Source organism: Pithys albifrons, chromosome 24, assembly GCF_047495875.1.
Source record: "Pithys albifrons albifrons isolate INPA30051 chromosome 24, PitAlb_v1, whole genome shotgun sequence".
Classification (NCBI taxonomy): Eukaryota; Metazoa; Chordata; class Aves; order Passeriformes; family Thamnophilidae; genus Pithys; species Pithys albifrons.
The window spans coordinates 722,509-864,626 of NC_092481.1; the positions used below are offsets into that span (position 1 = coordinate 722,509).

The window sequence follows — 142,118 nt, forward strand, 5'->3', positions numbered from 1 at the left end:
GTGAGGGTTTGGGTTTACAACCTGCTCACACCTCAGTCTGCCCCTGAGTGCAGGAATGTCCAAGAGAACGAGCTGGGAGTATCAGCTTGGCTGCAGCTCAGCAGGGAGAGCTCCCAAACCCTTTGACTGCACTTGGGGGTTTCTTCTATAATGACTCGCTCTGTGCAAGGAAATGTTATAAATTGAGGCAGAAATTTGTAGCACAAGTGTGTGAATATTTATAGACAGTTAAGAAAAAACAGTGTAAAAATTAGCTGTGAAGTGGCCTCTAAATGAAAAACCCATTATATCCCCATCAGCCCAGCAGAAATAGAGTGAAAATGGATTTGTGTCAAGAATGCAAATGGTTTTATTTCAGGAATTTTGATTGAATTAGCTCGAAGTTCAAGTTCTCCTGCAACTGAATTAACTGAAAGTCACTGTATTTCACACACATTTCATAAAGATTTTAAAGAGCACTTACAGCAGGTTTGGTGTCTTCAGGGCTGTATGAACTATGAGTGAATGTCCTTTTCCATTAAGTGCCTTCTGAGCCATCCCACACTGGCTGTGTGATGCTCCTATTACCAACCAACAAAGCATGGACACCCCCAGGAAAGGACTGAAATCCTCAACTTCCTTCAAAATTAGAAACTAAAGGGCAGAGGAGGAGGAAGAGGCCACCTGCAGAATCGGGCTCAAAGTGTAGGAGTGCAAAGAAATCAGTGTGAGAGAGTACCAGGCATTTGGACTGGCAGGTGCCACTCAGGTGGCTGCACTGTGGGGCTGTTACCACCCTTTGGGGAGGGTACAGGGGTGTCTCTGGTGGTGACAAGCTGTTCACAGGGGCGGTGCTGCTCAGCCATAACCTGTGTGGTACTGCACCTACAATGCACAGTCAAATGTCTTACTCAGGATTTTCTGTGTTTGATGTGGTGGCTCAAAGCCCATCCAGCTCCTGAAACAACCACCCCAGTCCTGCTGATGCCCTGCTCCTGTCACCTGCTGCAGACAGAGGATGGTTGTTAGCTTTCTGTTGGATTTCTTTCGCTTTGGGCACTGACAGAAACACCCCACCTGAGCCCTTGAGTGTGCCCATGGAGCTGCCACCTCTCCTTGGGGGACAGCAGACCACACATGACTTGGGCAGAGCATGAGCTCACCTGCCTGTGAGGTTTCCTTGCCAACTCAACTTCAGCTCTGTAGAAGTCCATCCAAGAACTCCCTGGGGCATTCTTCCTCTCTCAGGTTCAGTGTCAACCTGCATTTCCTTCATTCTCTCTCTGAAGTCTTTGTGCCTCTCCTCCTCTCACCCAGTTGTCAGAGAGACACTCACAGAAGTGACACTATGGGACCTTGTCTTTCTCTGCCAGCAAGGCTGGCCTGGAAAGTCTTCTGCCTGCACATTTGTTCCCCTGTTTTCTTCAATGCTCTGCTCATGCTGGTGTCCTCTCACACCAGCTCCTCTGTTTGCCTGGCACTCTGTCAGTGGAGCTCCTTCTGCATGTGCCGAGCTGTGCTGAGCTCTCTGTGGCCCAGGGTAGGTCCCAGGGCTCACACCCATCACTGCTGGCAGCACACCCTCTCCTGCTGATGGTCACATATGCTCTGCTCCTAAAATGGAAGGAGGAGTCCACCTTTATTACAGGCAAAAAAAAACGGAGGGAGAGGGACACCTGTGTGGGAGGGACACCTGTGTGGGAGGGACACCTGTGTGGGAGTCTGTGTCGTCTGTTCTCTGCATGAAAGTGACCTGGCCAGGTTTGTGCTGTGGAGTGAAACATGGAGATTTGGTCTCACCCCTTAACTCTGCCAGAAATCCTGTGGGACCTTCAGCAGAACACCAAATGCCTTCATCCCTAGATCATAGAATCATAGAACCACAGAATGGTTTGAGTTGGAAGGAACCTCAAAGACCATCTCCTTCCACCCCCTGCCATGGGTAGGGACACCTTCCACCAGCCCAGGGTGCTCCAAGCCCTGTCCAACATGGCCTTGGACACTTCCAAGGATGGGGCAGACACAGCTTCTCTGGGCAGCCTGTGCCAGGGCCTGCCAACCCTCACAGGGAAGACTTTACCTTTAATAGCCAATCTAACCCTGCCCTCTGGCAGTTTAAAATTATTGCCCCTTGTCCTGTCACTCTCTGTCCATATAAAAAGTCTCTCCTTTTTCAAAGGGTCACTTACAAACTTCTGGGAGAACCCAACATTCTCCCAGAGCTGCCTGGCTGATGTCAGTCCCTAAAAGGTGTTTTTGCACCTTGGCACATGTTTGCAGCTCCAAACCTTCCCCTGTGATGTCAGGAAAAAGCAGCTCCCTATGCCTTGGATAGAGCTGAATCCCACCCTGTGGTGAGTCCATTCCCAGAGGAACAGAAAGACTCAAATGTGCTCTGGTTAGGTAGAAATCACCTTTGCTACCAGGCAAATGTTGAGGTGAAAGGAGTTCAATCATGACAATGTAAATATTGTCAGTACAGGTTGAGAGACAGGAACAAAAAAATTAAACATGTGGACAGAGCTTTAAAGGAGCTCCACCTGGGCTGTGTCCTGGTTGGACACTCACAGTTGTGGCAGAGAAACAGCATTTAAAAAAATTCCAGTCACTGGCACATCCACAAAACCATCCTGAATTAGGGACATTTGTAACTTCACATCCCCAAAGCTCCTCTGGGATTCTTGGGATCCCTCCTAAGGGTTTCCTGTGACACACAAATCTCCTGTGGATGGTGTCACCTGATTTACCAGCAGTGATGTCCTCTGTGTGTGACAGCCCAGATGGCATCCAGTCCCCATGTGGGGACAGGGCTCAGCTTGGAGTCCTGGCCTGGGCTTTGTCATTCCCTACTGAATATCCTGCACACATAGACACCCTTTCTACAGGCACATACCTGAAAATGTCCCTCTTGGATCAAGGTTGAGGCATGATGGGAGCCAAAAAGGTGTTGGGGCAACAGTGAGCCTGGTGCATATTTTAATTCAAGGAAAAACATTACAGAGAATCACATTCTTTTCTCTGACTTTTCTGTTGAGGATACAAATTGTCTGGGAGAGATGTGACCCCTTCATGTGTGTCTGGGCAGTGCCTCACCTCCTTCTCTGGGCCTGGCACTCCTGGCAGGCACAAACACAGGCACTAAAGTGACCCTTGGCCACACTCTATTTATGTATTTCACATTGCAAATAACGAGGCCAAGCCCTGTTTTGTCTCTTGGGCACCTCAGTGCTTTGCTAAAGTGTTCCTGCCCTGAAGAGCTCCTGCTTCAGGAGGTGTTGAAATCTGACCCTTCCTGAGTGACTGTGTTGTCTTGCACTGCACTGACCCCAATCTGTGCCTGGCAGGGACCTTCTCAGCCCCAGGCAAGTCCCACCACAGCAGTTCTGCCCATTTGCCAGATGCCCAAACAAACAAGCTGTCCTGCAATGTAGCACAACAGCAAGACACACTTGACTGACAAGGGCACAAGTAGGAGGGCAGGAGGGCTCTGCAGGGGGACCTGGACAGGCTGGAGAGATGGGCTGAATCCAGTGGGATATTTAATGAGATCAAGTCCCAGGTCCTGCACTTTGGCCACAACAACCTGTGCAGCAGCACAGGCTGGGCACAGAGTGGCTGGAGAGGGGCAGGACACAAAGGGACCTGGGGGTGCTGTGACAGCAGTTGCACATGAGCACTGTGTGCCCAGGTGGCCAAGAAGGCCAATGGCATTCTGGCCTGGATCAGGAATAGTGTGGCCAGCAGGACCAGGGGAGTGATTCTGCTCCTGGACTGCGTGCTGGTGAGGTCATACCTTGAGTCCTGTGCCCAGTTCTGGGCACCTCAGTTTAGGAAGGATGTTGAGGGGCTGGAGCGTGTCCAGGAAAGGGCAACGAGGCTGGTGAAGGGTTTGGAGCACAAGTGCTTTGAGGAGCAGCTGAGGGAGCTGAAGTTGTTTGGTCTGGAGAAGAGAAGGCTCAGGGGAGACCTCATCACTCCCTACAGCAACAGGAGGTTGTTGCCAGATGGGGGTCAGTCTCTTGTCCCAGGCAACCAGCAATAGGACAGAGGGCACAGTCTTAAACTCTGCCAGGGGAGGTTTAGACTGGACATCAGGAAGAAATTCTTTGCAAAGAGAGTGATCAGACATTGGAATGGGCTGCCCAGGGAACTGTCCCTGGAGGTGTTTAAGAAGAGACTGGATGTGGCACTCAGTGACATTGTCTACTAGGCAAGGTGGTGTTGGGTCAGGAATCAGACCTGATGATCTCAGAGGTCTTTTCCAACCTAGTTGATTCTGTGAAGTAGCAGGGATGGATTGGGTCTGCTTGTGGAACCTGCAGGCACACACTCACATCCCAGGGTGAAGTCACCTCTACAAATGTTCCTGCAGATCTCTCACCTAGTCCTTTCAGCTGTGTACCAAACCTCTTCTTGAAAACTTGGCTCATGACCATAACCATGGCTGAAGAGCAGCTCTGTGAGAAAATTTCATGATGGCTCCCTGTTGCTGTTAAACAGATTTCCTTGGTCAACAAGAACAGGTGTTACCTAACAGCAGATAAAATTTAAGTCTTGAGAATACAAACCCAACAGTCAGTGCATGAAGATTTGGACTCTGGTCTGAGAGACACCAGAGAAACCCTCCCACCCTGAGATGGTCAAGCTCACAACATCAAAGAGGCAGAGGGAAATATGGAAATATGACAGGCTAAGAACATTAAGGGCAGATGACTGAGTGCAGAACCCAAGCACCATGTTCCCTGTGGGTAACAGTTCTCTTTTCCCTCCACCATTTTTTTTCTTGAACGACTCACCACAAAGTTGTCCCTGCCAGAGGCACCTGACCAGGCTCCAGGACTCATAGACCCATTGCAGATTGTTAGAGAACTAAACCTCATGGTTCATGTACCAGGGCCAGGCAGCTCTCCTGGGAGCAGAGGTAATTCAATTTTGCTCAGTCATGCAGGTAGAGAAGCAGCTCTTGGTAATGCTGCCTCTTGTCCCTGCACACCTCCGTGGCACACTGTGTGGCAGCTGGCCTTGCCTCTGCAGAACCCAGAATGCTGAGGAACTGAGGACACCCCTTAGGCTTCAGGGGTCTGTGTGCTCTCTCTCCTCAGAAAGAAGGTGTCCTAGAATCACAAAATCACAGGATGGTTTGGATTGGAAGGAACCTTAAAGGTCACCTCGCCCCAACACTCATGGCTGGGGATACCTTCCACTAGATCAGGTTATCTGCTGGCAGAGCCCCCACCAGCACAGCACCTTCAGGGAAGGAAACTTTGTTTTTAAAAGGAAAGTGTCTACTTCTGTGTCTATAACTTCTCCATTCATCAAGTCTGCATGGTTCTTTCTGAAAGCATAAGGCCTGCAGCCTGCACCCTCATCAGCCTGGCCAAACAGTGCCCAGCAGCCGTCAGCCCCTGGGCACAGCTGCCTCTGGCACATCTGTCTGCTGTGTGGAGGACGTGTAATCCTCACCAAAATGAGGGAGCCAGGGCAGTGCAGGCTCAGCCCACCCTGCTATTGGACGGTCTCACAAGGGGAGCTAAAGCTTCATCTCTCTTTGACTCCAGGTACAAAGAACACAAGACCAAAGTCACCAGCAGAGTCAGTAATGGAAACAGAGAGCTCTGACACCAACTTCATTGTAGATTACAAAAGACTGTCCCAAAAGTGCTGGACTCCTTGACTGCACCTTACACATGAGAAACTGAGGCACTGAACTGTGAGATGCCCTCCCAGGGCTGAGGACCAAGAGCTGGTCTCAGTCCAAGGGCAGCAGAGGCTTTGTCACTTTAGAGCTTTAACCCCCATGACACATGTCTTCTGCACCTGTAGAACTCCATCCCTCTCACCCCTTCCCTGGTGATGCACTGTCCCATTCTCAGCCAGCTCTGCTCACTGCTGTCTCCATGCCAGGTCATGTCCTCTGGCCAAAACCTCCTTCCCAGTACAGGTGAGCTCTGCAGCACCTCAGTGGGTTCAACTCCGTGCCTTCTAGGAAAAAGGCAGCTCTTCTCCATGGAGAAAAAGAAGTAGATAGGAAGAGGCTTGAAGGTGAAGAACCCCTGCCTGAGAGAACCAAGACCTCTGAGGAAGGATCACATTTCCTCAGTGCTATGGCTGGTTTGTGATGGCACCACAGAGACCACCCAGAGATGCTCTGCCAAATGCCACCGAGCCCAGAGAGGGCATGAGGGGCTCAGAGAATCTGGTCCTGAGAGCAGCTCTGAGGTCCCCACGAGTGTCACCACGGTCTGGCTGCCTCCCATTGTTACTGTAAAAACTTTTAGTGGTCCATTCCACCATCTAGTGGAGATCTCTGGAAAGGACACAAAGCAAGGCAAGAAGAGAAGCCTTTTAGGATATTTGGATCGCAGCAGGAGCTTTTTCATCACCACTTCAGCAGTCACAGAGTAGGAATTGAGAGTGAATTTGGAGCAGGGCAGATGACAATCACCCTCATGCCTTTATTTTTAGCTGCCTCCAATATTCTGTACTTAAAAATTAGCCAAGATGTTTTTCACAGATCCTCAGAGGCAAAGATGCCCAGGACACTTCAGCAGCACATGAAATGCTCCACCTGGAGGTGTTCAAGGCCAGGCTGGACAGGGCTTGGAGCAACCTGGTCTAGTGGAAGGTGTCCCTGCCCATGGCAGGGGGTGGAACGAGATGGTCTTTAAGGTCCCTACCACCCCAAATCAATCTGGGATTCTGTGATTCCAAGTGTCCACTCTGTGCTTGGTGATTTCAGCTTTCTCCTGCAGAGCCCTTTGCTGCTACCAAGTGATAAGTCAAGGTGGATGAAGGTGGTGACAGAGATGTCCTCACGCACATCACTGCCCTTTGGGGCATGTGGAGGACATTTGGAACAGGACCAAGAAGAACAGCATAAGCTGAAACCCACCCAACTTGGTGTGACTGAGACAGGTGCTCAGTGTGAATACCAGATGCCTGTGGTGATAAGAAACACTGGAAACAATAAAGACAGAGCGTTTTCTCTGCAGTGCTGCCCAGTGGTGGGGGGCAGCCAGGCCTCAGAGCTGCCAGGCGTCTCCAAGCTCCTGGGTATCCCAGCCCTGTGTAGGGGTTGACCCTGGCTGTGTGCCAGGTGCCCACAGAAGCTGCTCCCTCACTCCCCTCTGCAACGGGACAGAGGAGAGAAAATCTAACAAAGGGTTCATGGGTTGGGATAAGGATGGGGAGAGATCACTGACTGATCACAGTCACAGGCAAAACAGACTCAAAGTGGGGATATTAATTTAATTTATTACTAACAGAATCAGAGCAGGAGAATGAGAAGTAAAATAAATCTTAAAAGCACTTTCCCCCCACCCCTTCCTCCTCCCCTCCAGTTCTGCCTCCTCCCCTCCAGCAACACAGGGAGAGGGGAATGGGGGTCACAGTCAGTTGTTGCTTCTGCTGCTTCCCAGGGAGAGGAGTTGGATGCATTTCCCTGCTTCCTGTGGGGTCCCTCTGGTGGGAAACAGTCCTCCATGAACTTCTCTGGCATGAGTCCATCCCATGGGCAACAGTTCTTTCCAAACTGCTGCCACAGAGTTCACTTTTCCATTGGGTGCAGCCCTTCAGGCACAGGCTGCTCCAGTGTGGGACCCCCCAGGGCCACAAGTCCTGCCAGGGAAAATCCTGCTCCTGCATGGGCTCTTCTCTCCAGGGGTCAGCAGGTCCCTGCCAGGACCCTGCTCCTTCATGGGCCTCCCATGGGCTCACTGCCTCCTTCAGACATCCACCTCCTCCAGTGTGGGCTGCAGGTGGATCTCAGCACTCCTGTGCTCCTCCATGGGCTGCAGAGGCACAGCTGACTCACCATGGGCTGCAGGGGAACCTCAGCACCAGCAGCACCTCCTGCCCCTCCTTCTGCACTGGGCTTGGTGTCTGCAGAGTTGTTCACATGTTCTCACTCTGCTCTTCCCTGGCTGCAATTTTCATCTGTCCAAAAACTTTTTTCCTTCTTAAATACGTTATCCCAGAGGCATTACTGTAATTCCTGATGAGCTCGGCCATTGCCAGTGGTAGGTCTGTCCTGGAGCTGCCTGGCATTGACCATTGACTTCACCAGACATGGGAGAACCTTCTGGCAGCTCCTCCCAGAAGCTCCCCTGTGGTATCCCTGCTACCAAAACCTGGCCATGCAAACCCAGCACACACTGTCAGAAACACCCCAGTGCAGGGCCATCTTTAGCTGCTTTCACTGGTCATAAAGACAAGACTCACTGCCTGAATGATCCCCCATTCTCAAAATCTTCTTGCAGGTCACATTGGCATCTTCAGGAGGGACCATGCTTAGAGGAGCCTTCAAATGTCCTGGCTAGAGTAGCTGTTCTTCCTTACTGGTGAAGCAGATGCTGCTGGATGCCACCTCTCCTCTCCTGTCAGAGCAGCTCAGGGGAAAACACCCATTCAGTAGGCCCTGAATTCCATGTTAGGCATATGTAATTCTGTCTGTGGTTGATGTTCTTTTGACACTCCAGCTTGTTTCAATGCTGACAGCACAGCCCAGCTCCTCAGCCACCACCCAAGACATGCTGCAGGGTACAGCCCCGGCTGGGGGTCCTTCCTGTGGCTCACAAGGAACTACAGGCAAGAAACACAGCAAAGTCACTGCTGAAATGGTGTTTTGGCAGCAGATCTGAGCACAGAGAGCAACAGTGGGATTCAGGTTAGTGGCTAACCAGCTCAGACCTGAGGCCTTAAGGTAATTGGTTCTGCATGGGCTTCAGAGGTGCTCACTGTGAGTGCAGAGAGAGGCTGTGAAGGCACAGCCAAGCAGAAGATTCCCACCACCTCTGGCACCATAACACAGCCCTTTGGAACAGCAGGGAGAACATCACTCACAGAATATTCTGAGCTGGAAGGAACCCACAAGGACCATCCAGTCCAACTCCTGGCCCTGTACAGACACCTCAACAATCCCACCCTGTCCCTCAGAGCATTGTCCAAGCACTCCTGGAGTTCTGGCAGGGTTGGTACATCATGAGGTCCAAACCAGGCAGTGATGTCACAGACACCACAGTCTCACATGAACCCACAAATACCTCTGCCAAGGTATCTGTTCATAGACACCCCATCCACTCCACACTGAGCCAGCTGGATCAACATTTTGTACCAACATGGCAAACAAACCTCCATCATCTGCTTCAAAATGTTTGAACACCTTTCTCTTCTCCATTTGATAATTCTCTCATGTGCTTTGCAGCTGGATGATAAGGGGTCACAGAAGCAGGTTTGGCCAACATTTTGTTTTTAGAGCAGGTCGTGCATCTTACAGATATTAATAAACAATATATTAACATAACAACATAGTCTTAGTGCAACAGAGAAATGTCAGAGATGTCCGTCATACCTTAGTGATGCAGAGTGCAGAATGTCAAACAGACCATTGCCTTGTGCACTGCAAATTTAACCTCCACTTCAAGCCCAAACCTAAGAGAGGTGGCATTCCAAGGAGGAGGCTCCAAGTCAGCAATCTTCAAACAGCCACAGTGAGAGACAGCTTCCAGGGAAACCTTCAAACTAGACTTAAAGATAATCCCATAGATCCCTCTCCTGAAGCACTTTGGCAACATATTAAAAGTTGCATCCTGCAGTCCTCTGAAGAGTCCCTAGGGTTTTCCTCCAAGAAAAACAAAGACTGGTTTGATGAGAACAATCAAGAGATCCAGGAATTGCTGAAGAAGAAGAGAACTGCTCACCAAGCACACCTTACTCAGCCATCTTGCCATATAACAAAAGCTGCCTTTCGTCTTGCATGCAGTGAGCTCCAACAGAAACTTCGAGACATCCAGAACAAATGGTGGCTTGACCCAGCAGAAAAGACACAACTATGCACAGATTTGGGTGACCAAAGAGGATTCTATGAGGCCCTGAAAGCAGTGTACGGACCCACACACCAGGTTCAAAGCCCCCTACTCAGTGCAGATGGTCAACTGCTTCTCACAGATAAAACCTCCATCCTGAACCGATGGTCTGAGCACTTTCAGACTCTCTTCAGTGCCAACCGTGTAGTCCAAGGCTCAGCAATTCAGCACATTACACAACAACTGGTGAAACATGAACTGGATGCAGCCCCTACTATGGGAGAGATACTCAAGGCCATACAACAGGTGAAAACTGGCAAGGCAGCTGGGGTTGATGGAATTCCACCTGAAATCTGGAAGCATGGAGGTCAAGCACTCCATCCCAAATTCCACGAGCTTGTTGTGCGTTGCTGGGAACAAGGGGAACTACCACCAGATCTCCGTGACGCAGTCATCATCACCCTGTACAAGAAGAAAGGAGAAAAATCAGACTGCTCAAATTACCCAGGTATTACTTTGCTCTCCATTGCTGGTAAAATCCTTGCAAGAATACTTCTGAACAGATTAGTACCCACTATTGCAGAAGATCTTCTACCTGAAAGCCAGTGTGGTTTCAGAGCCAGTAGGAGCACCACAGGCATGGTGTTCGTTCTCAGACAACTGCAAGAGAAGTGTAGGGAACAGAACCAAGGTCTCTATGTAACCTTCGTTGACCTCACCAAAGCTTTCAACACTGTGAGCAGAAAAGGCCTGTGGCAGATCTTGGAACGTTTAGGATGTCCCCCCAAGTTCCTCAAAATGATCATCCTGCTACATGAGGATCAGCGTGGACAAGTCAGATATGGCGATGCACTCTCTGAGCCCTTTCCAATAACCATTGGTGTGAAACAAGGTTGTGTTCTTGCACCAACTCTATTCACAATCTTCTTCGGCATGATATTCCAAAGAGCCACAGCAGACCTCGATGAAGAAAACGGCATCTACATCCGATATCGTACCGATGGAAGCCTATTCAACCTAAGGCGACTGAAGGCCCACACCAAGACCCTGAATCACCTTGTCCAGAGCTGCTTTTTGCTGACGGTGCCGCCCTCGTTGCTCACACAGAAGCAGCTCTGCAGCACTTCACATCCTGCTTTGCAGAGGCTGCTGAGCTTTTTGGGCTGGAAGTCAGCCTGAAGAAGACGGAAGTTCTCTACCAACCTGCACCTCACATCATCCCCACATCACCATAGGCAATTCAGAGCTTAAGTCAGTCCAGCAGTTCACCTGTCTGGGAATTATCATTTCCTCAGACTATTGTAAGATTGACAAAGAGACAGACAACAGGCTGGCAAAGGCATACAGAGCCTTTGGAAAACTCCATAAAAGTCTGGTCCAATAAACACCTGAAGAAAAGTACAAAGATCAGTGTCTACAGAGCCATTGTTCTGTCTACTCTTTTATATGGGTCTGAATCCTGGGTCATCTACCGCCACCACCTGCGGCTTCTCAAACGTTCCATCAGCGCTGCCTCCGTTCAATCCTGAACATCCACTGGTCTGATTACGTGCCCAATGTGTCTGTTCTGGAACAGGCAGGGGTCAGCAGTATGGAGGCCATGCTGATGAGAACGCAGCTGGGCTGGGCAGGGCACGTCTCCAGGATGGAGGATCACCCACTGCCCAGGGCACGTCTCCAGGATGGAGGATCACCCACCGCCCAGGGCACGTCTCCAGGATGGAGGATCACCCACCGCCCAGGGCACGTCTCCAGGATGGAGGATCACCCACTGCCCAGGGCACGTCTCCAGGATGGAGGATCACTCACTGCCCAGGGCACGTCTCCAGGATGGAGGATCACCCACTGCCCAGGGCACGTCTCCAGGATGGAGGATCACCCACTGCCTCCCAAAGATTGTGCTCTATGGTGAACTCGCCACCGGCTGCCACAAGAGAGGAGCCCCGAAGAGGAGACACAAGGACTCCCTGAAACAACACCTCAGCCATGGCCATATTGAGTGCCATCAATGGTCCACTCTGGCCTCCAATCGGGATTCATGGAGACACACCATTCACGACGCTGCTTCCTTTGGGAACGCAGCAGAGTCAGTCTCGAGGAGAAAAGACACCGCAGACAGAACCGTTCCTTGCCAATGTCACCTAAAGAGACGTTCCCCTGTGCCTTTTGTGACCGGACCTGCCTATCCCGTATCGGCCTTTTCAGCCACCAGCAGCTCGCAGCAAGCGTGGGTAGTGCCCTTCCCAAACCTTCGTTCATGAAGCCGAGCCATGATGATGATATTAACAGAACAACATAGTAACATAGTATAAAATTTATTATCACTGTTATTAATACTATATACATAAATCATCACAATAAGCCTTTTCCTGTACCAACAGCCCCCTAAATAACAAGGAAGTTCAAGTGAGTATTTGAGGATTCCAGTCTATTCATTCCTTGCATAATCCCAGTAACACATTAACATTCCCCAGAGCTATGCCAGTCCTCCCAGCAATGCTTTCCAGTTAATTTGCTTTGTTGTGAATCAAATCCAGTTAAATAAACGGAGCAGATCCATTTCATCTCATTTGACATTTCTGAAAGGAAAATATTCACAGTCTGTATTTTACTGAGAGCTGAAAACAAGGCACTGTGTGGCCAAAATTCACTGAGGGCAAAATTAAGGGTGAAATACCCCCCACCCCCCTTCCCCCACTTCTCCTCCAAAAAGTTGATGTAATGTAGCGTAAATTGAGGTATTTGTAATCTGATTTTTCTGGGTCACTGTTATTCCACACCATTTAATGTTGACAATAGCTCCCACTGAGTGTAGTTCTCTTCTGAGCCCCACGGGATGTGCAACCCCTGAGGCCTTAATGAGGCTCTGAGAAGGGATTTGTGTGTCCCAAAGGAGAAGCTCACATGTGGGTTACACAAACCTCCCCAGGCAAGGACTTGCCTTCAGCCACAAGGCATAAGCCAAGGTCCCAGGCATGAAATGGGAAAAGCTGGGATGTCTGAATCCAGGTATGGAGAGCTCAGCCTCCCTGGGCCTTATGAGATGTGCCCCCTGATAGTGGCACAGGGCAGAGCACAGACACACCCTTCCTGCTGGGCACTGCCACTCTGCCTCACTGTGCCCAGACCCATCACCACCATTCCTCAGAAAAGCTGCTGGAAATATTTTTCTCACTTAGGAGCTACTTGGAGAACAGCAGAAGGCAAGAGGAGGAACATGGAGGAACAGATGAGCATGGCCAGGCAACTCTGACAGCAAATGCTTCCTCCAAGGTGGCACCAGCCCTGCACTCCTGTGACAATGTGCAGGTCACTGTGCCAGCAGCAGCAGGAAAACCCCTGGGAAAGCAGGAGACAGCTTGGCCCACGGAGCTGATCAACACACAGCACGACGGAGTGTGCTGGCAGCAGGATGGACACTGCCAGGGGAGACCAACAATGACAGAAATCACCTCAGGAGCAGCTGAGGGAGCTGGGGGGGCTCAGCTGGAGAAAAGGAGGCTCAGGGGGGACATTCTGGCTCTGCAATCCCTGCCAGGAAGGAGGAGCCGGGGGGGGGGGGGGGATCGGGCTCTCCTCCAGGGAACAGGGACAGGAGGAGAGGGCACGGCCTCAAGTTGCACCAGGGAAGACTTACATTAGATATTAGGGAAAAAAACTCTTCGTTGTGTTAGGGAAACTTCCCAGTCTGACCATTCCTGAGACTCTCTGCAGCCACACTGCAAATCCAGGCACTAACTGCTCAGACCAAAGTCCCTCCACTGTGGGTGGCTCCAGTGACCCGACAGGTCCTGGCTTGACTCCCCACACACACCACACTCACAGGAAGACCACATTTCCTCACCAGTTCTCGTAGCATGGTCTCAGATATCTTGTTCCACAAGGCAATTTACTCATGGTGCAGTAACACAGAAACAGCCTGAGCTGGTGCCTCTGAGAAGGGACCCTGAACAAGATATCCCTGGCCTTTTACACCCTCACAGTCCAAGAGCAAGTAAGTCTTGTTCTTCCTCCTGAGTCCTCACTCCTGCTGGTGCTGTCACCCCTCTTCGTGCCCTTTGCTATCCCAAAGGTTGGCAGTTCACAGCTCAGGGCTTGATCTGCAGCTTGCAAACTGAGCTACCTGCACCAGGTGTGTTCCTCAACAAAGGAAGGAGTGGTCAGGCACTGGAGCAGAATTCCCAGGGCAGTGGTGAAATCATCCGTGGATGTGTTCAAAAAAACTGTGGATGTGGCACTGGGGGCCAAGGTTTAGTGGTGGGCTTGGCAGTTAACAAGTCACAAGAGGACACCAATCTCAAGTTGTTCCAGGTGAGGTTCAGGTCGGCTATTACGAACAATTTCATCACTGAAGGGATGGTCAGGCACTGGAGTTCAAAAAACACAGCTGTGGCACTTGGGCACATGGTTTAGTGGTGGCCTTGGCTGCCCTGGGGGAACAGCTGAACTCAATGACATTAGAGGACTTCCCCAGCCTTAATGCTTGAATGATTCCATGGTATTTCCACAGCACAGACAAGGCAGGTGCAACTGCCAGCAAGGAGGGCCTGGAACAGCATCCCCACTGACACCCTGATTCCCGGGACAGCATCCCCACTGACACCCTGATTCCCAAAACAGCATCCCCACTGCCACCCTGATTCCTGGGACAGCATCCCCAGTACCACCCTGATTCCTGGGACAGCATCCCCACTGCCACCCTGATTCCCGGGACAGCATCCCCAGTACCACCCTGATTCCTGGGACAGCATCCCCACTGTCACGCTGATTCCCAAAACAACATCCCCACTGTCACGCTGATTCCCAAAACAACATCCCCACTGACACCTGATTCCCAAAATAGCATCCCCACTGCCACCCTGATTCCCGGGACAGCATCCCCACTGCCACCTTGATTCCCGGGACAGCATCCCCACTGCCACCCTGATTCCCAAAACAGCATCCCCACTGCCACCCTGATTCCTGGGACAGCATCCCCAGTACCACCCTGATTCCTGGGACAGCATCACCACTGTCACCCTGATTCCCAAAACAGCATCCCCACTGCCACCCTGATTCCCAAAACAACATCCCCACTGACACCTGATTCCCAAAACAGCATTCCCACTGCCACCCTGATTCCCAAAACAACATCCCCACTGACACCTGATTCCCAAAACAGCATCCCCACTGCCACCCTGATTCCTGGGACAGCATCCCCACTGTCACCCTGATTCCCAAAACAGCATCCCCACTGACACCTGATTCCCAAAACAGCATCCCCAGTACCACCCTGATTCCTGGGACAGCATCCCCACTGCCACCCTGATTCCCAAAACAACATCCCCACTGACACCTGATTCCCAAAACAGCATCCCCAGTACCACCCTGATTCCTGGGACAGCATCCCCACTGCCACCCTGATTCCCAAAACAACATCCCCACTGACACCTGATTCCCAAAACAGCATCCCCACTGCCACCAATTCCTGGGACAGCATCCCCACTGCCACTGATTCCTGGGACAGCATTCCCACTGCCACCCCAGTTTCCAGCACTGTGCCTGGGCACATGGCACCAGCAGCACTGTGTCTCAGCCCACCCCCCAGGCTGGCAGGGGCTGCTCTGTGCTGGCCCTGGCAAACACCAGATGACCTCGAACAGAATCATGGACTCATTAGGGTGGAACTGGTCCTTAATGCCATTGAGTCCACCCTCAGCTTGGGCTGGCCTTGGTGCCCAGGCAGGGCATTAGAGCCTGTGGAATCAGCCAGTGCCTCACCCACAGCAGGCACTGCCCCACTGCCCCTGCAGCAGGGGAGGTGCTCACACTCCCCCCATGATGGGCAGGAACCCCTGGGAAACACCTCGACTGGTTTTTGAGGGAACCCTCGGGGGGTTCCACAAACCCAGAGGCTGCAGCCTTCCCAGGGCAGGAGGCCTGGTGTAATCAGGCTGTGGGATTTGGGGACTTTACGTACAATCACAGCAATGTGTTCTCCCCGTCCTCTGGGAATGCACACAGGGAATGGGGGAACACACAGTGAGGACACACAGGCTGCTTCTCCCATGGACACAACAACCACCAAAACATCATTAGATTCTTCAGAGGCAAACCCCTTTGAATATTTGGGTCATGAAGAGGTGTTCTTAATTCTTAAATTGCTGGAACATGCCTTTTGTACACTCAGACAAGGCCGTGGGCTGCACAGGCTGTTACATCCTGCACAGAGGAGCTGCAGGGAATCAGAGAATCATTGGGGTTGGAAAAGACCTTCAAGGTCATCAAGTCCAACCTTAGACCAAATCCCACCGTGTCCACTGAACCACAGCACAAAGGGCCACATCTACTTGTTTGTTGGACACTCCAGGCTCGGTGACTCCACCCCTGCCTGGGGGGTCTGCTCCAATGCTTGACCACTTTTCAGTGAAATAATTTTCCAAATACCTCACTCAGGAAGGAGCAGAACTGTGGCAGAGCAGCTGGACAGGCTGCAGTGCTGAGGGAGAGCAGTACCCTGACAGCCACCAAGAGAGAAGGGATGCTGTTCAAACCACAGGGAAGCTGCATGATGTAGAAAGTGGGAGAAAATAAGGTAAAAACAGCACGAGGCAGAATATCAGGAACCCAAGAGACTGAGTGACATTTCTCAAGACATCTTCAATTGTAGGCTGATGAAAGCACAGATAAAACAACTTCCTCCTCCACAGTTTAAAGTCTGTGAGAACACTTTGGATAATTTACAATTCTGTGAAATTGAGCAAGTGGAAAGAGGAAAACTTGTGTGTTGCAACAGGAGGAGCATCCCACCAGTGCCATGGATGGGTCTGTCCAACAGCAGGAGGAATCTCCTCCTCTGAAGCACAGCCCAGCTGCTTGGGGAATTCCCACTGATCCCTGGAGACTGAGGAGAAACTCAGCCAGGACCTACCAGGGCCAAGGTTTCCCTCCAACCTCCCTCCACAAGGAGCAGCTGAGGGAGCTGGGGGGGCTCAGCCTGGAGAAAAGGAGGCTCAGGGGGGACCTTCTGGCTCTGCAATCCCTGCCAGGAGGGGGGAGCTGGGGGGGTGTCGGGCTCTGCTCCAGGGCACAGGGACAGGAGGAGAGGGCACGGCCTCAGGCTGGGCCAGGGCAGGGGCAGGGTGGGGATCAGGGAAAATTCCATCAGTGAGAGGATTGAGGAGCCCTGGCACAGCTGCCCGAGGGGTCACCATCCCTGATGTGTTCAGAGAAGGTGTGGATGTGGCACTTGGGGACATGGGTCAGTGGTGGCCCTGGCAGTGCTGGGGGCACCGCTGGCCCCGATGGTGTCCGTGGGCTGTTCCCGCCCCGATGGATCCGGCGGTGTCCATGGGCCGTTCCCATCCCGATGGATCCGGTGGTGTCCCAGGGCCGTTCCCACCCCGATGGATCTGATGGTGTCCATGGGCCGTTCCCGTCCCGATGGATCCGATGTTGTCCATGGGCTGTTCCCATCCCGATGGATCCGATGGTGTCCCAGGGCCGTTCCCATCCCGATGGATCCGATAGTGTCCCAGGGCCATTCCCATCCCGACGGATCCGATGGTGTCCATGGGCCGTTCCCATCCCGATGTATCCGATGGTGTCCCAGGGCCATTCCCATCCCGATGGATCCGATGTTGTCCATGGGCCGTTCCCATCCCAACGGATCCGACGGTTTCCCAGGGCCGTTCCCATCCTGATGGATCCGGTGGTGTCCCAGGGCCGTTCCCATCCCGATGGATCCGGTGGTGTCCATGGGCCGTTCCCATCCCGACGGATCCGATGGTGTCCCAGGGCCGTTCCCATCCCGATGGATCCGGTGGTGTTCCAGGGCCGTTCCCGTCCCGACGGATCCGATGTTGTCCATGGGTCGTTCCCATCCCGATGTATCCGATGGTGTCCATGGGCCGTTCCCATCCCGATGGATCCGATGGTGTCCATGGGCTGTTCCCATCCCGACGGATCCGATGGTGTCCCAGGGCCGTTCCCATCCCGATGGATCCGATGGTGTCCATGGGCTGTTCCCATCCCGACGGATCCGATGGTGTCCCAGGGCCGTTCCCGTCCCGACGGATCCGATGGTGTCCCAGGGCCGTTCCCGTCCCGATGGATCCGATGGTGTCCATGGGCCGTTCCCGTCCCGCGTGTACGATGGGCGTGGCCAACCCGGGGGCGGGGCAATGGGCGGTGCCATTCGGGCTAAGGCCCCGCCCCCTCCCGGGGCGACTCTCCCGCCGCCTCACTGCGCAGGCGCGGAGGGGCAACTGCGCGTGCGCGGCGCCACGCGCGGTCCTCCCTCATGCGCTGCCCCGCCGAGCCGGCAGCGAGCGGCGCCGCGCGCGCTCCGTACCGCCCGTACCCCCCCGCGCCCGCGCAGTGCGCGCGCCCGGCGGGCCCCGGTGAGCGCGGCGGGCGCGACCATGTGCGCGGCACAGGGGGAGGATCACGGGCGGGAGCGCGGGCGGTGCGGGGCGCGCGGCTTGGCGGGACCGCGGCTGTGGCGGGAATTTGTGGCGGGAGGAGCGGGCCGAGACCGGGGCGAGGGGACGGCGGGGACCGGGGCGAGGGGACGGCGGGGACCGGCCCGCGGGGCGGGCGGGGCAGCGGCGCGGGGGTCGCTGCCAGGGCCGGGGCGCCGGGCCCGGGGCGCGTCCCCCGCGCTGAGGCGGCGCCGTGTGCGGTGCAGGCGCGGGGCAGATGAAGTACATCCTGGTCACGGGCGGGGTGATCTCGGGCATCGGCAAGGGCATCATCGCCAGCAGCATCGGCACCATCCTCAAGTCCTGCGGGCTCCATGTCACCTCCATCAAGATCGACCCCTACATCAACATCGACGCCGGCACCTTCTCGCCCTACGAGCACGGTGGGTGTCGCGGGCGGGGCCCGGCTGGGTCTAGAAGGGGCCGCTCAGCCCCTCGGGACAGGCCCTCGCGGCTGGGGCTGCCCGTGGTACTCCGGGCTGGGCTGGGCCGGGCCGGACTGCCCGGCGAGGCTGCTGTGCCCACGGCAGGGATGTGCGCTCTGCTCGGTTCTCACCGCCTGCCTGGGGCTCGGTCCCCACTGCGCTAGTCCTCTCTTACACAAGGCTTTTGGTTCTATTTGCCACTCCTAAACTTCCTGGGACATCAGGAGGCGTTTCCTTACACTGAATTGTCCCATTTTGGCTGTGGGGTGCCTGCCATGTGCTCTCTGCCCGTTTATGTGTGCAGGGGAGGTGTTTGTGCTGGATGATGGAGGGGAGGTGGACCTGGACCTCGGGAACTACGAGCGCTTCCTGGATATCCGACTCACCAAAGACAACAATCTGACCACGGGGAAGATCTACCAATATGTCATCAACAAGGAGAGGAAGGGAGACTACCTCGGGAAAACGGTCCAAGGTGATGGGAGGCTTCTCTTCTGGGGCTTAGAAATACATTCTGTGCCTCAGTCCTGGCTGGATGCTTTTGTCTCTCGTCTTCACTTGGGAATCCTCACAATCCTGCTTGTGTGGACTGTGCTGGGCTTGAGTCCTGCTGTCTAAGGTGGCCAGGGTTAAATGTCAGCAGACTTCAGATTAATACACCTAAATGTGAGCAGACCTCAGACTAATACTCCTGGGGGTTGTTTGTTAGCTGGATAAAATGGTTATTGCTTTTGTTAACTGTCACGTCTTCAGAGAACACAAATGATCTGTGAACATCAGATCAGTCCTTTCCCTTTTTAGCTATCCCTCACAGCTGGTTTGTGTTAGGGCTTTTACAGGCAGTTAAAAACAGAGTAACTCTCTCTGCTTAGAGCAAAGAACAGTTTGTACTTGAACCCTTCAGCTTAAAGGAAATGTTGCTTACATGTGTTTAAATTGAGGCAGGATTCCATTTCCTGCCAAGGCTCTTGAAAGTCACAGCCAAGAATGATCCCTTCAAAAATGCACAGTTCTTTAAAGACACAAATCCCTGCTCAAGCCATATGGGAAGCACTGGCTGATTGTCAGTAATTTGCTCTGTAATGATTTAAGAGGGAGAAGTGTGTGTGGGTGGGGGCTTTAACCCTTGCCTGGGTTTCCTTTCCAGTCGTTCCCCACATCACAGATGCCATTCAGGAATGGGTGATGAGGCAGGCACGGATTCCTGTGGATGAAGATGGCATTGAACCCCAAGTTTGTGTGATTGAGGTTTGTAACTTCTAACAGGCAGTTTTGTTTCTTGTATGGAGCAAACTGGACTATATTCATATTTTGTGTAGTAAATTTTCTTTGCAGCAATGTTCCTCTTTGAATGTTATTGAATAAGTTAAAAATTTTCCCTGTTAACTTGACTTACTGGATCTAATCTGTTGAATTGCAGCACTCTCTGACCAGGGACAGCACCCAGGGAATGGCTGGAGCTGTGCCAGGGCAGGGGCAGCACCCAGGGAATGGCTGGAGCTGTGCCAGGGCAGGGGCAGCACCCAGGGAATGGCTGGAGCTGTGCCAGGAAGAGGACAGCACCCAGGGAATGGCTGGAGCTGTGCCAGGGCAGGAACAGCACCCAGGGAATGGCTGGAGCTGTGCCAGGGCAGGGACAGCACCCAGGGAATGGCTGGAGCTGTGCCAGGGCAGGGACAGCACCCAGGGAATGGCTGGAGCTGTGCCAGGGCAGGGGCAGGTTGGATCTCAGCAAAAGGTTCTTCCCCCAGAGGGTGGTGGGCACTGACCAGGCTCCCCAGGGCAGTGGGCACGGCCCCAAGGCTGCCAGAGCTGCAGGAGGGTTTGGGTGATGCTCTGAGGGACAGGGTGGGATTGTTGGGGTGTCTGTGCAGGGCTGGGAGTTGGACTGGATGAACCTTGAGGGTCCCTTCCAGGTCAGGAGATTCTATGAATTAATGTATAGATGGAGTTTCAGCTCTTGTAACCTAACGTGCCAAAGTCTGAGTTAATCATGCTGTGCCCTCTTCTTCCTTGGTGGATGGAGAGAGAGTAGTTAAATCCCCCTTGTTATGGGTTTAGCCAGGTGGGCCTAAATTTAGGTTTTAAAGTTCAGCTAGGCCTAGGATAGTCAGCTGATTTGAGCTGGGCTGAGCTAGCTCACAGCTGACTTCTTCCAGCCAATAATATTGTATTCCATACCATACTGCATCATCTCAAAGAGTGTAAAATCCAGTGTTTGGGAGTGGCTTGGTCAGTTCCACCATGGCTGCACTAAGAGGAGGACATCTGGCAGCTCCTCTACTATGCTGGGCCAGGCTCCTGTTCCTGTGCTTGCATTTTGTTTGCATTCAGGGAAGTAGAAACATTTTGTTGTTATACTTTCTCTTTCTTGCTGAGTGTCTTTTGGAGTGCTTATGAATTTAGAGTAATGGGCTTTGTATTAATTGGGGAGTGGGAAGTTATTCCTTGTTATATAGATGTAACTTGTGTAAGTGTGTGTTATATTGTAGCATCCTCCTAATTTTCTCTTCTCTGTATAAATACATGTAGTTAGTTCCAGCATAAACCTGGTTTTGAGGGTTTTTCTTTTCTCTCTCTCTTCTTTTCCCCTTAGCTGGTTGGGGAGAGGAGGAACCCTTTTCACCCTGTCCTGGACAGTTGGCATTTTGCCAGCTCAACCCAGGACACCCCTCTGGAAACAACTGTCTTTCCTGCTCAGCTGTAAAAGGAGCCTTGGAGTGCTCAGTTCAGGCACAGACCTGGGACAGGGAATGGCACAAGTCAGTGGTGACAAACTCGTGCAGTTTCCAGGGTGTTTATGGAACATTTCTGCTGCCAAAGGAGATGGAGTGGGGCAAAGGCTGAGGCTGCTGGGATATGCTACCACAGGAGAGGGAGCTTGTCACAGTGCCCAGGTCATAGTGACTTAGGGCTCTGCCTGCAGCTTGGGTGCCAGTTTCTGTGCCAGGATCGCAGGAGGAGGCACTGTCTGACAAGGCACAGGAGGCTCCAGGGAATGCCTTGTCTCTCTTCCTGTCTGTGCCCAAAGACACTCTGTAAAGTTCCTGAAACTGAACAGAAATTTTGCTTCTCAGTGCCACCTAATGTTCATAAATCATAATTTTAACATCTGAATCTTCCCCCAGAAGAGAAAACAGAGTTAAAACTGATGTCTCTGGAAAGATGCTGTCTGTATCAGAAGCTGCTTTTTTTGAGGCTTTTTGATTTTGGGGGGAAAATGATGAAGGTAAAATAGCAGTTGGAGTAGGTTGAAGGTCATGGAAGTGTGCATGCAGCTGGCAAATCATGATGCTTCACATGGAATAGGGTCACAGGATATCCTGAGCTGGAAGGGGCCCACAGGGTTCGAGTCCAACCCTCAGCCCTGCACAGGAACATCCCCAAGAGTCACCCCCTGTGCCCCAGAGCATCATCCAAACCCTCCTGCAGCTCTGGCAGCCTTGGGGCCGTGCCCACTGCCCTGGGGAGCCTGGTCAGTGCCCACCACCCTCTGGGGGAAGAGCCTTTTGCTGAGATCCCACCTGCCCCTGCCCTGGCACAGCTCCAGCCATTCCCTGGGAGCTGTCCCTGCCCTGGCACAGCTCCAGCCATTCCCTGGGTGCTGTCCCTGCCCTGGCACAGCTCCAGCCATTCCCTGGGTGCTGTCCCTGCCCTGGCACAGCTCCAGCCATTCCCTGGGTGCTGCCCCTGCCCTGGCACAGCTCCAGCCATTCCCTGGGTGCTGCCCCTGCCCTGGCACAGCTCCAGCCATTCCCTGGGTGCTGCCCCTGCCCTGGCACAGTCCCAGCCATTTCCTGGGTGCTGCCCCTGCCCTGGCACAGCTCCAGCCATTCCCTGGGTGCTGTCACAGAGACCAGAGGTCGGAGCTGCCCCTGGTGAGGGAGCTGTGTCAGTGTTGATGCTCCTTCAGGAAGTCAGAGAGAGGTGCTGGAGCTCTCTGTTACTCTGTATATTTTCCCGTGCTTTCCAAGTGCCCCAGGTGATGTTTTGGCTCTCACTCTGTCCCCAGCTCGGGGGCACCGTGGGGGACATCGAGAGCATGCCCTTCATCGAGGCCTTCCGGCAGTTCCAGTTCAAAGCCAAGAGGGAGAACTTCTGCAACATTCACGTCAGCCTCGTTCCCCAGGTGAGCACCCAAGAATTTTGGTGGTCAGAGGCTTCCTCAGGCCAGAACTTGCTTCCTGAGCAGGTGTTTCTGAAACGCTGTATCTCAAGGTACTGTTACTTTTGCATTTCTGTGTGTATAAACTTCTGGCAGAAATGCAGAGATTATAAGTATGCAAATGTGTAATAAAGGCTTAGGAGTTTCAGCAAGTGCAATTTTGCATCTTTAATTGCTGTTTTTCTCTGTGGAATTGTCTCCTGGCTTTTGCAGGTCAGCTTGATTTCCTGGGCTGAAAGCTTTCCCTTCATTTGCAAGGCCTGCAAAGCTCCTTCATGGCCATTTGCACTTATTAATAAGATCATATTCCAAGCTCTTCCTCGAGTTCTTTCATATTTTTGTTTCTGTTTGCTTTCCCTTTCCACCTACCAGATTTAACTTGGCTGTTGCTCGTGAAATATCCTGAGTTACTTTTGAAATTTGGAAATGTAATACCATGTTTTGAAAGATAATCTGTTTTCTTTTTCCTAGACAGTAGTTTTAATATGTGTTTTGGTCTTTAACAGTCATTTCATAGACTCTTTCATCTGACTGCTGTGTGAGCTGTAACAATCTCAGGGGCTCTTGGTTCAGAGATTAAACTAAGGAAAGTTATTATGTGGTGGTGCTTTGATAAGAATCAGTTAATTAGGAAGTACAAAGAAAACCAAAATATTCCTGTGTGCCAAGCAGGTGGGGTGAACTCCAGTGAACACCCAAAGGATATGAATGTGCTTTATGCCTGATACAACCTCAGCTGTGTTACCTGCTCTGGTTTTGGAGACAGTTTGCAGGCCTAGCTAAAGTTAAAATATCTCTACAGCAGGAGTCACTGCTGGAAAAAGCTTTCTATGGTTATGCTAAATTTGGTAGAGCATGAGCATTCCTTGTGTTGGAGCTGCATTTGACAGAGCAGATTGATAGTTACTGGAGTACAGATCAGTCTTTGTTCTCTTTGTGCTCTTCTCCCTCTTTCTTCCTCTTTCCCCTCCTATCCAGGCCAGCTGATTTACAAAAAAAAGTAGAACTATAAAACATTAGGTGTTTAGAGGGAGCAGTGGCTAAACCTCAGGCTCTCTGTCCCTCTGCTTCCCACACTCCAGTGCAGACCTGCTTACTGGGCAGACTGGGACTGGGTTTCTGCTGGTTGCTTTCAGTCTTGGAGTCAAATGGCAGCACATGGATACACAAGGTCCATGTGATTTGTGCCAGGACTGAGGTAAAGCTCCTACAGGATTTACAAGCTGGGGTGGGGGGTCCTGGTTAGCCTGATGAACATTGCACCATGATTGATATGCTGACTCCTGCTCTTCTCTGCCCAGCCAAGCTCCACAGGAGAGCAGAAGACCAAACCCACCCAGAACAGTGTTCGTGAACTCAGAGGTCTTGGTCTCTCCCCAGATTTGGTAAGGTTTGTTGCATGGCTTGGAACTTAAAAGTGCACTTCTGGCAGGTTGCTAAATAATGCTTGAGCTGAGAGCTCATGGTGACAGAAAAGGAAAAGTGACTGAGTTGAGGGTTTTTTCCTCCAATTATAGAGACTGCAGAAAGTCAGCTCTTTTTGGAGGCTTATTTTATGAATGCCTGAGTACTTCTGTTCTGCCTCACAACCCTGATGTTGCTGCTCTTTTAGATTGTTTGCAGGTGCTCCACTCCACTGGATACCTCAGTAAAAGAAAAAATTTCCATGTTCTGTCATGTTGAACCAGAACAGGTAAAGCTTGTTCTTTGCACTTCTTTTCAGTGAATATTCCACCTGTCTGTCAAACTGAGGGGGGTTTTTATCTGAGTGTAGAGATTTTCTGTTCTAGCTTTGTGTTTTGGTAGCTGCATAATTCATTTGTTGTTTTGTCTTACCTTCCTTCCTTACACATGGTCTTGGTGCTAAACCTTTTGTGGTGCTTTTTGTGCCAGCACCCAGGTTTTCTTATAAAATAGTACTGTAGGCTTAAAGAATTCTGTGGAATCCAATATAGTTTCTGAATAGCTGTTTTGATCTTAATTATCCTTCCACATTCCTTCTATATCCAAGAAGAATGAGATTTTCCAGTATTTAGAGGCTAAAGAATTGCCCAATAAGTTTCAAGTACACCTGACTGTATGTCATTCACTGCTCTTTTCACAGTATTGTTCTTCTGCCCAGCATTTCATGAGGAGAGATTGCACTGAGAGACTGAGATGGTATTTGGGGGAGGCATTGCTTCACTTGAGTGTTGTGTACATGCAGAAATTCCATGTTAGCTTAACTTCCTTGTGCTGAGACTCAGAGTACAGTCTGGGGTGGACCTTGGAAAATAATCCCAAAGTCTGTAGGCTGAATATTAGCACTTTGCAATCTGGCTGGAGCTTGAAAGATTTTGTGAAGTGATACTTAGTCTTTCAGAAAAACACAATCTCAGGGTCTGTCAAGTCATTTTTATTAATTTGCTCTCCAACAAGACCAAACTGGAGTCCTGCAATTTCCAGCACTGCATTCAGAATTGGCTGGCAATAATGTCAGTGTGTCATCAGCACAGCATCGACCTCTTGGTGGCCAGGAATTCAAAATAAGTTGGCCCTTTTCACTGTCTGGGAAGTTTAATGCAGTTCTATGTCGTTGTTGCTCTGACTGCAGTTACACTTGAATTGAGGAGTGAACAGCCCTGGCTGTGGAGGAGGAAAAAGTGCAGCCAAGGGGGTTTGCCTGGTGCAGTGCTGAACTCTGCTTTCATTTGAGTCAGGAGAAATGAGGATTTAAAAATAGTTGTTGGTGTATTTTGGATCCTTAAAGTACGGCCTCGTTCTTGATGGACAAGTGACAGTTGTCCTGAGCCAGTTTTTCCAGGGAAGCCCATTCCAGTGGACTGGAAGTGTTGATGTAGTTTCTGCTCATTGACTAAGGAGTCTTTGCTCATAATTGCTTAATCCTGAATTTGGTGAAGGACACCCTGTAAAATGTATTGCTGTACTGGGGTCACAGATCTCCCTGGGTTTAAATCCCATTGGAGCCCTGATTGGGAAGGACAGTGGAGGGAAGCAGAAGTTGGACTTGTGGCAGTTTGGCTGTAGTTTCACTTGGGGTTCTGTGCCACAGGACTGTCTTTGAAGTGTTCTTTGAACTTTGCTGTGTGCTCACATAACTTGTTGAGCAGCTGTGCCTTTCCTGCTGCTGGGTTACTGTGTTAGAGCCCTTCCCAAGGTGCTCCAGGGAGCAGGAATACCTGGGAATTGCTGAAGGATGGTCTTTCCAAGCATATGGAAACCAGGTGTTCCTGTGTTGCTGTGTTACTGAACACGTTATTGCTTGGAAGTTTAGGTGGTCATTCTGGCTAGAGACAGAAAGACTCTGAATATCTGTCTAAAAACAATTGCACAGGCACTGGCTGCTGTTTAATGGCCCCTGTGTGTTGGAACAGGTCATCTGTGTGCACGATGTGTCCTCCATCTACCGTGTCCCTCTGCTGCTGGAGGAGCAGGGGGTTGTCGAGTACTTCAGGCACAGGCTGGACCTCCCCATCGAGAGGCAGCCCAGGAGGATGCTCCTCAAGTGGAAGGAGATGGCTGACAGGTGAGCTGCACTGCTGGCATGGGGTGGAGGTGGCTTTCTCTTCTTGGCTCTTGGTTGTGTGAGGTCCTGAGTGTTCCTTCCTCTTCCTCAGGTGTTCTGATGTGCTCACATTGTTCTTTTCTCTTTGCTTAGAGTCCCATCTAAACCCTGAATATTTCCAGGGATGGGGAATCCACAGCTTCTCTGGACAACCTGTGCCAGTGCCTCACCACTCATTATAAAAACTTTCATCCTTATGTCTAGCCTAAATCTCTCTTCTTTTAGTTGAAAACCATCACCCCTTGTCCTGGCACAACAGCCCCACTCAAAAGTCTGGCCCCATCTTTTTCATAAACCCTCTCACTGAAAGGCTGCCATAAGGTCTCCCTGGAGCTTTTTCTTCTCCAGGCTGAACCACCCCAAGTCTCTCAGCCTTTTTCCATAAAATCCTGTAAGACAAATATACTGAGATCCTTCCCTTGTGTTGGTAGTGCACACTGTGTCAAACCCAGTTTGAAGAAATTAAAAGCTGGACAGCCCTGCCCTTCCTTTTTATAGAAAAAAAGGTCAGTAACATTACAAAAGGATTTCAACACTTTGTAGGCATATGGAAATGTCAGGAATGTCAATAAAAAGTACCTTTGAATGCTTTCAGGCAAGGGAGACAAGTGTTGGTGCCTGTTCAGTCTTGAGGCTCCTTGGACACTGGATTTTTTTCTTGTGAGGAATAGACTCCATGTTTGTGGGGAAATAGCAAATAGAGTATTTTCAGTTGACATTCAGGCCCTTTCCAAAGCCTTTAATGAGTTTGTACTTGTAAGAAATTAGTTTACAAAATGTAGGTGCTTCCCTGTGTTTCTGTGCCTGACACAAGCGAGCCCTGGCAGGAACGTTCCCTTCTGATGGGGAAAGCCCTTGGGCAGCAGCTGGGTTGAAGGTGCTTGACAGTTTGTGAGATAAACACTAAAACTGTTGCCTGTAGCCAGGAATGCTGCCTAAATCCTGTGCTGCTGGTGCTGAGGATTGAAGGTGTGGGCAGCACAGCCCTGGGGCTCCAGAAACCCTTGCTGTGTTTGTAGCTGCTGGGGTGAACTCAGTCAGCAGCACCCTGGGAAGATGCTGTGCAGCACAAACATACTGAGTTGTGCTGTGCTTTGGTCCCCTCCTAATAATTCACTGCAGCCTTTGAATGTAATATGTTTTCCCAAAAGGACAGTTTGGTTTGGATCTGCTCAAAATGGCTTTTCAGGATAAGGAGAGATGAGTTAATTGGTATGTGCCTTTCTGTTTTCCTCTGTCATTGTTTTGGTTTTCATCTTGCTTTGTTGTTTTTCAATCATAATTATTAAAAAAGGTAACACTCTTCCAAAGTCATCAGCTCTGTTGGACAGAGTTTGAAGAGCTCAGCTGCTCCTTGAGAAGCTGACCAGTGTCAGTGATGCTCATCCCTCTCCTGGTGCTGGAGGAGCAGCCCCTGAGCTCAGGTTGTCCATAGGTATGATCGTCTGCTGGAGACGTGTTCCATTGCACTCGTGGGCAAATACACCAAGTTTTCTGACTCCTATGCCTCTGTGATCAAAGCCCTGGAGCACTCTGCTCTGGCCATCAACCACAAACTGGACATTAAGGTAGGGCTGGCTCTGGGTGTGTAATAAAAATTCCCCTCTCATCCTGCCCCTGCAGTGCTGCCCATCCTAATTCAGATTTCCACAAACCCACAGACAGCAAAGGAGAAGTGATTCAGCCAAAAACTTCCACGTTTTCCTTGGACTACAGCACCAAACCAGCTGTTTGTCAGGCCTGAACTGGCTTAAAGCACACCAGCCTCGTGCTGTGAGCTGTACAGGTGTCTGTAATGGATGGACATTCTGTGCTAGGCTGTGACAGAGCAGTGGATGGATTGGAAGAGGGTCTGCTTTAATTTCTGACAGTTGTTGCAAGTGAACCTTTTTTAGTGTTGTTGCTGTTAACCCTGTGGTACTTACAGCTCCTATGATGCTCCTGTCTCAGGCTTTATTAAGGTTTTCATGCTGGTTTGGCTGCACAGGTGATTTTAGGGGTCTTGGTTGTAGCCGGGTGCTCTGAAAGGTGAAACATGTATCTTTGCTAGAAATTTTACTTACTTTTAAATACACTTTTGTTTTAATGTTCAGGGGTTTCATGTTGCCAGTGAGTCAAGGAAATAGGTGGGTACTTTATAACACCAGGTTACTTTCTAACAGGTCTAGGTTGAGGTTACCTTTCAGCTTCCAAAATCAGGAGAGGTGTAAAGAAGAAAAACAAGACTGGTGAGGTGCAAACCCTGCACATGCAACATGGGTAGTCTCTGACACAGCTTTACTTGAGTGGTTCAGAAGGGGAGAGTTCTGCCAGCCCTGTGTGTGGAGATCTTACACTAAAGAATTGATTAGCAGCATGATTGTTGAATGGGTTAGCACCTGCCAGAACATCCAGAAGCTGAGCTACTGGAATGCTGGAGCTGAGAGACTGGGAAAATTGTCATAACACCCTTTAACTACAGAAGCCTGTGTTTCATCATACCCTATTTCTCCTTCAGGGCCTCTTGAAGAGGATGGGTATTTGAGATAGTGATCCAGTTTTTCCTTGCTGTGTGTTGGGTTGTGTCTGCATGGCCCCATGTTCCCACCTTGCTGTGCTCCATTCACACCTCACATTATTAATTTTAGAGTCTGGGGCTCACAGACTTCATGTCACAGCAGAGCTGCAGAGAGGGGAGGAAAGGACAATCCTGGCCTCTGTTTGTGCACCAGTGGCAGGAAGGTGGGGAAAGTACTTTGTTGGCTCAGAGGTGGGAAATCAGCCCAGAAAAAACACAAGTATCCATTAGGGAACAAATCCAGAGCTGTCCAGGAGGAATGATGCCATCTTAATTTAATGAGGATTCAGGAGATCCTGTGTGCTCCTGTCACAGTCTCTCACCGTCGTTCTTTCTGGATTTCTTCCCAGTATATTGACTCTGCTGACCTGGAGCCCGACACTCTGCAGGAGGAGCCTGTGCGGTACCACGAGGCGTGGCAGAAGCTCTGCGGGGCTGAGTAAGACTCTCCTGCTCTGGCCATTTCCTTGGAGCTTGTCTGATAAACCTGCTCCTAGTGACAGCTTTGGAATCAGGGGCCTCGCTGGACACTGTTTTCTGAGGCACTGACATGGCCCCAAACACCTCTCAGGGACATTTAGGATAAGATGTTAAATGGAGAATTGTTAAATAAGTGAGGGAGTTGGTGAAGGGCAGCAGTGGGGGAAATGATCATGCAGGTGAGGATGTGCCCAGAGCAAATGCTTGATGAGGGGGAAACAGGGTGAGAGGAAATGGGGAAAAGAAAGGTACTGGTAGAGGCCGTTAAGGCCACGGTGGGAATGGAAGATGTAAATGGGGTATAAAGTTCTTTAAAATGAGAAGGGACAGTTGTGTGCAGAGGAGTGTCAGGAGTTAGCACAAGGTGGGCCTGGTAGCTCTCAGGGCAGAGGGTTTGGGTGGGATCAGGAGAACAAAGGCCCTCCTGCAGAGTTTGGTGTTAGGACAACCTGAGAAGCCTCCTCAGCACAGGCCTGGCTGGTTGGTGTGTCTGCAAACATGTTGGGTGCAGAGCATGAATCCCACAGCATGAACCATTCCCCTGTGATAACCTGCATTGTATTTGGCATCTCTGTTGGCAAGATAATATTGGCATTTGTAAAATATTTCCTGGAAAATTGGATGACATTTTATGTGACAGCGACATGGAAACTGCTGCAGTCATGGAGGCTTCTTCAGAGCCCTTGTCAGGAGGGAGGTCTTGCAAGTCCAAGATTTTCTGGAGGGAGGTGGTATGTGGGTACGTGGTGTGAGAACAACCCTGGTGAGCCCTACGTGAGTGGAATCTCTTCATCCTCATGCAGTGGAGTTCTGGTTCCTGGAGGATTTGGTGTTCGAGGAACAGAAGGCAAAATTCAAGCTATTTCCTGGGCCAGAAAACAGAAAAAACCCTTCTTAGGTGAGAAACATCCTTCATCCATAAGAGGAAAGAGAGTGAAAAAGGAGGTTGAATAACAGCTAGAGCTTGTCTCATTTTCCCTGGTACCCAGGACATGCAGTACAGGCTGAGCAGCCTGTGCTCAGCTGAGCTGGGAGTGCAGCCTCATCCCTGGCTGGCTCCAGAGTGGTCAGAGTTGGCTGGGATGGGATGAGAAGGAATCTCTGTAATGAGGGGATGGCAGTTGCAGAGGAAGTTTCACAGGAGGTTGTGGTAAATCTTGGCACCAAGAAATTCCTGACTGCATTCCAATGCAGTGGCTGTGGGGAGAGACTGGAACTGATGTGTGAGCAGAGTGGGTGGGAAAGGAGAGCAGGAAAGCTTGGCAGGATTACAGGCCTTAAGCTCCAAAGGTCTGCCTCCTCCAGGTTTTCCTCAGCCTCAGGGTGCTCTGTGGAGGTGTGTGTGCTTTGCAATTTGGGCTCAGGGGTGCTTGTCCCGACCTGATCCATGTTGTGCCTTTCCTTCTGCAGGAGTCTGTTTGGGAATGCAGTTGGCTGTGGTGGAGTTTGCTCGCAGTGTTCTTGGCTGGCAAGGTAATGGCACAAACTCTTCCTGCCTTCTGCTCAGTTCTTGCATTGCTGGAGTAATACTTGTAGTTTTTTTAAAGTAGCTTTTAGTTTTTCTCAACTCATTTGGTAATTCAAAAGAAAATGAACAATTCCTTTCTGAGCTCCACCACTGGAATTGAGTGGGTCCCTGTGAACAAAATTCTGTTCACAGAGTGCTAGATTGAGTTCTCAGCCTGACTCTGAGGCTCACCAAGAGTGAAGGTGGGGAAAAAGGTGTTCCTTGGAGCATTCTGCTCCCTTCCCCTTCTCTGCCTTATTTCTGTATTTGAAGCTGTGGATTGTATGTTTTTCCTGGATGACCCTTGTTCATCAGTGACTGCATGGGAGGGGTTGCCCCAAGATGCAGCCTCTGAAATGAATACCAAGCAGTGCTGACAGCCCAGTTCTGCTGCCTGGGGTGAGCTCTGTTCCCCTGAGGGGCTCAGCATGGCTGGGGAGGAGCAGCAGCTGTACCTGGGGCAGGCCCTGTAGGTGCATGTCATAGTGTGAGGGGATTCCTGTTTGTAATTGCTGAATGTTCCATTGCAGATGCCAACTCGACAGAATTTGACCCCAAAACTGCTCATCCAGTGGTGAGTTTATGGTGACTTGCTTGTAATATCCTTACTGTGCCAGACTTCCCTGCACATCCTTGGGCACATTTGTCCAGAGCAGCTGTGGCTGCCCCATCCCTGGGAGTGTCCAAGGCCAGGTTGGACAGGGCTTGGAGCAGCCTGGGCTGGTGGGAGGTGTCCCTGCCCAAGGCAGGGGGTGGGACTGAATGAGCTTTAGGGTCCCTTCCAACCCAAACTATTCTGTGATAGTCACAGACATCAATTCCTTGGTACACTTGTGGACAGATTTCTGAACCTGCATTTCTCAGTCTGCAGGCTCTCTGTGCCTCATCCATGATGATTGGCTTCTGCTATAATTCAAAATACTACTCAAAAGGAGGAAGTTCTAAAAAAACAGCCTGTGAAGTTATTTATGAAAGTATAAGTGATTCTGATTTTGGGGTTTTGTTTCTGTCACTTGGTTGTTTGTGTAACATGTAGTTTGGTAAATAGCACAGTATTGGTGTGTTGCATCTGTGTAGACTGGCTGGGTCTGTTTCTTACTGGAAAGCTCCTTGAATATCCACAAACCTTCCATGTGTTCTGTGCAGCCTTTACCAGACTAACTCAGCCAACTAACCAGTTTCTGTTGGTCTGCCTTGTCAGGACAATATTCCTTTGGGTGGTTTGTTTGTTTTTGCATAATGTTGGTGGTTTTTTCCCCCTTAATGTTTCAGAGTCTGCCTGGGACTGTCATTCCTCCCCCATTCCCACCTGCCTCTCTGAATGTTTTTCACAGGTCATAGACATGCCAGAACATAATCCTGGGCAAATGGGTGGGACCATGAGGCTTGGCAAGAGAAGGACACTCTTCCAAACCAAGAATTCAATCATGAGTAAGGCCCTTCTTCCCTCTTCTGGAAATGTTTCCTGGGAGTGGCTTGCATGTGTGGTGGGAATGGGGAAGTTGGGCCTGGGAATGTTCAAGCATCCTTAAATGGCAGGTGTTCAGAGTGCCAGTAGGGAAATGGAGGTCAGGGAATTTGGTCCCCTCTGGAAGTGGCAGTTTCTGATGGATGCTGTTCATATGAATGTGTTCAAACTTGGTGTCACTGCTCTAAGGAACATCTTCCCTTTGGTGCAGGGAAGCTGTATGGAGATCATGATTTCTTGGAAGAGAGACACAGACACAGATTTGAGGTAAAAAGGCTCTGGTAGGTATTGAGTTTTTCTGTGTGATGCAGACACAAGAGATCATGGCTTGTCTTCCTTCTGGTCTTCTAGGTCAATCCAGAATTGAAGAAGTGTTTTGAAGAGCAAGGTCTGAAGTTTGTAGGGCAGGATGAGGAGGGAGAGCGGATGGAAGTGGTTGAGCTGGAAGGTGAGGATGGACAAGGGAGAGTGGTTGGAGGGTAATGAGCAGGTTTTTGTGTGGGACTGGTCCAGACTCTGAGTGATTCCATCCATAAAGTGACACGTGCCTGTCCATTTAGGGACAAAAGAGCAGGATAGAAGTGACACTTCCCCATCATCAGGGCATGTTCAGCATTTCAGCTGCAGCTCAGCCACAGGTGTGAGAGATGTGACCTGAATATTTTCTTTGTTCCTCTCAGAGCATCCTTTCTTCGTTGGTGTTCAGTACCACCCTGAGTTCCTCTCCAGACCCATCAAGCCATCACCCCCATACTTTGGACTGCTCTTGGCATCTGCAGGGAGACTCAACCATTACCTCCAGAAGGGCTGCAGGCTCTCACCCAGGTGGGTTCAAGGAAAGCCCCAGTCAGACCTCTCCCAGGACAGGATAAACTAAAACCCTCTTGGCACACTGTTACTGGGGATAAGTGAGGGTGCTGCAGCACCTCTTCTTTCTGCTCTTTCTTTGAAAGCTCTTGCATGCTGTGCTGGGCCAGCTGTGGCCTCAGGGAGAGCAGACCTGCAGCCTCATGCTGTCAGTCAGGGGGTGTGTGGGGAAACTAAGCCTGGGCCTTGTCTTCTGGATGACCGGAGACCTCATGGGCTTTTCCCCACACGCCTCATGCAAGTCCCAGGTACAGGTTGGTCTGTAAGAAACTGGTTTAAAGAGCAGGCCCTGGTGGTTGCAACCCTATGTTTTATTCTTCTGGTTTCAGCTTTCTTTGTTTCAGTTTGCAAAGCAATTGATGTTTTGGGTCGATTTAATGGTGCAGCACTTGTGGTGCTGCTGCCCAGTGCCTGCAGGTCTGCTCAGCTCTTGGGCACTGTCAACAAATAACCACCACTTGGTAGCAACCCTTCTCCTCATCACAGGACACTGAGGAGTTGCTGAGTGCTGACTAAAGGCCCTAAACAAGAAAACAGACTAAATCCAAAAGAGAACTAGCACTGAATACATCAAACCCAGGCAAATGCAATGCCAGAAGGAAAGTGTTGGCATTTGTGTGTTGAGTTGCAGTGCTCTTGTGTTGGGTGTGAGGAAGTTGGGGTTGGGATGTGTCAGGTGTGCTCCAAGGGAGTTTCTTGTGTAATGGTCACACATTTCAGTGAGGGTTGAGGGATTTTTTTAAATTTCTTGCCTTTGCACACTTGAGTTTGAAATGGCTCCTCACAGCAGAGGAGCTGAAGCTTTTTCTGTGCTGCAGCATCCCTGCAGCATCCCAGGGGTACAGTCTGTGCCCCCCTTCTTACTGTCATCACCTTTGCCAGGTGAGTCTCCATGAGACACTGAGCCAGGGGGCACAGACTGTACCCCTGAGGAGGGGCTGGGATTGGGGCAGGAGGGCAGCAGGAGCCTGACAGAGCTCAGCAAGGACAACTGCAGAGTCTCCTGCATCCAGGAATCCCTGGCAGTGACACAGACCAGGACTGGGCAGGGAGCAGCTCTGCTGGCCAGGGACAGGGGACACCAATGGAATGGGAAGCAGCAGTGTGTGGGGGCAGGGAAGGAAGGACAGATGGACACCATCCTGGGCTGTTCAGGAAAGGCTGGATGCATGGACAGCATCCTGGGCTGTTCAGGAAAGGCTGGATGCATGGACAGCATCCTGGGCTGTTCAGGAAAGGCTGGATGCATGGACAGCATCCTGGGCTGTTCAGGAAAGGCTGGATGCATGGACAGCATCCTGGGCTGTTGGAATGAACACAGCAGGAGATGGAAGAGTGATTGTGTCTCTTCTTGGCATTTGTTAGACCCCATCAAGAGCATTCTGTGCAGTTTGGGGTCACCCAGCTCAAGTCAAGCATGGATCAGATGGAGGGGGTTTAGCAGAGGGCAGTTGGGAATAGGAAGCTCAGGAGGATGAGTACTGCCCAGTGAGCAGAGGCTGAAGGAGCTGGGCTTGCTCAGCCTGGGAAAGGGAACATGAGGGACCCAAGTGCATCCTGACAATGCTGGCCAAAATGTTATCAAAGATGAAAACAGGATCTTTACAGAAGTGAATGAAACTGAAATGAGAAGTTCTGACTGGATATAAGGAGAAACATCTTCACTGTTGGATCAGCCACATGTTACTTGTGCACTTTGCCCAGAAAGGCTGTGCAGTGCCCATCCTCTGGGAATTCCAGGATGTGACTGGACAAAGCCCAGAGCAGCTGTGTCAGTCTGATCACTGCAGGGACACCCACAGCCCTTCTGTCCCTAAACCTCCTCTGCTCTGCAGGGACACCCACAGCCCTTCTGTCCCTAAACCTCCTCTGCTCTGCAGGGACACCCACAGCCCTTCTGTCCCTAAACCTCCTCTGCTCTGCAGGGACACCCACAGCCCTTCTGTCCCTAAACCTCCTCTGCTCTGCAGGGACACCCACAGCCCTTCTGTCCCTAAACCTCCTCTGCTCTGCAGGGACACCCACAGCCCTTCTGTCCCTAAACCTCCTCTGCTCTGCAGGGACACCCACAGCCCTTCTGTCCCTAAACCTCCTCTGCTCTGCAGGGACACCCACAGCCCTTCTGTCCCTAAACTCTCTCTGCTCTGCAGGGACACCCACAGCCCTTCTGTCCCTAAACCTCCTCTGCTCTGCAGGGACACCCACAGCCCTTCTGTCCCTAAACCTCCTCTGCTCTGCAGGGACACCCACAGCCCTTCTGTCCCTAAACCTCCTCTGCTCTGCAGGGACACCCACAGCCCTTCTGTCCCTAAACCTCCTCTGCTCTGCAGGGACACCTACAGCGACCGCAGCGGCAGCAGCTCCCCCGACCTGGAGATCACGGAGCTCAAGTTCCCGTCAGTCAATCACGACTGAGTCCTGGTAATGTTTAATGATCTCACCCTCTTCCTTATGGAGAAAAGTTCCTTGCCCAGTCCTTTCTCCTGGCATCTGACTCACATTATTTGGTGGAAAGCTGGCACCCCATGGGCTGTGCTGGTGCTCACACACACCTCCAGCTGTGCTGAGGGGTGGGTGGTTCCTCTGGAGTAGGTGGGGGTGGGTGTTCCCTTAGAAAAATGACACATAATAAAATAAATACACAGGCAGGAGTTTGGGGTTCAATTCAGATAAAGAACCAGGACACCAGTGGAGCACACACTCCTGAGAAGGGGGGCAGAGCTGAGCAAAGGGTTTCCGGATTTGGCAAGTTCAGTATTTTGGGAGCAATCCCTCACCACTGCCAAAGAACATCTTTGAAGTAGACATTGTACCCATCTCTTGGGTCAGCAGTTCCTGTCAGACCAGGGGCTCAAGCTCTGTCTGTAATGGCTGCAGGTGTTACAGGGAGGTGAAAACGATGTACACAATCCAGGGAAGGAGGGGACACTGAAACCTTGTGCTCAGACTCCACCAGCAGAACAGGCATACTTGAATTTTAAGTGAGTTCTTCCTCTGTGCAGTCAGTGATCATGGATGTGACACTTTCCCCTGCTCTGGCTGATTTCTGTGGTGGTTTTGGAGCAGGATCTGTGCACATTGCTGAGTGCCAAGGGACCCTCCTTCCTCTTCCCTTGTCTAAGATGTGCTTCCAGAGTTAACTGCAGAGGGAGAACAGGGTCAGCCCCTGTCTGGCACAGGAGTGCTCCCCATCCCTGGGCACAGCACTAGGACTGGATGCTGGGATCACTGGGTGCTGGGTTGTTCCACAGCTGGTACAACACTAAGAGCAGAAGAATCCTCCCTATAAATTTTTATCCTAAAGACAGTCTTTGGCTCTCTGACAGCCACCTGTGTGCCGTGGTGGCTTGGGCTGTCCCCAGGTGCACTGTAGTGCTGTGCAGATCCAGCCTGGGGCTCCTCCCTGTCAGTAACTCCTGCTTCTTTTCTCTCTCCCTCTCCAGGTGTGTCCTTGCTGCAGAGAGGAGTCTCCATTAGATTTTTCCAGGTGTTCTTACAGCAATAGCTTCGCTACCCTCAGCTTTGGGCTTTCCTAACTTACAGGGCTCTAATTTTCATTCTGAGATCCTGCCCCTTATTTTCCTCAGCTCTTCTGTCCTTCTTTAATTTTCCATGTAGATCCTGGTTATTTGTGGAGGAGAGTTCACACAGGCTCCTCCAGGCTTCCTTCAGTTCCTTCAGTTAGCACCAGCTTAGAGGTCAAAGCAAACTGGGGAATGGGATTCAATGTTTTGGGGGAATCCCATGGCACAAGTCCTTCCCAGCACAGGGAATGCTGGCAGGGTGCTTTGGACACTGACAGTGGAGTTGCTTTCTCCAGCCTTTCTGCTGTCTCCTCAGTCTTTAGTTGCTGGTGAAATTGTGTGGGTGGCATGAGATTGTGAGGGCTGGCTCAGTGCCTGAGCTGGGCTGCCCTGCAGGGGAGGGCTCTGGGCAGCTTCATGCAGCCTTTTTGGGTTTTATAGGGGGGATGAAGGGGGGTGATTGATTCTTTTTTGGTTTTGGTCTTTTTTTCTCTCAGTAGCATTTACAAACCTTTGGCACTGGTGCTCTTGGTGCGTTTGTTGCCACAATGAACTTGTAACCAGGAAAATGTTCCTGGAATAGTGTTAATGTGGAACACGATCAGCTCTGACTGATGTGTCACTGCAGGGATGGGATTAATTGGGGTCAGGGTGGGGGGTGGGAAGCAAAGCTGCCAGGAAAGTCCTGCCCCAAGGGCTCCAAGGGCTCGGTGCTCCTGGAGCTGCTCCTCGGGCTGGGGAACTCCAACCCCTTGCATCAAGGGGGAGGTGAGAACATGGTGAACCACTGAACCACTTCCACTGCTGCCTTGAAGCGCTTCTGGTGTCCCTGGCCTTGGACACAACAGTTCCCAGTGCTTTTTCATGGATTGGAAGTGGAGCCTTCTGTTGCCTTTTTGTACAGTCAGAGCTGTGTCTGGTGCTCCTGCAATTCCCAAGGGCTGTTCTTGAGGGAGGGGTTCACCATCCCCATGGGGTTGCTGTCTGGCTGTGCAGTGCTGGGGGATGAACCCCCTCGGTTCTCTGCCTCCTGCTGCCCTGGAACACCGTGATTGGCCTTTGGTGACTGAGAGGAAAGCAAGGAATAAAGTTTGTTGCCAGAACTCGGCAGGGCCTTGGGGTTTGGGGAGAGCTGCAGGTCATACCTGGCTGAGCCATGTAACCAAACCCTGTCCTGTCCCTCAGCCCCCCTCACTGTAGTCCTCAGTTGTTTTAAATACTCCCTGAAAAGCTGCTGTGAGCCCGGAGAGCTTTGAGCATTCCTTGTGTGCCAATTCCAGCTGTTCTGCAGGAACGATCGAGTTTGATGCTCTGGTACTGCCCAACCCATGCCCTTGGCCTGGCTGCTCCTGGGGCAGGGTGAGATTGTTCCTCAGCTGCAGCACAAATGTGTTTTCTTTCTCCTGAAATGTTTTTGTTTTGGTCAAAACTGTGCAACTGATTCGGTCATTAAACGCTCATTTGTAACAAACTGAACCAGGAGCTCTGAGCCCGCTCTGTTCCTGCCCTGCTCAGAGGGAGGGAGGGAAAGGACTGAGGTACAATAGTGCCCAATTTTGAGTGCTTTCTAAGCCAGAAAGTTTGTGAGCTGCATTCACCATGGTTTTAGACACGGATTTCGAGAGTCTGGTTGAGATTACAGAACTTCCCTCCAGCAGCAGAGAAACCTGGGCTGAGCCTGCCAGTGCTACAGGGCAGAGAAGTGCCAGTTCCTAATGGAATTGGACTGCAAAGGCTCCTGGGAGTGTTTGTCCCTTCTTCCTCCACAGCAAGGAGTGCTGCTGGCCAGTGCTTGCAGCTCTGCCCGTGGCCACAGCGCTGTCCAGGGTGTGGTGTGGGGCTGTCCCTCTCCTTGTCCCTGGGCTATGCTGTCACCCCCTCACTGGCTCCCCAGAGCAGCCTTGGTTGGGGTAAGGGCAGTGCATCCCCTGGGCTGGGGGCTCTGCTTTGCTGTGCACCCTGAGCTCCTGTGTTTTAGCTCCTGAGCTGAGCTGGCAGCAGAAATGAGCATTTAAAGCTGAAGATTCAGTGAAGTTTCACAAAAGTTTGGCCTCCATGGGGCTTGTTCCAGGGGCACTGTGATGAGCAGCCCCAGGGTGAGTTTGGGGCAGAGGCCCTGGAGTGCCCAATGAGCCCCGGGGCAGCAGAGCCAAGGCTGCAGGAGAGACCTGGTGACTTGTGCCCCCTCTCCTGCTGCTGGACCTGCCAAGACATTCCAGCACCCACCTCACTGCCCTCTGGCTGGTTGCCCCTTGCCTGCTTTCTCCCACCATGAGGCCCTGAGGGATCTTTCCAGTGGAGCTCAAGCTGGGGCAAAACCACCTGGCTCAGCACGTGGTGAGAGCCGCTTGGCTCCATCACCCCCAGGTGTGGTGCCCCTGTTGCCCAGCCCAACCCCCCCGCCCCCTCCATGGGGCAGCCCCTGAGAGCCCACAGGGGGTCGTGGCTGACCTGCAGCTGCCCAGGAGTGGGGGCCGTAGTCATGGCACTGCTCTGTGTTGGGCTCAGGGTTCAGGCCCCGTTTCCTCCTTCCACTGCCGGCTGCAGGTGCCGTGTGCCCACCCCTGTTCTCCTGCCCAGGGGCTGCTCGTGCCCCAACACCCCTCAAGCTCCATCAGGAACATGGAATCAGTACCGCAAAGAGCAAGGGGAGTGTGGGCCCGGGGGTGCCGGAGGGGCTGGGCAGGGATCGGGAGGACACGGTGTCCGTCTGTCGATGTCCGTCTGTCGCTGACCTGGGTCATCCCATCACCGCCCTGCGAGTGGCTTTGCTCTGCTGAGCCCTGGATGGGAGGGCAGGGCAGGCGGGGTCTGTCCTGGGGCTGTGCCCGCGCTCCCCCCAGCCCAGCCCAGCGCTCCCGTCAGTCACAGACAGCGGGCAGGAACTTGGTATCCTTTTATTTATAAACAAATCAACGTAAAATAAGTGCAGAGGAAAGCACTGGCTGGCCCTGGGGGGCCCTGAGCAGCGAGCCCAGCGCTGGGACACGCCGGGGTGTCCCGGTCCGGCAGCGCGGGCTGCGCTCTACGACAAAAAGCCTTTTTGCCTTCTTAGTACTTTGGGGTTTGGGGTATTTTACTTTTTTTTGCAACTTTGCCCCTTAGGGGTAAACCTGACCCAGTGCAAGCGCCTGGAGGGTTGGTCAGCGCGGGGGCCCATCCTGCCGCCGGCGGGGCCCTCGAGGCTGCGGGGAGGGTGAGCTGAGCACGGGAGAGGGAAGTGCTTGGGGTGGAGATCCCGGCCCAGCCCTTTGGTCACTGCAGAGGGAGCGTCTGCACGTGGGGGGCCGTGCGGGGGGTGTGGGGTCACACCGGGGGCAGCCCCTGCCCGCCCCTCAGCCCTGCCCTGGCTGGGTCCTGAACGGATCTAGCCAGTCCCTGCCCCACAGAGGCCCCTGCCCCATAAGCGGCCCCTGCCCCACAGGCAGCCCCTGCCCCACAGGGGCCCCAGCTGGCGGCTGCTGCCCCGGGGACACGCTGGTGTCCTCCCCTCCACGCTCCTCGTGCAGCTGCAGGAACACGTCTGAGACTGTGGGAACTGCTCAAGTGCCATCAAAAATAAATACATTAAACTGCCTGAGACCAACAGGTGCCCTGGGCAGGGCAGAGCCCTCACAGAGAGAGCAATGTGGGGACAGGTCACCACCTCCATGCAGACCCCACACCCTCTCATACGCGCTGAGCTGGGACGGACCAAAACTCCAGAGGAGCAGGAGGGCCCCTGGGAAGACAAACCTTGGTAGCTCTGGCAATAAATCACCAAGAGCTTCAAGTTCAACACAGGTAGAAAAATCATTTCATCGTTTTAAACAGACAACTCCTTAGTTTAAAAAAAAATCCAAAGGGGAAAATAAAAAAAAAAAGGCGAGAAGGATCAGCCGAGTCCTGCAGTCTCCAGGCAGCCTCCAGCAGGAACCAGGGTCGTGCCAGGAATCTCCCACCTCACTCCACGCTCCTGAGCAGTGCAGCGTGGCCTTCCCGCTCCGGAATAAATATGGAGACCTCCACCTTGCCCAGCTGGAGCCAGGCTGGGAGCTGGGGGTGGGCAGAGCTCCGGGGTGGGCAGTGGAAGACAGGCCTGGGGGCGATGATGCTCTGAGCTCGCTGTGCTGAGCAGGGCTGGGCATGTTGGGGGCACCTCGTCCGGAACCCCCAGCCCACCAGTGCCCTGGGAAGAGGAGCTGGTACAAGTGCCCAGTCCCCACAGACACTGCCCTGAGCTGCTGCTCAGCCCAGGGAAGCAGGACCAGGAGCCCATGGAGAAGTGCTGGGCAGCAGGGACAGACTCTCTGCTTCTGACAGGACATCCATGGCTTGAGTCCGGTGTGAATCCAACCCTGCTGGGCTCCTCTCGAGTGTCCACCTACCTGGCTGGGGTGGGTGGGCTGTGGGACTGAGGGGGCCGAGCTGTGGGAAGGTGTCTGTGTGTTCCCCAGGCTGTCACAAGGTGTCCCTGTGTCCCTGTGGGTGGGCTGTCAGCAGGGTGTCTGTGTGTCCCTGTGTCCCCAGGGATAGGGCTGTCAGCAGGGTGTCTGTGTGTCCCTGTGTTCCCAGGGACAGGGCTGTCAGCAGGGTGGCTGTGTGTCCCTGTGTCCCCAGGGATAGGGCTGTCAGCAGGGTGTCTGTGCTGTCAGCGGGGTGGCTGTGTGTACCCCAGGCTGTCACAAGGTGTCCCTGTGTCCCCGGGGACAGGGCTGTCAGCGGCGTGTCCGTCTGCAGCGTACATGGGGTGTGTGCATGCGAACCTGTCAGCAGGTGAGCGCGGGCGGGGATGGCCAGGAGCGGAGCTTCCAGGATGTGTCCTGCCAAGTGTCCTCTCAGAACTTGCCTTGCTTTAGCTTGTCGATGTGGTAGGTGAGCTTCAGGGCTGGCCCCAGCTTCAGCCCCATGTACTTCATCATCATGTCACTCCGCAGCAAGAGCAGCGCTTTCCCGTCAATCTCCTGCAAGAAGAAAAATGACAGTGCTTGTGATGGCACCTGGAAGCCCCATCCTGCTGAGCCAGGTCACAATGCAGCAGCAGGGCTGAGTGTAAGCCCTGCTCAGCAGCATCCCAGCACGGACATCCCAGCATGGACAGCACTGCACAGACATCCCAGCATGGACATCTCAGCATGGACAGCACTGCACGGACATCCCAGCACGGACATCCCAGCATGGACAGCACTGCACAGACATCCCAGCACGGACATCCCAGCACGGACAAGCACTGCATGGACAGCACTGCACAGACATCTCAGCACGGACATCCCAGCATGGACAGCACTGCATGGACAGCACTGCACAGACATCCCAGCATGGACATCCCAGCACGGACATCCCAGCATGGACAGCACTGCACAGACATCTCAGCATGGGCATCCCAGCACGGACATCTCAGCATGGACAGCACTGCACGGACATCCCAGCACAGACATCCCAGCATGGACAGCACTGCACAGACATTCCAGCATGGACACCCCAGCATGGACACCCCAGCATGGACAGCACTGCATGGACATCCCAGCACAGACATTCCAGCCTGGGCATCTCAGCATGGGCATCCCAGCACGGACATCCCAGCACGGACAAGCACTGCATGGACAGCACTGCACAGACATCCCAGCATGGACAGCACTGCACAGACATCCCAGCAGGGGCATCCCAGCACGGACATCCCAGCACGGACATCTCAGCATGGACAGCACTGCACGGACATCCCAGCACAGACATCCCAGCATGGGCATCCCAGCACGGACATCCCAGCACGGACATCTCAGCATGGACAGCACTGCATGGGCATCCCAGCACGGATATCCCAGCACAGACATCCCAGCACGGACATCTCAGCATGGACAGCACTGCATGGGCATCCCAGCACGGACATCCCAGCACGGGCATCCCAGCACAGACATCCCAGCACGGACATCCCAGCACGGGCATCCCAGCACAGACATCCCAGCACAGACATCCCAGCACGGGCATCCCAGAACGGACATCCCAGCATGGGCATCCCAGCACGGACCTCTCAGCACAGACACTCCAGCACAGAGCAGTGCACGGACATCTCAGCACAGAGAGCACTGCACCAGCCCTGCTCCAGCACAGGGCTCAGCCCCAGAGCCCCATGTGCAGTGGGTGATCAACATGCAGGAGCCCTGCTCAGAGGGTCAGCAAACCCTGAAGGGAAGAGAGGAGGAAGAAAAATGGAGGTTTCACGGACAGAGGAATGATGGAAGCAGTGGCAGTGCAGGGGAGTAGTTGGTCACTCCAGGGCACTGTCACCCCAGCGCAGGAGCAATGTCCTGGCAGATGAAGGTGAGGGAACAAACCCTGAAACCCAAAGAGTCTGTGCTCTGACTGGGTATTAGGAAAAATATCTTCCCTGAGAGGGTGGTCAGGTACAGGCACAGGCTGACCAGGGCACTGCTGAAATCACCATCCCTGGAAGTGTTCAAAAAACGTGTGGATGTGACACCTGGGGACACAGTTTAGTGACAGCGTTGGCAGTGCTGGGGTCATGTTGGACTGGATGAGCTCAGAGGACTTTTCCAACCTGAATGATTCTGTGGTTTGAGTCTGTTTCTGAAGGTTCATAGCACAGTCCCAACCACTGGCAGAAAATGCTGGAGCTCCTCATCCCCAGCAGGACTGATTCAAACATAGCAACTTCCAAAGTATCTAATGCTTTACAGAAGAGCCAGGTATGTCCCACCTGAGGCTCAGGAGGGGATGGATCATGAAGCTTAGAATAACCAGAGAACAGCTCTGTGCTTGGCACCTGCAAGGGGAAGTCTCCCAGTCCCTTGCAGCTCTTTCCATGACTCAGTCCAGGCTGTGGCCAAAGATTTGCATTGGACAGTTTTCCATGAAGAAAATATTAATGGACTTAGAAAACAAAAATAAAAATTGTCACCTTGAACAACAGAAAGTTTTTTCCTATGTCAGGGCTCAGTTAGGTTTCATCTTGACAAGATCTCCAGTGCCAGGTTTGATCTGGTTTTCCCTTCTGCAGATGAAGGATTGCTCTCAGGATTGCCAATCCAGGGCACTTCCAACCCTTGGCAACTTTTGCATAATTAAAACAAATATTTTTCAATTACTAGTGGTTCTAAAATAAAACTAATTAAAAAAGAAGTGCTGTGTCAGCGCAGCCCAAATCAAGATGCAGTGGGTGTTTGCTCCCAGTGCTCTTCTGACTTCATGAGCAGCACCAGACAGAACACGGACTCAACCAAAAGGTGGTTCTGGCAGGAATCAGGACATGGAACTGCCAAACCTCTTGCAGCTTTAATGGTACAAACTCCATGCTGTGTCTGCAGCTGTTTTACACTTACAGATGTGCTCAAGGAGCAGAGTCTTAGGAGACTCCTTGTTACAGGAAACAGAGTTGATCAGTGATGCACTCCATGAATCCCACTTGGAATGTGTTTCTTGACAGGAGAAATTTGCCATGAGGTGAATTTTGGCTCCAGGACAAGCAGAGTTTGTGTTTTCAGCGCCGGGATTCGAATGCATCCAGGCTGCCAGGTCTGCCCCTGGTGGGTTGAGATCCCAGGGGATGCCCCGGGCAGGGGCTGAGCAGGATTTCTGGGGATGTTTTCATTAAGCACAGAACTCCAGCTGGTCCGAAGTGCTGCCGTTTTCTGACTCTCCGGGTTTTCCTTGAGTGCTGCTTTGTGCCCTGCCACATGTGACACACACATGTACACACACAGACACACGTTTGCACACACACACAGATACACACGTTTGCACACACACACGTGTTTGCACACACACGTGTTTGCACACACAGACACACGTGTTTGCACAGACACACGTGTTTGCGCACACACAGACACGTGTTGTTTGCACACACACATTTACACACACACGTTTGCACACACACATTTACACACACACGTGTTTGCACACATGCAGAGGCACTCACGTGTTTGCATGCACACAGACACACGTGTTTGCACACACAGATACACACGTGTTTGCACACACACAGAAGCACACATGTGTTTGCACACACACATTTGCACACAGACACGTGTTTGCACACATGCAGACACACATGTGTTTGCACACACAGACACACGTGTTTGCACACACAGTCACACGTGTTTGTGCACACACAGGCACACACGTGTTTGCACACACACACATTTGCACACACACACGTGTCTGCACACGCGCAGAGGCACTCGTGTTTGCACACACACACAGAGACACACATGTGTTTGCATGCACACATGCAGACACACGTTTGCACAGACAGACACACGTTTGCACACATGTAGACACACGTTTGCACACACAGACACACGTGTTTGCACACACATGCACGTTTGCCCATGCGCAGAGGCACTCGTGTTTGCACACACACACACAGAGACACACACGTGTTTGCATGCACCCATGCAGACACACGTTTGCACAGACAGACACACGTGTTTGCATGCACACATGCAGACACACATGTTTGCACACACAGACACACGTGTTTGCACACACATGCACGTTTGCCCATGCGCAGAGGCACTCGTGTTTGCACTCAGACACACACACATTTGCACACACAGAGACACACACGTGTTTGCACACGTGCAGAGGCACTCACATGTTTCCGGAACAGGTCCGCGTGGGGCCCCAGCTGCGGGTCTGCCTCGCGGATGAACTGCATCACTTCCTCCACGCTCCAGGCTGAGGGGTCGCGGCTGCTCAGCCGGGACATGTCCCGAGAGCCCAGGTACCTGTCGGACCCTGGGGGCCAGACAGGGCTGTTACTCCAGGAGTCCCACAGCACTGCTCCACAGTTCCTCACCCCCAACCCACACTCAGCCCCCTCTCCCACAGCACAGGCAGAGACACAGCAAGGGGCACGTCCCAGTCGGGCCCTGGACTCCTGCAGTGCAGATCTGGCACCAAAGCCTTGCTCCCTCTCCTGAGGTCTGACCTGTCAGGGCAGCCTTCTATACTGAGCCCTTTTCCTCTCTCTCAACCCCGATTTCCCCCCATTTGCTTCCCGTTCCCACTCCTCCTTGCCCAGTGGCTGATAGTTCCCACCTCTGCAGAACACCCTCCCCATTGCCATGTCTCTCCCTACACAGATTCCTCCCCCCACTCCCGACACCTTTAGCACATTTAACACAGCACAGCTGGTTTGTTTCCCTCGCATTTGCTGACAGACTGAGCCCACAGGTGACAGCCTGTTGTTCCCAAGCACAGCCCAAGCTGACACAAGTCCTGTTCCCAACATTCCGGCACCAGCACTGCCCCTTGGCTCAGCTCTGCCCTCACACGCAGGTGGAGGGAGGAGGCACCAACAGCCCAAGCTTTTTAGAGGCTTTTATTGACACCATGCACCTAAAATCATGCTTTTTGCAACCACATGTGCTGCAATGACCAGTTCAGCTCTTCTGCCCCTCTTCCTCGACACAGACAAGTACCGTTCACACATCCCACCCTCCCACTCCCACCTCAGCTCCAGCCTCTCCAGGCAGCTCTCAACTCCCCAGCCACTCCAGATCTGTCCTCACAGACTCAGATGCTCATTTATCACTTGGTTCAGCTCCTGACTGCTCCTTCCTCTCCACTGACCTCCAGGTCCTCCCAGTCACCACACAGAGGAGCAGTGTCACCATCGGCAATCGGCACTGCCACCCCCAGCTGCCATCACACCTGGCAGACCTGGCTGGCTGTGCAGAGCCCAGTCAGGTACTTGCTGAAGTTAGAAAGGTGTAACTGGAGTTAGAAAGGCCCTCTCTAGCCACCTGTACATCTGCAGGACTGTTCTGAGCTCTTACCCCCAGAGCTAAGCCTGCGCAGGGCAGAGGTGCTGCCCTGGCTGAGGCTCGAGGGTTGGTGCAGGTGCCTGTATCCTGGCAGGCGATAGTCTCTGGAGCTCCTGCTGTGGCTGGATGAATTGACAGAGTTCAAGGCAGAGTCCATGGGGTCCAGGCGAGGCTCCAAGGGCCCTGGGAGGCCATCTCCCAGGACAAAGGTTTCACCTGGAATGCACCAAGCTGCAGTCAGTGCAACCAAACAGCACGGCCCGACGCTCCCGCTCGGGGCAGAACTGCAGCAACACTCACAGGGTCTGATCCCCCTCACAGCACAGCATCAAACCAGGCACTGCCTGGAGCTCACCTGGCAAATGCCAGTCCAACCAGTGGGCAGTGATCAGTTGGTGCCTGGACTGGAGCAGCAGCTGCTTTTTGCTCATGCCACCACCAGCTCTGGCCCAGCCCTGTGCCCTGACTGCCCCAGGCCCCTCTGTGGCCAAGGGGCACTGCAGGGGAGGGCAGGGCAGGGCAGGGCTGTCCCATCTGGATGTCAATGGGCACAGCCCTGAGCAGGGAGGGAAGGGAAGGCTCCCTGAGGGATCACATACTGCACATCCTGGACATCAGCGTGGAAGGTACAGCCCTGGAGGCTGGGATTGGGGTGTGGGACACACGGGACCCCAGAGGGCAGCACACATGCAGGGCAGGAGGGAGATGCACCTTCATGGTCAGGCAGTGCTCTCATGCCATGCTGGTCCTCCAGCCCCAAATGCAACATGCTTGTCCCTCCTGACCCTTTTCCAGCCTAACCACATCGTAGACAAACTCCCTGTGTTGGGACATGCACAGGAGAGACTGGGCTGAGGCTGTCCCCAGGCAGCGTCCCAGGGCAACAGTGGCTTCCTCACCTTCTACAGAAATGCACTGCATTTCCAGCTGTCAATGGTACTCTTGGGATGGAGGGCTGAGGAGAATATTCATGCCCGTGTCTGAGCCCGCAAGACCTGCCTCTGCTGCTACACTGTGACAGCTTCACTGCAGGGCCACATGTCTGTAGCTTTTACTGTGGCACAACAAAGTCTCAGCCCACATGGCCCTTATGCCTCGTGAGTCATCCTCAAATACCTGTAATTCCTGACTATGAATCGCCTGACAAGTTCCTACACCAAGTAGGAAAGCAGCTCCCACAGTGAGGGGCAGTGCCCAGGTACTCCAGGCCAGGCCAGCACACCTGGCTGGAGTTGCAGCTTCTCCACAGGGTCTGTACAGACCTCGGGAGCAGCTCACAGCCCTCAGCTGCTGACACTCGACCACCACAGCAGGTGACAAGGGGGAAGACACCTGAGCCACTGCCCTGGGCCTTCCCAGACCACAGGAGCAGCAGGTGGAAAGCCAGCACAGCAAGGCTGTGATGAGCAGGGTTGGTGGTGAAGGTGCACAGTTCACACTGAGACCCCAAAAACTGTTGAGATTTTCCCAAATTCCCTGCTGAGCTGCTGCTGCCATGCTCCAGTGACAGGAGGTGCAGAGTCTGAGCCAAACCCCATGTGCTCCTGTGGACTGGGACAGCCTCTCCTGGAGGCACCTTCAATGCTGATTTCAATGAACTGTGGGACTATTGTGTGAGGTGGGATCCTCTGGTGTCAGTGTTCTGCTGCCTGTGTTTGGGCAGAGATCCCAGAGGCCAGTTCAGCTGGAAACAGCCTGCCCTGACCTTCCAGGGCTTCAGCTCACAAGGCTATGGATTGGGACCCCCCTCGTATGGCTGTTGGCCAGTTTTGAGGCCAGTGTGAGGTTATCACCTGGTAACTGCTGTTCTTCCCCCTCGGGGGCCTTGTCACTCTGCACTTGAGGCACTGCTGCCTTTCTTTTAGGTCTCTGGGACATGCCCAGAAACTAGTGCAAAGTCCTAAAGTCTCACATAGACACTGGTGTGAAAAGTGTCCCCCCTGTGACCCGTCCTGTGTGCTGGTCCACGTGCCACTCGATTCCTGCACAGGTAGCTGTGCTCTCACCTGCTCTCAATGCATAAAATGTGGTTTTCTGAGTCACGGCTCTTCCTGAGTAACTTTGAACCCCTCCTGCATTCCTACCATCCCACTTCAGTTGCAGACTGCACTCAAACCCAGCAGGGAGCTGGCTGCTCTGGCCCAGGGGTGGGTGGAGATGCTCTGCCCAGCCTGACCCACCAGTGGAGTCACTTACACCAGGGGCCTCCACTGGAGCTCCTTCTGAGCAAGCACATTCCATCTCCTCTTCAACAGCTCAGTTCCACTTAAACCCCAAACCAGTTCCCATTAAGTATCTGGGAAAGGGTCTGTCTGACTGCCAGGGAAGGGCAGAGGCAAGAGGGGGCAGTGGGCACAGCTCTCTGAGCTGCCACAGGAGAGTGGCTGTGGCCATGGAAACAGGCCCACCTCCACCCTCCAAGGAAACCCGAGGTGACACACAGCTCCAGCGTGCCACGAGGCCCCAGGACACTCACCCAGATGTGCTGGGTCAGGCAAACATGGGTGTGTAACTGCTCCTAAGGACAACAAAGCTCTCACAGTGGGAACTGGTGTCACCTGAAGGAATTCCAGGGCCCAGCTGGGGAGCTTGGGAGAGCATGTGCACAGGCTCATGTTGGTGCAATGTTGAGGATCCAAAACTCACCCCCAGGAAATACTTCACTCAACAGTTAACACACTGTCACTTTCCTGATGGGAATGTGATGCATTCTGCTAATATGTGATCCTGTTCTCACAGGAGCTGGTGAGCACACACCACGAGGCCAGGCTTGGGGGCACGATGTTGCTTTGCCCAGGAGGCAAAACTGCAGGTGCACATGGATGCCCAGGTTCCCTGTCCCTGGACAGGGCAGTGCTTGGCTGGGCTGTAACAACTGCAGCAGAGCTAGAGGCTTCCTGGCAGGGTCAGTGAGAGAGAGATTGAGGGGTTTCTTATAAAAAGTAACACAGAGAACTGTTCAGATGAATGATACCTCCAGGAAGGGGAGAGGGAGGTGAGGCAAGAGGGAAATGATTACTGTCCCTGTGAATCATCTGAAGGCAACATGCTCCTGCAAGTGGCAGGGCAGGGCTGTGCTCAGGCATGACCCAGGATCCTCCACCCTCGATAACCAGCAACGAAGGAGGGAGAAGGGGGTTGATTCTTAGATTTCCTTACACAAACTCCTAGATTTAACTAAAGGCTGGCAGTTGGCACATGGTGGGGAAACACACCACAATTACTGGCGGAGAGGCAGGGAGCAGATAATTAAAGTTTAATTAAACAAATAGTGCTATAGACTCAACAGTGCTGTTTTGCTGCTAAAACACAGGAGTTTGGCCACAAGCACAAATCTGATCTGCACAACTACTGAACACCCACTGCTTCCAGCAGTCACTGGGCTGTGAAGGCAGGTCCCCACTGTGCTGGGACTGCAGCCTTTCAGCAAAAAGCAACACAAATGCCACTGAATGCAAGAGGAAGAACAATGCAAGAGGTGAGATTCCCTCCTCATCCTTCTGCTTGGCCAAAGGCATGGTGAATGGGATGTCCCACTGCTGCTCACAGCCTTCCACCTGGCCAACTGGGAAGTGTTCAGGGGCTGCTGACTCACTCTGCTGAAGCCAGAAAGAGTTCATCCCCTGAGAAGAGGTACCTCCTATCTCAAGGAATATTCACTATCTGAGCATTTCAGACAGATATTCTTAAAATACATCCTCTGAAATGCAAATATTCCTGCTGCACTTCAATTTCATGGTGGAGGAGGACGTATTCATTACAGCTTTTAGCTGTGGGATAAAAATGAATTTCTAGATGGAATTTGGAACTGCATCTCATTCCTCCCTGCTTGGACCAGGAACAGAACCAGACCAAGCTGCTGCAGGAAGGTCGCACACTGACAGATCATGCCCCTCACATGCAGACAAACTTTCTGCACACTTGCCTATGTTTCTCTGGAAGAAGCTGGAGTATTTTGCATCCAGATGTCACAACCCATTCAAAAGCCAAAGGATAACTGAACAGACTAAGAATCCATCTTGCATTCATGGAAGCCTTCCCTATTCACTGATAATATTCAATTTTCCATATTCAACACTTCAATATTCACCACCCAGACCAGCACTCCCAGAACAGGCTGAACTCTGTCCCACCTGCTGGGGGAGGAGGAGAGCCCAGGCCATGCTAATGGTCAACTCAGTGGAGTGGCTGATGGATCAGAGGGGAATGTCGAGGAGAACAGCACAGATGTGTATTTGGAGGTGAGAAACAGAGGGGGCCTCAGAGAACAGTCAATATGCTGGAATAAATGACACAGTCCCACATGTCACCCTGGTCTTCAGTTCAGCCCTGTGAACAAACCTATAGTTTTCCTCACTGTAGATACTGAGGCCACTCGAAACTGTCCCTCAGAGAATCATGGAATGGTTTGGGTTGGAATGGGCCTTAAAGACCATCTTGTTCCACCCCCTGCCATGGGCAGGGACACCTTCCACCAGCCCAGGTTGCTCCAAGCCCTGTCCAACCTGGCTTTGGACACTCCCAGGGATGGGGCAGCCAAAGCTTTTCTGGGCAACAGGGTGTAAGTTCAGGAGAGCTGAGCTTAGAGACAGGGTCAGTGATCCTGCACAGAACGGGACAGTGATGGACAGAGACCAAAATCACCCACAGTGGGGGCAGCTGGGCACTCACATCTGGGTCGAGCAGCCCCAGCAAAGCCAAGGAAATGGGGATTCTAAAGGGACAGCACAAAGCCATTGAACTGTGAGCCCACCCAGGAGCCTCCAGCAATTTTTCAGAAATATGTTACAAAGAATTGTGACTAACGCCATGACAGATTTCACCATCCATTAATTGAAGGGCCACAATAAGATTAACTCCAGTCTGCATTATGGAGGGTTTGCAGTTCAGAACAAAGGTGGAAGTATATTTATTGAAGGTTGCCCAGTTCAGGGAGTCCTCCAGCAAGCTGGACCTCCAGGAAATCTCCCACCTGCACATGCAAGGGACATCTGTGGATCACATACCAGAGAGGACATTCCTGTAGCTACTGTTGGGAAAGTGGCCCAGCACACCAGCTGTATCCCAAGGGACATTATGGGAAGCAGCAGGAGGATATGAATGATCTGGCTGAGGTGGTGGAGCACATGCCAGTGAGACCCCCAGTTATTTTAGGAAAGACTGTGAGGAACAAGATGAGATCCTGGGAAAGGGCAGCGGATTCCTGGTCATGCAGCAGCACATCAGCATGTGTATAACACAGCCCAGCAAACCCCTCAGGGAACAGTCAGGGGCAGACTGACTGGAGCAGCTGGGCAGCTCAAGGATGTTAATACCATGCATGGCAATGGAAGCCAAGCCACGGGTGATTAAACCCCAGATTACATGGTAGGAGAGGATGACTATCACGGTTAGAAGGAATTCCCACTGCATTCCACATGCCTTACGCATCTTCTGGGGAACCTGCCTCACCACAGAGCGGTGGGTTCATTCCCTTCCCTCTGGAATACCCAGCACAACCCATGCCAGGGATGAGCAAAGCAGGGGCTCGGCCTGGCACGGCAGATCTGCCCCTGCTGCAGCCAGGACAGGGCACTGTGGGCAGCCAGCTTTGGGCAGGGACGCTGTGCTCACCTTCCAAAGGGTGACGGTCATTCTTTGGTAACTTGGGGGAGAGAGGAGCACTGAATGGAGGGGGATCTTGGGAATAGCGCTTTGTGCCCCGGCCCGGTCCCTGCAGAGTGCCGTCTAACGAACTGCTTCTGTCTAGGAAGAGAGAACAAGCCCTATTTAGGAGAGGAGATGTCCTGGGAAATTTAGCCTTCCACAGTCCCTTGAACTCTGTGTGCATCGCCAGCCTGGGCACCCGGTGCCTGCTCCAGCTGCCATCCAGCCCATCTGGCAGGGCTCAGCAGGGCAGAGTGTGCAAGTGTTACCAGGAAAAGGGATGGCGAGAAACCTAACAGAGACGTGTTGCCATATTTCACTCCAAATATCACCTCTAATTGACTTAGTTCCATTTATCCTCATTCTGCCCCTTGGCTCATCCCACACAATTCCTGCTCATCCCACTCCTCACCTTTCAGATTCCCATAACCCTTGGACGATTGGCAAACAACCCTCGGATGACTGGCAAACCTTCTGTGCCATACATGGTGCTGGATGAAACCCTACTCCAATTTTCAGCCCTGGCCCCAGGGGACCCCCCCAGCTGTGGCTGCTGCTCCTCCCCAAGCACAGCCCAAGGATGGGGCTCTCTGTGCCCGACGCAGCAGACGGGACGCTGGGATGGGCTCGGACATCTCTCTGCACACAGTGTCAGTGGGTGGATGAACACAGAATGAAGTGCTGACACTGATGGGGACACAGGGGGTGGCAGACCTGTCCCAGCTGAGGTGACCCTCCAGCTGCCCCCTGCCCACACAGGCCACCAGCTCCCAGGCCACTTCTGGCAGCCCCCAGCACAGGCCACACATGTGAGCCCACAGTGTTCCCATGTTGGGGACAGAGGGGTGAAATGTTCATAGACAAGTACCAGAAGTCAACACCAGCCTGGAGCAGCCCTGGCAGCTGGCACAGGGTGTGGGAGGGGGGACAGGGACAGCAGGGAGTGATGAGGACCAACACCAAGGGAGACACATCACACCCAACAAACGGAGGTACAGGTGAGTGGGAAGCACCAGATGGGCACAGCTGAGTTGATTAAGGAGAAACACAAAGGTAGAGAAAAGTACCTGTTCTATCAATATCCTTCAGGGAAACAAAACACAAGCTGCTTGCCCTGGGCCTCCACATGAGTATGACCAAAAATCACTGTGACATTGTTATAAAGGCAAATTCCATCCTCAGCACAAGTCACTCTACGAAACATTCACTGCCCAACAGAGATGAGAACAAATGCTCTTGGTAATGTCTCTGGATATCCCTGAGTCAAACTGCACAACTTTCTTCACCCACCAGCCACATAACCACAACACAAGGTGATGCTTTTAAAGGTTTCATCAGGTTTTGGTTTGGGTTATTTTTCTAAAGCAGTTGATGCTAAAAGTCATGCAAACACAGAAGGTCAGGTTGTAGAAGATAATCCAGGAAACCATAAGTGAGGTTGGTGTAAATTAATGAAAGGATAAACCCGAACTAAAATTCTGGTTTTAAAGGACACATTTATAGAAGATAAAGAAACAGAGTCACAGCCAAAGCTGCACTCAGCAGATCATCAGGGGAAAAAAAGAAAATACCTTCAATTCAAGGCTGCCATAAACCCCATGGATGTGTATCACCAGAGAGGAAATAATTAGATAAAAGCATGGAGCTGTGCACCTCAGAGGATGGACAGTACAGGCAGGAAGTGAGGTTGGAACTCACTCTGTGTTCTGAGACAGTGCAAAGGCAAAGGCAGCACCGTGTTTCAGCTACAGCAGGGATGAGCACAGGGAAGGGGCTCAGGGGACACTGTGCAGAAAGGCAAGGACTGAGAGAAAAGGAAAAAAGGTTGTCCTTGCCTACAAGTGATGGGAAAGCTGTGAGGGGTATTTCACATCCCCTGACTTGGGAGGCTGGTGGGAGGAAGAGGAGCCCACCTGCTCATGGCTGGATGGTGCTGTGGGCCATCCCAAGGATGGACACCTTTACAGGCAGTGAGAGCCACTCACCTCATGTTGTCAGGCCAAAGTCACTCAAGGCTCCCACTTTAGGACAATGTGCCTTGCACTGACTGCACTGGCACCTCCTCCCTGGCTACAGAGCACACCCACACACCTGGCTCAGGTGTTGGTCCATCTGTGACATCCACCTGCCTCAGTCCACTTTAAGCTGAAAGAGGGTAGATTTAGACTGGATATGAGGAAGGAATCTTCCCTGTGAGGGTGAGCAGGCCTTGGCACGGTTGCCCAGAGAAGCTGTGGCTGCCCCATCCCTGGGAGTGTCCAAGGCCAGGTTGAACAGGGCTTGGAGGCACCTGGGCTGGTGGAAGGTGTCCCTGGAATGAGAGGAGCTGTAAGGTCCTTTCCAACCCAAACCATTTTGGGATTCACTTCCATCTGCAGCCAGGCTGAACACCAGGCCAAGGCTCAAAGGATAAAAGGAACAGGGCAGGAACAAAAATAGCCACCCCTGACTAAGTCAAACAACTGAATGTTCTCAGACTGGGGATGTGAGGGTGCAGAGGACACCAAGAATGATGGTGCACCCAAAACTCTGGGTCTGCTGCAGCAAATTCTAACAGAACTCAGAGATACACTACTCAGAGTGACTGGAAATGTGGTGCCAACATCTGAAAAAGCAGGTGAAAAAACGATTTTGGCAACAAAAAGCCCATGTCTGACCTCAGTAGCACCACAAGGCTCATGGCAGGGTCTGAAGGAGAGGGCACATACCATGGCAAGTGTTCATCAGAGGACACTGACCCAACAACTTCCCCACTGAAATCCTGATCTATCAGGAGGGAAGAGAGGTCAGTCTCATTTACCTGGAATTCTGCAAGATCATAGATACAGAGAGCCATCAGCTGAGGACATGAATTACCAGAAGATGGGGAGCAACTGCAGGAGGATTGTTCTTGAACCCAGTGTCATTTAGCATTTTTACTAATAACTTTAGCAGAAATTTTAGAGATTTACTGATGAAATCTGCTGATGTCTTCCCAGGTCAGGCCAAAGTAGCATTTGAAATCAGGCAGGAAAGACCTATACAGAATGAAGAACCAGTCAGGAGGTAAATGCAGCAGCCAAATGCAGATGTGCACTTGGAGCACTGTCCCATGAGCTGGGAAACTGCAGGTGACAATAGCACATAAGAACAGGGTATGTGACCAGGACAGGCTGATCATCACCTGTTACAAGGTCACAGGGACTAAAAGTGGCTGCTGAAACATTTCTTGTGACCATGGTGGTGCCAGTGCTGTGGCACCAGGTCTCCAGGAACTCCTCCCAGAGCTCTCTGGTCATCCCATGAAGTTTAAGGTAAACCAACATTGGCTGAGGAGAGCAGAGAGCAGACAAAAGGGAAGTTCCCCTGAGGGAAACAACTGCTCTCCAGCTACCTCAAGAAGAAAGAGAACAAAGTTAAGCTAAAAGACAAAGTTAAGAGGAGGAGACACAGATACCAAGTTGCCCAAGAATAAATTTGGGCTGGAAACTACAACATAGTTTCTAAAAACTCAGCAAAAAACCTTGGAGAAGTCTCCAGTGGAAAATGAAATCCACAGCTCCAGAGTGAGTCAAAGCAACACTGTAACAGCAGGACCCAGAGCTCAGGGGGCCACCAGGTCCCTCCAGTCCTGTGTTTTCAGATGGCTCCAGGTCAGATCTACCTGTTCAGAACATTTCACAGCCCATGAACAGCAATCAGCTCCCTGAATCCTTGGAAACAATTGTTCCTAGTGTACAACTTGATCTGTTTCCCCTTATTTCCATGACCATGCCTTACTTGGTAAGACAATGGCAGGACAGAGCAGATCTAAGGGCTGCTGCAGACCTTCTTCTGCACCAAGCACACACACAAATGCTCCACAGCATCCCCAAGGGAAAGCCAGTTTGTTCTGGGAACTGAAACCAGCTCCCAGTCCTAACCAGTGTCTGTTTACTGGAAGAACCAGCCCCATGCAATACATTCCTGTACTGCAGAGGAAACAAGGCAGGACACGCAGAGCTGAAGGTGAGACCATTGCAGCCTTGACACTTGGCATAATTTAAGGATGTAGAACTGTGCCCTCATTCCTCCATGACCAGCCCAAACCTCCCAAAAGTGCCGGTACTGTTTCCCTGCCCTCACCAGAAGACACTGTAATGTGTAGATAATAAGGTTTACCATCTTCTTTCAGGTGCCTGAGAAAGGTCTTAGATGAGCAGATGCCCAACATGCTCTGAGACATCAGTATGAACTGCAGGACTGAGTGCTGTCACTTCTCTAGACTGTGGTCAATTTTTCTTTAACCCCTGCAAACCCTCAAGAGTTCAGGATTGGCAGGTCTCAGCATTGTGTCAGAACTGCCTGAGTATCCCTGAATTCTGATTTACACTTCTCCAGCCCAGCTCTTGGCAGAGCCACCACTGACCTCTCATGGAGGCTGGAAACACTGTGTGTGAGCTACAGGACCCTCTCATCCATGCCTACACCTGAGCCCTCTCCATCCCACTCTGGTTTTGCTCTCTCTCTCAACAGGAGGGTATGTCCACATTGACAAAGGGCTTTCTTCTATTTGAGGGTACCCCAAGGGGCAATTTCCAGGCCCAGTAACTAGTCATGCTATTCCTGTTCTTGCATTTCCTACAGCTCCTCACAGCACAGCACAGCTCCCTGCTCCTGGCACTGTTGACTCCAGCATGGCTTTGCTCAGCCAAGGAGGAAGAAGAGGATCATCCTCCTGAGATCCTCTTCCTCTCCAGACTCTCCCATATCCCCTCCCTGGTGGTGCTTTGCGAGGTGCAATGAACAAAGCACTGCAGCATTTGGCTGTTGTCTCTACACCTCATGCTTAGCAACTTCTCCTTAAACAGTTCCTCCAAGTGCTCATCCTTCTGCATTCCAAACTCTTGCTTTTCTTGTCAGAGCCATAATTATCCAAAGGATTAACTTCGGAAAGACCTCAAACAACACAACAGCTATTTGCTGACTGAGGAGGCAGAAAGCAAGACGGGAGAGGAGATTGGCACTTGTCAACCACCTGAAAGGGTGCAGACAGCTTTGATCCTCTCCACAACTGGCATTCCTCGAGCAGGAGCTCCCCTGGAACCCCCAGACAGCATGGGAGGGCAGCCAAGCCCCAGGACTGCTACCACTACCCAGCACCATGGGGAGAACTACTGGGCTTGTTTCCACCATTTGTGCTTAAGAGCAATTTTGCAGCCTGGCAATGTGCACTGTGGCATGAACTGTCCTGCTGGGGTGTGCTGGTCAATGCATGGAAAACAAACCCACCTCTGCCTCAGACTGCTGCATCAGCATCACTCCTGCACGGGCCACGCTGCCACCAAGGGCCGGATGTGCTGGCTAGCACGGCTCTAATTCAGTTCTAATCACAGTTTACCTGCTGCATGTTATCACTCCCTCATGCAGACTTTCACCTTAATTCGTAGCTGTATGAAGTCACCATAATCAGCCTACAGGAAGCAGGAAGGACTGGGGAGACGAGGAGAGGGAAGACAAGGAGACAGCACGGATGAGTGGAAACCTACAGCGGAGATGGAAATCAAACTGACAGCAGAAAACGCAACTGGAATCCTGCACACAAGAGCCCTGAGGGCACGTGCACGACACTGGGTGTGATGCAATGAGCCCTGCGAGAGGGCTCTGGAACACAGCCCTGCCTCCGGAGACGGGGATAAAACCTGCGTTAAGACACGGAGCACTTGGGTCCCTACAGAGCCGCCCCCCCCAGCTCCTACCTGGTAAATACCTGTCGTGGTCGTACTCGTGTGAGCGCTGCATGTGGCTGTTCTGAGTGAAAGGCTGGTTCCCAAAGAGGTTGTCACTACGCAGATTGTGGCACAGCTTCTCCAGGAAGCGGAGGACGTAGGTGATACTGTTTACTGCTGGCAGGTTCAGAGTGTGCTGTTCCCGATCAAACACAGCTGGAGACAGAAACAAACAGAGCCCAACACGTGAACCCCCCGCGCGGGCGGAGGTTACGCCCAGGGCCGCACAGCAGCTCCTGCATCTCAGCATCGCTCCGGAGCAAACAGCACCGCTGCCTGTGCCGGCGCAGCGCCGGGACGGGCCGGGACCAGCCTGCGGCACCCAGCGCAGGATGCGGAGCCGCGTCCGAGGGCACGGACGCATTCCAGGAGGGGCCGGCACTCCCAGCCCAGGCTACACACGGGCTTAAAGGACAACAAAAACCGGGGCGGTTCTTGTCTTTCCGAAAGGAGCTGCGAAAATCCCCCCCGTTGAGCCTTCTCCCGGGGCTGGGGCAGCGCAGGGGGACGGTCGGTGGGGCAGGATGGTGCCCACTGCCTGCTCCTGCAGCTGTGCCCGCAGGCCATGGGAACTGCTCCGCTCTGAGTCAGCCACCAGCTGTTGCTTCACTGACACAGATGTGTAGCAAGAAAGAGAAGGCAGAACTCTTCTGTCTGCCCCTGGCTGCACCAGACTTCGAGACAGACATCTTCCAACGAGAGGATTCTTGCAATGACCTCTGAAGGCAAAGTGCTGCGGGCCCGTTCTCACCTGAGATGACCTCTCCCCCGTGGCCTTGTTTTAAGAAGGAGAAGACTGTTTTCTGATGGTAAGCACAATCAATGCAGGCCTGTACTGCTTGCTGCAGGACAACAGAAGCTCGAGCTGGTCCAAAATGGTCTGGCAGCTGCTGAATTTTCTTCTTGTCTAGGTGGGGCCCAGTGCTGCCGTTCTTGTTCAAGTAAATGCAAACTGCCAAGATGAGAAATGTGTTTGCCATTAACCCACTCAAGAAAGCAAGAAAGAGATGCCCAAAATCCGACCTGAGAGATGCTGAGATTTTAAGACTGTCCAGTTGCTTACAGAGGGGAGGAGTCCACCACAACTGCCTGTCTGCATCCTCACAGCAGAGCTGCTTCTAGAGGGGAATTGCCTCCAAAATCCTCCTGCCTCACACTCACCTTTCAAGCTGCTGCTGTTTCTCCCATGCTTTCCCTGCAGTCAGGCTGTAAAGTGGTTTCCACACCAGCCAGGTAAGGTGGTCGTGGTGTTCAGAGGGGGTGATGGAATGCAGCACCCACCTTTTAGGGGTTCCTACAGCATTTCCTTTTTAGGGAAACAGGGTTCTTCAGCTTCCTCTGAACACTGGCCAATTACACTCTGGGGAAACAGGGGGCTCAGCCCATATCCAGTGCTTGACTCAACATGCCGAAAGCAGACATTAGACTTTCCTGGCCAGATTCATCCTCAGCTGCACTCACATCTGCAGCAGAGCACTGCCACTCCTCCTCCTCCTTCCCTACTCCCTCCTGTCCCTGTGTGCCTCGATATCCTGTCTGGAGCTGGAGAGATCACAGTGCTTTGGCAACTGCTCTGCCCCTTGTGCAGCTCCAGCAGCTGTGCCTGGCACGGTCTGGGTCTGAGAGCTCAGCTCAGGGGTCACAAGGGTCGCTGCACACATGAGTGCCCCCAGGCATGAAGGGCCATGAGAAGTGTCCCCGGAGAGCTGTGGAGTTACCAGCATACACAGAGGAACTTGGGCAACGGGTTCCCTGCACTCAACAAGCAGGCTTGCAATCTTCCCACAACTTCATTATTTCCAAATGGACAGAGAGATAAACGAATAGCTGATCTGGACTCATGTGCCTCTCCCAGGACAGCCTCCTGGAATTGTAAGGATGGTTTTCTTAGGAAGAAATGGGACTCTCCTGGGTGTCACTGTCTGCCTGCTGCAGTCCCTAACTGTGCAATCCTGTCAGGAATGTGGTCAAGACCCTTCCTTACCTGTGGGAGCCTGCATGGCAGAGCTGGGGATTGTGGCAGCGTCCTGGGGCACAGTGCTTGTGTCTGGTTCTGGGGTACTGGTTGTTGGAGAGGTGGGTGCTGGGTTCAGCAATGTCCTAGGTTTCCTCTGCAGAAAAAGAGGAGATATTTCTCCTTTTATCCCTGCTCCCCTTTACCACCCGTGAGTACTACACTCTCTCCTCTGCATCCAACAGACAAGGCACTGTGGAACATGACACATTTCTGATGGTGATGACGGGATATCCCAAGAACCTACTAATCAATACTTGTGTGTTTTATAAACTGCAATCCTGAAAAATAACAAGCCTGAGATCTGCCACCTCTGTCTGACTCAGACCAGCCACACACAATGGACAGGAGAGTTTATTCTACTGTTTGGCCATCCTGTCATGCTCCCAGCATCTGCCAAGCTACTCCACAGCAAAAGACACAGCTTCTTGATGGAAATGATCTTTAGGACACAGACATTCTCTACAGCTCTGGGGCTGGACTCTGAAGATACTCCCAGCCCACATACCCCTCAGGTCTCCTACTTGCTGAAGTCACACAGCCAGAGGCTGAGACAAATGTGCACAAACACACGCATGCACCATCCCGTGGCAGGACCTGCAGCACCTGCTGTTCACCCGCCTGCATCAGCATCAGCTTTTACCTTACTGCCAGGCTTGGGGCCTCTCTTTCTGGGGAATTTCAAAGGCTCCACTGACTTGGAGGGTGTAGGCAGGGGGTGGTGCATTAGTGCTTTGGTCGTTCGACCACGCTTCTTCCCTGTTTTGCGACGCCTTTGCCCTTCTTGCTGCCCCAAACCAGCCTTTGTGCTACTGTGCATGCTAGGTTTCTCCGAGTTTACTTCGGAGGCAGGTAAAGGGCTCTTTGGAATCACAACTGAAATAAAAAGAGAAAAAGCAAATGTAATTAAATCAGGTGAGAATCAAAACAAGAGCAGCCTCCATCTTTATACAGAGTCACATGGAAAAACATGGAGTACTCACAGCCCTCTGAGCAGGGTACTACCCTCCATGCCAGAATAAAAACCAAACACACAGATCCCTGGCTCAGCACTTGAGCTGTGGGACACTGGGGCTTAGCCTGGATGGGTTGAACTCCACATGGATCACGTTTTCAGCCACACCTTCCTTCCTCAAAATAACTGGCACCTACAGCTCTTCCTTCTGCGAGTGGTGACCTGCCAGCGACCACGTAAAAGGCTCTGAGAGCATTCCTAGGGAAGGAAGAGTCAAGACCTGCCTGACAGTCAGGGGTGTGCTGGAAATCCCCTCTCTCAAGGCTGAAGTCAAATTGGCTCTGTCCCTAAATTTCCAGTGAACTGCAGTGTAAGGGACAAGCTCCATCCTTGATGCTTGCAAGGATTAGTGCTCCTGGCCCTGAGCAATAGCTCAGCTCAGCTGGATCAGCTGCCTTGCTCCTCTCATGTATTGTCAGAGTCAAGTCTGTTTCTTCTTATCTTCTCACACTTTTCAAGAAAAAAACATGCTCCTGGTAAATTTGCCCACAAATTCTCTGAATTTGGTCATTCATCTTTCCCAAGTCCTGTTAAAGGCTAGAGATGGGCTGACCCAGCTCAGCAGATCAGTATTTCCTTTACATTTAAGTTTCTGCTATAAAGACCCAAAAAAACCCCTCCTGGATTTTGAAAACTGCAGACTGTCTTTTAGGATGGCTTGTTTCTCACACCTGGAAACCTCAATGTGTATTCAACACAGGGGCAAGGAATTAAAAAAAACACTTTAAAAGTGGTGGCTTTGTAGTTAAGGAATTAAGTCTTGGCCAAGGAAACAGTGCAATACAGAACTGAGACCAGAATCACACAGCTGTGGGCACATACAGAGATTTTTCAGGTTTCTTTAATGAGGATTTTACGAGCAGTTACTGCGAGCAAGGACTCATTCCCTTGGCAAATGAAATTGTGGCTGCCCCATCCCTGGAAGTGTCCAAGGCCAGGATGGACAGGGCTTGGAGCAGCCTGGGCTGCTGGAAGGTGTCCCTGCCCATGGCAGGGGGTTGGAATGACATCAGCTTTAAGGTCCTTTCCAACCCAAATAACATGGTGCATCCAGGATCCAGCCCCATTCTCCTTGTCATGTTGGCAGGGTAAGATTTAGTTTTAGTTTTATTTCCTTGCTTTTGTGCATTACCATTCTGTATCAGAAGCTGTGAAGAAGCACACAATCATTCAGGGTCTGTCTGACTTCCCAAGTAATGACTTTTTTGTGTCAGGTGAATAAAGGGAATTGTGGGAGAATCTCCTTGTCTGAGATGTTAATAACAGTAACAGCAAGACTACTTTGCTGGTAAGAAAATTAATATGATAGCTCAAGTGCTTCTTAGAGCTGATGGTTTTCCAGGAGCATCAGTGTCACCTGCTACAGGTGACATCAGCACAGAGCTGTGCCAGCAGGGAGGAATGGCACAGGTGGGGCAGGTGCTGCTCATGGGCATTGTGGGGCTTCTGACCTCATGTGTGCAGAGCTGATCTCAGCAGAGAAATGTTGGCATTAAAGGATTTATTAGAATCCCCAAGCTGACAGAACAAGGACAAACACAAGTAAAATGGAACAGGTTGCCCAGAGAAGCTGTGGCTGCCCCATCCCTGGGAGTGTTCAAGGCCAGGTTGGACAGGGCTTGGAGCACCCTGGGCTGGTGGGAGGTGCCCCTGCCCATGGCAGGGGGTGGGATGAGGAGATGAGCTTTAAGGTCCCTGCGAACCCAAACCATTGTGGCTTCATGATTCTAAAACATTCCATACTTCAAAGCAACTGTGAAAAATCAAAGGGATGTGGAAGCCATGGCAGGGAGCATTTCACCTGAGATCTGCACAATGCTCAGTGTCCAAACCAAGCTGTGCCACAATGAGGTTTCTCTAACTTTGAGGAGAAACTGAGGATTCTACAGACAAGCTGTGAAGCAAACTCAGTTTTACTCGTGCCATACCCACAGAAATTGTGCATTTGGGCAGGTGGGATGCAGTAGGCAGAGCAGCTGGACTGCAGCCTTGGCTCCCAGGCTGGGCCCATGTTGCTGGGAACCCAGTGCCAGGGAAAAGGAGACTGCTGTCAGGGGAACTCTGCAAGCTTTCACTATATAATTTTATAATAAAAAAAGCATTTCATCTTTTGGTGAAATAAAAGCAAAAAAGATCTGTTGCCCACTTCAGCTGTACAGACAGCCCAGGAAATGGTTATTTGCAGGCTTAAGGAATTGGTTTTGGGTTTGGGGCAATAAAAACCAGGAACTGGGTGCAGGCAGATCCCATGATGGGACACCTCATGTCACTCAGTCCCCCAGAGCAGTTCCCACTCCTGTGGCCCCGGCAGTACGTCATGGTCTCTGCCACAGCCACGGCTCCCACAGGGATGGAGGAGCTGCCACAGCCCAGGAGGCTGTGCAACAAACAGGCACAATGGCATGTTAATGTGCAGCCAGCTCAGGGCAGAAACACAGCCTGTGACCTGGATTGGTGCTGTGTGCCCAACAGTGGTGCTGAGCACAGCCCTGAGCACACTGCTGAACAGGCACTGCTGTTTGACTTGGGGGTGCTTCCATGAGACTGATGCAATGCACATTTTTCTGACCCGAAGTGATTTAATGAAATGAGGTCTTACACTGCCACGATCCAACACCACTCAGCAGATTGTTTGGCTTTTTGTTGGATTTTAACCAGAATGTGAGAAAAAACCAGCCTGTGCTAATTCCTTTCTCTTGCCCTACCAGATGCAGAGCTGCCCTCACTTATCCTGAGGACACACCAAGAGCTCCAGATCAGTCATCCCACCAGCTGTACCCACCTGGCCACAGTGCAGCCCCAAAAACATAAGGTCACTGCTGCCCAGGCTCTGTCTCATCCCTGAGGCACAACTTCCAGTGACTGGATGGTTCCTAACGGAGCCTGAAGTTTCTTTTCATATGCCTGTTATCTTCCCACAGGATTTCAGCCCCTGCTGTCACATGGACCTGGTCCAGAAGCATGGAATGGCAGTCGAATGAGCAGTGCTGAGCACTCAGTGCTGCCTGCACCCACAGAGCTCCAGAGGTGGGAACAGCTGTGGGAACAGCATGCAGGATTATCTCAGAGCTCCAAGCACTGTCCCCATATCCTTTAACTGCCAAAAGCTTCCATTTACTGCATCTCATTTGTATTATTATTGCTTCTTAATTATTAAGGATCTAAAGCTATTAATGAGTGTCCATAAAAGGGCCATGAAGATGCTGAAAGGTTTGGAGGGGCCATACAAGGAGCAGCTGAGGGCACTTGGTGTGTTCAGTTGGAGCAGAGCAGGCTGAGGGCAGAGCTCAGTGGGGGCTGCAGCTCCTCCCCAGGGGCTGCTCCAATCTCTGCTCCCTGTGAGCAGGGACAGCACCCAGGGAATGGCTGGAGCTGTGCCAGGGCAGGGACAGCACCCAGGGAGTGGCTGGAGCTGTGCCAGGGCAGGGACAGGTTGGATCTCAGCAAAAGGTTCTTCCCCCAGAGGGTGGTGGGCACTGACCAGGCTCTCCAGGGCAGTGGACATGGCCCCAAGGCTGCCAGAGCTGCAGGAGGGTTTGGATGATGCTCTGGGGCACAGGGGGTGACTCTTGGGGCTAGGTCTGTGCAGGGCTAAGGGCTGGACTGGATGATCCTTCCAGGGGTCTCTTCCAGGTCAGGTTCTTCTGTGATTCGGTGATTCAGCTGGTGACGGTGCCAGCCCAACAGTGAGCAGCTGCCAGAGACATCTCCACCTTCTTCTTCCTTGTACAAGTCACCAAGACGAGCCACATTTTCAGAAAGTCAAGTGGGGCCTCCCTTATTTAAAAAATCCAGAGTTTGCTGTTGCTGAGAAAAGCAGAGTCCCACAGGTCTGGTTCTCACCTGAGCTCTGAGCCATCCAACCAACCCCAAAGCTGGCCTTGCTTTAGGTGAGGAGCTGAGCCACAAAGCCTCCAGAGATCCCTTCTAACCTGAATTATTCAGTGATCTGAACTCATGGTTAACCCTTCCAGCTCGTTAAGGGAACAGAAAACTAATCAACAGAAGTTTTCTGCGGGCTGAACTGTCTTGTTTTGGGTCACACAGACATCTAGCACCAGGGCAGGCACAGAAGAGTGGGCTGGCTCCTTGCTGGGCTGGCTGGCATCAGTGAGAAACATCACCCTAAACAGGACCAGACATAGCTGAACTTAGAGCCAAGGACAAGTCAGACACCACTGATGGTGTTATTGACCACTGAAGGATTAGTTTAAACAAGAACTTTGAGCTTCCTACAGACACAAAGAGACTTGACTAAGAATTCCAGATTTCAGGTTCTGCTTCCTAATGCCAAAGTCTCCCCTGCTGGCTGACACATGGCACCAGTGGCACCTGCAGCTGCCCACCACACTGCCTCAAACTGTTATCTACAGGAGGCTCTCACAGTTGCCATCCACACTCTGAGGGTAGTCAGAGGAAGCAGCATTTGTCACCCATGAGCTCATCTCAGGCTTGGCACAGCTTGAGGAAGACAGAATTATGTCCTTGGGACAAGAATTACAAGGCCAGAACATGTAGGAAAATACGGAACAGAAATGATGAAGCTGGAGAAGGGTTTCCTACCTTCCTCTCCTGTTTACCAGCCTCATTTACCAAGAGCTGCTGGAGCTCAAACCCCAAATCTCCACTTATTGTGCCAAGGGCTCTGCACTCTCAGATGCAGCTGTAGCTTCCACACTTCTCCCTGGAGAGCTCAGAAACGACCCCTGCAGTGTCCCAAGGGACAGGGGGTGGTTTCTGAGCAGCCTGAGCACACCCCTCATGTCCATTCCAAAGCCCTTCTGCAGGGTGACCTGCAGGCCACCCCTCCAGGGGCTTTTTGGTGCTCAGCTGCCCCTTGCCCCATCTGAAGCAAGGCAGAAGCAGGACTCAAAAGAGGTGGGTTAAAGAGACACCCTTAAGGTAAGTAACCTTGCCAGAGAGCAGAAATCTTGTTGAGATCTGGCTGAATCCTTCCCTGGATGAGACATTTTAGTCCTAGATATCCTGAAGGCTGAAGCTGGACAGGAACCAGAGCTCAGTGCCTGTCCCAGAATAACCTGTGAAAGCTTCAAACCTCTGTGATTCTTCCCAAAGCAGAGACTGTCGTCAGTGGCCACCACGAGCATGACTGGGACAGAGACACAGGCTCTGGAAGGGCTCCAGACCTGGACAGTCCTGAGCTCTCAGCAGGGGTGGCAGACACAGCACAGGAGAAAGGGTTAGAGTGGGGGTGGGAGATGTGGGCTCCCTGCAAGGACAGGGATTAAGAAAAAGACTCCAAATCCTAGAATTTGAAAGTCAGAAGGCAATTATTCTGATAATTCAGTAATTCCTGCAGGGATTCCCTGCTCTCCATCCTGGAACACCTGTTTGAGCTAAGGCTGAGGTCAGAGGAGATACTCAGCACAGTAACACAGCCAGGATCCAAGTGCTGCTGGATCCCACCTGTTCTCATGATCATCCACCAGCCAAAGATACAGTTTCTTCTTACACAAGGTTTGTCTGGTTTCAGCTTTCCACTACTGAAAAGAGGTTCTTTATTCACTGACCCTCTGCCAGACCTCACTGGCCAGCAGTTACATGGTAGCACACAAAGAAACCCCAAACCACAGTCCCCCAAACAGTCTCCATCCTGCTCATCCTGACCACTGGGCTGCATTTTAATGTCTTTTTGGGGCAGGACACCCACAGGCACATGAAGAGCTATTATTTCAAACTAAAGCAATGCCTTGCACATTTATTGAACCTGAGACAGGCTCTGAACATTCATCATGAGTGTCCCACTTCTTAAAAGCTTACAAATCTGCATGGCCTGGAGCACCAATTCTTTTATCTTAATTGTTGGCACGTGGATGAGCTCTGTCACTGCAGATGCCACTGTACACCCCACTGGCACCAACTGTGGCAATTTTATGGTTGTTTTATTTGTTTTCCCAGTGGTTTTATTTGTAAAAATAAAACATCTGGGGAAAAAAAGAAGTCTCAGGAGTCAGTGATACCAGCAACTGCTGTTTGCTATTTGCACAAGTGTTACATTTTCAGCTCTCACAGCAGCATTCCCTTGTGCCCCAAACCACCCTGGCAATTACACCCAGCTCTCTCTGAAGCAACACAGAGCGATCCTGGAAACCTTGCCAGGTGTTCCTGCCCCCTGCCCACACCTCAGTGGTGCTGGGCAGCACCTGACAGCCCCAGCTTTGGTGACTTGCCTCTGTCCCACCTCAGGTGACAATCACCCGTGGACACGTGGAAAAGAACAACTGGAGACTGCAGTCAGTGCCACTGGAGCTGAAGAGCACAAAACCCCAATTCTGGACCTGCAGGGTCTGCTTACACAAATAATCACAAGAACTTAGGACCCAAGAGACCTCTCCATCCCCACCATCCACCCAGACATTTACTAAACCCAAGGAGCTGATTCTGCCCAAGCACAAGGTGCATCTGGCTAAAACATCTTCCAAAACAAAATGGAAGCTTTATGCAGTAACAGCCCTCAGGAGGAATCTGACCTACCTGGGCAGTGTCAATCCAGCTGCTGGAACACCTGGAGGTGTTTGGCTACCATGTGGATGGGTGTGACAGCCCACAAAGTCTCCAGGAGCCTCATCAAAAGCTTTCAGACACCCCCCCCACCCCAAGCCATGGGATATGAGGAAAGGTTTCTACAGGGATAAATCAAGGATTAGAATGGGTAGGGGTAAAGACTAATTCTTGCAGAGGAGAGAGATCTATGTGGGGAACACAGGGATGCACACCAGGATCTGCACTGCTCATCCTGAGTGAGCTGGTGAGGGGATGAGAGAGGTGAGGAAAGTCTTAGGATTCTCACTGCCCAGGGCAGACAGTGCTGTGGCAGCCCCTGAGCAGGGCAGGGTCTCAGGGCAGGAATACAGCAGGTGATCATCACACTGATAAATGGAAGGCAGTGAGTGAGGATAAACCCACTCCTGCCTTCAGCTGCACAGCACTGGGCTCTGAGCCCCTCCAGGACAGAGAACTTGGGCTGCAGCATTCACTGCACAAGAACATCAGCTCAGAGCAGCTGTGGCCAGAAAGAGCCAGGGAGAGATTCCACTTAGGAGAAATGACAGATCAGAACACTGGATGTCACAGTACAAACCAACTGAATAGAAATCCTCATTTTACTGTTTACAAACAAAGCAAAAAGCTCCCAGACCTGCAGCCAATCCCTGGATTCGTGTTTTCCACTTTCCAATAATTCCAGCCTGACCAAGGACATTTCAGCCAGGGCTCAGCTTTGCCTTGCTGAGACCCCCCCCAGTTTGCCCTTCACTGGTCCTGTTAAAACTCTTTGGTCACAATGAGCATTTTTGAGAGTTCCTTCACACTGCTCTGCCTCTTCTGTTTAGCACACAGTGTCCAACATCTTCAGTGGTTTTAACCAGATTCCACCATCATTTCAGAGGCAATAGCTCTTATTGTTACTTAGCAGTAATTAATGCTTTTTAGAGTATAAACATCCTTGTGCAGTCTTCAGGGAGGGGGAAAGTGCTTTGAAACCCACAACAAGTGCAGCACAACAAGTGTAGCAGGATGTGCCTGTTATGGGTTCACCCAGGTGGGCCTAAATTTGGGCTCTGAAGTCTGGACTAGGCTGAAGCTGTCAGCTGACTTGAGCTGGGCTGAGATAACAGCTGACCTCTTCTAGCCAGTAATTTTATATTCCATACCACATTATGACATCATCTCCAGGGCAGTAGGAACCAGTGTGGGAGTGGTTAAGGCAGTCACTTCTCAGCCTCCTCTTGGGAGGACACACGATGCTGTCCCAGGGGGGATGGAGAGGACCAGGCCCACCACTGGCTCACAGGGTATCTCAGGAAAGTAAATTGTGTTGTTCTGGGTCTCTCCTTTCTGCTTGAGTTTGTCTCCCTGGGGAATAAGTCTTTTCTTAAGTAATGTGTAGTTAGGACAGTAGAATTTGTGTGTTCGTTAAGAAGTTGAAGTGGGGAATTTGTTGTTCCAGACTTGTGTGAGTGAATATTTGTACTCTCTTCTAATTGTCTCTTTCTTTCTGTGAAAAATATATGTAGTTTTAGTATAAATGCAGTTTGAAGTGTTTTTTTTCTTTCCCCTCTCTTTTCCTCCCTTTCCCTGGTGTTAGGAGGGAGGCTTTTCTCTCTGTGCTTGGGGGGGTTGGCAGTTGCTTATCTCAAACCAAGACAGTGCCACACAATAAATGTATCCCCCCAAAATGCCCCAGGGTCAGCTCTGTTCTGCTGAGGGCACAACAAACAGAGAAGAGGGACTGGCTTGTGATCAGACACACAGTGACAGCCTGTGCAGAGCAAGGGTATCCAAACTGTTGTCCTCAGCAAAAGCCATTTTCAGTTTTGTGCTGAGCACATGGATTTCCTCAGTCCCAAACCCAGGGCTTCGTTTCTCCCCATACAGGAAAGAAATGAACTGCTTTGTGCCCACTGGGCAGCACTAGGGAAAGAATGGGGAAACAGAGTCAGGCATATTTTCTATAAAACCCTGCAAAGGCTGGTGCCTGGACAGGGAAAATGGCCTCGTGTCCCACCACTGGAGCAGCCAAGCAGTTTCTCCCCAAGAGCAGCTCAAAGCCCCTCATCTCTCAGCACGTTTGCCGTGGAACATCTGCACAACCAACCACAAACATCTCATGCTGCCAATTACACATTTGGAGCCTGAAGCAGCAGCATATTCCTGCTCCTTCAGCCCCTCTTTCCCCTGCCATCCCCTCTTCCAGCTCCCAGAAGACAAAGAGCAGAAAGGCCATACTGTGAATGAACCTGGCACAGGGGAAGAATGGCAGTTCTGGACAGCAGGGCTGGCTGGAGAGACTCAGTGTGCACATCTGTATTGCACAGGAAGCCCTCAGCAGAATTACAGCAGAGTACCCTCATCCCCCTCAGAGAAATACTCACCTGTATGAGCCAGTGTCCAGCAATCTCTGCAGCCCCAAGCTGGTGGCCTTGGCTTGCACTCTTTGTGCCAGCATCATTTTTTATTTCTCCAGTACTCAGACTACTGAACTCTGGATCCAGCTCTCCAGGACCAGTCAGGTGTTCCTGTTCAGGTGCAGCCAAGAGCACAGGGGCACCAGTTTCCCCAGCCTGTCTGAGCAGGCTCCTCCTCCCAGCCCAGCTCCCAGGTGGGTCAACAATGAGCTGCAGTGACCCTATTGCAGCACATGGTTCAAATGCAGAGGGCAAGGAAATGCCAAATTTGCCCACAATCACCCTCTTCATATCCCCAATCAGCAGTTTTCCTCCTGTCCCCATCCCACCACCTCTTATTCCAAATAACCTCGCTGCAACACAACTGGGTTCCTGCTTGCTGTGGTCTCCCCCTATGAGTCTCATCTTCTCCATCTGCAAGAATAAAGCTGTTGTAACAGTGTATTGTTTTAATCAGCTGTTAAGCAGCTTTAGAATTAAAACAGAAATTCTGAACTACAGAAAGAAGATGAGAACTGAGCTGGGCAGCTCCAGCCTGAGAAATGCATCAGCTGAGTTGAAACTCAAGCTCCTGACTGAGGGATGAGCCAGTGGGTGAAAGAAGAGATAGAAATGCAAAATCAGGGAGCTCCAAGAAAAATGACAACGTCAATATTTATTGTCAGAGCGGAAACAATTAAAAATCTGAAGTTCAGTACTCAAACTTAATTCGATTACTCCAAAGCAGGCTGAGATCATCTCCTGCATGGCAGTGCCCGTGGGCACATGGGGAGTACCCAGCAGCAATGACAAGAGCACACCTGTGACCCCCAGAGCTGTTGAGCAGATGGAACATGAGCAGAACTGGTCCCAGCACAGACAGTGACAACACAAATCAATTCGTTTTCACCCCTCAGGAAAACCATCACTGCAGTTCTTCCAGGCTTGGTGCTTCGGGAGGCCACAGCAGAGCCTGTTGCAGAGCCTGTCCCCAAGGAAGGCTCCAGAAGCACCAGGAATGAGTGACAAGTCTGGTTCTCAGGAAAATCCCAGAGCCAAACCTTATGGAGCAACCAACCCACAGACTGGGCGAGCCCCCAGCTCGGGCAGCTCGTCCAAGCCCACCTGAGCCACAACTGCAACAGGACAGAGCAAACTGGTTTCTTCACAGAGTCACACCCTGCAGAAGTTTGCTCTGCTCTACTGCTGTTTGTGTCCAGTCAGCTCAAGGACATATATCAGTGACGGATGTACCATGAGGCCACCACAGCCACAATCAGTGAGAGATGGACCATGAGACCACCACAGCCACAATCAGTGAGAGATGGACCACGAGGCCACCACAGCCACAATCAGTGAGAGATGGACCATGAGACCACCACAGCCACAATCAGTGAGAGATGGACCATGAGACCACCACAGCCACAATCAGTGAGAGATGGACCATGAGACCACCACAGCCACAATCAGTGAGAGATGTACCATGAGACCACCACAGCCACAATCAGTGAGAGATGGACCACGAGACCACCACAGCCACAATCAGTGAGAGATGGACCACGAGGCCACCACAGCCACACTGACTGGTCACATCTTCTGCCCCTGGGAGGCACCTGCAGTGGATTTCCAAAGCCCCCACTGGGAATGGCTCTGTACTCCCCCCATATGCAGGCTATTCAGGGCTGTTCCTGGGGTTTCTGATTATTCTGACCTTCTCCAAAGCTCTTTTTTTAGCTTTGGCTTCCAGGTTAAATATTAGCAGAACACCTTCAACTTATCAGTGCACAAAGAATGAGGAGACTGCCAGGTGGGTGCGGTTTGTTCCACCTTCTGTTCTTTTTTAAGGCTGTTCAGAAGTTATGAAAATACCAAAGATCAAGAGAAGAATCATGAGAAGCCACAAAAGGTCTGATCTTTGTAATAAGTGGGGCTGTGTGTTGAGGATGAACTTCCCAGATTCCATAATGCACACCATGGCAACACAGACCCATTCACAAACCCAGGGACAGAGATGGGCTCACCAGCATTTACTTCTCCCCTCAAAAAAATGAGAAAAAAACAAAAAAAAAAATTAAGAAACTCCCCAGTAGGTCACAAAAAGATGATATAATGTTCTTGCTTCTACAGAGTCACTGTCAAAAATCCCAACAAAATGGGATTGTTTCTCCCACTTACACATGAGCACACCCATCCCAGTAACCAATCATAGTCATCCCATTGTGGCTGCCCCATCCCTGGGAGTGTCCAAGGCCAGGTTGGACGGGGCTTGGAGCACCCTGGGCTAGTGGAAGGTGTCCCTGCCCATGGCAGGGGATTGGAATGGGATGGTCTTTAAGGTCCCTTCCAAACCAAACCATTCTGGGAGTCATCATGTGCAGCCTTTACAGAGCTGTGTGAGAAGAGTCAGGTCGACCATTATGGCTCCTGGAGCACTTGCCCACAGCAGCAGCATCCCTACAAGGGACCAAGCTCCTGTCCCCAGGGGCTGGCACACGTGTGCTGGGGACATGCAAGACACAGGATGGAGCCCTAAATCCTTGAAGTGCTTAAACCCCTTTGTCTTGATGGGAAACTCTCCTCTCCCTGTTGCTCTCCTAAAGATACACAAAATGTCATCCTGGACATACTTCAAGCTCATTCAACTGTGCTTCCAAACCTGGAAGCAGAGGATGGCTGGGCAGAGACACCAGCCCCGCCTGGAACCAGAGGCTCAGGACATCCCGAGTCAGACAATTCTAGACCTCCAGAAATAAAAGCCCTGGAATACTGCTCTTCCTTTAGGTCATCCAATTCCATCCTGAAAGCACTGAGACTTCCAGCCTGCACAGGCACAGCTCTGCCCCATGACCCAGATGGAGTGTAGTTCCTGGTCAGAGATCCTGCAGAAATGGAGTGGTGACCCCAGTGCTATTCACCCAAAGAGAGGGATGTTCCAACAGCAGGGTCCCGACGAAACCTCCTGCCAAGGCTCAGTGATACCCTGAGACTGAAATCTTGTTTTGAGCCAGGAAGCAGAGTGGAAAAGGGAAGGAAACATCCTGAACACAATCCAGCCTCTCTGGGATACTTTAGAATGAAACACATGAGGAGGAATCAAGTTGGGAGGAAGGCCTAGACACTGATACTAAGGACAGGCTGGGAGATGGAGGAATCTCTGCCCTCAGGAGGCTCTTGCCAGCCCCAAGACATCCCACAGTAACCTCAGGTCTCTGACATGCCACACTGATGGTTCCCAATGAGCCACAGATTTGCTGTTTGCTGACCCCCACACAGAAGTCAACATCCCCAGAGGGTGGCAGGACCAGCACATCCTCCTGCAGTGCTGGGCTCTCTCATTCAAGCCCCCAGATCTCCAAACCCAGTGCACATTCCAGGATACGAATCTGAACCAAGTCAGGATCACAGCTAAGAGCCTCAGCTCTGTGCTCCAAACAGCTCAAGACAGTTTCCTTGGGATCTTCCAACAGCCATCTCAAAGGCAGCCCCACCCAGGTACCACAGCTGCTTGTGCCTTACACTCACAGACACACTGCCATGAACTCCTCTGTGTTCCCTCCTCCCACTGTCACTGCACAAGCTCTACCTGTGGGGACCCACAACCAGCCACCTCAATGCAACGAAACGTCACCCAGCCTGACGTGTGAGCTCCAAATCCCAGCTCAGTCCTGAAATGACAGTAATTAATATTTTCCCACCTCCTCCAAGCAGGAAAGCACATGAGCTCACCTGAGTGCTACCCTGCCTACTACTCCTGACAAGGCTCCTCCACCCACTGCCATGTTCTTACCTTGCAAGGAAGAAAAACCAAGCAACATCCAAAATAAAGTCATAAAATACACATTACCTCCAGCCCTGGGCAAGAAATCATCTTCCTTTGAGGACACCAAGCAGCCAACCAACAACTCACACAGTGAGAGATGAAAAACTCCACAGACCTTCTCTCCAGGGTCAGCATCTTGTACCCCCGGGGTGCCCCTGGCACGCTCCGGCCCCTATGGCAGCACAGGCAGCTCTGAGCAATGCACAGCTGCTGAGTCCAGGGGGAGTGGGAGCTCCACTTCAGTGTATCCTCATAGGAACTCCCTAAACCATTAACTTTTGCCTGCTCTGCAAGCAGAAGGGAATGCTGAGGAGCAGCTGAGCCCAGGCAGGGGCAACACGGTGCTGACAGCCCACAGGCAGTGCCTGCTGCTAACCAGTGTCCCCAGTGCCCTCATCATGGCTCCCACCAGCCCTGGCACAGCAGCAGAGGACCTGCTCTGTATTAGGTCTGCTCTGCCCTGCTGGGCTCAGTGCCTCTCTGCCAGCTGGGCTGGTGCCAAGGCAGCAACTTCCACTCCTCCAAATTCCAGAGCTGGAGCTGCTTCCAGCTCTGCCGGCACAGCCTTAACGCTTTCACTGCTGCCCCCCTTCCACAGCCAGCATGGAGCCCCCCCTCTGTCATGGAGCACCCCAAAGGGTGGAATAGGGACAGCAAACCCGCTGGGGAAAGCCAGAGGAAGTCACTATCAGCCAGGGGCACAGCCCAGAGAGGAATGGCACAAGCACCTTCTGAGTGGCAGGTGTGTCCCTGCATCCTCATGGTCAGAGACAGCATTCCCTGCCCTCGAGTAGTAACACATGAAACATGGGACATTGTTACAGTGGAAGAGTGGGGGGTGTGTGGGGAAGGTCCTTTCACAGGTATAGATTAAATCTGGATTTCTCAGGACCTAGAAAAGGAGCTGCTTCTCAAGAGGCCAGGGAGGACTGTCCTTGCCACAGCATCGCCCAGCAGCAGCACTGTTGGGATCATGCACACAGTACTCAGGTATTTTTGAACCAAATCCCAGATAAAGTTCCTGATACTAGGGCACAAACCCCAGAAAAATGCATGTTTCTCCAAAACTAAAGCTGGTGTTTAAATAAGAGCCCTATATGTGCTTCCTTGTGCAAAGACCCAGATCTTGTAGAAGTTCTCAGATAATTGTGCCCCCAATCACGGGCCACAGAAAGCTCCAGTTCTACTTGCCCAGGCCCTTTTCCCAGCCCTTGTGCCTTAACCTGGCAGAGACAGACACAGAGGTACCTGAGAAGACCCTGCTTTGGTTTCTCTTCCCCCAGGTGCTCATAACTCTTCATCTCTCAAACCACTTCAGAAGGGAAAAAACCTTCTCATGGATCCTCTTCCAATGTGTGCTTCCCTGACTAAAAAGAACTGAACTTTCCTCTAGTCTGTGATCAGTTCTGATTCCCCATTTCCCATGAATTAGAGGCAGACACATCTCTCTCCCTTGGCTGAGGGGATTTCCCTCATCCCACCTCCCAGCTGAGGGCAGCTGGCCCCAGAAACTACAATCATTAACCAGCCTCTTATCTCCTTTCTTCTCACTGATATTTTTACAGTTATTTCCCTCTCCACTTACCTGAAGCTCAGCAGCAGCACCTCCATTTCTGTTGACACTCTCTCTTTCTCCCCAGTCATGATTTAAAGTAACTAAAGTAACTTATTCTTTAGGTCGATCCTAAATACTGATTTTCTGTACTGCTTGTAATGGAGAAGGACTCTCCAAAGCAGCTTCCCCAATCCATGCTCCACTTATGGCAGTGACCTGAGAGCAGGATTGTTTCTGCCCTGTTTAAGAGCCCACAGGCTCCTCAAGGACCAGGAAGGTTAGAAAAATGCATGCAAAGGTTTTTCAAAAGCACTGGGTCTGGCTGTGCTGGAGCTCATTCTCTGCACTAACAGCTCAGGTTCTGCTGTGTTGGGTTGGTGCCCAAAGCAGGGCTCACAGCACCCCAGGGCTCAGCTCTGCTGGGCCAGGCCTGCACACAGACCAGCTCTGCTCTGTCCTCATGGGGGGCACAGGGAGCTGGGAGAGGGCACAGCTGGCACTCCACTGCCCAAGGGATATCCCAGCCCATGAGGCACCATGCTCAGCATGTAAAGCTGGGTGAAGGAGGAGCAGGGGTGGGTGGAGTGCTGGTGTGTGTTGTCCCCAGTCACCGTCCCCTGGGACAGAGCCTGGCTCTCCTGGGGGTGCTGAGCACCTGCCTGCAGTGGGGAGCAGTGACTGAGAGCCTGCTTGGCCCTGCACCCACAGCTTTTGTTTCCTCTGTTAGACTGTCTGTACCTCAGCCCACCAGTTTTCAGCCCTTCACCCTTCTGTCTCTCTCCCCCATCCCACTGTGGGCGTGAGTGAGTGAATGGCTGGGGGGTTCAGCTGCCCCAAGGCAATCCACCACACCTGACATACACATTTTCCTCCTTCCATCTCTGCTTTCCTCCCAAATTACTCTTCCACCAAACATTGCTACAGTGCACAGACTTGTGCATTCCTTATGTGCATCACAACATCTACACCTTGAAGCTCTGAGCCTGAGGAACATCAGCCACCTCCTGCACTGTACCTGCTGTGATGGCAGCTGGGTCACCATGGAACTCCAACAGGAAAGCACAGACACCTGGCAGGGGTGGGCAATTCCTTCCCCACCCAACACACTTTCAGGGTCTTCTACTGACAGAAATCCATGTGGTTAGTAATGTGCACATAGTGTATTTTGGCCTTGCTTTTGTATGCTGCAATATTTAAAGATGGGGAAACATCATTCTCCTCTAAAACTTTGATACCAACATGCAACAGAAAGTCTAAACCCTTTGCAGGAAGTTTGAAAGGGTTCAATGCCCCACACAACCTTAATTCAGCTGCTTTATATCCAAGTGCTGTGGTAAACATTTCTCAGCCAGTATTTCTGTAGCATAAGTAAGAATGACCATACAAACAGCTCTTTCAGAAACAATGAAAACAATCTTATTTCTGAAACTCTGAAGTGACCCCACAAGTCTGGAGCAGCTCCTGAGCAGGGGAAATGCAGCAGCTGGCCCAGCCTGCCCTCTGAGCAGAGCTCCCAGGCAGTGTGCAGCTTAGCAGGGAGTCCACCTCACCTTGTATTCATAGAAGCCCAGATATGTGTTTAAGGGTAAAAAAGCCCGTGTGTAAGAGGCAGGAAAAGCCACGTAAGAGGCTGTAACCACACGTGAGGAGTGCAGTGGGCATTCCCAGCCAGTGGACAATCCCGGGAGTGCCCCACTGGTGTGGGTGAGATGCTGCACAGTCACAGAACTGCTCCTCCTTCTGGGATGGCCACTGGGCCCTGCCTCCTCCAGCAGCTGCCAGGCTGGCGTGGAGCAGCTCAGGATGCACAGGGTGAGCTCTCCCACATTCCACCTGGCTCTGTAGCCCAGCAGAGCCAACCTCCGACTCCAAGAGAGGACCAGGAGCCACTGCCTGTGGAGGCACCCCCAGAGTTACACCTCCCCTGTCATGTGTTGGTTTGGACCCCCCAGGCCCAAGGTTTGCTGCATCCAGACAGAAGGCCCAGGAGAGGCTGGGAGCCCACAGCCATGTGGGTGCTGGCCACGAGGCTCTCCCAGCAGGCTGCCTCTCCCAGCAGGCTGCCCCACAGCCAGCAGACAGCAGCGGAATCACCACCCTGGCGTGCAGGCTGCTCTCCTCCGTCTGACCTCCCTTTGCTCCCTTCACACACATGAGTGCCCCCATGACAGCTTCCCTCCCCAAGCACCCTGTCCAGCCACTCCAGCTAAGCAAACACTGCTGAGAGTGGAGGCCCCGGAGCTGGGGAGGGGCTGCGCCTGGGAGAAGCCCTGAACTCCTCCACCCCCGGTGGCAACGAGCAGCAGAGATAGATTAGAGATGAATGAGGTTACCAGCATTAAATAAACAAGCCTGCCCTCTTTGAAGTTCTGCTTCCCTTGAACATGAACTCATTCCAGAGGCCTCTTTTTGCTCAGCCCCAGGAAGCCATCAGTCTCTGCAGAGTTAACTCTTCACAGGATTCCTCAGCTTTCATGAGCACCTCACACAGACAGTCCAGTATGTGAGCAGGGACCAGCGTAACTATGGTAGCACTGACCCCCTGCATGTCTCTCCAGGTCTCCCTGATTTAAGAGGAATTCCCACTAGGGAAGGGAAACTGCCTGACACCACTACATGGTCCTGCAGGCTCCGGTCTAGCACATGAGGAAGGTTTATAGGAGCTCAAGGTAAGGGGGTGATGCATCCTCCAACCCTGCCAAGAACAGCACTCTCAGGTCTGGGAGGACCATGCTCAACCTTCCTCCGCAGCACGGCTGAGTAGTGAGGAAAGAAGGGAGGAATTTCATTAGAGAAGAGAAAGTTCCCAGCAATCCCTTCTTTAGGTTTAATCCCACAAGTGGAAGTCAAAAAGTCTTGGGCAGGAAAAGGAGGTCACAGCCACAAAGGGGGAAGTAAAATGCCACAAAGACAAGGCTGATCTCAACTCCATGACATTTCTGCACGGGTCATGCAACCCCTGCCAACGCCTGCCACATGCTCTTGTCCCAGGAGTTGAAAAAAGGGCAAAGAGAGCAGAAATCTGACTGAGAGTGAGGGCTGCCCCTGCCTGTGAGTGGGGAGCTGTGATGTTTGGGCACTGCTATTCACCTACATGAGTGGGAAGTGCAGTCCCTGCTGACAGAGCCGATGAGAAAGGGAGAACTTGTGCTTCCCAGGGTGGCTCCAAGTTATGCCAGGATGGCACATTGTTTCTGGGTAATTAACTGGGCTCTGCTCACTCACAGCTTCAGCCCCTTGCAAGGGGAGGCTGGGGAGAAACAGAGCTCCCTGTGCTGGGGGCTGTGGGTCAGATAGAGGGTCCCACTTTTCCTGCAAAGGTGTGCTCCTGAAACCTTCTACCCCCAGTTTAATGCCAGGAAAGCTCCCACTCAACACAAACACATCTTTAGCAACTTGTGCAGTACCTGAGAAGCACCTTGCAGATGCTTGGTGAGAGCCCCCGACTCCAGGGTGCTGCTGGAGGGGTCAGGCACAGTCAGGAGGGGACCAGTGCTCTACAGAGCCCTCAGGGCAGGAGCAGGCAGGACACAACCAACAAGAAGAGAGGGAGGGGCTGGGAACCTCAAGGCAAAACGTAGAAATCCAAGATAAAGGGGAATCATCCCCACTCAAGGGGAGCCCCAGCTTGGGCTGCACACAGGCCATGCTAGATGAGCTCAGGCAATGCATGGACATGAGCCTGGCAGCACAGAGCACAGTCCTGGGACACAGCAGGGACACAGGGCACAGCCCTGGGACACACCAGGGACACAGAGCACAGTCCTGGGACACACCAGGGACACAGAGCAGAGTCCTGGGACACACCAGGGACACAGAGCACAGCCCTGGGACACACTGGGGGACAAACAGCACAGCCCTGGGGCACACCAGAGACACAGCACAGACCTGGGACACACCAGGGACACAAACCACAGCCCTGGGACAGCAAGGACACAGGGCGCAGCCCTGGGACACACCAGGGACACAGCACAGACCTGGGACACACCAGGGACACAGCACAGACCTGGGACACACCAGGGACACGCAGCACAGCCCTGGGACACAGCACAGCCCTGGGACACAGAGCACAACCCTGGGACACACCAGGGACACAAACCACAGCCCTGGGACAGCAAGGACACAGGGCGCAGCCCTGGGACACACCAGGGACACAGCACAGACCTGGGACACAGCACAGCCCTGGGACACACCAGGGACACAGGGCACAGCCCAGGAACACAGACCACAACCCTGGGACACACTGGGGGACAAATAGCACAACCCTGGGACACACCAGGGACACAGAGCACAGCCCTGGGACACACCAGGGACACACAGCAGCACCAGTCTAGTGGGGCAGCATGAGCTGACCCAGGATTTTCAAGAGGAATAGTCTCATCGGAGAAATGCCTTTCCTAAGCAATCCTTCAGCTCTGGCAGAGAGGCTGCTGTCCTGCCCCTCATTTCACTGACAGGCACATGCAGGGCTTGCCAGCCAGCAAATGCCAGAGGGATGTGCTTGGGGACAATGACAGCTCCCCTGGGCCTAAACACAACTGCAAGGTTAGCAAGCCAGAGACACGTCTGAGAATACAAACAGCCACTGCTGAGGCCTTTGCAAGGCAGCAAGTCCCCCAGTCCCACTCCAGCCCCACAATCACGGCCCTACGAACAAGGCAGGCACACCCTGCTCCACACCTGCTTCCCCCACGTTCACAGCATAAGGCAGAGCAAGGAAACTGCCCCAGGTACAAACAGGCACATCCCTGCAACTCCATAGTTCTCATTATTCCAGTCTCCCTGAAAAAAAACTCCACAGGAATATGGGATTGAAAGACACAGGAAAGACTCCAAGGGAATTCCTGGAGCGGAGCAGACCTCAGCAACGCTGTACAGCATCATCCCTCCCAGAGCCATCATCCTGCCCATCTTTACAGGTAGCTGCTCTCAGCATCTTGCTGTCAGGCTGCTCCACTGCTATGAGGGTGATCACATGTACCTTTACTATGCATGGAGCAGCACAAGAAAGCCAGACAGGGCACCGAGGTGTCCTTGCTGCCAGTCTCTGCTTGCTTTGCTGCTCCTTGAGAGCTGAGTGAAGGAGGAAGACAGCTAAGCAACAATGTGGGCCTTACCTTTCGTCCCAGGGGGCTGCAGATTATCTCCAGTCAGCGAGCACCAGCCTACAGGAAAGATGTCCCGGGAATCATATCGGCACCAGTAATCGAAGGCACCTCTCCAGCCATCAAATGTTATGAGGACCTCAGAACCTCTCACCTCCCCAATGGTGGCCGGGCAGATGAAGTGAGGGTTCTTCCTGTCCACTGCCTCCAGCTTCATACCTGTCTTGAAGAAGTTTTGGGATGGAGATGGTGGTTCCTACAAGAAGAAGTGGAATATATGCTCAAAGGGACAATGCCAGGCCCTCCCCAGACTGTGCCCTTACCAGCAAACTCCCCTCCACAAGCAGCTGAAGGGAGTTAGTGGGCTGTTTGAACCCCAAGAGGTGTGCAAACACTGGCTGAGCTACACAGCCATGTGTCCTTTAATCAAGAGGCAACAAAAGTCTGCTGCTAACTACACTGCCCTCAGCTGCTGCTGGACCAGACCCAGGGAGCGACACAAGAACACTGCACCCTGTGACAGCTCTGCCATGCACCACAGGCAGCAAGGAGAGCTCCAAAGAAAGAGCCTCCAGAGGATACTCTCACCTTGTTATCTCAGAGCAGGAAAACCTGCAATATGACAGTGTGACTCCATCATTGTTTCCCCCACCTTCAGCTTTGTGAGACATGTGAGAGATCTGTCATCAACCCTTATTTGGGGCTTGCTCGTGAGATCCACTAAAGCCTCACTAACCATCCCATCCCATCCCAGCCCGGCCCAGCCCATCCCATCCGTCTCTGGCCTGGCTTCTCTCTCTGACTGCACTAAGGGTGTGAGAACACAAACTGTGAGCTCGGACTGGCACTGTTGTCTCACAGCAGTAACTGCTCTCGTCACAAGCTCTGGCACATTAAAAGGTTTCAGAGAGGCACCGACTTCCCCACGTTGCATTCCCCACTTTGAGCAGCAACTGCAACCCCAGTGAAGATCAACCTCATGTCTCAAGCCCCAGTGCTGAAGCCCAAGCCACTTCCTCTGCACACCTCTGGCTGCATCCTGACACTGGGGCTGGAGAGGGCACAGCTCTGTCCTGGAGCAGCAGCACCAAGGCAGAACTGGGCAATGCCACCCCTCTGGGACCAGCACCCCTCTCATGAGACACCAGCTCTGAGTTCAGTGCTCTGCAGTGAAAATGTCATGCCAGAAGGAACTGCACAAACAGTAAAGTACCTTGTGAAAAATCCGGACAGGAGCCATCTCTGCTCCATTCAGAGTCTTCAGAAGGAACATGGGCCAGGAGGAGGCATTCAGCCGGAAGCCTGAGGAGAAGGAAGCAGAAATGGAGACTTTTAGGCTGTGGGGGCCACTGGATCCATCTGCACATGCCTGCTCTGGTGGCAACTCACACAACGGTGATTCCACACCATCCTCCTCCTCATGCTGGAGTCAGTTTGACCTTTTCCAGATACTCTGAATGCAAAGCATTGTGTTGTTGAAAACAAACATCTGGAAACAGCTGTCTGACTGCACTATTCACTTATAACAGAAGTCTGCCCATGGACCATTGAGGCAGAGCACTTTGTGCAGCACCAGTGTTGGCAGCTCCAGGGGAGACATGAACCAGCAAGTGCACACTCAGCCTATGGAATTTCTTCCTCAGTAGGAAATCACAGCTTCTGGGTAGCCTTCCTCACCTTTAGTGTGAGCTGCAGGCAAGCTAACATGAAGAAATAGAAGCTGTGACTTGGCTGGGAAACAGATTTAACCCTTACAGGGAAGGATGGCATGCTCTGAGTCTATGGCACTGAGTACAACTGCACAACTGACAGAAGGCTCTGAATATCACAAAGCATCTTCTTTGCTAAATGTGCATCTTTCTGCACAGGCAAGTTCTGCTGCTCAGCTGTGTTTGGTCTGTGATTATGGGGTTTTGAAGGTAATCCTGGGACTGGATTTGGACCAAGAACAACCCATGATGAGCAACAAGGTAAAGCTTTGCCAGGGTGGCAATGCTCAGCAAAGGCCACCCTGCCAGCCCTGAACTCTGTCAGATCAGAGAGCTCAGCTTCCCCAGGAGATGGGAGAGCTCAGCTCCCAGAGGGACAAAGATAACCGTTTATGTGAATCAGATAATCACAGAATATCCTGAGCGGGAAGGGACTCACAAGGATCATCAAGTCCAAATCCTGGTCCTTCACAGACGCTCCAACAATCCCACCCTGGCCAAACCCTCCTGGAGCTCTGGCAGCCTTGGGGCTGTGCCCACTGCCTGGTCAGTGCCCACCACCCTCTGCAGGAGGAAACTTTTCCTGAGATCCAACCTGCCCCTGCCCTGGCACAACTCCAGCCATTCCCTCTAGTCCTGTGACTGGAATTATCTATGTAAAGAAGCAGAAGCAGCAGATGTGTGACATGGAAAATACTACAGGGAATACAGGAAATCCTTGCTGCGTTTTCTTGGTCCTTGCACTCTGCAGGCAGGAAGGACAATTCCAGCAATTCTGTTACCTGTCTTTATGCTGGGTGCAGGACCATCCAGTTCCACCTCTGCCATGGGCAGGGACACCTCCCACCAGCCCAGGTTGCTCCAAGCCCTGTCCAACCTGGCCTTGGACACTTCCAGTGATCCAGGGCCAGCCACAGCTTCTCTGGGCAGCCTGTACCAGGGACTCCTCACGCTCCCAGGGAAGAATTTCTCCCCAGTATCCCATCCAACCCTGTCCTCTTCTCTGGTGGGAGGTTAAGCAGATGACACAGATCAGAACTCCCAGACCTGTCCCAGAGCTCATCCCTCACCTCCAGCACAGCCAGGAGCGAGTTTTATCTGCAGCTCCTTAAACTTGATGCCATCTGCTGGCAAATTCCGGGCAAGGCACAGTAGGAACCCACAGCTGCCAGCTGGGAGAGGTACCCACAGCTGCTGGACAGGGCACCAGAGCTGGGACCTGCACCTGGGACCAAGGTTTCTAAGAGATGGATGGTAGCACACATGAAAGGAACAGAAACAATGGCAGCTTTAGTGGTAAAAAAGTCACAGAATGGTTTGGGTTGGAAGAGACTTTAAAGCTCATCCAGTTCTACCCTGTCATGGGCAGGGACACCTTCCACTAGCCCAGGTTGTTTCAAGCCCCATCCAGCCTGGACTTGAACACTTCCAGGGATGGGGCAGCCACAACCTCTGTGGGCAACAGTCCTGATCTTGAGCTGTAACAAAGGCAAGCAGCTCCCCTTGGTGCTGAGACCTCTTTCATCATCTCCCTATCCATGCTACAGCATCCACATGGAAATACAGACCATGTGTGGGAAACACCTGTTAATACATGTTGTCTATATCACAGTGTAGGCAGGGGCAGACCATGGGTCTCTGTCCCAGGCACAGATCTATAAAAACTTCCGACTTTTCCCCATAGCATATCCCTTGCTGGACAGCTGAACTCCAGCTCACCCAGAGGAGGCTGCAGCATCCCTCCATTCTTCTCACAGTTGCCAATGGGCTGGATTTCGTCCGAGTCCACCAGGCGCCAGAAGTCGTTCTTGTTGTCGCTGCCGTCGAGGCGCAGGCGCAGGCGCGCGCCCGTCAGCCCCACCACGGTGGCGATGCAGGTGGACGTCGTGTTCCGCGGGTCCTGCGCCTCCAGCTTCATGCTGATCTTGAACTCGTTTGCAGGGGGAGTGTAGGACTGCAGAGTGAGAGGAACAGAGCGGGTCAGAGCAGGACTGCCAACACACACACGTGCTCAGGCACGAAGCTGAAGCACCGAGAGCACCAGAATGAAGCCCACCAAGGTCTGACAGTGTCCTCTGGGCACAGCAGGGAACAGGCACCACAGAAAGGTCAGAGGGCCCTGGCAGCTCTGTAACTTTCCTTCCATGCTGCATCTGCTCAGCAACTAGACTGAACCTGTTCTAAGATCATTGAGTCCAAACATTCCCCCAGCACTGCCAAGGCCACCACTAACCCATGTCCCCAAGGACCTAATCTACACGGTTTTTGAACACCTCCAGGGACAGTGACTCCACCACTGCCCTGGGCAGCCTGTTCTATGGCCTGATCACCCTTTCAGCGAAGAAATTTTCCTGGTCCTAAACCTCCCCTGGCACAGCTTGAGGCTGTTTGCTCTCATCTTGTCCCTTGTTCCCTGGGTGCAGAGCCTGACCTCTGCCTGGCTCCATTCTCCTGTCAGGGAGTTCCAGAGAGCAAGAAGGTCCTTCCTGAGCCTCCTTTCCTCCAGGCTGAGCCCCTCCAGCTCCCTCAGCCAACTCCTTATGCTCCAGACCCTTCCCCAGCTCCTTTCCTGGACATCGTTCATCCCCTCAATGTCTTTCTTGTAGTGAGGGGTCCAAAACTGAACCCAGAATTTGAGATGCAGCCTCACCAGTGCCCAGAACAGGCAGATCAGGCCTGTTCTCAGCAGACTCACCCAGCCAACCCAAGACCCAAACAGCCCCCTCCCCATGCTGCTCCCCACCCCCAGACCTGTGTCCTGCAGTAATTCATCCTGCACCCCCTGAACTCAGCATGGCCACCTCTGTGCTCAGTGCCTCCTGCCCAGGGGATGCTATTCCTTTCACTAGGATGGGTGAATTCTGCAGAAAATCTCCTTACTGGGCAGGATGCACCAAAAGCTGGATGCAGCCCTCTCAGGACACTTTCGCCAAGGGCTTGTGTTTGCCAGAGTAAAAGCACACTTGTGTTCCCATTGTGCACATCTGAGAATAGAAGCTTCTGTGATACTCTAAATGTATCTTTTTAATCTTTGCTTCAGCTCACTTGAAATTCTGTTAAATCTCCAGTATCCTGAAGTATCTTCCTTGCCAAAGCAGGGGTCTATCCCAGGCACAGAACTCGGGGCGCCCCAGTGGACTTTTCTTGTTTTCACCCTCTTACCTGCTTGAAGCAATGGGCAGGAGCTGGGATGGCACATGTCTCCTTCAGGTATTTGTCCCAGGTGAAGTGACCTGAGAGGTAAAAACAAAAGAATCCAATAGGAACTGAGGAGCAGAATTCTCAGAGAAGGAGCTGGCCAGACTCCTGACGCCAGCAGTTCTGCACTGCTCACAGAGGAGGTGCTCACAGGCAACATGTTTTCATCAAGAACCTCTGATGTTTGTGAGCACAGAAGATTTACAACTGCAGCTGACAGGCAGAACAAAGCACGGCACTGCCTTCGGCATCTTCCTGCTCTGTGCTGCTGAGAAGGGGCAGCACAGAGCAAGGGTAACAACCCACAACTTAATGGAAAACACCCAGCACAGATGGGAATCTGTGGAGTCTTCCAGACAACTGTCCCTTAAAAGCCATTCATTAAACACATCATTCAGTCTGGGGCTTATGAGCAGTCACTGTGGGCTACAAGGAGCCCAACTTGGGGGCTGGAACAAAATGATCTTTACGGTCCCTTCCAACCCAAGCCATTCTGTGATTCCATGATTCTAAATCAACAGGAACTTTCTCTGTGGTGACTATAAGGTCCCCCTGGTCCAGCACACACAGCCCATCCCACAGGCCAGCTGCCTGGAGCAGGGATCAGCCCAACCCCAGCAACCAGTGCATAGGTCAGCAATTAACCCCCTGAAGTGGGCAGGGAGTCCCCAGCACAGGCAGGATGGGAGCAGGGATCTTCCAAACAGGAATTTACCAAGCTCGACACCTCACACCCAACACCGAGGCCCTTCCACTGAGTGCCACTGCCGAGGGAAACACATTCCATCCTGCCCATCCCTCCCACATGTGCAGCAGGAAGGGTGAAAGCAGCATGCCACTCAGGGAAACCTGTTATTAAATGAGGGATTAAAAGCTCCTGTGATCTGAGCAAACCATGACTTTTGCCATTTAAACTGAGCAGCTGGGAGAGGATCCCTCTAGGATGACATTGGCTTGTATTCATCCCAAGGGCTCCCTGGAGACCACTGTTTTCAAGGCATTTCAAGAGCATTGGTGGCAGCACAATTAAAGGCAGCTACCATTTCCCCCAGTCACAGCAAGTTTTTAACCAGCCTATTTCCAAAACAAAAGCTACATTAAGAGCTATTTCAGCTACTGCAGTGCACACCACACCTCTGAAAAGTCACGCAGTAAGGTCAGCACACATTGCTTCAGTGCTGCCTCTTCTCACAGAGGAGCCTTCGTAATCTATGAGCTGCAAATAAACACAAGGAATGCTGCTTTCTTGCCACTTCCCATGCAGATGACTAGCACACTGTTAAATACAGGGGAAATGAACAATAAAAATACAGTTTCACTGCCACACTGGCTGAGTATCACTGTTTACAGACTGACTGCCCCAGAGCACTCAGCTCCCTGCACTGGCACACATTTTGCTTCCAGCCACAGTCTCACACTGGGTGAATGAAGAAATCCAGTGAGTTACTGCAATGATGTTCTCACACAACCAAAAATCTTGTGCTTTAATTGAAGATAGGATTTTATACTTGGTTATGTCAATGAAACTTTTTGTATGAATAATGTGGAGTAAACACTGTGGCAAAGCAAAGCCAGGCACTTCTGGCCTTATGCATCCCACTCCTTAACTCTGGTTGCTGATCTGGGCTCAGCTCAGGCCAGGGTGACCCTTCAGAAGCCCTTAGCCCTGGAGCACAGAGGATGCCCAGGTGACAGCACCAGGGCCTGATCCAGAAGTTTGAGCAGGATCAGCTGTGCTTGAAAATTTTATTTAAAAAAAACACAAAATAGAAACAAACTAACTAACTAACCAACTAAGCAAAAAAAAAAATCCCTCCCCTCTCCTCAGCCCTCCTCTCTCCTCAGCCAGTTTCAATCCATTTTAATCTTTCCAATTTTCACTTCCTCCACACCAAGCAAGGCCCTCCTGGTCCCACAGCAGCTCACCCCACAGCTGAAAATCCACCCTGCATGATCCCAGTGTGAGCAGTGAATGTCTCTCTGAGACAGTTGTGGGCCTCTAAAAATAGTGGTTGGACATGAAACTTAGTTGAGATTAATTCGAGTCTGTTGGGGCTCAACCACTGTATGAAGACAGAGCATTAGAACTGCAGCTTCTTTAGTACCTATGGGAATGGCTGGAGCTGTGCCAGGGCAGGGACAGCACCCAGGGAAGGGCTGGAGCTGTGCCAGGGCAGGGGCAGGTGGGATCTCAGCAAAAGGTTCTTCCCCCAGAGGGTGGTGGGCACTGCCCAGGCTCCCCAGGGCAGTGGGCACGGCCCCAAGGCTGCCAGAGCTGCAGGAGGGTTTGGACAACACTCTGAGGGACAGGGTGAGATTGTTGGGGTGTCAGTGCAGGGCCAGGGGTTGGACTGGATGATCCTTGGGGGTCCCTTCCAACTCAGGATATTCTGTGATTCTCTGATTCTTATGACTCACAGTTCCAGTGTTTTATTTTGTCAAGAAAAGCAGGAGCAGCAGAAAGACTTCTAAGAAAAGACAAAGCTGATACAGCATGTTCAGCCTTCCCTCCCTCCCTCTCTGTCCACTAGTGGCCATTCCCCTGCCCACAGAAGGCACGACAAGCAAAGGTAGAGCCTGTGCTTCTTTTTCAGGATTACTCTCAAACTGGGATAAAAACTGCAGACTGCAACTGGAGGCTGCCACCAGTCCCTTAGCATGAGTGGAGATCCTGCACAAAATGTAGGCAATAGGTTTCAATGACTTCGGTAATAGTATCTAGATCATGATACAATATTTTTCAAGCAGGAGTTTCAAAGTACACTTAAACCTGACCAAATACAATCAGCTCCACCTAAGGGCTGCAGGAAGAATCAGACAAAAATGGTGTAACACTAAGTTGGTAGTTTTTTTTACAGTAAAGGGTTGGCTGCCGATAAAGTAGAAAAAGCAGGATACATTGAGGCTTTGTTAATGGGGGAGCAGAACACAAACCCTGAGCTCTGTCCTGGAGGAAAGGCATGTGGTTGAAAAGGGATGCATCACACCCAGCCCCCTCAGCCTCAGTCTCCCTGGGTTGTACCCAAATCCTGCTCACCACACTGATCCCCACTCACTTCCAACACTCAGCTCCAGACAGATGTTCTGTGGAGCTTCCACACAAGCTGTGCTGTCAGCCAGGGCACCAAAGCTGCTGGGTGCTGCTCATGCCATTCTGCAGCTTCCCTGGGGAGGGAGGTTGCAAGGCCAGAGGGAAAAACTGAGAATATCTTGTCTGGCTTTTTCCTTAGCACTGCCCAATTGCCTTGTATTTTACATTCTCTCAATATTCTTGTTCATATTGATAAAATGGATGCCTTATTGTAGAGGGATAGGACATTTTATTCTGCAAGATGCTTGTTTCTGATCTGGCCTGGACATAGAACTCTGGTTCCTGAGTATTGGTTAATAAACACCGATGGCTTTTCCACACTTGCCACTGAATTGCTTTACTTCATGCAAAAACATCAGCCAGTCCTAAAGTGTTCTTTTTACTGGCAATGGAGCATGAATGTCCAAGTTCAGAGCTGACTGTAAGGAATGAAATCCTCTCTTGCCCTGAAAAGCAAAGGGGAATGCTTGTTCCACTCCTGCTGGCTTCCAGTACAACATGCAAACTGTCCCACCAGCCCCCAGATCAGCTTCTATTTCACCTGGTCCCTGCCTGCTCTCTCATGTTTCCTCTCCTGCCTGGTAGAACACATGGCTGGAAGGATCCTCATTGGAAAGGATTGTTCCTCCAGATAAACACACTTAGAATCATACCATAAAATGGTTTGGGTTGGAAGGAACCTTAACACTCACCCCATTCCAAACCCCTGCCATGGGCAGGGACACCTTCCACCAGCCCAGGCTGCTCCAAGCCCTGTCCAACCTGGTCTTGGACACTTCCAGGGATGGGGCAGCCACAGCTTCTCTGGACAACCTGTGCCAGGGCCTGCCCACCCTCACAGGGAAGGATTTCACCCTAATATCCCAATATAACCCTGCCCTCTGGCAGTGGGAAGCTGTTCCCCATTGTGCTGGAACTCCAGGTCCTTGTCCAAAGTCCCTCTTTAGATCTCTCCAGCACACCAGATCTTTTTCACAGGAAGAAATGAGGGGAAAACACTTAATGAGAACCACCCTGTTTTTACAATTGCATCTGTGAGCCAAACAAAAGCCAAGGACTGTGAACCTGAGTGACTCTCTGTGACTCGGCTGTGGAACTGCCATTGGGGTGACTGTCACATGTGCTTGCCTTGGGAAAGCTCCCTGCTGTGTGCCTATGTCAAAGGGAGACATTACTTGCAGGCAGAGAGTCAGGTTTGGGCTCTGATGTCTTAACCTTCAAATATATTTACTCCAAACAAAACACTCCACATACTCAAGGGGTCAAACTCTGGTAGCTTTGAACAATGCAGCTCTGCATCCTCATGTTTGGTCTCTCTTCATGTTGCATTTAACGTTGAACCTTTGTCCAGAATTTAAATGAAGATGGAGTTTCTGTTTATATCTTTAACTGAAGTCTGGTTTGGGCTCCATTAGCATTTCAGCTCCCGAGGGGTCATCAATCCAACTGAAACAATACATGTGCATTTCAGGTCACATCTGCGAAGGAGAATGCGCCCTACCCAGATCAAGGCATGCCATTAAAGCCTGCAGCCCATATGTGTGGCTGCTCAGGGGCAGCCAGGCAGCCCATGAGAGCAGCGCAGGGTGAGCCAGCCCGGGATGACAACGAGCAGAGCATTGTCTGGGCTTGCAGGTCGCAGGCGGCGGTGGCCGTGCCCGATGGCGGCTCCGGGGGGCAGCTCCCACTGCCGGGGCACAGCTCCCACCGGCATGGCACAGCTCCCACCGCCGTGGCACAGCTCCCACCGTCGTGGCACAGCTCCCGCCTGCCCCACCGGCCTGGCACAGCTCCCATTGGCGGGGCACAGCTCCCGCCTGCCCCACCGGCCTGGCACACCTCCCAGTGGTGGGGCACAGCTCCTGCCTGTCCCACTGGCGTGGCACAGCTCCCACCGGCATGGCACAGCTCCCACCGGCATGGCACAGCTCCCGCCTGCCCCACCGGCCTGGCACACCTCCCAGTGGTGGGGCACAGCTCCTGCCTGTCCCACTGGCCTGGCACAGCTCTCACCGTCGGGGTAACAGCTCCTGCCTGTCCCACTGGCCTGGCACAGCTCCCACTGGCGTGGCACAGCTCCCACTGGCCTGGCACAGCTCCCACTGGCCTGGCACAGCTCCCACCTGTCCCACTGGCCTGGCACACCTCCCAGTGGCGGGGCACAGCTCCTGCCTGTCCCACCGCCGTGGCACAGCTCCCGCCTGCCCCACCGGCCTGGCACACCTCCCAGTGGCGGGGCACAGCTCCTGCCTGTCCCACCGTCGTGGCACAGCTCCCACCGTCGTGGCACAGCTCCCGCCTGCCCCACCGGCCTGGCACACCTCCCAGTGGCGGGGCACAGCTCCTGCCTGTCCCACCGTCGTGGCACAGCTCCCACCGGCATGGCACAGTTCCCATTGGCGGGGCACAGCTCCTGCCTGTCCCACTGGCCTGGCACAGCTCCCACCGTTGGGGTAACAGCTCCTGCCTGTCCCACCGGCCTGGCACAGCTCCCACTGGCGGGGCACAGCTCCCACCAGCAGGGCACAGCTCCTGCCTGTCCCACCAGCACGGCACAGCTCCCACTGGCAGGGCACAGCTCCCACCTGTCCCACTGGCCTGGCACAGCTCCCACCGTCGGGGTACAGCTCCTGCCTGTCCCACTGGCCTGGCACAGCTCCCACTGGCGTGGCACAGCTCCCACTGGCCTGGCATAGCTCCCACCTGTCCCACTGGCCTGGCACAGCTCCCACTGGCGGGGTACATCTCCTGCCTGTCCCACTGGCCTGGGACAGCTCCCACTGGTGGGGTACAGCTCCTGCTTGTCCCACCAGCACAGCACAGCTCCCCCCAGCCTGGTACAGCTCCCACCTGCACAGCACAGCTCTTGCCTGTCCCACCAGCACGGCACAGCTCCCACCAGCATGGCACTGCTCCCACCGGCAAGGCACAGCTCTTGTCTGTCCCACTGCTCCCATTCCCAGGCACTGGGTAGCTCCCCACTGGTGTGGTAGAGCTCCCATCTGCATGGCCCAGCTCCCCACCAGTGTGGCACAGCTCTCCACTGGCGTGGCACAGCTCTCCACCGGCGTGACACAGCTCCCACCGGTGTGGCACAGCTCTCCACTGGCGTGGCACAGCTCTCCACCGGCGTGACACAGCTCCCACCGGTGTGGCACAGCTCCCACTGGCGTGGCACAGCCCTCTACTGGTGTGGCACAGCTCTCCACCGGCATGGCACAGCTCCCTACTGGCGTGGTACAGCTCCCCCTCGGCGTGGCACAGCCCTCCACTGGTGTGGCACAGTCCTCCACTGGTGTGGCACAGCTCTCCACTGGCATGGCACAGCTCCCTACTGGCGTGGTACAGCTCCCCCTCGGTGTGGCACAGCTCCCGCCTGTCCCACCGCTCCCGTTCCCAAGCACCCTGCCCAGCCATCAGTCCAGCTGCACATGCTGCACTGGTAACAGCCACAGCCCAGAACAGGAGCCCCATCACTCACTATCCTGCTCAGCAAAATGCGAGAATGGGCTAGTCAGAACTAACAGGTTTCAAACACGAGGACAGTGTGCTCTGCTCCTCAGAGGTGTCCCAGTTCAGTGTTAGCTTCGAGCAGAAATCCTTCCAGCCTGGATTAAAGGGTGCTCCATGAAAGAAAGATGCTGCAATTTCACTCCCTCACTGAGTAGAATCACAGAATAGTTTGGGTTGGAAGGAACCTTAAAAACCATTTTGCCCCATCCCCTTCCATGGGCAGGGACACCTTCCACTAGACCAGGTTTCTCCAAGGCCCATCCAGCCTGTCCTTGGACACTTCCAGGGATGGGGCAGCCACAGCTTCTCTGCCCAACCTGTGCCAGGGCCTGCCCACCCTCACAGGCAACAATTCCTTTCCAGTATCCCATCCAACTCTGCCATCTGGCAGTGGGAAGCCATTCTTCCGTTCCCTGTCACTTCAGGCCCTTGGCCAGAGTTCCTCTCCAGCTCTCTTGGAGCCCGTTTAGGCACTGGAAGGGGCTCTCAGGTCTCCCTGGAGCCTTCTCTTCTGCAGGCCCTAACTCTAATAGGATGTACACCCCAGCAGTGATGAGCTGCTCAGAGGTTCTCGCAGGAAGGTGGTCCCCAATCCTCACTGCTGTCCATGTGCTTGTTGAGCCCCCCACAAGCACACCAGGCCACCTGCAGCCTTCCCTCCCCAGGCCTCCAGCCCGGGGATGTGGTGGGAGCAGGGATGGGTGTGCTGGGTCACTGTGACTGCTGCATTTCACAGAAAGCTCCACTCCAGGTCGGTGTGGCCACTGCAAAAAGCCCATCCTCCGACACCTGGAACTGGTGCAGGACGTGGAGCAGAGGGAAACTGCAGCAGAGCCCCCAGCACCCCAAAGGCTGAGTATACACAGGCCACGTGAGCTGTGGGGGGAGGAGGAAGTGGGAAGGAAGAAGGGGGAGGAAGGAGAGGGAGGAGGAAGGAGGGGAAGGAGGGAAGGGGAGGAGGAAGGGGCAGAAGGGAGCTCTCTTACCTTGGTACTGCGAGGGAGACTCTGACGGGCGGCTGTACTTGTGCTTTTTACCATCTTTCCAGTCTATGGCTGAGACAAGAAATAAAGCATTTCTGTCAGGCAAAGGAGCTAGGTAATGCATACCCTTCAACACTACCTGCTTTACAGGCACCTCAGAGGAGCAGAGTGAGCTCTCTGTCACGACCCCAAGTAAAACGTGGATGATTTGCCTCCATCTCTGGGGTGTGCTCCCTTCCTCCCCTCAGCTCATGCAGATTCCTGACATGAGGTACCTGCATTTGCACCTTAGTCCCTGTCTAGTCCTCACCAGCCACTGGACTCCCCCAGTGACCAGCAAAAACAGAGAGAGAAGCAAACTGCTAAAGCTCCATCTCTAGCTATGAGAAAAAGGGCTTGAGAGGAACAAACATAACAGGCACTAAAAACAGCTCATGTGGATCTTGTATGCCAAGAAATGGAGCCTGAATCTCTCCTTGTGTATCAACTCCAGGTCATTCCACAAACAGCCTCGACCCTCTCTGGAGAGGGGAGATGATCTCTGAAACTCTGCAGAGTTGCCCTTTCATGCACCACACTGGGTTTCCATGTGCAGCTCACAGGAGAGCACAGCAAAGCAGCACCAGCTCTGCACACCAGCTCATCTGAGATGTCTTTGCTCACAACACCTTTGGGCCTCAGAGCTCCAAAAAAATTCAAGCTCCCAAGACAGTTTTGGAAAGGAATAGAGCAAGGAATGGGGAATGCTAATCCCTGTCTCCAGTAGCCTCCAGCCCAACTGAGGGATGGCAGATCCCTGTGCCAGACTCACCCTAAGCCAGCTCCTCCACCACTGCTGCTGGACTGGGCACCCTGGGAGTGCTGCTGCACTTCAGCTCATTTTTTACAGAGCATTTTAGGGCTATTGCAAACAACAACTTGGTAGTGCCCTACAAAATGTGCCTTGCCCCCACAAAAAGCAATTCCTTGTGAAAAGAAGGACAAGGAAAAGAGGAAAAGTTTTGAAATCTCCTGACAAGTAGTTGGAAGAGGCAGGCCATGAGGTGCTGCTAGAGTGGCCTGGGGTGTGCCTTAACATGAGTGGAATTGCTTTTGGACAATTATTTTTGCAATCTTCTCTTCTTGACACGTTCTTTTCAGCACAAAGGACAGGATGGCATACAGGTGTCACAGCTCTGGACAGTGATAGAGAAGAAGCAGGGGATGCCCACCCCAAGGTGGGAGGCCACATCAGCATCTCTTAAATGAACATGAGGGACATAAGAAGTGTGGCCACAGCATCACTAGACATGGACCAGACAAAGAGCCTCCTTGGGAGACATAAATGAATGAGAAGGATTGAAGGACACCCTTCCTATAAATGCATCACCATGAACGACAGTATTCTGCTGTCTCCCTAAGAAAGCAAGAATAAAGGACATAAAGTATGTAAGTCAGAAGCAAAAGAACCTCGTGGGTGGGTAATGCTCCCCTCAGTGCTGCAGGACAGCTTTAACAGCATCTGTGCACTCAAAAGAGCCTCTCACCACACTCTGCAGGTGAAGGTACATTTTTCTCTTAACCTTTAACATGCAAAAATCCTCATTAAGTAGGATACAAAAGCAGCAGAGAGGGAGAGAAACACAAGAATTTCTGCAGGCAAATAAAGAAACAGTAAAAGTTCAATGTATTATTAAAAAAGCAGGTAAGTAGGACAGAAAGCCACGTGTGTACGATGCAGGTGCTGCCTCTGCAACCTGTGGTGTGGCACTGCTGGCACAGGTCACACAGCCAGGCTGGCTGCAGGCTCCATGAGCACAGGAACAAGCTGTGTGTGAGGCTAAATCCAGCCAGCCCAGTCCATGGTCACACTGCCGACTAATCAACCTGCCTCCTTTATTGCCAAGCCCTCCAGCTGCCTCGCAGCAGGGTCTCCCCATTCCCTGCTTTCCTTCATTCATTTTCACTTCATTAAAGGACAGGCAGTGTTAGGAAGAGGCTAATGCTGCCGTAAGATGAAGCACCACAGAAGCAAAGGAGACATTTAATAAAAATAAAGGGAGGAAAGAAATCGAGCATAGAAATCTCCTGCAATAAACCTTGGGAGTGTGGAGCAGATGTGAACAAAGAGCTGCAGAGGATGCTCCATCCTCTTGCTCCTCCCAACCCCCACCCTCCAGAGCGCATGTGATGAGATCACTCCAGCCCAATGCACATGCATGGCACAGCACTAAAGGAAATCAATATTTCTGCTAAGCACAAGGAACCAGAGCAGCTCAGCTGCAGGCAGCAGGCTCAGCTTCACCTTCACCCTTTTCACAGGGGGATGCACACCCCAGGTAGCACGTGTGTGGCTGTGCGGGGCCCAGGGACACGAGGGAACCCGAGACTGATTTCCTCTCCACAAGACAGGCTGGTCTCTGGTTTCATGCCTCATTAGAAGGGGGAGGCCCGTGCCAGAAAAGGCAGTTTGCCTCACACTGGGAGCACCGGCAGATGGTGTGAGCTGTGGGTTCTGCAGAGCACCCTCGCTGCTGACACTGTGCCCCATGAGCTGCAGGAGTGACCCAAAGAGGGGCTCTCCTCAGCCTGTCTTGGGGGTGCATTGATGGAGAAACGCACCGCTCAGATTGGGGCTGCCAACCACATCCCCCAGCCCAGCCCAGCCCAGCCAGCCCAGCCCAGCCCAGCCCAGCCCAGCCCAGCCAGCCCAGCCCAGCCCAGCCCAGCCCAGCCCAGCCCAGCCCAGCCAGCCCAGCCAGCCCAGCCCAGCCCAGCCCAGCCCAACCAGCCCAGCCCAGCCAGCCCGTGCCAGCCCCCAGGGCGTTCGGTCCTCCCTGTGCCAAGCACCTCTGCTCACCTTTCTGAGGGCCTGGTTTCCGCATTCTACCACCTGCTGCTGCTCTTGGCCTGGGACTGGCTTGCTCTTAGAGAACTGAAGGTGTCTAGGGCAAAAAAAAACAAAGATGAGAAAACTGCCCATTCTGGAGCATGCAGTCATCTGCACCATGAACTCATCACACAGGGAGGGGAAATACACACTCTGTCACCCAGAGTTCACAGAACACACACAGTTCATTCCACTCCTGAACTACAGGACTTTCTCCAATTTGTGGACAACTTGCAATTCATGGCAGCAGGAGCAGCAGGAATATGCACAAGGAGCACATGTCCCTCTCTGTGCTCACCCCAGAGCAGGTCCAGAGTGTGTGTGGGGAAGGAGGGGCTGCTCACAGTCACTAACAAAAGGAGGCAGAGCTGAAATTTATGAAAGAAAACACATGGAAACACAACATTAACTCTAGCAAAGCAGCACAGCAATTTCCAGCTTACTACTTGCAATTCAAATTGCTCACAGCAGTTCTGGGGAATAAGGATGAGAAATTGGACAATGACCCAGGAAATACTTTTGCTGTTACTGCTGCCACGAGAGTCCAAGTTGTGCTGTGGATTTTTCTTTCTTGGTTGGAGAAAAACTGGCTGGACTGTCCCACAATAAGTAGAAGAGTTTGCATTCTTGTTATAAGCAAATATTGCTGAAAATCAGGCTCTTGGGATAGGTGTGCTGGGCAAACAGAGGGAGCCCAACACTCTGGCACAGCCACTGTCCCAGGGCAGTGCCCACTGCACACACCGAGCCTCACCAAGCCCTGTCAGAAAATACCCAAGTGAATGGCTGAGCCATAAACAAGCCCTCAGGAAAGGCAGGAAAAGCATGTTTTGACATTCCACTAACTAATGAAAGATTAATTGTGTCAATATAACTGCATTTTGTTCACAGTGGGGCAGTCAGGAGGAGGATGGAAGAGGAAGCTGTCTCAGGACACAGTGCTGAGGTGCTGCTTAAAGGGTTATTTACAGCTCCAACTTGGCAAGAAGTTGGGATTTTGGAAACCAGGCTTTTTCCAAACCTAAGAGAAATAAAGAGTTTAATTTTCTGTAACAGCACTATAAACTACAGTCTTTACATGCAACACTGAGCAATACTCTGAGAAGGAAAATACTGAAGGAATTAAATACTAAAGGAAAAAAATCTCTGAATGTTTTTTAGTCCAAAACAAAAGGTCCACAGTAGTCACTTATTGCCTCTCTCCTAAATAACATGCATGTTTGTACACACTTGTGAATGGAGCAAAGTTTCTTTCCCTTTCAATAGCAGAAGGTAGCCTATGTGTGAAAGGTTATTTACAACTTCTAAAGCTTCTTTCCATAATTTTCTTCACTCAGTTTTATTAAAGACTAGCTGTCCTGGCAGGAAAAGTCCCCCAGACATAAACCCCAGACTGAAAGGTGTTATACAAAGGCATTATACAAGCATTGACATCTCTGGCTTTGCCCCTCTGCTGTCTGTGGGACTTTACTGAACTACCTACAGACAAAAATCTCATGTGTTTGGCATGGGATGATGTTCCTGTGCCACACCAGGGGCTTCTGAAAAGCTGCTTCAGCCTGAGAATCTCAGGGCCATGCTGGCAGGGATGTGACCCTTCCCTGCAGAAGTACTGGGAGAAAAAATTAGTGACTGTTTGAGCTGCCCAGACAGGATTTGTGGAAGGCTGTGGCTCAGGACAAGGGTGCATCCTCCATCCTCAGGCAATGGGAATAACCCTAGTGAGGCTCAGCAGGAACCTTCTTGCTCTCTACAGCTCCCTGACAGGAGGGTGGAGCCAGGTGGGGATCAATCTCTTGGGTATTAAGTGACAGGATAAGGGAAACAGCCACGAGTTGTGCCAGAGAAGGTTCAGGTTGGACACCAGGAAAAATTCCTTCACAGAAAGGGTTGTCAAGGATTGGGATGGGCTGCCCAGGTAGGTAGTGGAGGCACCATCCTCCTAAGTGCTAAAGAAACAACTGGATGTGACATTTAATGTCCTGGTCTAGGGGATGTTTGGTCTTGATGATCTTGGAGGTCTTTTCCAAACTTCATTCTCTGTTTCTGTGATCTGGTAAAGCACAGAGTTGACTGCTGGTGTCCCTCAGCCAACCCTGCTGCAGGCTCTCAGCAAGATCCCATGTCAAGGAAGAGAGGGTCAGACATTGCAAATGCTGCAGCTGTTTCAATAAATAAATAAATGCATGGTGAGTCTTCCCAGAGGAGGAGACTTAAGCTGCATGGGGACTCCCACTTTGCTGAGAGTCACCAGTGCCACCTCAGGGACCCTGCACTCCAAAACACTCGTAAGAAACTGTCCAAATGAGGCAGCTCCAGCCTGACTCCTGCCCCCCACAGCTCGGCACCTCCAGGCTCCCTGCACATCTCACACCACAGGGCACCAATACGTGGGTTCATCCTGCAAAATTGTAACTCAAAAATGAAAAAGTGAAAAAAAGCAAAAGAAGTAGTGTGTGCTCAGAGTGATGCAAGGCCCAGAGAGGAGTCAGAGCCAAACTCCAGGCTGCAGGGCTCCAGCCTGCCCGCCCTGGCACAGCCAGATGGGAGCCACCAGCCTCCCACATCCCATGGGCAGGGACCAGTCCTGGGCTGCAGGGATGCTCTTCTTTAGCCATAGAGACAGAGACCCTGTACCCCAGCCCTCCTGAAACTGGTAGAGTCACAGCTGGGAAGGACCTACAAGGATCACTGAGTCCAACTCCTGGCCCTGCACAGACACCTCAACAATCCCGCCCTGTGTCCCCCCCAGAGCATCATCCAGACCCTCCTGCAGCTCTGGCAGCCTTGGGGCCGTGCCCACTGCCCTGGAGAGCCTGGTCAGTGCCCACCACCCTCTGAGGGAAGAACTTCTTCCTAATATCCAGCCTAAGTCTCCCCTGACACAGCCCCAGCCACTCCCCTGGGTGCTGTCCCTGGTCACAGAGAGCAGAGATCAGAGCTGCCCCTGAGTGTTACTAACATAGGGCCTGGGAATTGACAATTCCCACTGATTGTAATTTACAATTGCCCAGAGGAGCTGTAAAATTTCCACCCTTGGAGATATTCCAAACATCAACCAGCTGCCTCCTGGAGCAGCCTGATCTAACCTTGTAACTGAGTCTGACTTAAGAACTCAGCCCAGCTCTGCATGCAGCACTGGAGCAAACAACCTCCAAAAGCTCCCTCCAAACTGAAACACCTAAGGATTTTATCTCTCTGACAACAAACTGGAAGGCAAGAGGAATCACACTAAAGGCTTTGACAAGGCTGAGATGCCCCAGTGAGGACAGACTTCAGTGTAGAGGGAAGAAGGTGAATGGCAGAACAGACACTGAAGGAACTGAAGGAAAGGAGCATGGGGATACTGATGGATGTGCCTTTGCTCCATTCAGGGACTGACCACCAAAACATGTTAAAGTAATAAACAGCAGAAGCAACAGTTTGGTACCCAAGTGGGAAAAATGAGCTATCCACAGACACAGATCTTATGGAATGACCTCAGACACAAACATGCCCCTGGTGGGGACCTGTCAGCTGGGTCCATGGCACAAAGGACACAATCTTACTGTTGTACCAAAGGAAGCCTTGGAGACATCCACAGCCAGGCACACGCTCAATGCTCCACCTCCAGAACCTGACACCTGTACAGAGCTGCACACAAGAGTGAAAACTCCCCTTGGTTTCAAAAGCTGTGCTTCTCCTGCTTGTGGAGATCAAAATAATCTCCCAAGCATGGGCCGCAGTGTTACAGTGTTGGTTTCCAGAATTTATAACCTGAAAGGACAGATCAATGTGCAAATTCACTTCAGCAGGACGCTACCTTAAAAATGTAAAAAGGCCAACTGATTTTCTGCCTTTAGTAGCAGATAAAGTGCCTTTCCCACAGTTTCAAACAACTTTCACTCACCAAGATATCAAAAGTGCCAAGGGCTCCACTGAACTGTCATGGGCTCTAGTTCCCCATCACTCCTCCAAGACAGCAGAGTCAGTACAAACACTGCGGCATAGCAGAACCTAAAAGCAGAGAGACAAAATGAAAAAGTTTGCATTTAATTGCAGAAAGGCTATGTTACCAGCTGCATTATTCATGTTCATATTTAATTCATTTAAAACATCCAAATTTAAATTTAAAGACAGCTGTAACAAACATTCCCACTTGCCATGGCAAAGCAGAGCAGAACTTGACACAATTTGAGCTCAGCTTGCAGCGAGTACACGGGACTGCGGCTGCTGAACACCTTTGATAAGAGTAAGATCACATCATCTGAGCTGAGAGAAACTAGTTCAGCTTTTGTAAAATGAAACTATCACACAAAGGAGGATTGAAAAGACTAGACCTGATTAGTAATGAAAAGGAGAGAGACCACAGGAGATGCATATAAAATAATGAGTAGCATGAAGGGAGTGAACTGGGGACTCCAAATTATCCCTTCCCAGTACAGCAGAGCAAACCTACAAAACTAAAAACTCCCAAGTCTATACCAGGGAGAAGGAAACAGTTATTGGAAACTAACACATGTGCAACTTCCTCATGGAAGAAGTTGTCAAGAAAAGCAAACCTTTAAGCAACCTTAGAAATGACAAAGACATTGCAAAGCAATCCAGCATTTACAATAGTATCCAGTATGAGATGGGGTGGTCCCATGGTGTAAAGGAGAGCACTCTGGACTCTGAATCCCAAGGACCTGAGTTCGAGTCTCAGTGGGACCGTCCCCTGGTAGTTCAATCCCTCCCTGCCATCCCATCCCATCCCATCCCATCCCATCCCATCCCATCCCATCCCATCCCATCCCATCCCATTCCATCCCATCCCATCAGATCTTGGATGCTCAGCAGGGTCAGCCCTGGTCAGTACCGGGTGCTGTGACAGTCCCGAGGACTTCAGTGTCACTGTCCAAGCTTGCTTGGCCGTGGCAGATGGACCTTAGGACACAGTGGGGCCAGTTCTGCGCACGCTGAGCCTCACCTAAAACATCCACTGTGCAGTCTGGAAGGGCACAGCCATGTGGGGAGAGCCCTTCCCAAATCTTCGTTCACAAAGTCTGGCCATACACAAGTATGAGATGCACAGGCCAAAGGCACACAGGCCTCAAGCAACAGCTGAGTGAAGGTGGGATGTCCAGCTGGACTCTGCCCACCCATCACTGCCCCAGCTGCTGGACCTGGCAAGGAAAAGCCAAGCCCTCGCCTGGCTAAGGGCACAGCTCACAGCCAGAGGCAGGACAGGACACCACCTCGAGACACTTCACACCCTGGTAGCCCCTGTGCTGGGTTACCCTGTGATTCACACCTTGCAGGCATTCTCCTTTTCCTCAGGCAGCAGAGAGGCAGACAGGGCTGGAAGAGGCATACCCAGGGCATACCTCGCTCTGAATGCAGCTTCCTCAGGCAGCCACAGCACAGCCCACAGCACAAACACAGCTCAAATGCATCTTAATCTAATTAAATGCTTCCCCCAACTGCTCCTACCAACAGACTCTTGCAAAAACTCACCCTTAAGGGCAGATGGATTCAGTTTACCTGTGCCAGATCAGAAGGGACCTGCAGGGTTAGAGGGGAGCCTGCTCTGCAACATTCTTCCAGCAAATGTAGCAACAGCAGTAAAACAAAAAAAAGAAAACGTGGGTGGAAGACGCTGTCCCATCTTCCCAGACCTCATGAGATGCATGTAATCCCTTTATCTCCAAAGCCTCCGCTCCTTCGAAGCGCATAATTATGAAAAGAGTTAAAGCTGAGGCTCTTAATGTCTCTTCTGGGCACTTCTTTATTCCACTCAAGGCACCAGTGACATCTGAATTATTTCCTGGGGTTGTTTGGACTTCCTATTATACAGGGATGATTATGGTGAACCTTGGGATGGAGTCCAAGTCGCATCTCAGCACTACCATGTTTGATTGAAAGGGGGCCTGAAGGTTTGTTGACAGCGTGCCAAGCCTCAGGCCTTGCTGGACAAAGCTGCTGCCAGCAGGCCAGAGGCTTCCCCAGAGCAGAGCAAGAAAGCTACCAACAGAGAGGCTGAAAAATGGTTTTATTAGGTTGGATACATACCCCACAGATTAGGATCAGGGAGAAAAAAAAAGGAAACTCTGTGTATTGCCAGAGGACTGTGAGAATGATGCTTCTGGGAAATCCCATGGAACAGCCACAAGAGAATCCTGAAGGTTTCTCATGATGCAAAGTGCCTGCAGTGCCTGAATTTCTCCACACAAAAGCACAGGTCTGGAGCACCATGATCACTGCAGTCAGTAAAAATCCTTTCCTTGTAACATCTGCTTCAGCTGAGGTTTTCTTCACAGTCATCTTTCCATCAAACACTAGCAGTATTTCCAGCAATGAAGAGCTGTCCCTCACAAATTCCCTCAGGAAATGGGAAAGCAGCATTATATGCTCCTGCCCACTGTGGGTGATGGTGGTGCTGCCATTCCAACCTCCCAGCTGGAGGGTCAGGCTGGGCCAGGTCCTGTTCCAGCTCTGTTCTGGAAGCACATCTGTACACCATGGGTTACACAGGGAGCATCCAGTGGCATCCCAACCCCATCACAAAACCAGCACAGACACGATGAGCAGATAACACAGTCAATAGAATATCCTGAGCTGGAAAGGATCCACAAGGATCATCAGTTCAACCCCTGGCCCTGCACAGACACGCCAACAATCCACCCTGTCTCTGAGATTGTTGTCCAAACCCTCCTGCAGCTCTGGCAGCCTTGGGGCTGTGCCCACTGCCCTGGGGAGCCTGGTCAGTGCCCACCACCCTCTGGGGGAAGAACCTTTTCCATCAGCCTGCTCATTTAACATCTTCTTTGGCCATTTTTAATTTCTGTGGTGGAGAAAGAAAGGCACTTTCAGCCAACCTGAGAAATGAGGGGACTGCCACTGCATGATCTGACACTTCTGACCACTTTTTTTTTTGGCTTCTCCGATTTCTGCCTGACCTGTGGACATCAGAACTTTTGCTGGTCTAAACCTACAAACCCACAAACCCACAGTTCTCTCTCTCAAACCACGCTCTGACAAGCTGGGCTGACCCCTCTGCTGGGCAGAAGCCAAAGACCAGCAGAGAGCTGCCCGGACTGAGCACCAGCTCCTCGGTGCCAGACACACAGGCAAGGAGTCCTAAACCCAAATGCCAAACAAATGCTTATGTGGGAGCTGAAGGAAACTCTCAGGAGCAGAACAGCTGTGAAGTTTGAAGAGGTGAGTCAGAATTTAACTTGCCCAATGAGTTTATTTCCCTCTACCTCCCTGTTATCACGCTCTGGACCAGAGTGGAGTTTTAGTTCTCCTTGTCTGTGTAAAGCCACATTTTTGGCAGCTCCAAACAAAGGCTGGAGCTACAGCATCTCTGGAATCACCTCCCCTCACCAGGGCTCCAGGGTCCTCGTGCTCACACCAGGGAATGTTTCAAAGAAACACTGTACAATGAATGTTGGTATTTCCATCTGGAGTACTGACCCCCCTGTGTGATCTGAAATACCTGATGGCTGCAAACCATTACTCCCTTTCTGCCAGAAGGATTTTGTGTCATTTTCAACATCTCTCTTCCTCTGGAACTAATTTTATCTTTCTACCACGTAAGAAGTGTACTGATAAACTCCAGACTTCACGACAGGCCCTTCACAAACACACTCTTGTGCTAAACACACTGAGATGTCTCAAAGATGTGATCACAAGTAACACAATCCCTCAGCCCCTGAGTCAAGTCTGAGGGGAGCACAAAAACACGTGAGGAACTTGGATAGACCTTGTCTCTACAATTAAAATATCAACTTTATTACTTCCTGTTGAACACCTTCCATTTGGAAGGGAGAGGACATGGCTCAGCCTCCTAAGAAATGGCAGCTGGACCATCAGAACCTGCTGAGTCAAGCTCAAAGGATCACCCTCAGAGGAGACCTTATCATTCTCTACAACTACCTGAAAGGATGTTGTAGCCAGGTGGGGATTGGTCTCTTCTCTCAGGCAACCAACAGTAGGACAAGAGGGCACCGGCTTAAGCTCTGCCAGCGGGAGGTTTAGGTTGGATATCAGGAAGAAATTCTTTACAGATAGAGTGGTCAGGCATTGGAATGGGCTGCCCAGGGAGGTGGGGGATTCTCCAGCCCTGGAGATTGGATGAAGACCGAGATTGGATGTGGCACTGAGTGCCATGATCTGGTGATCACCGTGGGATTGGATTAAGGGTTGGACTTGATGATCTTGGAGGTCTCTTCCAACCCAACTGATTCTGTGATTCTAAGTGTTAAAACCAGGGACCAGTGGGAGGAATCACCACCATGAGGGAAGCTACAGTAGTTATCACTGCTCATGATTGCAAAGGAAATGAAATAAAAACTTACAGGATTCCAGTAAAGGTTTCCTTCCTTGTAAAAAAATAAACCAGCATGGACCTTGGCTCAAACCAGAAACATCCTGATGAGTATCACTGGGAGCAGACCTGGCTCTCCATGAAGACTCAAGAGGCTGCAATAAAGACAAGTTTGGCACACTTCAGAAACAGGATACCCAGGCTGAAAGAAACAGAGGGAGGAGAGGGCTTAAAGCAAAAGCCAGGTGAGATAACCTGGCTTGAGTCTGCTAAAGGAAGCCCCTTAACAGGACAAAATTTTCTCAGTATAGATATGTTTACTGCTGAGCTGGGAGTTACAGTCCTCCTGCTCCGTGGCTGCCATTTCTGTAGTGAGGGGAGTGGTCACTCCACCCTTCCAATCCTTCTTGGAAAGATGGGGCTTGACTGCTGTAAGAAATCCACATGCTGGTGAAAAATCAGGACTGCTTTTGTTTTAAGACTGGTGTTGGTTTGTTTCTCAGAACCCAACCCCACTCCAGCCTCCAGAGAGAAGGAAAACAGTGCAAAACTGAAATCCTTCCCATGCAGGGCAACATGGAATCTTGGAATGGTTAGGTCAGAAGGGACCTCAGAGATCCTCTTGTTCCAACCCCCCTGCCATGGGCAGGGAGACACAGTACTCAGAGCACTCTGTGCTGCTCCTCCCCTGGCAGAACAATGCTCAAGGTTTGGAGCCAAGGCCGGGGTTGCCTCCCATTGCCAGGGACAGGGAATGGCCCACCACGAACATGGAGTGATGTGGCGCAGACCTCAGCTGATCACACAAATCCCCTGTGACTGCAGCTGGGGATTCACTGTGCTCCAGAATTACCTTAGCCATCCCTTCATGGCTGGTCCTGCTGTTGAAGTCACTCTGAGGTTCTGTGTCCTGTTGTTTCCTCTGGGGTGAGCAATGCCTGTATCCCACACCCCAAAGACAGTGAGGCCACCAACACCATCTCTCTCCATAACTGTTCTGAAGGAGCTTTGGGAAAAGCAGCAGGTCTCTGTTTCTGGGTGGTAAGCAGAGACAATTCTGACCTGTCCCACCAGGCACCTCCATGGAGCTCTCCCAAATGCACTGCAACAGAACCCAACACAGGGGACTGGCTTTTTGGTCAGGCGAGGCTCCTGCTACACACAGAGCAGTGAGGACCTGCTGGACTTCACAGCCATATGGCAAGAACAGGACAAGGCAAGGAATTCAATCTGTGTGCCTTGGGCTGCTGTTTCTGCCACTGACCCAGCTGTGTTTCAGCAGGACTCACACAGCTAAAAGTCAAAGTCTCCTTCTAAAGAAGAGTGGCCTGGGTTAGAGTGGCCTGGCAGTGGACCCAACACCCCAACCACTGAGGGCACCTGGAAGCAGAGATTTATCACACATGGGGCACTCTGTAGCCTGATCCCAGCATGTTCTGACCACACACTGCAGACTAGGAGCCAGGCCACAGGCCAGCTCTGCATACACCTGGGTCTGCTTTCCTGGCAATCCCAGGAACACGGAGCGGTGCAGGATCTGGTGCACCCCCCACACCCCCGGGCTGGGTCACGCCTCCCTCACTGCCCACAGACAAGCTGGAGGTGCCCACTGAGGGCAGGGGGTGATACAGAGCACCCCGAGGGGGCACCCAGCCCACAGGGCACAGCGGGAAGGCCAAACTGATGCAGGCAGTGAAGAAAGTTTTGCAGCACTGTGGCTGTTTCAGCCTGCACTGAGCCACATGCCACAGCCAAGAGCTATTACTGAAAGCAGATGGCTTATAGGGGACCTTGAAATGGGATTCTGCCCGTGGCAGTTACAAAGTCACCCCACATAAAAGCAGACAATAGGATGCTTCAAAGTCTTTAAAGAAGAATTTAAACAGGAGTACATTAAAAACCAGTGCATGGTTTCCATATCATCACCAGACAGGCCAGCACAGCCCCCCTCCCACAGACAGCCAGGGCTGCCTTCCCAGACAGCAGTTACACATTGATGGATGTGGCCCCAGAATGGGATCCAGGGCAGAAACTCTTCACAGGTCTCTGGCCAACATCCAGTATATATATCTATATAAAAATGTTTAATTAACCTCTTCCTTAATTCTCCACTGGACTTCATCTTATTAAAAAATAAACTCTTTATGGAATGAAAGATATGGGAGGGGAGGATCAGGTCGATAAATATATACATGGTTTGTAATACTAACTAATGAAATAAATATATCTAAATGCTAGGACGACAATGTATTCCCCAGTAACGGGAACCAGAAGGCAATCCAGAAGGAAAGGGCTCTGACTTCCAGTCGTGTCTCTATTGGAACTGTCACAACAGTGTGCAGTGATGCTGCAAGCAGAATGTGAGAATTCCTCAAAGAAGATTTTGCATTTACTATTTCCAGTAATGTAAGTTTGATAATGTTTCAGCAGAACATCCTCAGGAGACCACAAGCAGGGAAAGGCAGCTTGAGGGGAATAAAAAACCAAAGAGATGGTAATTAGGCGACACAACAGAAATGCAAATGAGGAAAACCTTGGAAAGAGATGGGAAGGAGATGACCCAATCCCTCATAGTACCCTGTATCTCACAAACATAGGGGAGGAGGATGATCCCCAGGGACAGACACAGCAGGGAAAGGGTTTCACTGGAACAGCAGGAAGGGAGATGAGAGCAAACCAGCGCTGAAGAAAAGGTGAGGGACAAAACCATCACTCTCTAATGAGCTAAACACTGAGACATGGGGGATGATGATCATTATATACACCTACCATTACACTTTCCTTCTGCTTCCCTTCTATAAGTGGAATGCTTAGCAATATCCCTTGGGAAAATAAAGCTTTCATCCTCAAGCCTCTGATGACATCAAAGTAATCACTGAGCATGTCACTGGAGCGTGCAAGGTGCTCTCTTCCCTCATCCAGCACAAAAGAATGACCTTCCCTGGAGTTAAGTATTTCTTAACTTCCTGAGGTCCAGCACCAACACAGACATGTCCCCACTGGCAAGGGGTGGGGGGCCACGACTCCAGTCACACCCAGGGCTGAATTCTTCATAGATGCAAACACAAAGCCCTGTCCCTAACTCAAAATGCACACAGCCAACCTTCCCAAACCTTCCAAACACACCTCTCTGCCCTCCTGAACCTGCTCTCCCAGACAATGCAAGGTAAAATGACCCCTTTAGTGTATTACAGACATAAATCTATCCTTAGAGTGACCAAACCCAGGGTCTCCCTGCCAGGCAGCAGAGCCAGACTCACATTCAAACTCCCCTCCAACACTCCCAGCAACTGATTCCTGTGCAAACGGACAACAGATGAGAAATAGTTCCTACTGATCTGCTCCATCTGCTAAAGAAATTAGAAAGATAAAATATCCAGACCCTCAGGGTATGGAGCAGAGCCACAAAACCTTTATTTACCCCTGCTAGGGATGAAGAGGAGTCGCTGTCTGCTACTTGGAGCACTTAGACAGAGATAATCCGGCCCGATAGAGGGAAGGAGATGTCTGGGAGGGCGAAGGCAGAGGCTGTGCCGTCCCTCCTGCTGCCAAGGCAAAGGGCTGCCCAGGAGAAGAGCTGCCAGAAACTCTCTGTACCCCGAGGGAGCGGCATGCCAGGCCAGGAAACAAGCATCTTTGTTTTATTTTCTCACTCATGGAGAGAGATATTAACTCAGCTATTTCTTACGAAAAGAAAAGGAAATTGCAGCAGTGCAACATGTCAAGAGAAACCAGGCTCACTGAGGATGGGTATTAATTACTGTTTGCTATTTTTATCCTGTGTACAACTCCGGTCTCGTCTGTGAATTAAGGAGCTAAAATCCCAGGAGCCAAAACTGTGTATCTACTGAAATAGGTGAAATATCCCTTACAGGGTGCAAACTCTGGATACAGAGAAATTCTAACAAGTGCTCATCAAAACTTCAGTCAATTTTAATAGGAAAAGAAAGAACAATCTAGCAGTACACAGAAATATTATCTCAGGAGAATTACTCCCAGAGAGGAAAAATCACTATCCAGTTCCTGCAGGAAACCCTGAATAGATTGCTGTTAATTATGTAAAGAAAAAGTTGTTAGGCTGCTTTACATTCCTAAAGGGCCAAGAGTTTGGACAACTAGAAAATACACTGTGAGGCCCTTCACTGTTTTCTGTACAACACACGGTAGATGCCAATAAAATAAAACAAACCATGACCACAAGTAACCAAAAGTCCATTCTGCAGCTCTGCAAGTATGTTCAGTGTCTGCCAACGAGCTAATGAAAACAAGGCCCTATTACAGACTGTATCTGCTTGACACTCAAGTACCTGCTGGACATTTTGTACAGCTTATAAAGCTGTAAAATATCACAGGGCATTTACAGATTTTCCAGCTGACAACAATATGAAATAACAGAGCAGCCCCAGAACACACCGAGTGCTCTGGGCAGGCAGAGGATAACACTGAACAGACACTGCCACACACACGACTGAAGACTCTGCCAGCACTGCAGCAGACAAGAGCAAAGCTCACGGTGATGGAAGAGGAGCCAAGACTCCAAAGCCATCCCTCAGCCTCCCTGCAGTGCTGGAAAAACAGCCCGACCACCCAGATCTCCAGCGCAGGGCCTGGGCAATGCCCAAGTGGAACCAGTTCCTCCTGCCCTCTCCAGGCAGAGAATTCACCACCAGGTGAGCCCACACCTCCTGCCGTGCTGGGGGACATGTGGCATTGCACAGCCACCCAAACCCGCCCAGTTTGGGGCTGCAGAAATGTCAACATGGACTTCACCTCTGGAGGCATGGCAAAGCTGTCATGGGGTATTTCCCCTGAGGTGAGAGCCAAGGGCTCCACGTCAGCAGCGAGCTGGTGCCTTGCTGGATAAAGCTGATCCATCCCTGCTGCCAACCAGAGACCAACATACTCTGGATGAAGTCAACTGTAAGTAATATCATGAACAACAGGTATTCTGCTACAGAAAAAAGTCAACATTTTACTGAGTAATCTGCACACAAGGGCAGAAATACTGCTAAGCATAAAAACTTGAAAGATTTAAACTTCCATCACCTAAGGAACAAGAGGGAAGGCTTGTATTATACACTGTTACTGAATAGGAACCACTACCAACACAGATACAAACCAACAAGGCCACTCGCTACATCAGCACGTTTCAGTTCCCATCAGGAGCTGATATTCTAACAGAGATCCCACCTGAAAATACTTTTCAATACGCTGTATTACCTCAGGAGTTTTCTTTAACAACTTAGGACACCACCTGTGAGGATGTCTCCATCATCCTGTTGAAGGCAGGCACAAGCTCCCCAGACACCAGAGCTGTGAGCTGGAATTGTGCTGCCCAGCCCGAATGCAGCATCCCAGCCCCTGGTTCAGGGCTGCCTCACCCAGGGCACGCTGCCAGTAAACAGCAGGGAGCTTGGCACTGCCAGGCACCTCTCACCAGTCTCACAGGTCTGGCGTGTGCACACACAGAATCACTGAACACCCTGGGCTGGAAGGGACATGAAAGCTCATCTCATTCCACTAATGTAAAGTCTTTTAATGACTAATGACTTTTAATGTCATCTTGTTGATTTTCATAAAACGTTTCACTAACCAGAAACTCTTTGAAAAAGTTCCAGACATGCATTTTGCTATAGAAGTATAAGACAACTGGGAAATTAGTTATATACAATTTTAATAAAACTCACATCACCTCAAGAACATTTTCAGTAACATCAGCACAGACCAAGGACTGTTTAGTCACGGCCAACACAACACAAGGATCTGGGACTGGGGCTGCCCAGCTGTCACACACGTGTCATTAAATCCACAGCAGTGCCCAAGAGTCCCCAGATGCTCTATGAGCACAGAAGGGAATGGCAGAAAGGAAGATCAACCCTGCACAATGATTACTTCTACATTTACAGAATTTTTCTTCTCTTTGGTAGCCTGCCAGAGAGGTGAAATGTCAAAATGATGGGGTTAAAGCACAGCAATACTGGCCTGAAATCAAGCAAAGCTCCTTAATCTCAGAATAGTCAGGCACTGGAGTGGATTGATGAGGAAAGTCGGAATCACCATCACTGGAAATCTTTAAAAAGAGCTTAGACAAACCTCTAGGAAACACTACATGTAGGTGAACCTTCAAGGTCATTTCTAGAAACACTGAAACCACAAGACTTTCTCTATAAGCACCTCTCTGATCCCACAGCCACTGCATTATTTAGATGGAGTGCAGCATCTTTTTTAAGATTTGCTGGAACAAGACAAAAAAAACAAACCCAACCACAGTCAGTGTGCAGGGCAGCAGTCTCCAGGCTGCGGGAACAGTCACTGGACTTATTTTTAGAAAGAGGAATTGGTACAACTTCCTCTTTGGTCCACATCAGAATCCATCAGCTCTGCCTGCTCTCTGTGCCTTCACTTGACTAACATGTAGAGAGCAGGAATTTCTCCCACTTATGGGCACCAGCTGGGCAGGCAAAAGGCCCCGGTGGGGAGCGAGGGCGCTGCAGCAGCACCTACAGTGAGGGCAGCACTGGTGGGAGATGGAACACACTGCAGACCCCCCCAGCACGTTCAGCCCGAGCTCGGGGGGCCACCCTTGTCCTGAGCCGCCACCTCCACACACGGCTGGTCTGGGGCATTTTGGTGGGCATTCGGGGAGGGGCTGCCGTGGGAGCCAGAGCTGAGGTCCTGCCTCCAGGTGATGCCTGTCCACCTCCCTCACTGTGTGTGCAGCCCAGCTCAGCCGGCTTGGCCCCCTGGCAGCTGCTGGGACAGGCAAGGGCAGGCAGGCAGGAAGGATGGACAGGCAGGAAGGACGGGCAGGCAGGAAGGACGGGCAGGCAGGAAGGACGGGCAGGCAGGAAGGATAGGCAGGCAGGAAGGACGGGCAGGCAGGAAGGATAAGCAGGCAGGAAGGATAAGCACGCAGGAAGGACGGGCAGGCAGGAAGGACAGACAGGCAGGAAGGACGGACAGGCAGGAAGGATAAGCAGGCAGGAAGGATAAGCACGCAGGAAGGACGGGCAGGCAGGAAGGACGGACAGGCAGGAAGGATAAGCAGGCAGGAAGGATAAGCACGCAGGCAGGACGGGCAGGCAGGAAGGACGGGCAGGCAGGAAGGATAGGCAGGCAGGAAGGATAAACAGGCAGGAAGGACGGGCAGGCAGGAAGGACGGACAGGCAGGAAGGACGGAGAGGCAGGAAGGACGGGCAGCTCTGCAGGCAGCAGGGCGGCTCCCCCAGCCAGCAGGAGGGGGGACACACCAGCTGCCCTCCTGCTCGCTGCACACGCAGCTGGACACACGTCCCAGTGCTCCAAACACAGACAGACAGGGCTCAGTGTGGGGGCAGGAGGCAGGGGCTGCTCCAAAAGGGAGGGAGAGAGGCCCAGCAGCAGGGATGAGCTGCAGCCGTGGCACAACGATGGGCAGGACTGACAAATGAAGGTCGGCCCCTGGCTGGAGGTCTTCCAGCACTGCCTTGTGCAGGTGGGTGACAGGGAGGCGACTGCAGGTGGCAGCCAAAGGGACCGTGGCTCACTCGGCAGGGAACCACCAGGGTTCACCCTGTGCAGCCTCTGCCGACACTGAACTCAAACAACACAACCATCCTCCAGGTCCCTCCAGGCACAAATCCCACTTTTCCGGGCAGGACATTTCCCTGGAGTCAAACATTAGCAGCACCCTGGGGAGATCAGAAGGTGCGCCTACTCCCCCACCCCCAAGTAAACCCAGCAGATGTCACTCCAGAAATGGGTGAACCAAACGTGTTCCCTTGTCACGACACCCAGGAGAAGGACCTGGCACAGTGTCTGGTGAAACCCTGGAAGGCCCAGGAGAGGGGAGGAATAGCAGGGAACATAACGGGCAAAGACTGAGCTTCACAAGTTTCCACTGGCATCTACTCCTACAGTTTCCGTTGCTGAAAAGAAACCTGAGCCATGGGGAGGTTTCTGGACTGTTCACACTGTGTTAGTCTGGAAAATGTAGGAGCTCACTGAGCATGGGTACCTCAGGATGGGTAACTCAAGGGCTCACTGAGGATGGGTAACTCAGAGCTCACTGAGGATGGGTACCTCAGGATGGGTAACTCAGGGCTCACTGAGGATGGGTACCTCAGGATGGGTAACTCAGGGCTCACTGAGGATGGGTAACTCAGAGCTCACTGAGGATGGGTACCTCAGAGCTCACTGAGGACAGGTACCTCAGAGCTCACTGAGGACAGGTACCTCAGAGCTCACTGAGGACAGGTACCTCAGAGCTCACTGAGGACAGGTACCTCAGAGCTCACTGAGGACAGGTACCTCAGGATGGGTAACTCAGGGCTCACTGAGCATGGGTAACTCAAGGGCTCACTGAGGATGGGTAACTCGGCACTCACTGGCTGGGAGGAGGCACCTCTAGGAGAAGGTCAGCTGCTGACTGTGCTAACACCATTCAACTTACAACACACAAAAAAAATTCTAATCAAGAAATGGAGAGGGGAGGATGTATTTAAGAAGCACAAGTTTGTCCCAGGGAAAAAAGTCCTGCCTTGAACTCCCATGTCAGCTGAGAGTCAGTAATGGCCCCATCAACTCTGCTCTGCTCTCCTTTCCTAATCTCTGGTGACCAGTTACCAAGCACACACTGGAGCTGCAGGAGAGACTTCCCAGCTCTCAGGAAGCCAAGTGCTTTTGACTCCTCTACAGCAGCTCAGACATCCCCCATCCATCTGGCCTGTTGGCCGAGGCTGCCACGCAAACAGCCGAGGCAGCAAAACGGACGTTCATCTTTTCCTTCAGTTCTCAGCCAAATTCTACTTTTTTGCTCAGGATGAGTCTGCATAAATCGCGAGACTCTGCCCAGCAAGAGCAGAGGCACAGACACAAACTGCTTAAATCCCTGATAGAGAGGCAGAGACATTTGGTAGGTGTCTGAGTGAACCCTGGAGACTGCAAACCTCTGCTAGTGATGGTGTGTCAGAAACCCCAATAAAAGAGCTAAGTGTGATTCTGGTTTTTAAAAAGAAATTTAATGCAGATAGAGATCTTCAGGAATTAGTTTTCAGCACCAGCCAGGCTGCAGTGATGTCCCTGTACTAACCTCTCCTGCTCACAATTGAAACTACCTCTGCAATGTCCTGCTAAGGGAGACTGACCCACAGGCCAGAGCAAAGCTTCACAAACAGCAGGAGGTGCTGACCCCCAGGGCTCAGGTGCCCCCACCACAGACTGGTCTGACAGCAGCAGTTCAGGTCACTAAACTTCCTCACTCTGAGCCCAGGGAGAGCTGGTGATACAGAAGGAAGTTTTCTTGTGCTTCCTGCTACTCTCAGACTTGCACTATCAGCTTAAACATCAAGTAAGTGCTTTGTAACAGCCTCCACTGTTAGATATTGAAGCTGGATAAGAAAGAAGTACTTTACGAATAAACCTTAAAAAAAGCATTTCCTTTAGGACTAGGCCCTGTTATCCTGCAAATAAAGTGGGGTGAAAGGTTCGTGTCACAGCTTGGAGTGCAGGTACCACACCAGGGCACACAGCTGGGGTGAGGGAGGGGCCAGAGTTACAGTTTGCTACACTGAGAGTTTAATTATGGGGATGATTTTTACCTTGGCACATCTCTGAATTACGTACATGCAGGAGATTAACCACCTTGCAAGAGAAGCTGGCAGCCAGAGCTGCTGCTCTGCCCTCAGTGCACCTTGCCTCATTTCTCAGGGACCTCTCCTTGTTAGGAAACTTCTCAAACATAAATAGATGCCTCAACGAGTCCAAATCTCTTTGTGTCACCACAAACTGAATTTCAGTTGCAAGCAAGAAAAATGAAAAGGAAAAAAGACTGGGGGCTAGATGCAAACATTATGCAATGGGATCCTGTCCTGTATCAAAAGTAGCGTGGCCAGCAGGCCCAGGGCAGTGACCCTTCCCCTGGACTCTGCCTTGGGGAGGCCACACCTTGAGTGTTGTGTTCAGTTCTGGGCCCCCCAGGTCAGGAAAGAGATTGAGGAGCTGGAGCGGGGCCAGAGAAGAGCAACGAGGCTGGAGAAGGGACTGGAGCACAAGTGCTGTGGGGAGAGGCTGAGGGAGCTGGGGGTGTTCAGCCTGGAGAAGAGGAGGCTCAGAGGTGACCTCAGCACTGTCTGGAACTCCCTGAAGGGAAGTTGTGGCCAGGTGGGGGTTGGTCTCTTCTCCCAGGCACTCAGCAATAGGACAAAGGGGCACGATGGGCTCAAGCTCTGCCAGGGGAAATTGAAGCTGGAGATCAGAAAAAAATTCTTTTCAGAGAGAGTGCTCAGGGATTGGAATGGGCTGCCCAGAGAGGGGGTGGATTCCCCATCCCTGGAGGTTTTTCAACTGAGCTTGGCCGTGGCACTGAGTGCCCTGATCTGGTAAAGGGACTGGAGTTGGACCAAGGGTTGGACTTGATGATCTGGGAGGTCTTTTCCAACCCAATCGATTCTATGATTACAGATGCAAGAGCTCTGAACACGCCAAGATTTAACACAGCCCAGCTCAAGGCCCCTGTCACCAGCACTCTGCTCTAGGTTTGCAGACAGGAGCCACTGAGCATGCCAAGTCCTCTGTCACAAACACACAGTTCAACCTGCAGATCTGTAAATGTGTGATCTGCATTCCTTCTCATGTAACACCACTCACACATACCCAAAATGGGGCCATTTGGGCCCACTTATTACAGCTGCTCTGCAGAAGCCCCACTAACACAGTCCTACCCCAAATGACAACAGCACTTCAGGCAAAGTGCAGTTGGAAGCACAGCCCAGTGGGGGACAGAGATCAGCTGGGCAGACAAGCCCGTGTGAAAAGAGCAGAGAAACTGAGAAAGAGAAAACAATGCCTTCCAATTGAGCTGCAGAGATACAGGGACTGGAGTGATGTAGAGATGCAGAGTCTTCTCCATGTGCTCTGGAGTTCAGAGAAGGTACAGGTTTAAAGTGACAAAGACTTAGATTAAACACCCCAAAAAACCTCTCTAACGGTGAGGGCTGGCAAATATCACCTGCACAGGATGTGGAATTGCCAGCAGGAAGAACCTTAAAACAAGAACCATTACTCAGGATGGGTTTGGATGTGCATCTGACCTCACTCAGGGCTGGGAAAAATGAGGACATCTCTGAAGGTCCTCTGTGTCTGAGGCCATGAAACAAAGACTCAGAGATACCTTTAAATTAGACATAGGACAGGGACACAGCTCCCAGAGCACTCACATCCTAGACTGAAGCACAGCTCCTTGATGAATAACATCATCTTTTCATACCCCAACAGCATCTTTCACTTGAAGACACCAAACTGTCCTGCAAAATTCATCAAGTTTCCAGACAAGTGCCTCAAGAGTTTTATTAAAATTTTAGGCAAAGGAAAACCAGGGCCACAGGCTCATCACTTGCAGGGAGTGCCACTGGGCCTCCTGTTCTAAATTCTGCATTTGCTTTCTTTTAATTAGCTAATCATCTCACTTATTTCATACCAAATATTTCACTGAAAAGCAGATTAACAAGATGCAGAGTTGTCATCAGTTGCTGAGATGCAAGTACCAAACCAGGACTGAGGCTCAGCATCTCTCTCAAATAAAGCCCACTCTAACCTTTAATCAAATAAATACTTTAAATAGCACAGAAATACCTGCATTTCCCTCATGTCCATTGTAAGGGACTCCCCAGTTTCCATCTGCATTTTCATACCATCTACTGGGCAGATCCTGAACTCCCCACTGGCACATGCAGGCCCTGCAAGGCTGCAGCCCACGGCGGCTCGGCCCAAGCTGAGCCTGCCACGAGCCCGGTTTTATTCCCCCACGGCGGCTTGGCCCAAGCTGAGCCTGCCACGAGCCCGGTTTTATTCCCCCACGGCGGCTCGGCCCAAGCTGAGCCTGCCACGAGCCCGGTTTTATTCCCCCACGGCAGCTCGGCCCAAGCTGAGCCTGCCACGAGCCCGGTTTTATTCCCCCACAGCAGCTCGGCCCAAGCTGAGCCTGCCACGAGCCCGGTTTTATTCCTCCACGGCAGCTCGGCCCAAGCTGAGCCTGCCACGAGCCCGGTTTTATTCCCCCACGGCAGCTCGGCCCAAGCTGAGCCTGCCACGAGCCCGGTTTTATTTCCCACATCAGCACCAAGCCACAGGACGGTGCCTGGGATGAAGCACCATCCCATACTCCAAATATTCCCAGCAAGTGCCTGGGGACAGCACAGCCAGGCCAGCAGAAGGGTGAGGGTAAGGAGAGGAAGGCAAGGGGAGGAGGAGGCCCAGCCCAGCCCACACCGTTTGAACCGAGGTGGGAGAACATTTTCCCCCAACATTACTGGCTGCGAAGAGCAGCGACCACATGGCTGTTCCCAGCCACTCACTGCACGCTGTTTACTATAAACAACAACAGTAAACAGAAACTCAGCCAAAAAATCGAAAGCTGGGACCCCGGAGCTGGGTCTGCACATCCTGACTTTCCCCATGGAAATAATTAGTTTCACATTCAGCTGCTGAACCCAAACCACCCGCGGCCCGAGGGAGCCGAGCAGCTCTGTGGATCCCCTGCTTGGATTTGCCAGCTCTACCTTCAGTCATCCAAACTGTGCCACAGTTTTACACGGGAGCTTCAAAGCGCCTGCGGATGAAACCTGCGCGGCAGCACCAGTCGACACCGGGGTTATTTTTAAACATCTTCACTGTGCACGAAGCGCTCAAGCCTTGTCTCGCTCCCAGCTCTGTCCCAGCACTCGGCTCGGTGGGGCCCGGGAAGGAGGCGCAGGTTTTGCCCAGGGATAGTGTTTTGGGGATTGCTCGGGCAGGTCCCCGCGGTCCTTCGGCTGCTCGGAGCACCCGGGTCCATCCCCCCATCCCCGGGGCTGTCACTGCGCCCCGAGGGGCTCGTGGGGCAGGCAGGGCACAAACTCCTCCGGGCCCGGGGACACCTCCTGCGACCCTCCAGCGGCTCGTCCCGCCTCGCCTGCCCCTTCCCCTTCCCCTTCCCGGCCAGCACCACCCGGCGGGCACCGAGCAGGGGGGCCCCAGCCGGGCCGGGCCCCGCTGCGAGGCCTCGGGGCGAGGCGGCCCCGGAGCTGCCCCGGCCCTGCCCGGGGACACCCGGCGGGGTAACAAAGCCCCGGGAGCGGCTCCCCCGGAGCCACAAGCCCGGCCGGGGGGCCGGTCCCGGCGGGGCTCCAGCAGGTGCGGTCCATGACAACCGAGCCGAGCCGGGCCGAGCCGAGCCGGGCCGGGCCGAGCCGAGCCGAGCCGAGCCGAGCCGAGTCGAGTCGAGTCGGGCCGAGCCGGGCCGGGCCCCGCGCGGAGGCCGCGCTGACAGGCGGGATGAGCTGCGGGCCGGTCTGCGGGCCCGACCCCCGCCCGCCCCGGGCGTGCCTCCCTGGGCCGGGCTGGGCAGAGTCCAGTCAAGCCGAGCCGAGCCGAGCCGAACCGCCCGCCCCGGGCCGCCCCTCACCTGCACGGCCGGGAGCGCTGGCGCCGCTCAGTCCCTCAGTCCCGCTCCGCCGCCGCCGCCGCCGCCGCCGCCGCCGCCGCCATGTTCGCGCTGCGCAGGAGGCGGGGAGGGCGCGGGGGAGGGACCGCCCGGCCCGGCCCGGCCCGGCATTGCCCCGCTCCTGCTCCGCTCCGCTCCGACCCCGCTCCGCCAGCGCCGGGCCGCGGCACCCACCGGCGGGGCCGCTCGACCCGGGTGGTTCTAGGCTCGGTTCAGCCTGGCTCGGTTCAGCCCGGCTCAGCCTGGCTCCGTTCAGCCCGGCGCGGCTCGGCTCGGTTCTACCCGGCTCGGTTCTACCCGGCTCGGTTCAGTCCGGCTCGGTTCAGTCCGGCTCGGTTCAGCTCGGCTCGGACTCAGCCCGGCCCTCACAGATTCCCCCTGACCCCTCAGGCAGGGACAGACTCCCGTCCCCACCGCACTCGGGGCAGCCCCTCGGCGTGTTCCCCTGGGGAGCGACCCCCGTGTGCCCCCCAGGGATCCTCCGGGATGGGGCAGCCCCACCGTGAGCCCAGCCTGGGGTCAGCTCGCCGTGCCAGCTCAGCCCCCTCTGGACACAGGGCAGACCCATCCTGGGGACAGACCCTGTGCCAGCTCAGCCCCTTTGGGCACAGGGCAGACCCAGCCTGGGGACAGCCCCCCGAGCCAGCTCAGCCCCTTTGGGCACAGGGCAGACCCAGCCTGGGGACAGACCCTGTGCCAGCTCAGCCCCTTTGGGCACAGGGCAGACCCAGCCTGGGGACAGCCCCCCGAGCCAGCTCAGCCCCTTTGGGCACAGGGCAGACCCAGCCTGGGGACAGCCCCCCGTGCCAGCTCAGCCCCTTTGAGCACAGGGCAGACCCAGCCTGGGGACAGACCCTGTGCCAGCTCAGCCCCTTTGGGCACAGGGCAGACCCAGCCTGGGGACAGCCCCCCGTGCCAGCTCAGCCCCCTCTGGACACAGGGCAGACCCAGCCTGGGGACAGCCCCCCGAGCCAGCTCAGCCCCTTTGGGCACAGGGCAGACCCAGCCTGGGGACAGCCCCCCGAGCCAGCTCAGCCCCTTTGGGCACAGGGCAGACCCAGCCTGGGGACAGCCCCCTGTGCCAGCTCAGCCCCCTCTGGACACAGGGCAGACCCAGCCTGGGGGCAGACCCAGCCTGGGGACAGTCCCCCGTGCCAGCTCAGCCCCCTCTGGACACAGGGCAGACCCAGCCTGGGGGCAGACCCAGCCTGGGGACAGCCCCCCGTGCCAGCTCAGCCCCTTTGGGCACAGGGCAGACCCAGCCTGGGGACAGCCTCCCGAGCCAGCTCAGCCCCTTTGGGCACAGGGCAGACCCAGCCTGGGGACAGCCCCCTGTGCCAGCTCAGCCCCTTTGGGCACAGGTCAGGTCCCAACGTGAGCCCCAGCCTGGGGACAGACTCCCCTGTGCCATCCTGGACCCCTAGGACAGGGCAGACCCCTCCCCTCCATGAGACCCCCCAGCCTCAGGATAGAGCCCCCCGTGCCCACCCAGGGCACAGGGCACACCCCACTGTGATCTCCATGCCTCTGACCCCCTTCTCAGGGGAAGAAAAAGGGATCAATACTCAGAGCAAAATCAACCTGTATTTGTGTCTTTCTCCCCACAGAAAAAATCTTAAACAAAGACATGTATTTCATCAAACAGGGTGGGATTTTTAATAACTAGGTAGAAAGCTCTTTGAAACAGCTGTTGCAGAGCTGCTGTTTAGAGGTTTCTCATGTCTTCTCAATGGTGGCACTGACCACTGCAGAGGACCAGCACTTGGCTGGAAAACCCCTTGTTCCTAAAACAAGACTGAGGAATGGAGAGTTGGAAGTGCTGGTGATGGAGTACGCAGTTAAGGTAGGACATGGAGATGTCCTTCGTGGTGCTGCCTCTCAACCTGGCACCTTCCATCCAAATTCACAAGTATTACCAATGCCCTTTATGGCTGTCATCAACTCTGGTATTTCCTCATTTCCACAATAATCAGGATTTCGTGGAATAAATGCACAAGAACTCAGCTGCAAGATGGAGACTGGAGCAAAATTTCTCCATTGACTTTAATTTGGAATGAGCAGCAATCGAGTTCAGAGGGATTTACATATGACATCCATATGAGCACCACAGGAATTCAGTTTGATTAATACTACAATGGAAATGAGCTGCAGAAATGGTTTGCCATTTATTCTGAAGTGTTGCCAGAAAAGCTCAGCACATTTGCAGCCTGGTTTGGGCAACTCTCGGAGAGTGCTGGAGTGATGGTTGGCTGTGAGGGAACCACCTCCAGTGGACACTGGGACCTGATGGAAGAGCAGGACCTGCACAAGTAGAGGGTGGAGAGGAATGTAAGGCAGCATGACTGGGAAGCAAACCCCTGGTCTATCCTTCTCCCCTCCCTCTCCCTTCCTCATTAGTGCCTGCCAACATCCCACACCAAACACCCTCCTAGGCTGGTTCCCACTGTTTGCAATGAAGTGTGTTTTCTGCCACAAGTCAATCTGGCATGGATGACATAAATATAAACCTTATTCTGCTTGAAAGAAAAAGCCTAATATCCCCTGGTCCATGACTTTCCTATCCTGAATCTGATACTTAATAAAAAGGTGAATAACAGGGCAGAGGATGCAGAGGAGGAAAATCTAGAGGAACATGTGCACCCAGTAGTCTTGCCTCTCTCATCAATGTGTTCTTTGACCTGACATCTCCCTTGGAGAGGGGAGATGGGAGTCTTCTCCCCATGCTTTGAAAAGGCAGGAGAGGTTATTTGCAGAGATTAAAGCCATGACAAGCAGCAGATCACCTTGCAGGACCTCCCGTACATTTCCTTTCCCAAAGCAGACTCATATTGAGACCAGCTGTTGAATTTACCAGGGTCTGTCTGCCCAAATGAGTTCATTTTTGCTGTGAAGACTTCATGGCCTGGAAAATCACCTTTGTGAATACCAGTGCACTCTTTTGGTAGTGGGAAATTGCCTGGCCTCATGTCCCAGATGTTTGCAGGCACTGTTGACTTTCCCTGTCCAACTGCAGAGTGATCCTCCTAATGAAGGCTGCCCGCTGCAAACCCATGTGAGCCTCCCTTTTACCTCCCTGTGAGGCAAAAGAATACACTTTCTTGTTAGAACCCATCTCCCTTTCTCCTGTTTCTCATGTCTCTTTTCAATTATTTCTGTCTTTTCCACATTCCAGGTGGACACCAAGTCTGGGTGCAAAGTGCTAAGATGTCACTGTGCCATGTCCAGGGCTCACCCCTCTCCCCTCCCACCCTGGTTCAACATACCCTTTCCCATCAGTAAAGACACTCAAATTTAAGCTAAACACCCTCTGTTAAAGAGTCACTCCTTCAGTTCTGATCTTCTTTGCTCACCCTGAACTTCTTCCCAGAGCTGCTGCTTTCTTGATCTCACCCCTCCTTTGCCATTAGCATCCCACCAAGCTTGAGTACATATTTATCATATTTCTGTTATTTTAATATGATATTATTATGTAGTTATTGTTTAATATCAATATGCAGCCCATAATGATCTGCTTTCAGGCTGTCACAATAGCTCAGTCCTAGCACCCTTCCTGGCTCAGCAGTTGTTGGGTGTATTCCTCTCTCAACAGTTTAAGTGTGCTTCTCTTTGGGTTATCCAGGTCTAGGTGTAAAATAACCAGCTTATTCTGACTGTATGTTGTTTAAATTTCTCAGCTTATAACAATCTTGAAAGTCCTTCATAAGCCTTATGAAAAAAGATCAGTTTTCTCTGCAAAAGCAGAATTTAGGACGTTATTGAATGCTTGATTTGTTGCTGCTGTTAATAAATTTCCTGTGTCTATTAATAGACTCATATGGGTTTGAATTCCCTTTGCTCCCAGCATCTTCTAAACATTTCCTACTGGTGCTCTTTGATCCCGCCAGCTACGAATCCTTCCCCTAACAGCTCATCTCTTCTATTCTTACCCTTCACACATTACTGCACGTCTTAATCCGACCCGACCCCTCACCCTCCCAGAGGGATTCACGACTCCAGAGCCCTCTTTGATCCACGTGTCAGAAAGAGCCGCTGTTCCCGGGCCACGGCGACCTGAGTCTGCCCTGGGGCATCAGTGCCGGGGCTGCCGGGGGGCTCCGGGCCAGCGCCGGGGGGCGAGCGGGGCTGCGGGCAAGGGCAGAGGCTGCGGGCAAGGGCAGGGGCTGCGGGGAAGGGGCTGCGGGGAAGGGGCAGGGGTGCGGGGAGGGGGAAGGGGCTGCGGGGAAGGAGCAGGGGCTGCGGGGAGGGGCAGGGGCTGCGGGGAAGGGGCTGCGGGGAAGGGGCTGCGGGGAAGGGGCAGGGGCTGCGGGGAGGAGCAAGGGCTTCGGGGAAGGGGCTGTGGGGAGGGACAGAAGCTGCGGGGAGGGGCAGGGGCTGCAGGGAAGGGGCCGCGGGGAAGGGGCTGCGGGGAAGGGGCAGGGGCTGCGGGGCAGGGGCTGCGGGGAAGGGGCAGGGGCTGCGGGGCAGGGGCTGCGGGGAGGAGCAAGGGCTGCAGGGAAGGGGCTGTGGGGAGGGACAGAAGCTGCGGGGAGGGGCAGGGGCTGCGGGGAAGAGGCTGTGGGGAGGGACAGAAGTTGCGGGGAGGTGCAGGGGCTGTGGGGAAGGAGCTGCGGGGAAGGGACAGGGGCTGCGGGGAGGGGGCTGCGGGGAAGGGGCAGGGGCTGCGGGGAGGGGGCTGCGAGGAAGGGGCAGGGGCTGCGGGGAGGGGGCTGCGAGGAAGGGGCAGGGGCAGGCGCTGCTGCCCCATCGGGGATGAAGCAGCAGGACTCGACAAAGAGCTGCTCGCCGCTCGGTGCCGCCGTGTGCGCTTTGCTCGAGCAGAGGGATTCACCCCAGGGGATGTGGGAGAATGCAAATCCTATCCCTAAATCCTGTCCCCGACACCCGGCGCGTGGAGGCAACACTGTGCAGGCCAGAGCTGGGGGAAAATTTTCGGGTTTTTGACCTTTGAACCCCCGCCCAAACTTTGAAATCAACTGTTTGAGGTATTTAATGTAATTTAATAGAGAAATTCCCATGTTCAATCCTCTTCTTGTACTGTGTCCCTTCTTTCCTTTTTGCCATTCCTCCCCAACCTGCTTCTAAGCAAGAGATTTTTCAGAATCATAATAAACTATTGGACAGAGGAAACAGCTCAAGTTATTGATTCAGTTTGAGTCATCTTTTCTTAAACCACCCGTTGAATTTCTGGCATTGCTTAGATTCAGGGTCATCTTGGGCTCACTGATCAATATAAAATGTTATTATTTATATGTCTTGCTATTTGCTTGCCCTTACTGCTCTTCAACACCTACATATCAGTTTGGGATCATCAATTCACTATTCTCCCCTCCTTTTCCAGTGAAACAGGACAGATTGCAGCTGTCGCTCTTCTTACAATGTTGTGACCATTCTGAGTATCTGAAAAGAAGTTTCTCCAGGAAGTCCCAACCTCTGTTCAATTTTTCTGACTAGATTTTGCTCCCCCCAAAATACAGCCAATAGCTTGCAGCTCCTTCAAAACAATTGATTCATTGACTTCTGGCTGGACTCACCCTCCAGCGAGTGTGACACCTTTCTAGTCCTTTCAGAACAGAACATCCTATTAGAACACAAACTAGTATCAATATTTTATACTAATTTACAGGATGCCTAATCAACAAACAAGGATATGAAGTCCACATGTGACTGAAGGTTGTATGCATCATTTCTTTGTGACAGGACAAGGGGAAAAGGCTTCAAGCTGAAAGAGAGTAGGTGTAGATTGGGTATTGAGAAAGAATTATCCCCTGTGAGGGTGGGCAGGCCCTGGCACAGGTTGGGCAGAGAAGCTGTGGCTTCCTCATCCCTGAGAGTGTCCAAGGCCAGATTGGACGGGTCTTGGAACAATCTGGAATAGTGGCAGGGGAGTGGAACAAGATGGTCTTCAAGGTCCCTTCCAAATCAAACCATTCTATGGTTCTGTGGGTCTGTGTAATACTGTTCCAGCTCACCTGGTTTTCCTTGGAAAATCAGTCATTTTGCACTGAGGAGGATGCAAGCTCAATGACATTCAGTATTTCAGAGCCTAAAGCCAGGATGTACAAGGGAGTCAGCTGGGAAGCTGTCTGAATTGTGAGCTGAGGGATTTAGCAAGACTTGGAAACATGGAAAATCCCGAGGGACTGAGGGTTTACAAAATTGTCATGATGGTTGGAGAAAGGAAGCCACAAACCCAGATCAGATGGTGGGAAGGATAATTGGGTTCCTACAACTACACACTGGTTAAACAGCACAATTAATGGCTTTTGGCACGGAAAATAGGTCGGGCTGGACAGATTTCTGGGCTTTGCTGTGAGAGACTGGGGCTGGTGAAAACACCCTCACTGGTCCAGGCCATGCCCGAGTGGTTCTAAGCAGGCACCTTGGCAGCACCATGAGGTAGGGAGACTGAATACAAATCAGGGAGGAAACAGCACCAGCAAGGAAATCATTAAATGCTCTAAACTGGGAATGTTAAATGTCAGCTGTGCCTGGCTCTGTGACAGAGCTCCTGACCAACACCAGCATGCTCAGATGAAGGAGAGGTGCTGCTCCCACTGGGAGCAGAAATTAGGAAGACAGAGCTGTGGTGTCATGTTAGAAAAGATGTAGATGACAATCATAAAATCTACAGTAAGGTTTGCAGGGGACAAAAGGCCTGAGCAGGACAGATTACTGCTGCCAAACCCTTATTAAACAGTCCTGGTCCAACCACCGTGTCTGAAGAGCTGTCCACATATCCACACCAGAGAGCCTGGAAAATACATACCCCAGGATGAGAGACTCCATCTCACAAAGCATCACTCAGAGCAGCTTCAGAGTCATTCTGTGCAGCTGCCTGACATGGGGTTTATGAAAGGGGAATAGCAAGGAATCAGGAGTGACCTAGATCCTTCACACAGCATCGGAGAAGCTATTATGGGAACACCACGGCAGCTCTGCTGTCAGCCTCCGACAGAGCCTGTGTGAGCACAAAGAGGGCTGCCAGAAAAGCTACAAAAGTCTTCTGGGGGCTAAAAAACATCCTTGACTTGAGGTCAAGGAGCTCTTCATGTCTGGCACAGAAAGCTGAAGGATCTTTGCCGTGGCATGTGCCTGCTTGTACAGAAGCAGCTGGAAGTTGCAATGAGATGGAGGGGCTGGGAGTGAAAATAGGGGTGATGGGGAGTGTGAAGAGGTGTGAGTGCCAGGAGTGGCCTGACCACGGGGAAGCTGAGCATCTCCCTCCCTGTGGGCAGTGCTCTGAGTCAAGCTCTGGGATGTTACCCTGATCCTGGAGGAAGAGGGAAATTCCTCTCCTGGAGCAGTGACTGCACTTAAATGTCACACACTGAGCTTCTGTTTGTAGCTGCAGAAAAGCTTCTCCTGCCTTTTTGTGTTTTCCTTTCTCCAAATTATTGCAGGCCTGTCCCACCTGCAGATGGAGCTTGGTGGACCCTGCTTTCACCTATGACAGAGTCTCTGCTGGCCCTGAGTGATGTCTTTTAATGGAACACAAACCTCAGGAGGGATCTGCTTCTCAGGCAGACAGAGATCTGAGTGGTTTCTCTCTCACTGATGCATGTGGTTTGCCATGCTCACTTAGGGGGGATCTGGTGGCCCTGCTGGTCCCCTTCTGCTGGCAGCTGGGTCTGACACAATGGAAATACCCAGCCTCAGTACAGTCTTTGGGCTCAGCAGAGAGCATTTCTGTGAGACTTATGACAGATAAAACTTGCAATAAATGGTCTGTAATAGGCACTTTTGGCTTTAGTTTTTGCAGCCCCTCTGTGGGTAGAAATAACCTCACAGCCTATTCATCTCTTCCAAATTAAATAGAATTACTTGCTGTTTGCATATGATGAGTCTCTCCCAAGTCAAGAGATCTCAGCTGCCCTCCTTTTCCCCAGAGGGGTAAATCCTGTAACCAGTGATGATGGGAAAGTAGGGCCAGCTCTGTCATTCCTGCAGGGTTGGCAGTGCTCGAACTCCACTGCTCCTCACTCCTTGCTCCAGCTGCATCAGCACAGAGATGCTCCTGCCAAGCTTGCCCACTCCCTTAATCCATAGCTGGCAGCCATTCCTACAGACATTTGCCTTTTCCTCATCACCACTTGTAGCAGGTCCTTGCCTCAGCTCAGAGCTGGTTGGAAAGTAATTTCGCTGATTTAATTTGTGAGTTGTTCATTCAGATTATGAATGGGTGGTTGGGCTCTGTGGGGCACGACTCTCACACAGGCAGGTGCAGGGGCCACGGGCAGCTCGTGGGCTTGGCAGCATTTTCCAGGGCATCACTGTGCTTTCCTGCAGATGTGTCACTTGCTTATTTATTGCCTGTCGATACAGATAAGAACTCAGAGAGTGTGTTAGAGAAAGGAGGAGGTTCCTGTGCAATCCTGCTGGTGAGTGGCTCCCGGGGCTATTTCAGGACATGAACTTGGAAGTCAGGCTGTTCAGTATGGAAATGGAGCCGTCTGCTTTCAGGAGTACTTTTCCTACGTAATGTCTTCACTCTCCTCGGGACGCTGCCAGCATGCTGAGGAAACTTGCAGGAGGAGGTTTTTTTCTTTTCCAGGACTCTGACTCTGCCCAAACCATGGAGCAGAGGGTGCCACCCTGCCTGCAGTGGGCTGTGCTGTGCAGAGATGTTGAAGGGAAGTGGGGGTTTCCTGACACCTGCACTTTTTTGGGGGGGAGTTTTCACGCTCCCGAATTTGTCCCCAGCTTGATGTTCTCCAGGTCAGCACAGGGGACCTGGGGCAAAGTGTGGCCACTGCAGGGGCTGCAAATGAGGCCAGTTTGGGGGACAAGGGCAGTGTCCAAAGTGGCCAAAGCAAGGACCCAGGAGGGGAGAGATGAGGCCTCCAAGCAATGGGCAGGTCTGTGCTCTGCCCACTGCACCAGGCACTGCCTGCAGTCTTGGCACTACTTGCACCTGCCTAGCCCTATGCCAGCTCCACCATGCCCTGCCTGCCTTTTGCACTGCTGGTAGTGCCCTGCACTGCTCTGCACCCTCTGTGTCCCGTGCTGCCCCGAGAGCCTGCCCTGCCTGCTGTTGCTGCCTGCGCCACCTTTCTCTGCCTGCAGCGACACACAGTGCCAGCCCTGAGCGCTGCCTGCAGTGCAGTGCTGTACCCTGGGGCACCCTCACAGCCCTGCCTGTGCCAGGCACTGCCTGCAGCCACGGTCTCTGCTCTGCACTGTCTCCCCTTGCAGTGTCACAGAATGTTTTTTGTTGGAAGGCACCTTAAAGCTCATCTCGTTCAAACACCTTGCCACACCTTCCATTAGACCAGATTGCTCCAGCCTGGACTTGAGCACTTCCAGGAATGGGACAGCCACAACTTCTCTGGGAAACTATGCCAGGGTCTCAACATTCTCACAGGCAAGAATTAAGCAGCTGATTTTAATGCTAGTGCCTAAAATGATCTTATGTGCAGTTCCTGGGAGAGGTTTCGGGGTGAGCTTTGTGGAGCTGACCTGGTGCTGGTAAAGGAGCAGAGAAGGATGTCCCAGCAGTGCAGTTAATTTTCTGAAAGCCCTTCTCCATATGGCTGGGTTGGTGAGGGCAGACAGGCAGAGCAGGCAGCACAGGCACCGTGGTGTCAGGACCACACTGGTCACCCTGCCGGGCTCAAACAGCTTCAAAGCTCTGCGTGTTTGGGTTCCTCAGGGGGGAGAAAGTGCTGTTTCCCTTCCCCCTTCCCCTAGGCCTGACCTCATAGAGCACAAAATCATCTGGGGCACTTATCTGACTTTGTGGACAGCCAACCTATTTCCCTGAGGTTGGCAGGTGGTGCCACCTGCAGCTGTGCCCGGGAATCCCGACAGCTGGGACATGGGAGGGGGCATGAGCTGCTTTGCCCTCACCAGCCTGGGTCGGGCAGGAGCTGCCTTGCCCTCATGTGCTGGTTTAAAGGTAAACTGGCAGGAGAAATGAACCCAGCACAAAAGAGATTATAAGTCAGAGTTACATTTTAATAAAAAATATTACAATAAATACAATGACACAAAGAGAAATTGCTTTTAACCCCCAAAACCCAGAGGTGTAACCCAGCCCCCTGGGGCACAAACACAGGGGGGTTTGGTGGCCCCTGTGCTGAGCCCCACGTGGTTCCGTCGAGTCCAAAGGAAAGGAAGGGACAAACCTGTTGGTGCAGATGATGGCACAGTCTGGGCCAGAGTGGGGGGCTCCTCCTGGCCAGGGGCTGCTCCTCCTCTGGATCCAAGGAGTGGTCCCAGAAGTCCCCAAGCCCCCAGATTGTCTCCCCTCAGGTTTGGGTGGGAGCCCCCAGTGCCTCCCCCAGGGCAGGGAGTTCCACCCTGGGGGATCTGACTCTGGCAGTCAGGGGGGATTTTGGAATGGTTGCTGGCCCATGGGCAGAGCTGAGCCCTCAGGTGGGTGTGGAGGTGCCAAGGAGTCCCTGCAGGGCAGTTCTCCCAGCTCCTCTGCCAGGCTTCTTTCCCAGCCAGCTCCCAGCCTGAGGGCTCAGCTGTGCCCTGGGCAGCTGCTGCCAATGGGCCCTTGGGAACAGTTGCTGGGCAATGAATGGAGGGTTTGGAATGCCCAGCTTTGGTCACCCCCACACAGGGATAAACTGGGCCCACCTGCTGAACTAGGACACCTCACCAGCCTGAGTCAGGCAGGAGCTGCTTTGCCCTCACCAGCCTGGGTCAGGCATGAGCTGTGATGCTTCTCCAGCACACCAAGGGCGGTTTGCTCTGCCTGGGGGCTGTGACACTGCAGCCCACAGGTCTTGCCTGGACTTTCCCAGCATCTCCCTGGCTGAGGCATGCTGGAGGAGCTGGGACCTGCCCACAGGAGCTCTGAGTGTCCTGGAGCAGGTGTGTCCCTGTTCCAAGGCAACTCAGAGTCCTGCAGAGCCTTTTGGGTGTTCTCTCAGCTGCAGTTGTGCCACTTCAGCTGCAGACTGGGGAGAAAAGGGACACCAAGGGGAGTATGGTCCATAGGACTGGTATGAGGTTCCTTCCTTTCTTCCAGCATTAATTACCAGGCTGGTTGTTTCCAAAGCACTGAGAGGCAAGAGTTCCATGGTCATAGAATCACAGAATTATTTGTGAATCATATAATTATCATAGATTATCGTAGAATCACCATTGGAAAAGACTTCTGAGTTCATTGTGCCCAATCAGTAACCCAGCAAGGCCAAGCTCACCACTAAAACATGTCTTCTTTTGAACATTTCAAGGTATGGTCACCCACAGACTGCCCTGGGCAGCCTGTTCCAGTGCCTGACCAGCCATTCAGGAAAGCAATTTTTTCTTTTATCCAATTTAAACCTCCTCTGGCACAACTTGAGGCCATGCCATGTCCTCAGAACCCTCCTCTTTGCCAGGGGGACCTGATTGTCTTTTAAGACCAGCTCCCTTGTTCCACTTAAATAAAATTGCAGCATCCTACTGCTTCTGTGAGCATAAAATCCAGTGGTCTCATGCACAACAGAATGACATCACCTGATTTGATTCAGATTTTACAGTCTATAGAGCTTGAACACAATGCACTTAATAGCAGGCAGATGAACAGGTGAGGTGTCATGCACCCCACTACCAGTTCCGGGAGGAGTTAAGTGCTGTTCTGCGACAGAAGAGCATTTCAGGGCGTGTCTGATGCCTCCCCCTGGTTATTTAGGTGTTCTCTGTGTGTTTGGGGCCTTGCACTGATCAACTCCGAGCCACCAAGAGGAGCCAAGACAGACTTTTCCTCTTTGTGGGAACTTGCCTTGCTGAGAATGGAGGGACCCAGGGATGCTAATTTGCCTCTCCCAGAACATTAATTGAATTGCAGATATAAATTAATATTAAGGTATTCTGGAAACAAGATATAAAAAGATTTCCTGGCATGGTGCTGCAGATTTTTCTCTATTAACATTTTGCAGAGAACAAAACAGGGCTCACAAATACCTGTTATTAGTTTCAGTGTTTATTAGAGTGTCACCAGCTGTGCCAGAGACAGGACCAGGATGCTGAACACAGAGCCTGGGAGCCTGTGGTGGCCTGTGGGAGACAGGAGAATAGGCATTGCCAATGCCTTCACTTCCTGCTCCTGCTTTCCAAAAATTAGGGGAAATAGGCCAGATGAGTAGGAGGTGAGGAATGTGAGTGCTCCTGATGTGAAGGAAGCAAAAACTCCACTGATGCTCAGCAGGTTAGAGAAGGGTAGGCCCCTTTTCCACCCAAATCTTGTGGTGAAGAAGACACTGGAATAGTGTTTGTGCAATAGTTGAAAATTTTAAATTACAGTTTTTCAAGAGCTATACCTCCCCCTTAGGAAGCAGATCTTATTTTAGGGGAAAATAGTGCTGAGCTGAGCTTGTGGCTGCTCGTGGCATCCTGGAATACGTCTGGCAGTGATTTCTCATGTGATGTGTCTGAGTGGAAAGGGAAGAATGAGACGAACTCCAGGAGGGGCTCAGAGATCAGACACTTTCCAAGTGACTGTGTCAGGGAGTGGCTGCAGCAGCTTAAACATAGGAAGACACGTGTGTTCCTGAGCAATGTGGAGATAAAAACCTGAGGAATTTTAGTTAGGGTGAAGAAACAAGCACATAAAAAAAACCCTGCAAAGGGTGATGTGATGTGTGAGTCCCTGTGCCCCAGTGGAAGGGAGGATACTGGAGCTGTGTGAGCCCATGCCAAGCTCTGCCCACCCCATTAGGCTCCAGCAAGGAATGGCAGCAGCAATCTGCTGGAGGGGGTAAAAGCTGCAGGTCGCTGCAGAAGAGAAAGAGAGCCCATAGTAATAACAAACATCCACCTCCTGCCCCTTTATAGAGGCTGTAAATCCTGCCAGACCTTCTCCAGCTGACTCCTGCTTGGCACAGGGCAGAGCTGAGCTCTGGCTGCCCGGGAGCCCTGGGATCCCCTTCTCCCCATGGCAGTGCACTCACAAGGTGAAATATCTCCAAATTACACAGTTGATTGTGGCACGAATTGCCAGCAACTGCTGTTGGAAAGGGAGAGCAGTGGATGGTCTGTCCTCTCCACATTCCAGGCTCCTTTACAGCAGCTGAAAGCACCAGAAGCATGGGCAGGGATTCAGGCAGTTGGAGGTGGAAAGAAATGCAGTTCCCAAGAGTTGGTAAAAAGTAAATAGTGAGTGTTGTTTCAAAACCCAATGGAAGCAATAGAAGAATTAAGCACCAGGCCAGTGTTGTCCATCACTGCTCACTGCTCAGTGTGGCCTTCCTTCTGTGCTTCTGGGGCAGCTTAAAGCCAGTCACTTGGACCCAGGGTCTGAGGAGGCATCAACTTCTGGAGCTGCTGCAGTGTCCAGGCTGAGCATCATCTCTGGCGCAGGGGGACAGGGCTGGAGAAAGGCTGAAATCCCTGCCAGCTGCTGTAGGGGAATTCAGAGCAATGGGACTCAGCTCTCCTCAGCACACACAGGTCTCCTGCCTCGTGCCTTGGGATGCTCTGCTCACTGCAGGGCGGGTTTATGAGCAGACAAGGGATGGGGACTGTCCAGGGCAAGGGGGTTGTGGTAACTGGGAGGGCTTGAGCCAGAAGTTACCAGCCCCAGTCCTGCCAGCCTCCTGTGATGTCATTGAAAGGCTTCTCTGGATGAGAGCAGCAGAACCAGGGCTGGTTTGAACCCAGGGTAGGAAGTGACCTGCTGGGCAGGGAGAAGATCAGTGATGACACCACTAGCTCAGGCTCCATCTTTGTCTCCAAGGATTGCCTGGGGTACCACTGCACATTGCCAGTGCCCCCACTCCCAAAGAACCACAGTCCAGGCTCAGGTTAGTCATGTGTGGAAATTCAGCAGGATCTGAGCTGTAACTGGCACCATCCTGGTGACTTTTCCTGAGCCATCAGAAGTTTAAAACACGGCTGCATCTAACACAGAGACCACCTACAACCATTTTTGTAGATGTTCATAACTGTCTGACATATACAGCTGAACTCCCTACGTGCTGGTTGGGCCAGAGAATGAGCTGTCTTGAAAAAACCAAAGTAAAATGACCATAATACTTCTGGGGATATGAAGAAACAGGTATTATTTCCCCATTGTTTATAAACAAGTTCCTGTCTCTCCAGAAAGTTCAGCTCTACAGCTGGAAGAGCCAATGAGAGATGCTGGAATCCCCACCATGCTCTGGCAGGGGGCTTTAAGCACCTCCAGCACCAAGCCCAGACACTTGAAATCATGGTTTGGATGGGTCACCAAGCTTGGAAATGGGAAATTGTGGTGAGTGGTGGTCTCGAGCCCTGGGGCCAGGCAGGGGCAGGAGTGGCCTGTGCCCAGGGGGTGGCAGGAAGGTGCACCAGCAGTGCAGCAGCATCCAGAGCCTCAGGAGATGGTGTACAGCCATGATCCTACAGGGTGCATCAGCCACACAGAGCTGTGGTGGCCTGTCTGGAGATGTGGTTCAAGGATAACTTTGGAACTGCAGCCTCTGGAGAACTGTGATTTCCTGATGGGCAAAGGAGGTTCCTCCTCGGGTTGATTTCCTGAAATATGAGAGTGATTCAGAGCATTTGGGGCTCTCCAGCCCCTTGCTGGGCCTCCCAGCAGAGGCCTGCAGGATGCTCTCCTGCCTCCCAGCTCCACCCTGCTGGCACTGGGAGCTGGGGCTCCTCCACTGCCCGGTGCTTGCCAGGCTGGCAGATGGGCACCCGTGGTTCCAGGCTTGCCGAGTCCTCAGCAGCTTGCCACGCAGGTTGCTGCAGGGTGGATTTTGCCAAACCACTCCACAGCTCGCCAGACAGCCCCCAGGCTGGCAGGGATCCTCTGCTCCATGCTGCCCACTTGGCAGCTGTTGGCATCCCCGGGCTGGCCCGTTCCCTGGAGTACTTGGCCCAATGCTGTGCCAGCCTGGGATGGTGCTCAGCACCTGGGACCATCAGGACTTCCAGGTGAATTTGGAAGAAGGGAAACTTGGGGAACTCCAAAACTAAATCCCATCTCTGGTACTGCAGTGCTCTGGGGCTCTTGGCTCTGCTGCTGCACCAAGCGGGAGTGCCACCGGGACAGGGACACTGGTGTCCCCACTTGCTGGCATCCCTCATCCACTGTCAGAGCCCTCCAGGCTGGGAGGCAGCTCAGGTGTCCTGGCAAGCTGCTAGGAAGGATCTGGGTGTTATGGGGATGCATTAGGGAGCTGCCTAGCACTGCAACAGAGGATCCTGGTTCCTCCAGAGCTCACCCACCTCCTTGGTGAGGGGTCATCCCTGTCCGTGCTCATCTTCTACCCTCCTCTGCCCATCCTTCACTTGAACTCTGATGGTGCTGCCAACATGCCTGGGGGCTGCTCTGGGGAGATGAGTGGGAATTTTTCCACACTCCCCCTCAGCCCAAGGCCGACAGTCTGCCAGGCAATTCCATCCAGGAACATAAGCAAGTTATTGAAAGCCTTGCTGGCAGAAACACCGGCGTCTAATTTCAGCCTGTGAGTGAAAATATTATTCTCCAGCGTGAGGGGAGAAGTGATGAAAGAACAAGAGGCTTTTTGAGACAAGTCAGGAACACCAAGTTACACCAGGACAAAAGTTGAACAGTGACTTCCCAAATCCCAAACTTCCTGCAGAAGGGTTTTGGTTGTGATTCAACCATTGTCAGGAGCTTCCCTCTGGTCCAGAGTGTGATTTCTGGTCTTGGGAGACTGCAGAGGAGGTTGGCCAAGGTTGGAGCATGAGCTGGAGGGTAGCTGTGAGTTTGGGGGGCTGGGTTGTGCATGGCCTTGTGGAATCACTGTGAGTGTGGCCTTGGCTGCTGTAGATCCAGGCAGGAGACCTGAGCTCAGGCACTGTCTGGGGAACAGAAGAAGGAGGTTGCCCCATGCCATGGGTTTCCTGGAGTTCAGTCAGTGCAGGTCTGTAAAGCAGAGCAGTTGGTTATTGGGTGCATCAGAGCCTCAGGGGTGGGACTTGCACAGCCCCTGACAGGGCATGGTCCTTGTCTGCTTTGGTGCCAGCCTGGCCTGGCAGAGATCTCCTGGTTTTGTCTGGGATGGAGTTAATTTTTTTCCCAGTAACCAGTACAGAGTGCAGGGGTTTGGTTTGGGTGTGAGAATAATGGTGATAAAGTGATGCTTTAGCAGCTGGTTGAGTAGTGCTTCCTCTAAATCAGGGACATTTCAGTGTCCCATGCTCTGCCAGTGAAGAACTGCATGAGAAGATGAGAGGAAGCATGGCCAGAAGAGCTGACTCCAACTGGCCAGAGGATATTCCACACCAGGGGGAGTTGCCTTAGGGCTGCCAATTGCAGCTGGGGGATGGGCTGGGCAGCAGGTGGTGAGCAATTTTATTTGGCATCACTTGTTTCTCTTGGTTTTTACTCCTCTCTCTCCTCATCTCCCTTTTCATTAATAATAATAATAATAATAATAATAATAATAATAATAATAATAATAATTATTATTATTATTATTGATTATGGTTATGATTATTATGATTATGATTATTCCTATTGCTATTATTATCCTCATTCTCCTTATTATTATCATGATTATATTTGACTCTCTTTCAGTTATTAATCTGCCCTTATCTCAACCCAAGGGTCAATACTTAGTTTCAGGCTGAGGTTGAACCCTTACTGAGGGACAGGACCAGGCAGGGAGCATAGAAGGGATTTGAGTTTCCAGGGGCTGGTCCCTGGGAAAGGCTTGGACAGTGGGAGAGTTGTTGGGACAGTGCTGGGGGGCTGAGATGCTGCTTCCCTTGCTCCCCATATCTGCATCCATGGTCCCTTGGGGCCAGTGCTGTCATGTCTCTACAGCAGCCCCAAACCCAATCCAGGCCCCTTCTTGGGGTGCTGATCCTCCCAAGTGCTGCAGCCCCCAGTCCACCATCAGACTTCCAAACTCCTGTGCCCAGGAGAGTGGGAGGATCACACGTGTGGCAGGAAAAGGCTGAGTGTGCCTAGAAGGACATTTGTCTTCTTGAACTGGGCTTTGGTTGCTCATGACCTGCCACCTCTCATGTGCTTTGAAAGGTAGTGCTGGTGTTTGGAGAAGGAGCTTCCTCAAACTGCAGCCCTGCCCTGCTGTGCTGAGCTGTAATCCCGGGCAGAGCTGCAGGGGGAGAGAGGCTCAGGCAGACACACCCCCCTCCCCGGGCAGACACGTGTGAACAGGTGTGTGCTGCACACACACACACATCACAGGCAGACACGTGTGAACAGGTGTGTGCTGCTCACACCCCCCCACCCCCACAGGCAGACACGTGTGAACAGGTGTGTGCTGCTCACACACACACATCACAGGCAGACACGTGTGAACAGGTGTGTGCTGCTCACACCCCCCCACGCCCCCGGGCAGACACGTGTGAACAGGTGTGGGCTGCTCACACCCTCCCACCCCCACAGGCAGACACGAGTGAACAGGTGTGTGCTGCTCACACATACATACCCACCACGGGCAGACACGTGTGAACAGGTGTGTGCTGCTCACACCCCCCCACCCCCACAGGCAGACACGTGTGAACAGGTGTGTGCTGCTCACACACACACATCACAGGCAGACACGTGTGAACAGGTGTGTGCTGCTCACACCCCCCCACCCCCACAGGCAGACACGTGTGAACAGGTGTGTGCTGCTCACACACACACACACACACCCCACAGACAGACACGTGTGAACAGGTGTGTGCTGCTCACACCCCCCCCACCCCCACAGGCAGACACGTGTGAACAGGTGTGTGCTGCTCACACACACACATCACAGGCAGACACGTGTGAACAGGTGTGTGCTGCTCACACACACACATCACAGGCAGACACGTGTGAACAGGTGTGTGCTGCTCACACCCCCCCCACCCCCACAGGCAGACACGAGTGAACAGGTGTGTGCTGCTCACACATACATACCCACCACGGGCAGACACGTGTGAACAGGTGTGTGCTGCTCACACCCCCTCCGCCTCCCGGGCAGACACGTGTGAACAGGTGTGTGCTGCTCACACACACCCCACAGACAGACACGTGTGAACAGGCATGTGCTACACACATATACACACACATCACAGGCAGACACGTGTGAACAGGTGTGTGCTGCATTCCCCCCGCCCCTCCCATGGGCAGACACGTGTGAACAGGTGTGTGCTGCTCACACACGCCCCACAGGCAGACACATGTGAACAGGCTTGTGCTGCTCACACACACACACCCACACACACCCACACACCTCCACACACCCACACACCCCATGGGCAGACACGTATGAACAGGCATGTGCTGCTCACACATACACACACACCATGTGCAGACACGTGTGAACAGGCGTGTGCTGCACACACCCACCCACACCATGGGCAGACATGTGTGAACAGGCATGTGCTGCTCACACACACACACACACACACACCATGGGCAGACATGTGTGAACAGGCGTGTGCTGCTCACACACACACACACACACACACACACACACACACACACACACACACATACACACACATGAGTGCTGTGAGCAGGGCTTGGAGCAGACCATCTCCAGAGGTTCCTTTCAGCCTCAGTGTTCTGTCACTCTGTGAATGGTTTCATCTTTGCAAGAGGTGCATAGAGAGATGGCAAAACCAGCAAATGCACACACAGCCCAGCTTGGGCTCCTCCAGCTGCAGGAAGGTGTGCTGGGGTGAGCTGAGCGTCTGGAGAGGTTGTATCTCCATGCACATCCTGAGATCCCAGAGTGGAGCAGGACCATGGTCCTGGAGAAGAGTTGTGCAGACAGGAGAAGAGATTTAGATCAGATATTAAAAGAAATATCTCACCATCCTGTGAAAGTGGACAGGCACAGGACGCCCAGAGAAGCTGTGGCTGCCCCATCTCTGGAAGTGTCCAAGGGCAGCTTGGACAGGGCTTGGAGCAACCTGGGCTTGTGGAAGGTGTCCCTGCCCATGGCAGGGTGATGGAATGGGATGAGTTTTAAGGTCGGTTCCAACCCAAACCATTCCCTAGTTCTGTGACTGTGGCAGTGAGGGGTTCATGATGGGATGAGGCACAGGCAGCCGTGCCCTCGCCCAGCCGCGGGGGACGCTCTGGCTCCGGCCCCTGCGTGTTCCACCGTGACATGAGGACCCGGGTGTGTCCCCCAGCCCCGCGGGGTCCCCGCCGGGCCGGGGCCGGCGGCAGCGCCGATGGGAGAGGAACATCCCGTTTCCGTGGCAACGGCGCGTCCCGGCGGTCGGTCCCCACCAGAGGGCAGTGGCCGCGCGTGGATGCGCTCGGAGCGGGGGGACCCCCGCCCTGTCCCCTCTGCAGCCCGAGGTGGGCAAGGGGCTCCACGGCCGGAGCCCGCGGGGCTGGGGATCTCCCCCTGAGCATCCCCCGGGCACCCAGCGCCTCCTCCGGGGGTCCTGCCTGCCCGGGGGTCCGCGGGGACTGCGCACCCTCTGGGAGGTGATCACTCTCCTCCTCCAGCCAGCGGCAGGCACTGGCCTTGGCACCTCCGGGACTGAGTGACGCCTTCTGCCCTCCCTGCGCCTCAGGGTCCTGTGATCTCCCTCTGATTCCCTCTGGAGACCTGCTCTGGTCTGAGCCCTGTCACCTCCCCTGGGCCTTCCCTGCAGCCTCCCTATATCCCAGGTGATCAAACTGTTATCTCACGTGGATCCAATGCATGCCTGAGTCTGGACTGAACCATGGAATCATCAAGGTTGGGAAAGACCTTTAAGATCATCAAGATCAGCTCTTCTCCAGCACTGCCAGGTTCACCATTAAACCATGTCCTCAACTGCCACATCTACATGGATGAAATCCCTCCAAGGATGGTGATTCCACTACTGCCCTGGCACCCTCTGCCAGGGCTTGACCGCTCTTTCAGTGAAGAAATTTTTCCTAATATCCGATGTAATCCTCACCTGGCAGAGTTTGAGGCCATTTCCTCTCATACTCTCCCTTGTGCCCTGGAGCAGAGCCCAACCTCCCCCGGCTCCCCCCTCCTGGCAGGGATTGCAGAGCCAGAAGGTCCCCCCTGAGCCTCCTTTTCTCCAGGCTGAGCCCCCCCAGCTCCCTCAGCTGCTCCTACTGCTCCAGACCCTTCCCAGCTCTGTTCCCTTCTCTGGACACTCTCCAGCCCCTCAATGACCCCAAGACAGGAGGTGCCTCAGCAGTGCCAGCACAGGGGATGGGCTCTGCCCTGGTCCTGCTGCCTCACCATGGTGGGTACAGGCCATGTGCCATTAGTGTTCTTGCCCACCTGGGCACACCTGGGCTCATGTTCAGCCACTGTCAACTAGCACCCCCTGGTCCTTTTCCTGCCAAACAGCTTTCCAGACCCTCTGCCCCAAGTCTGGAGCTTTGCCTGGGTCTGTTGTGACCCAGTGGTCACAAAAGGAGGGTCCCTCCAAGGGCTGAGAAGGGACGAGCTCAGTTCATGCTGGAGGGCTCTGATTCCTCCCATGGTGGGACAAGACCCCTCCTCAGCTCCCTTAAGGCATCCCTGGCTCCATCCTGTGCTGGCACTGGAGCCAGCTGAACCAGTGCCAGATGCACATCACCACCATCAGTAACATTGCTAAGACAAGCCTCTATTTGCATATTTTATAGCATTAAACATGCACTGCAGCCCACAGAACACACCACAGGGGCTTTGTGTCCCCCCAGCAGCCTCTCCTCAGCCTGGTGGGGGACACCATCTGGCTCTCCCCGTAGGTGACCCATCCTGTCTGAAGGAAAGCACCAGCACGATCCCCCCTCCTGGGTCCTGCAAGGAAGGGTGGTGACTGGTAAATCCTCCTGCTCTCAGGGAAAAGCCAGTTTTGCTCTGGCAGCAGAGTGACCAGGAGCTGTCCCTGCCTTCTGTCCTGTGTCTTTATACGATGCTGTGCCCAAATTTCAACCCCAGGTTTTCTTTGCCTGGCCTGGCTGCTCCGGTTCCAAATACATCCCCTCCCAGTGCCTGGGCCTTACTGGGATGGCTGCGTGGATGGTCTGAGACTGTGGAGGGGAGCTGGGGATCTCTCCAGCACCTTGGCCAGAGGTGGACATCACCCGCCTTCATGGGGAAATGAGGAGGCTGGAGTTTAACAGGATCCTGTGTGGATTTGCAGGAGTCAGAGGGAGAGTGTGTGGATTGCAGTCCTCATTTGCATGCGGCTCAGTGCCACAGCATTCCCAGGCTCGGAAGGAGTTTTCCCCCGTCCTTTGCATGGCTCCATAGCCTCAGGCACACAAGCACAACAAGAAACATCTGTCCTTCTTTCATGCAATCAGTTTCAATCACTAATAATTATCTCTCTTCCCTTTTCCTCCTCTGCTGGCTGCTGTCCTGGTGCAGTGTGGCACTACTGGAGAGCAGGTACCCATCTGCCTGTGCCAGGGCTCATGTGGCATGGGCAGATCCACCCCTGCTGCTTTTTCTGGCCAGACTTGGCCAGGGCTTAGCCTTGCTTGCTAGGCCCTGCATCTCTGGGTATTTTGTTGAAAATCCCAGCCCTTGGAAGCAGGTGATAGGAAGATCTCAGCTCCCCTTTCTTTTTCTTTAATGGGGAGAAAGCTGTGATGAAAGGCCAAGACACTGAGGTTCCTCATCCTTTTGCAAACAGATCTCTTGGTTGTTGGCTGTCTGTGTTCCTTGGAGTCATCATTCATCTTCTCCCTCTGGAGCAGGCAGGAAAGTGAAGATGGGTTCTTGACACTTCAAGAAAATACAACCCCCAAAACTCACCATTCTTGTGTCAGGAGGGTTTGGGGTGAGCACTCAGCTGGAGGGATCACCCTCATACTTGCGGGCAGATTTTGGTGTCAGCTGTGTGGGAAGCTCTGCAGTCTCAGCCTGGGATCTGGGAGTCAGGTTAGAGCTGTATTTACAGTCAGCTTATCAAGTTAGCTCTGGGCTTGTTTTAAACATTGGCAAGTGGTGAGCTCCTGGCTCTGAGTACCTGTGAAGATGAGACATATATATATTTACACATCTGTTATTAACCTAAAAATATAACCAAATGTCAGATTACCTGTCTTAGTTTTTCACAGAAATGCAGATCTCAGAGTCCTTGCAGAGAACAGAAAGAGATTGATCCACCTTGCAGGTCTCCAGAGCTGTCCCACGTCCAGTTTGTTGGTGCCAATGCACAATGGGATGCCCTGCAGAATGGGCATGGAGGAGAGAAACCCTGAGGGTGCCCAGTCTGTGTGTGGACACAGCACTGATCACAGCTCAGCTCTTCCCCCAGAGCAGGACATACAGGAGAGGTGTCCTGGTGCTCGCACAGCAGCTGGCACAGCAGGTTCCTTTCCCTGCTGAGGCCAGAAATGCTCCCCAGTATCCAACCTTAACCTCCTCTGGTGCAACTTGAGGCTGTTTCCCCTTGTCCTATCCCTTTTTCCCTGGGAGCAGAGCCTGACCCTCACTTAGCTTCCTGCTCTGTCAGGGAGTTGGAGAGAGTAAGAAGGTCTTCCCTGAGCCTCCTTTTCTCCAGGGTGAGTTCCTTCAGCTGCTCATCATTCATGGCTGGTACAGGGCAGGTGCCACTGCCCTCCCTCTATATAGGGAAGGGTTTTACAGAGAACAATGGAGTCCTAAAGAGGAGTGTTTGGCTCAAGGAAACTGCCTTGAGTTTGGTCTTCAAACCAGTCCATCTTGTCCTTGACAGCCTTGGCCTGGTGGGGAGAAGCTCCACAGGTGCTGTGAGCTCTGTGGGGGCAGTAGATACCTGGGCACTGAGCTCAGGGACCACTGGTCTTCCAGTGCTGTGTGGTGTCTGGGCATCCCTCTGTTCCCATCAGCTTGAGCAGAACACTGGGATTGCTGCAGCTGTGGCACCAACTGGGCAGTTTGCTCTGCCAGCTGGAAACTGTCAGCAGAGCAGGAACTGCGGAGGTGGCTGAGGATGAAAGCTGTTCAGGGACCTCTGGGTTGTCCATTTGCTGTAGGCTTTTGTATTTGGGATTTTGCACTCACATCCCAAGGGAAGCCCCTGACTCACACAGCAGCCCTGCCCATCCCAACAGCATGAGCTGCTGGCCCTGATGCTGCTGCTGTGGTGGCCAGTGAGCTTTGCTGTAGTGGATGTTCCTCACCCAGGGCCACTGTGGTAAATATTCAGGAGAAGTAACCTTCAGGGCACAACAGTCTTCAGGAAAAGAATGGAGAGAAACTACTGAACCCAGCAGAGCAAGGCCTCTGTCAAAGCTTCCTATCCTTGTCCGCTTTAAGAGTCCTCACATCCAATGCAGCCTCATCTGCTCAAAGACAAGGTCTGCAGAGCTGGGACTTATGCCCACCATCAGCAACCCAATGGTGTGTGCAGCAGGAGCCAACCATGCCTTGCAGGCAGCAAAGGACATCCCTGAAGCCCTGGTGGCCTGTTTTACCTTGGACACTGTCCTGACCCTCTCAGAGACCCTGCCTTGCCCTGGAGATGGTGGTGTCCCTCCACTGGGCTGAAATATCTCTGTCTTCAGGAGACCATGATGTGACAAATCCCATCCCAACATACACACCGAGAACGTCCAGATGGAGAATTAGCGTAGAATATCAGATGCTCTTCACGTCTTTCCAGAGAAACCTTTGAGTCATTTGCTCCGAGGCTGCGTGGGTGTGTGGGTATTTGTGCTCATGCACGTGGGCTTGCACCTGGCTACTTGTGCAGGCAGATTCTTCCCGTGCCCATGTGAGCACCCTGTGGGCATCCCCAGGCCCTGCACTGTGCCCCTGCATGCTCGGGCACCCTGTGGTGTCTGTGGGGAGGGGGTGCTGGAGGGCACGGGGACCTCGTGCTCTCTGTGGGGAAGGGGTGCTGGAGGGCACCCTGTGGTGTCTGTAGGGAGGGGGTGCTGGAGGGCACCCTGTGGTGTCTGTGGGGAGGGGGTGCTGGGCAGCCCCTGTGCTGTCTGTGGGATGGGGATACTGGAGGGCACGGGCACCCCGTGGTGTCTGTGGGGAGGGGGTGCTGGGCAGCCCCTGTGGTGTCTGTGGGGAGGGGGTGCTGGGCAGCCCCTGTGCTGTCTGTGGAATGGGGATACTGGAGGGCACAGGCACCCCGTGGTGTCTGTGGGGAGGGGGTGCTGGGCAGCCCCTGTGGTGTCTGTGGGGAGGGGGTGCTGGGCAGCCCCTGTGCTGTCTGTGGGATGGGGATACTGGAGGGCACAGGCACCCCGTGGTGTCTGTGGGGAGGGGGTGCTGGGCAGCCCCTGTGCTGTCTGTGGGATGGGGATACTGGAGGGCACGGGCACCCCGTGGTGTCTGTGGGGAGGGGGTGCTGGGCAGCCCCTGTGCTGTCTGTGGGATGGGGGTGCTGGAGGGCACGGGCACCCCGTGGTGTCTGTGGGGAGGGGGTGCTGGGCAGCCCCCCCTGCAGTCGGCTGTCCAGGCTGGCAGCAGCAGGCAGGGCAGGCCCCGGCATGGGCACCACGGCTCGGCACACGGCTGCTCTCCAGGCAGTGCTGGCTGAGCAGAGCAGGCTGGCAGAGCCCAGATAACATGCCATGGGGAGCAAAGCCGCTTGGATCACCTCTGAAGTGCCTTATGCCATCAGACACTTATCACCTCCAATCCCTGCTCGGCCCAGGTCACGTACCACAGCCGCTCTATTACTAATATCATTAAGATCCCTTTGCAGGCTTCTAAATAATAAGCATAGGCGGGGATGCTGTGATTAATGGAGGGCTGATGGATGAAACCCCCTGTCACCATTTAATACCTGTAACAATAGATTCATTAACTAGGATTAGTTTCAGACATAAGCTTTCTATACC

At 52.5% G+C, this 142,118-nt stretch overlaps 2 protein-coding genes across 7 annotated transcripts; one reads left to right on the forward strand and one right to left on the reverse strand.

Annotated features, from left to right (window-relative positions):
- The first annotated feature begins 18,042 nt into the window (after nt 1–18,042).
- CTPS1 (CTP synthase 1) lies at nt 18,043–38,278 on the forward strand. The gene is made up of 19 exons (XM_071576707.1): nt 18,043–18,163; nt 18,451–18,627; nt 18,974–19,144; nt 19,817–19,917; nt 22,682–22,798; nt 24,136–24,219; nt 24,447–24,527; nt 26,209–26,360; nt 27,835–27,967; nt 29,307–29,395; nt 30,240–30,334; nt 30,847–30,909; nt 31,474–31,517; nt 32,278–32,374; nt 32,623–32,678; nt 32,763–32,859; nt 33,092–33,236; nt 35,609–35,699; nt 36,722–38,278. Exons 1-18 carry the CDS (start codon nt 18,064–18,066, stop codon nt 35,691–35,693), a joined length of 1,887 nt encoding a protein of 628 aa, XP_071432808.1. The 5' UTR covers nt 18,043–18,063; the 3' UTR covers nt 35,694–35,699; nt 36,722–38,278.
- Nucleotides 38,279–39,681: 1,403 nt separating this feature from the next.
- SCMH1 (Scm polycomb group protein homolog 1) lies at nt 39,682–117,536 on the reverse strand. 6 transcript variants are annotated; one of them, XM_071577002.1, is made up of 16 exons: nt 117,449–117,536; nt 99,627–99,733; nt 95,708–95,792; nt 92,872–92,940; nt 85,246–85,316; nt 83,803–84,037; nt 81,588–81,676; nt 80,387–80,630; nt 60,617–60,849; nt 59,944–60,070; nt 58,711–58,911; nt 57,930–58,115; nt 52,180–52,311; nt 46,579–46,782; nt 45,393–45,535; nt 39,682–41,745 (listed from the first exon to the last, which is right to left on the reverse strand). In XM_071577002.1, exons 3-16 carry the CDS (start codon nt 95,730–95,732, stop codon nt 41,620–41,622), a joined length of 2,085 nt encoding a protein of 694 aa, XP_071433103.1. In that variant the 5' UTR covers nt 95,733–95,792; nt 99,627–99,733; nt 117,449–117,536; the 3' UTR covers nt 39,682–41,619. The 6 variants fall into 6 exon arrangements, with proteins under 6 accessions (XP_071433103.1, XP_071433104.1, XP_071433105.1 ...); XM_071577003.1 differs by lacking the exon at nt 117,449–117,536 and adding an exon at nt 104,059–104,150; XM_071577004.1 differs by lacking the exon at nt 52,180–52,311.
- Between the last annotated feature and the right edge of the window lie 24,582 nt (nt 117,537–142,118).

Excerpts from the sequence above, each read along its gene's own strand:
- CTPS1 (XM_071576707.1), top strand. The coding sequence starts at position 18,064 with ATGCGCTGCCCCGCCGAGCCGGCAGCGAGCGGCGCCGCGCGCGCTCCG. Across the intron at positions 27,968-29,306 it reads ACCACAAACTGGACATTAAG|TATATTGACTCTGCTGACCT; the intron begins GTAGGGCTGGCT and ends ATTTCTTCCCAG. Across the intron at positions 29,396-30,239 it reads CAGAAGCTCTGCGGGGCTGA|TGGAGTTCTGGTTCCTGGAG; the intron begins GTAAGACTCTCC and ends ATCCTCATGCAG.
- SCMH1 (XM_071577002.1), bottom strand. The coding sequence starts at position 95,732 with ATGCGGAAACCAGGCCCTCAGAAAG. Across the intron at positions 80,631-81,587 it reads CTGTCCGGATTTTTCACAAG|GAACCACCATCTCCATCCCA; the intron begins GTACTTTACTGT and ends TTCTTCTTGTAG. Across the intron at positions 60,071-60,616 it reads GCCCCAAGCCTGGCAGTAAG|AGGAAACCTAGGACATTGCT; the intron begins GTAAAAGCTGAT and ends CTTTTTCTGCAG.